Source organism: Scyliorhinus torazame, chromosome 10 (genome assembly GCF_047496885.1).
Source record: "Scyliorhinus torazame isolate Kashiwa2021f chromosome 10, sScyTor2.1, whole genome shotgun sequence".
Classification (NCBI taxonomy): Eukaryota; Metazoa; Chordata; class Chondrichthyes; order Carcharhiniformes; family Scyliorhinidae; genus Scyliorhinus; species Scyliorhinus torazame.
Genome location: NC_092716.1, coordinates 222,773,704 through 222,917,882, shown reverse-complemented (window position 1 = coordinate 222,917,882; position 144,179 = coordinate 222,773,704). Strand labels below are relative to the sequence as shown.

The 144,179-nt window shown below is 45.2% G+C and overlaps 1 protein-coding gene across 8 annotated transcripts; it reads left to right on the top strand.

Moving 5' to 3' along the window:
- The first annotated feature begins 98,107 nt into the window (after window positions 1-98,107).
- lmo1 (LIM domain only 1) lies at window positions 98,108-136,700 on the top strand. Of its 8 annotated transcripts, XM_072466445.1 has the most exons (6): window positions 98,108-98,788; window positions 106,598-106,671; window positions 111,929-112,063; window positions 119,603-119,816; window positions 133,794-133,919; window positions 136,281-136,700. In XM_072466445.1, the coding sequence occupies exons 4-6, from the start codon at window positions 119,611-119,613 to the stop codon at window positions 136,384-136,386; spliced, it is 438 nt and encodes a 145-aa protein (XP_072322546.1). In that variant the 5' UTR covers window positions 98,108-98,788; window positions 106,598-106,671; window positions 111,929-112,063; window positions 119,603-119,610; the 3' UTR covers window positions 136,387-136,700. The 8 variants fall into 8 exon arrangements, with proteins under 8 accessions (XP_072322546.1, XP_072322549.1, XP_072322547.1 ...); XM_072466446.1 differs by lacking the exon at window positions 111,929-112,063 and having other exon boundaries at window positions 98,109-98,559; XM_072466444.1 differs by lacking the exon at window positions 111,929-112,063 and having other exon boundaries at window positions 98,110-98,788.
- The last annotated feature ends 7,479 nt before the right edge of the window (window positions 136,701-144,179 follow it).

Here is a 144,179-nt window from a genome sequence, read left to right as displayed (position 1 = left end):
TGAGCAGATTGCGAAAAGATTTAAGTTCCTCTCAGAATTGGTGAACAATTCTGAAATTGATGAGGACAGTATTAAACTTATAATATCGTATTACAAAGATGATATTGACCACAAATTAGCAAACGAGTGATATCAGTTCAAAGAATATTTGCACCTTAGGAAATCCCAGATTACAGAAGAAAACACACCATCTAAAATGCATGCGCAGAAGTTCTTCAGCTTATTTGTGAGCAACACCTAATTGAAGTGTTCCCCAATATTACTAATGTGCTTAAACTGTACTTGACAATGCCTATCACGAGCTGTGAAGCAGAAAGGAATTTTTCAAAGCTGCCCTTTATAAAGAACATATTTCGGTCTACCATGACTGAAGAGCACTTAAATTCTTTATGCATATTGTCTCTAGAAAATGACATTGCAAGGAAGCTCTCATATGACAAAACTGTACGTGAATATGTTGCTAGAAGAAACAGAAAAAAGAGTATTTTGTAAAATGTGCTTCATGTAATAGGTATTCTCATAGGTGTCTGTGGTCTTTTCTATGTTTTATTTCATCATTCTATGATGCATCATGCATGTATATAACATTTCCCTAATTTTCATCCCCCCATAACTCGAACACTATAAGGCATAGGAAATTATTATTCACACCAGTGACTTTGACATGTGAGATAATCCAGTACAGCAATTTTAATCAAAATCTGAGATGTAGTGGTTACATTTTTTAAACATTTGTGGTGATCTGTCGTGGAACAACCCCATTGAAGAATATAACAGTGGTTACCCAGACCTCGTTGCTGGTTGCGAAGGGCCCCCCATAACAGTTCAAGCCTCAGGGCCCCAGAAATGTAGGTCCGCTACTGTCCCCAACTGAAAACCGAAAGTAAAACTCAAGAGTTACAAACAGCTTCCAGCTCAAAACGAAAGTAAAAAGCAGAGCCAGAGCTCCACCCACACAATGACATCACTGCAGCCACTTGAGAAGACAAACATTTCTTAAAGTTACATTCCCATGACAACGTGATGGAATGCACTTGACAAAACAGGATGAATGGGGCGGCTGCGCCTGCCACAATGAAACTGCAACTGTCCTCACCTTTCCTGGTAGGTTATTAGACTACTGGACACAGGAACGGAGGACAATGTTCCTGCTGACCTCCTCAGCTAACTCCAACCATGTCTTCTTGACAACAGCAGGTTTCTTCTTCTCATTGTTGGGAAAGATTAACTCTTTTCTGTTCTCTATGGAACTGACCTCAGCATTCTTTCACTTAAAACAAACTTTGGCACTGCATATAAAACCATCTACTCTTCTCTTTCTCCAATTTGCCTCTCAATTTGTGGATTACAGGTAAGAGGACACTCACCTACCATTGGCTGACTATCATTAAATTCTGAGCACGTTGTTATTCACTCCCAGAAAGTGGGTGTCACTGGCAAGCCTGGAATTTTGGAGGTTTCCAACTTGAACCATGGCAGTCCATGTGATGTAGGTTCTTCCACAGCAATATTAGGTTGGGAGCTCCAAGACTTTAGCTTGGCAACAATGGAGGAATGGTATACTTTCAAGTTAGGATTGTGTGTGATTTAGAAGGGAATTTTCAAATAGAAATGATGTTCCCATGTATCTGCTGTCTTTGGTGGTAGAGATCACAGGTCTGAGAGGTGCTGCTGAAGAAACCTATGCAGTGCATCTTCAAAATGTTATTCACTGCTGCTGCCACTGTGCACCAGTGGTGGAGGGAGTGAATGTTTAAGGCGGTGGATGGAGTGCTGACCAAGCAGGCAGCTTTGAGATTCTTGAGAGTTTTTAAGAGCTGCTCTCATTCAGGTAAGTGAAGAGTATCTCGTCACGCTCCTTACTTGTCCCTTGCAGACACTCAAAAATCAGGAAGGCAGTCACTCATTGCAGAATACTCAGTCTCTGACCTGCACTGGGAGGCGCAGTATTATTATGGCTGGTCCAGTTAAGATTCTGGGCAATGGTAACCCTCAGAATGTTGATGATGGGAATTCAGTAATAGTAATGCCATTGAATATCAAGAATAAGTCCCACTCTTGCTTGAGAAGCTCATTGCCTGGCAGTTGTGTGACATAAATGTCGCTTGCCACTATTCAGCCCAACCTTAATGTTGTCCACATCTTGCTACCTACGGGCGTGGACTGCTTCTTGGAGGAGTCACAAAAGAACTGCACACTACAATCAGCAGCGAACATCCTCACTTCAGACCTTATGATGGTAAGAAAGCTATCAATGAAGCAGCTAAATGTGGCTGGGCCTAGGACACCATCCTGAAGAAATCTTGGAGCTAACATAATTGGACATCAACAACCTCAACCATCTTCCTTCATGCTAGCTATGACTCCAGCCAGTGGGATTTTCTCCCTATTTCATATCGACTTCAATTTTACTCAGGCTCCTTAATACTACACTCAGTCAAATGCTGCCTTGAAGTAAAGGGCAGTTGCTCTCACCTCATCTCTTGAGTTCAGCTCTTCACTCCATGTTGCCAGCAAGCATGCATTGAGGTCTGAAACAGATTGGTCCTGGTGGAACTTTAACTAAACATCGGTGAGCGTGTCATTGCTGAGTAAGTGTCACTTGGTGGCATTATCAATGGAGCTTCCACCACGTTCCTATGGATTGAGGGTGGACTGATGGTGAGGTGATTGGTCACATTCTAGGACTGCTTGATGCCACACTCTGTCAAGTGCTGTCTTTATATCAGGGACCATCATTTTCAGCTCAACGGTAGTCACACTCAAATCACCTTTGGAATTCACCTCTTGTGTTTATGTTTGGACCATGACTGTAATGAGGTCCTCAACTGTCATTTTGGCAATTAATAAACCAAGCATTGCCCCACTCCAGCCTCCAGAATTCCCGGAACTCAGTGGTAATTTCTGTTGAACTGGTGATAACACTCTCAGCCAAGTCCTACCCAGCATTAATAAATGAACTAACTAAGACATTTTCAACAAGGAAATTGTCAATTGTCTTCCGTAATCACACGCCAGACAATCCTGCTCGGCTGGCGATCAGCAGCACCACCCACATCCGCAGACTGGCTAGCAGACCTGTCAGAATTTCTCCACCTGGAGAAGATCAAGTACACCGTCCAAGGGTCGAACAAGGGCTTCCATGGAGCATGGGGGCTACTCATCAGCCTATTCCAAGATCTGTTTGAAGGCAATAGCGACTAGGAAAAGAGGGGGGAGGGGGGACTGAGAGCAGACAAGAGCACACATAATGGAAAGGAGTAGAGGGGGGAGAGGAAGGAAGGCAAGGAGAGAACCCCAGGGTGTAGCAGGAAGAGACTCGGGGAAAAAGGGAGGCGGGGAGGGGGCAGTGAGCAGCACCCCCCCCCCCCCCCCCCCCCCCGTACTGAACCCACAAAGGCAACAACAGGAACCACAAAGAAAGGAGGGCAGTACCGCAATCCTGTGAAATACCTTGGAACATTTTATGCTGTTAAAGGCACGTCATTGCTGTGGTTAAAATATTTAAATGAAATGAAATGAAAATGAAAATCACTTATTGTCACAAGTAGGCTTCAAATGAAGTTACTGCGATTGGCAAGGCCTTATTCTGTGTTGAGACATTAAACTTTGGAAATCTGACCTGATGCCAATCGGACGGGAAACTTCGGGGGTCAGGATCCCGAGCCCATGCCTGCCTTTGGGCTTGAGCTTGGGAAATTGGTAGTTTAGTGAGCAATTCACACAGAGCAACCTGCAAAATGAATCATTACAAATATTCCTGTTTGTAGCTGGAGAAAGTAGAGAAATGCCCATTTGGACAATCTCCCTATATTCTATAAGTGGGGCAAATACTCCTGTTCTGAGAGCAGTCAGTCAATAAAATAATACTTAAGTTGTCTGATATACAGTTTTTAAAATGACCTTGAATGTGACCAGCAACAGTGTTTTTTTTTAGGAATGCTATGATGAGTAAATATTTTCATATGTTTGATGGTAACAGCTGGAGATTTTTATCCCACAGTGAAGTGGAAATGACTTATAAATCATATTGTTCAAGCAGATCAAAAACAGCCATTTTGAAGTCAGCATGGATATATTAGTATTGTGGGTCCTGCTGTATATCAGAAATTGCCAGATGTGTCAAACCTAGGTGCGTTCAATTTGTGTACGTGTGATCAGCAAGAAAAACGATGATCAAACTGAGGAGGAAATATCTTTGGTCAGATATTGCCTTGGTCGATTGAAATAAAGATTCCCCTAACACAATCTCAAATTTGATCCTGTCTTCATAAGAGACATCCACTTTTCCAAATGATCTATCCTTGTGACTTCTTGAAACAAGACTGTCAATTTAACACTAATTAGGGTCCACTATCTGAACTGGACATCTACAACCATCAATGAGGAAAGTCTATCATCAAATGCTTCTGGGAGCGGCATGTGGCACAGCAGTTAGCACTGGGACTGCAGCGCTGAGGACCCGGGTTCGAATCCCGGCCCTGGATCACTGTCCGTGTGGAGTTTGCACATTCGCCCCATGTCTGTGTGGGTTTCACCCCCACAACCCAAAGATGTGCAGATTAGGTAGATTGGCCACACTAAATTGCCCCTTAATTGGAAAAATAAATAATTGGGTACTCTAAAGTTATAAAACAAAAAATGATTCTGGAATTCACATCTGGGCCCCAAGGTGAAAGAAAAAGCAGGGCATGCAGTTTATGCCTCCCTACACGCCGTTGCAGCCACAGCCCCCACAGTGTATTCGGCAGGGGTGGGGGGTCATAAATTATATGACAGGTGGTTGCCCAATGCCTTCCTGCGCACCCCAGATCCGATCCTCATAATAGGGGAGGTGGACAGGTGCCAAAATTGGTAGCTCACCCACCATTTTTAAACAAATAATTAACAGGCAATTGAGCCAATTAACCTGAACATTGCATTACCCATGTCTTAAAATGGTTGAAATGGGCAGCTGAGAGGGAGTGGTTAGGCCGCTAGTGGTTAGTGGGGAGGAAGGGCCTTAAGTCCCTTGGGAGGTGTCCTGCATACATTGGGTGCACGCATTAGGGCTGTTAAGTGTCAATCACATTCACTGCGGATCTGGAGTCACATGTAGGCCAGACCAGGTAAGGATTACAGATTTCCTTCCCTAAAGAACATGAGTGAATCTGATGGGTTTTTACAACAATCCGTTGATAATTTCATGGTCACCACTTCTGAGACTAGTTTCCTATTCCAGATTTTATTAATTGAGTTAAAATTCCACCATGGTGGGATTTGAACCCATTACCCCAGAACATTGGCCTGGGCCTCTGGAGTACTATTACATTACCACTACACCAACATCTCCCGATTGGTACCCTTGTCATTTTTTTATGCAATATTAATAGTCAAATCTCTACATGTGAATGGAACCAGCATAGGGTACCTTACCAATAAGGATTGTTTTATCCAACAGGTGATTGACCATTATAATGTTGTCCGCTTCAACTTTCTCAAAATTATAATGAGTTCTCCTTTTCTGTTAGCAGGGCTTATATCCTGAACTTACTGTTAGGTTGATTTCTTCACAAGATTAAAAATCACGAATCAATATTTGGTGTTGATGAGACTAATGTATTCACATTCACTTCACCTCAATCAATCAAGTTCAATTGAAGCAAGGTTGCAGCTGATGTGTTAGGCAGGTAGGTTCGATGTGGACTGCACTCGATGCAGGGAAGCTAGAAACAGACGTCTAACGCTGGAGAAGGTCCAACACTGTTTTATTCAACGATAGAACTGCTTTACATATTCAGCTGTGGGTCAACACTATACTGAACTGACTGGAGACCTTGTAGTAGCCTGACCAGACTTACTAGCTACCGCATGGTGTTTGCACTTGCTGGCTAGTGGACTCTGACTGTCTCAGTGGCTGGGTCCCAAGAGAGAGCGGGAAACCTAGTGCCCTCTGGCTTTATAGTGGCAGTGTCCTGTCTGGCGATTGGCTGCACTGTGTTGTGTGCTTACTGGTCATCCTGTGTGTCAATCACTGCCTGTCTGTACTTCATTATATACATGAGTGGATATTATGACATCTCTTTTTTTTTAGATAAATAAATACTAAGGTGTGCGTGCGTATATATATATATATGCCTGACTATATACAAAAGGTGTCTAAATGAACGTATATACATAGGAAGGTGTCGATAGTGCAGATACATGGCAAACCAAACAATATTTACAGAGGGAAGTCACAAAATGTACAAAAGCTCAGTCTACAGATTCAGTCTTTGTGGTGGGCGACGAATTCTTGTCGATCGCCACAGAGGTGGATCAGGAGCCGCCTGCACGTGGATAGGCGGGATCGCTGCCATTGCGGTGGTCACATGGGCCGGCAGGATTGCTGGTAGATCGGTGGCCTCGTGGCAGGGTACGTCCGGAGGAAGCATCGTAGGCGGCGGGGCACTTCGGTCAGGTAGCTGGCGCGGAACTCTTCGCAGTGCCCGTCTGTTGCGCAGTAGCAGGGAGCCATCAGCCATGCTGACAAGGAACGATCTTGGGGCCACTTGTTTGATCACAACAGCTATGGCTGACCAGCCGCCTTCAGGCAACTGGACACGAACATGATCAGTTGGGGCCAGCTCGGGTAGATCCGTGGTATGAGCATTGTATTTGGCCTTCTGTTGGGCCTGTGACTGCTGCATTTTCTGTAAGACGTGAGGTGGTCAAGGTCTAGAACATGGATGGCTGGAACTGTGGTCCTCAGAGTGCGATTCATGAGCATCTGCCCTGGAGACAACCCAGTGGACAGTCTGCAACCTTGCACAGCAACCGCTTTACAATTTGGACCCCTTTCTCGGCCTTCCCGTTTGACTGCGGGTAGTGGGGACTGGAGGTTACCTGACGGAAGTTGTAGGACTGTGCAAAATCAGACCATTCCTGGCTGTAAAAGCAAGGACCGTTGTCGTTCATTACCGTGAGCGGAACCCCATGCCTGGCGGACGTTTCTTTGCAGGCTTTGATTACCGCCTTCATCGTGAGGTCGGACAGTTTCACCACTTCTGGGTAACTGGAGACGTAGTCGACCAGGAGTATGTAGTCACGCCCCTTGGCGTGGAAAAGGTCTACACCTACTTTGGACCACGGAGAGGTCACGATCTCGTGCTGTTGCAGCGTTTCCTTGGGTTGAGCTGGTTGAAACCTCTGACAGGTAGGGCAGTTGAGGACTGTGTCGGCAATGTCCTGGCTGATGCCCGTCCAATAGACTCCTCCCGAGCTCTGCGTCGGCATTTCTCGACCCCAAGGTGACCCTCATGGAGTTGGCCCAGCACCATAGCCCGCATCCTCTGAGGAATTACGATCCTGTCGAGTTTCAGAAGGATTCCCTCCACCACCGTCAGGTCATCTTTTACGTTATAGAACTGGGGACATTGTCCCTTCTGCCAGCCATTGGTAAGGTGCTGCATCACACGCTGCAGCAGAGGATCCTTGGCCGTCTCCTCACGAATTTGGACCACCCGTTCGTCAGAGGCCGGAAGGTTGGTGGCACACAACTGCACTTGCGCTTCTATGTGGCAGATGAAGTCACTTTGTTCACACGGTGTGGTAATAGACCTGGATAGGGCATCTGCAACGGCCAGCTCTTTGCCTGGCGTGTAGACAAGTTCGAAGTTGTAGCGGCGTAGCTTAAGAAGAATTCGCTGTAATCGAGGTGTCATGTCATTTAAATCCTTCTGGATTATATGGACTAGAGGCCTGTGGTCCGTTTCTACCGTGAATTTTGGCAGGCCGTAAACGTAGTCGTGAAACTTGACTATCCCTGTCAGGAGGCCCAGACACTCCTTCTCAATCTGAGCGTACCATTGCTCAGTGGGCGTCATGGCCCTGGAGGCATACGCCACTGGAGCCCAGGATGAGGAGTCATCTCGCTGTAGGAGCACCGCCCCAATGCCGTCCTGGGTTGCATCAGTCGATATCTTGGTTTCCTTGGTTGGGTTGAAGAACCGGGGCTGTGGTGAGCTTTGCTTTCAGTTCACACCATTCCTCTTCATGCGTGGGCAGCCACTAGAATTCCGTTGACTTCTTGACGAGATGGTGGAGGGCCGTGGTGTGGGATGGCATATTGGGAATGAATGTCCCGAGGAAGTTGACCATCCCGAGGAAGCGGCGGAGCGCCTTCCTGTCCTCCGGGGTCTTCATGGCATTGATCGCCGAGGCCTTGTCGGCATCTGGCTGCACGCCCTGTTGTGAGATGTGGTCACCCAGGAACTTAATATCCGATTGACCAAATGAGCACTTGGCCCTGTTGAGCTGGAGACCATGTTCATGAATTCTCTGGAATACCTTCTTGAGGTGAGCGATGTGTTCCTGGGGCGTTGTGGAACATATAATTACGTCGTCAACGTATACTCGCACCCCCTCGATGCCCTCCATCATCTGCTCCATGATGCGGTAAAATACTTCGGAGGCAGATATGATTCCAAAGGGCATCCGGTTGTAGCAGTAGCGATCGAACGGGGTGTTGAACGTGCACAGCTTGCGACTGGACGCATCCGGCTGTATTTGCCAAAAACCCTTGGAGGCGTCCAGCTTAGTAAAAAATTTGGCATGAGCTATCTCACTGGTCAACTCTTCACGTTTTGGTATCGGGTAATGCTCCCGCATGATGTTGTGGTTCAGATCCTTAGGGTCAATGCAAATGCGAAGCTCCCCTGTCGGCATCTTTACGCAGACCATGGAGCTGACCCAGTCTGTTGGCTCTGTGACCTTCGATATGATGCCCTGTCTTGGAGGTCCTGTAATTGCTTCTTCACACAATCCTGGAGGGGTGCCGGCACCCGGTGTGGTGCATAAATTACAGGGGTGGTGTTCGGCTTGAGCAGCATTTTATATCGGTATGGGAGCGTGCCCATTCCATCGAATACGCTGTGGTACTGCGTGATAATCTCATCTATGTCGGCTTGCAAGTTTTCATCAGGCGAGGCCATTGCCGCTGATGATGACATGGTGTGGACTCGCTGAACCAGGTTCAGGAGCTTGCAGGCTCGAGCACCGAGCAGGGACGCCCTGTCAGGCCCGACGATTTCAAACCGCAGTGTTGCCTTGATCGCCTTGTTGGATTCCCCTAGTTGACAGGAGCCACTGGCAGCTATGGCATTGCCTTTGTAGTCAAGGAGCTGGCAGGCCAGTGGAAGAATGCTTGGTCTGGCGCGGATGGTGTGGAGGTCGGAGTTTGAGATGAGGTTCACTGATGCGCCGGTGTCCAGTTTAAATCGGATGCGAGCTTTGTTAACTGTGAGGACAGCACACCACTCATCGTCGGGATCCACACTGAGGATCGAGAGGCATTTCGCCGCTCTGGTAGAAGGCAGCGCATGTGTAGTTATGATGCCCACCCGGTATGGGGACTTGAGGCACTCAGCATCAGGGTCAGTTGGGCTGTCGGGATCGGAATATGGCATGCCTTGTTGTATTGAGCGGACACTTCTGTGTCGCAGCTGGGATCGCTGGCTGCTGAGCGGTGGAGCAGATCTGCAAAGGGCTGCTTTAGACACCGGCGTCTTTTTGCCTGACATTGCCGCTTTAAATGGGCAGAGCCACAATTCGAACCCGTCATGACGCCGATGTCAGCGCGTTCTGTGCGCCATCACGCATGCACAGTGGGGTCGGTCGACGTACGCACCTGTGCAGTCGGGTTGTCAGGCTCGTCGTCCACTCGGTCGTGGCACGCATGTGCAGGGACCCGGGAAAAGGGCGCAAAACGGCCACTCTCCTCGATGCTCAGGCCCTGCATTTGTGCAATGGCCTGCACCCGTTCCGCCTCGTGGGAGGCCAGCTTCGCAGTTTCTGTCGCTCTGATGTGGGAGCAACGATTCTTAGCATGCTCATGGACAATGCACGTCTTGATAGCGACACAGAGGGTCAACTGTTTGACTTTCAGGAGCTGCTGCCGCAGGGAGTCGGAGTGGACCCCGACAACGATCTGATCCCAGATCATGGAATCAGCCGTCGAGTCATAGTTACATGACTGCGCTAGGATGCGGAGATGGGTCATGAAGGACTGAAAAGGTTCATCCTTACCCTGAAGCCTTTGCTGGAAAACAGACCGTTCAAAGCTCTCATTCACCTCAATGTTGCAGTGGCTGTCAAACTTCAGCAGGACTGTTTTGAATTTTGTTTTGTCTTCGCCGTCAGCGAACGTAAAGGAGTTGTAGATGTGGATGGCGTGGTCCCCCACGGTGGAGAGAAATAGCGCGATCTTCCTGGCATCCTGCTTCGAGGTCGGAGGCCTCGATGTACAAGAGGAGCTTTTGCTTGAAGATTTTCCAATTGGCACCGAGGTTGCCGGAGACGCGGAGCTGCGGAGGAGGCTGGATGTTTTCCATTTCACCGGATAGCTGCTTGCTGGTCAATGCTGATTCACTCGAGGTAGGTCCGTCAAGATCAGTATCACTCTGGTACCATGATGTGTTAGGCAGGTAGGTTCGATGTGGACTGCACTCGAAGCAGGGAAGCTAGAAACAGGGGCGAGGTTCTCCGACCCCCCGCCGGGTCGGAGAATCGCCGGGGGCTGGCGTGAATCCCGCCCCCGCCGGTTGTCGAATTCTCCAGCACCGGAGATTCGGCGGGGGTGGGAATCGCGCTGCGCCGGTTGGCGGGACCCCCCCGGCGATTCTCCGGCCCGGAAGGGCCGAAGTCCCGCTGCTAGAATGCCTGTCCCGCCGGCGTGGATTAAACCACCTCTCTTACCGGCGGGACAAAGTGGCGCGGGCGGGCTCCGGGGCCCAGGGGGGGGGCGCCGGGTGATCTGGCCCCGGGGGGGGGGGGGGTGCCCCCACGGTGGCCTGGCCCGCGACCGGCCTCACCAATCCGCGGGCGGGCCTGTGCCGTGGGGGCACTCTTTTCCTTCCGCCTTCACCATGGTGTCCACCATGGCGGAGGTGGAAGAGACCCCCTCCACTGTGCATGCACGGGGATGCCGTGAGCGGCCGCTAATGCTCCCGTGCATGCGCCACCCGGCAATGTCATTTCCGCGCCAGCTGTCGGGGCACCAAAGGCCTTTCCCGCCAGCTGGCGGGGCGGAAATCAATCCGGCGCGGGCCTAGCCCCTCAAGGTTAGAGCTCGGCCACTCAAGATGCGGAGGATTCCGCACCTTTGGGGCAGCGCGATGCCGGACTGATTTGCGGACATCGCGCCGATTACAGAGAATTTCGCCCCAGAAGTCTAACACTGGAGAATATCCAACACTGTTTTATTCAACAATAGAACTGATATACATATTCAGCTGTGGGTCGACACTATACTGAACTGACTGGAGACCTTGTAGTAGCCTGACCAGACTTACTAGCTACCGCATGGTGTTTCCATTGCTGGCTCGTGGACCCTGACTGTCTCAGTGGCTGGGTCCCGAGAGAGCGGGAAACCTAGTGCCCTCTGGCTTTATAGTGGTAGTGTCCTGTCTGGTGATTGGCTGCACTGTGTTGTGTGCTTACTGGTCATCCTGTGTGCCAATCACTGCCTGTCTGCTTTTCATTATATACATGAGTGGATATTATGACAGCGCCCTTCCCTACACAGCAACAGACTGTGCACAAACCCTTATTTGAGAAGATAAATAATATTTTCTTCCTTCACCATCCCACACTGCAAAATCAAATATAGGGCAATTGCAGTTGACAAATATGTAACCAACAGCAAGCAATTTTCTTAAAACCAAGTATTTATTGTTCGTTAAAGAGTCTCACTCGAAGTTGTTTTCTCCACCAGGTCTAATCTCTCAGTTTGATTTTTTTGCTGGACAAAAGTCATTTAAGTATCTCTTTTTTACTTGAACACAGACTCACTAAGTGATTTATGAACAAGAACTCAGGTGATTGCGAACCAGTGAGTTTTACCAACCAATTTTGATGGGATCGAAGTTATGTTTCTGTTGAAAATTGAAGAGGGCCATAGGACACCATTTTGAAAAATCCAAACCAGGGGCAGAATTCTTCTAATTTAAGACTATGTGCCGTGGCTGGGTGGGATGTGGAGTGCTGCCCGCTGCGCCAGTCGGTTGGACAATATGCCAAATCTTTAGACCCCCAACCTCATTAATTATGCACCCGTGTGCTTCCCGCCATATTCAGTGGCGGGCAGGCCTGGATAGCATGTAGTCCACCATCACGTCTAGGTGCCATTTTGAAAAGGCACCAAACATCATCACCCCACCATTGAAGAAAAAAGATGGATCTCCTGAAATGGAGGTGAATCTCTAGGAACATTCTAAGGTCAGAAGGTGGATCTCCTGAGAATGAAGATGGATCTCCTGGAACATTCTGAGGCTGGAAGATGGAGCCCCTCCAGGACACCTGATGTGGAAGGCCCATCTGCAGATATCAACCCCCTCCCCCCACTTCCAAAGTTGCAGGCAGCCTCCATCCTGAACTTGCAGCACCAGGCAGTGTTCAGATCAGTTCTGACATATCCAGTCAAGTTGCCGGCATGTTTTCCCGCTGACATCGCAGAGAATCTGGCATGGTTGGGAGGGGGGGGGGGGTGTTCAGGCTTTCATCTGCATCCCACTAATGAGATGCAAATTAGGTTTGCATCGTCCTCCAGTGGATTTTCCGATCCGCAGTGGCAGGGAACCTGCGGAAGATCCCACTGTAAATCGACACAGGCATGAAACCAAAACTGGCCCTCCCACCATGTTCTCCCACTGTACATGCCGTTGAACATGCTGGCGGGGGTTGGTAGAATTCCGCCCTGGGTTGGAATAAGCTGGATTTCGCTCGTTTTATACAAATTGCGAGAACTTCCGACAGCCCATGTTTCAAAAGTACATAAAGAATAATTCCAGAATTAAATTCTCTATTGAATATTATGTTACAGAACTTTGAAATAATTTTTTTTCAATATTTCCCTTCGAACTTATATGACTGAGGTCCGTTGCAATACAACTGCCTATATAAGATAATTGTTTAGATATCATGCCTAAATTTAAGATCTGACTTGTGTGATCATGCTTTTCACACTATTATGTAACACGGTGTTAAACTTTGTAGGATTAAACTTTAGCATTTTAATTAGTATTTTGCCGCATTGATGGCGTTCTCATTGAGATACATCAGGGCTTCCATCTTTGCAGTTTCTATATTTAGTCTATAAAAATTAATTCAATATCATTTAATTGGAACAATCTTCAAGCAATCATGCTTATAACAATATGTTTCTACACCCACAGTATGTCAATAGGATTTGATAGCTTTCTCCCTAATAAAGATTCTATTAATGAAGCAAAAACAAATTAATTCATTCCAGTGGACATTATACACTAAACCTCAAGAGAACATTTATTGTGAGTTCATTACTGCAATTATATTACACAATTACTGATACCTAGACTAACAAAAAGGCAGAAATACATACTTCACAACATCATTGTACTGTAGAAATTTAGATCCACTGGAGGTTCCGTAGTTTAAAATCGGATATTCCAAGGGTGGCACGGTAGCACAGTGGTTAGCACTGTTGCTTCACAGCTCCAGGGTCCCAGGTTCGATTCTCGGCTTGGGTCACTGTCTGTGCGGAGTCTGCACGTTCTCCCCGTGTCTGTGTGGGTTTCCTCCGGGTGCTCCGGTTTCCTCCCACAAGTCCCAAAGGACGTGCTTGTTAAGTGAATTGGAAATTCTGAATTCTCCCTCAGTGTACCCGAACAAGCGCTGGAGTGTGGCGACTAGGGGATTTTGACAGTAACTTCATCGCAGTGTTAATGTAAGCCTACTTGTGAAACTAATAAAGATTATATGATATCTTTGGCAACATGTCGTCAATTTATTCATTCGTGAGGAAGGCTTGTAAGAAGGTTTATTGTTGATGGAATGACGCAGGTGAGCGTAGATTATGGTCATCGGGAACGAACATTTAACATTGTTAGTATTCACTATTCATGGAGCTGAGGTATGACCCCAATCAATGTTCATTGTCACGGATTAATCCCGATCTGTGCATACACTGTGCCTTCTCCAGTCCAGAATGCTTGGGAGCAAATCATTTCTGGATTTTGGAATTTTCTAGATTATTGAACAATGTTTTAATGCCCAACCACACATGTGTGAATTGGAAAACACAATGGATGCAAATATTTACCAGAACAAGAATCAGTGATAAAACGTTACCAAGCAGTAGTAAAAAGTATTTTAATCAGCCAAATACTGTATCTTCCATATTTCCACATCCCAAAATAATGTATTAAAATAATGATGTCAAGGGATTGCTCGGGTCTGCTCAAACAATCTCCGGGCAATTGGTATTGCTGAGCAATAGATTTCCAGCCTGTGGAGTTAATGGCATACATTATTTGGAAGGAAACTGTCACGGATGTCTTAGTCAGAATTTAATCTGAATCAGACATATTGATATTTGGTTTCTTGTATTGCGCATGTCATCTGCCTCCAATTGAATTAAAGATCTTCCTGAAATAATGGCATCTGAATTCAAAATCCAGCAAACACATACTTCAGCTGGAATGGTATATTATGTAAACAGCTGTGGGAAATGAAGTTTTTCGTATGCACCACTTGACACTCAGAGCAGCATATTGCTTCCAAGTTGTAGCGTTGAGAGAAAACCTGGCCTGCATTGGATTTCTGTGGATAGGCAGGAATGTTTTTTTTGCCAGTGTTGCTAACTTTTGGTTGGTTCAATTGGCTGTTTTATAACCTTTGCTCTCGAGTCACCAGGTATCTTTATGATACCGCCACGAGGTTCAAGTTCAAGTAATGATCAATAACTCAATACACCGATTAGTAAGATTCAAATCAAAGCACATTTATTATACACGGTCATCGCTACTCATGCACAAATTCTACTTCTAAGCTACTTCTACAACTAACAGGCCCATACTTAGCTTCGGACTGGCCCACCAGGTCAGGGGAACAAATGGCCTTTCGTTCGGGTTCTGAGTCTGCGGGATTCGAGGTTGGTACGGATTGGTAGCTAGGAGCACCTATCTCGTAGCGAGCATTGACTTAAGACTTACTGGATATCGGCGGCAGCTGCACCGGTCACTGTCAAGGGTTGGTTCACGTTGCTGAGTGACCCGGGCAAGAAGAACGATTTGAACTTGGGGGCTTAACTTTATAGTCCCCAGGGGCTTTCCGCCTTTCGGGGCGGACCCTGTACCTGGTTCCAAGTGATTGGACTTTGTTCCAATCGCTTGGTTCAATTTCTCCAATATTGGAGCTGGTCTTGAGGTGTCCGTTAACCTCTTTTGTGTTGGCTCCTGCTGGCGCCGGGGAGTCTGCTTAGCTTTGTTTATCCCAAATGTTTCGATTGTTCCCGGGGATCGCTCATTAGTATGTAGATGGCTGCTACATTATTATGCAGGTGGCTGCTTGTATCAATGCTGTCTGGGCTTTTGCAGAGTTGAATACACAGTAACTTGCACCTGCTAGTTTCTGCCTGTGTTGGCTGAATTTCCCTTCAGCCTTTGCTGTTCTCCATTTTAAATCGGGACTTGGCCAACCCAGGTGGCTACACCAGATAACCTGACAAAGCAAAGCTACATTTTGATATCCACCAACATATATCCGCAATTTGTCAAGATTGAGGTGGGTTGTGCAAGTCTTGCTGAAAGATATGTGGAAGTGCAACCTTCTTAATATTAGAGGAAGCCAGTGCAATGTTTGGATCCACTATTCTGACCTTGCTTGTTATTACTGCAGTATTATGGTTTTCCAACCAATTTATTTCACTGTTGTTTGCCTGTAACCAGATCATCACTTTTGTGCTCATACCTGGTCAGTGACAATGACAACAGGAAATAGATTACTACAATTACATTTCATAAAAGTTTCAAAACAAGATTGGACAGTTAAACCAAATGGGCACAGCATTTTATTTTGCTTTACAGCTTACTAACTATTTCCAGTACCCCTTCTAATTCTGTGAACTTTCATTCAGTTGGATGACTTCAGACTGAGCTCTTAAACATAACCTAGAATCATAGAATCACCACAGTGCAGAAGGAGGCAATTTGGCTCATCGAGTCTGCACTGACCCTCTGAAAGAGCACCCTGCCTAGGCCCTGTAATGTTCCCTGTATGCACGGATGGCGAGGTCTTTGTAGTTGAAGTGAACAGAGAACATACGAGTTAGTAAATGAACACAACTGTTTCATATGATGTCTACTAAGATTACAGGTGGATATGATGGCTAAATACAAACAACTATGATTAACTACAATTAATGGGGGCAGCATGGTGGCACAGTGGTTAGCATTGCTGCCTCACGGCGCCGAGGTCCCAGTTTCAATCCCGGCTCTGGGTCACTGTCCGTGTGGAGCTGGCACATTCTCCCCGTGCTTGCATAGGTTTTGCCCCCACAACCCAAAAGATGTGCAGGTTAGGTGGATTGGCAACACTAAATTGCCCCTTAATTGGAAAAAATGAATTGGGTACTCTAAATGTTTTTTTAAAACTATTATGAATTACTGTTGACTCAGGAGCTGTTACTGCAGTCTGTGCCTGCTGTCCAGGTTGTGCCTCTCTGTACTGTCCAGGAGAATACATCTCCCACATGTGGGTGTCTTCCAGTGACCTTCTCCCGTAGTCACGCCACTTGTGGTCGGATGCTAAAGTGCATCCTGTCTCACCATGTGGCCATCTTCCAGTAACCTTCTCCTGTCATCACGACATCGGTGGTCGGATGCTAGAATACTAATCTATACATCCAGGCACTGATGTTTACATACGGTTTGGTTATTATATTATATACATTGATGATAATTCACATACCATCAGAGGCCCACGCTTCCACCCTATCCCCGTAACCCCACCTAACCTTCTGGACACTAAGGGGCAATTAAGCATGGCCAATCCACTTAAGCTGCAGGCCTTTTGACCAATAGGACTTATTTATGCTCCTTTAGTCAGAGGATATGGCCTCATCCTCACCAATCTGCCTGCTGCAGATGCATCTGTCTATGACAGTATCGGTAGAAGTGACTACCACATAGTCCTGTGGAGACAAAGTCCCATCTTCACATTGAGGATACCCTCCATCGTGTTGTGTGGCACAACCACTGTGCTAAATGGGATAGACTTCGAATAGATCTAGCAACTCAAGACTGGGCATCCATGAGGCGCTGTGGGCCATCAGTAGCAGCAGAATTGTATTCAACCACAATCTGTAACCTCATGGCCCGGCAGACCCCCCACTCTACCATTACCACCAAGCCAGGGGATCAACCCTGGTTCAATGAAGAGTGCAGGAGTGCATGTCAGGAGCACCATCAGGCATACCGAAAAATGGGGTGTCGACCTGGTGAAGCTACAACACAGGACCACTTGTGTGCCAAACAGTATAAGCAGCAAGTAATAGACAGAGCTAAGTGATTCCACAAAGAATGCATCAGACCTAAGCTCTGTAGGCCTGCCACATCCAGCCGTGAATAGTGGTGGACAATTTAACAACTCGGTGGAGGAGGAGGTTCCACAAATATCCTTGTCCTCAATGATGGAGGAGCTCAGCACATATGTGCAAAAGACAAGGCTGAGTCATTCGCAACAATCTTCAGCCAGAGGTGCCGAGTGGATGATCCTTCTCGGTCTCCTCCTGAGGACCCCAGCATCACAGATGTCAGTCTTCAGCCAATACGATTCACTCCACGTGATATCAAGAAATGGCTGAAGGCACTGGATACTGAAAAGCCTCTGGGCCCTGATAATATCCCGACAACAGTACTGGAGACTTGTGCTCCAGAACAGGCCGCACTCCTAGCCAAGCTGTTCCAGTACAGCTACAACACTGGCATCTATCTGGCAATGTGGAAAATTGCCCAGGTGAGTCCTGTACACAAGAAACAGGACAAATCCAACCCAGCCAATTACCGTCCTATCAGCCTACTCTCCATCATTAGCAAAGTGATGGAAGGAGGCATCAACAATGCTATCAAGCGGCACTGACTCAGCAATAACCTACTCACGGACGCTTAGTTTGGGTTCCGCCAGGGTCACTCAGCTCTTGACCTCATTACAGCCTTGGTTCAAACATGGACAAAAGAACCGAATGCCAGAGGTGAGGTGAGAGTGACTGCCCTTGATATCAAGGCAGCATTTGACCGAGTGTGGCATCAAGGAACCCTAGCTAAACTGGAGTCAATGGGAATCAGGGGGAAAACTCTCTGCTGGTTGCAGTCATACCTGACACAAAGGAAGATGGTTGTGGGGTTGGAGGTCAATCATCTCAGCACCAGGGCCTCACTGCAGGAGTTCCTCAGGGTCGTGTCCTAGGCCCAACCATTTTCAGCTGCTTCATCAATGACCTCCCTTCAATCATAAGGACGGAAGTGGGGATGTTTGCAGATGTTCAGCACCATTTGCAACTCCTCAGATAATGAAGCAGTCCATGTCCAAATGCAGCCAGGCCGGGACACTATCCACGCTTGGGCTGACAATTGGCAAGTGACATTCGCACCACACAAGTGCCAGGCAATAACCATATCCTACAAAAGAGGATCTAACCATCGTCCTTTACATTCAGTGGCATTACCATCGCTGAATCCCCCACAATCAACATCCTGGGGGTTACCAGTGATCAGAAACTGAACTGGACTAGCCATGTTAATACTGTGGCTACGAGGGCAGGTCAAAGGCTAGGAATCCTAAGGTGAGTAACTCACCTCCTGACTCGCCAAAGCCTGTCCACCATCTACAAGGCGCAAGTCAGGAGTGTAATGGAATACTCTTCACTCGCCTGCATGAGTGCAGCTCCAACAACACTCAAGATGCTCAACATCATCCAGGACAAAGCAGCCCACTTGATTGCTCCTCCTTCCACAAACATTCAAAACCTTCAGTGCTGACGAACTGTGGCAGCCGTGTGTACCATCTACAAGATGCACTGCAGTAACTCACTAATGTTCCTTAGACAGCACCTTCCAAACCCACAACCACTACCATCTAGAAGGGTAAGAGCAACAGATACCTGGGAACCCCCCCGACCTGGCAATTCCCCTCCAAGTCACTCACCTCCCTGGCTTGGAAATATATCACCCTTCCTTCGCTGTCACTGGAACTTCCTCCCTAATAGCACAGTGGGTGTACCGACACCTCAAGGACTGCACCGGTTCAAGAAGGCAACATTGGTATTCCACATGTAGATCATGCTCCAATTTGCCATTACCATATCTGTAACATCACTGTTTCTTCCAGCAAAATCACAATTTAACTTTAATTTATAGTGACCCAAAATCATATTGAGACTCATCCATATGGGTGAGATATTGGGCTGAATTTTTAATCAGGGGTTAAGAATCGACATGGAGGCCAGTTCGAGATCCTGGACCTCCACAGTGTGTTATAGCAACACCCACCACTGTTTTGAAGCAGGGAGCCAACTGCAAGCCAGGGAGCAGCAGGCTTGCCATCCATTCAAGGGTGGTGGTCAGGCTCCTAATGCTGGAGGGACAATGGGAGGCCCACCAGCACTCACTGATCGGCAGTCCCACCAACCGAGGTCGAAGCTGTTGATCTGAAGATGAGTCAGCGAAGGAGAAGGCAAGTCAAGGTTTATTATGACTTTTTGAAATGGTCCTGGCTGTCTGTGTGTGGTCCTGGAGGAGCAATGTCTCCAGGAGATGGCAACTGTTACTTCTGCGGCACAGGGCCATTTCAGATGCAGGAGGGAATGAACCATCATGAGATGTTGTTCCTCCAGTTTGTGTTGAGCTTCACTGGAACATTTCAGCAGGCCAAGGACAGACATGTGAGCATGGGAGCAGGGTCTTGTGTTAAAATGGCAAGCAATGGGAAGGTCAGGGTCCTGAATGTGCACAGACCAATGGTTCTCAGCAAAGTGATCGCCCAGTCTACGTTTGGTCTCTCCGATATAGAGGAGACCACATTGGGAGCAGTGAATGCAATAGACCAAGTTGAAAGAGGTGCAAGTAAAACGCTGCCTAACCTGGAATGAGTGTTTTGGGCCTGGGATGTTAAGCATGGAAGAGGTAAAGGGGCAGGTGTCACACCTTCTGCAGTTGCATGGGAAGGTGCCATGGGTGATGGGAGAGGTGTTGGGTATGATGGAGGAGTGGACTAGATTATCCCGGAGGGAACAGTCTCTGCGGAATGCTGACAGAGGGAGTGAAGGGAAGATGTGTTTGGTGGGGGCATCCCTCTGTCCTTGGCCTGCTGCAATGTTCCAGTGAAGCTGAACGCAAACTGGAGGAACCGCAGTTAGGCAGACTACAGCCTTCCGGTCTCAACATCGAATTCAGCAACTTCAGATGATTAGCTCTATCACACCTCGACCCCTTTGTTTTAATTCCATTTCATTTTAACTGTCTTTTACCTTTTATTTATTTCTTGTATTTCTTTATATATATCCCCCCCAGTCTGTCCCCCTATCTTATCCCCCCTTTCCTTACCTTTTCTCCCCTTTGTTTCACCTTTCCCCCCGTTTTCCCATTTTACCTTTCTCCCACCCATGTCCCCCCTCCTCCTATATCTACATCTATCACAGCTTACCCTCTGATTTTAGTGTCTCTGCTGTTTGGCCTTTTATTCGCTCTGGGGACTGCCAATAGCACTCTTTTCCCTTGCTTTCTGTGGTTAGGATTCATCTTTTATTCTCTCCCTCCACAGTATAAATATCTCCCACTTTCTATGCTTTTTAGCTTTGACAAAGGATCATCTGGACTCAAAATGTTTGCTCTTTTCTCTCCTTACAGATGCTGCCAGACCTGCTGAGACTTTCCAGCATTTTCTCATTTGGTTTCAGATTCCAGCATCCGCAGTAATTTGATTTTATCCTTAGGTGTGACGTGGATGGGAACCTGCAGGTAATGGTGTTCCCATGCATTTGCTGCCCTTGACCTTCCAGATGGTAGAGGTTATAGGTTTAGATTGAGCTGCCGAAGGAGGTTTGGTGAGTTGCTGCATTACATCTTGTGTCGGTACACACTGCTGCAAGTCTGCGTCGGTGATGGAGAGCATGAATGTTGAAGGTGGTGTGCAAATCAAATGGGCTGCTTTGTCCTGGATGGTACTGAACTTCTGAAGTGTCGTTGGAGCTGCACTCATCCAGACAACTGGAGAGTATTCCATCACCCTCCTGACTTGTGCCTTGTAGATAATAGACAGACTGTGGGGAGGCAGGAGGTGAGTTACTTTCCACAGAATCTCCTGCTCTTGTAGCTAGAGTATTTATATTTTAATTTAATTCAATTTTCTTTATTGTCACAAGTAGGCTTACATTAATGCAATGAAGTTACTGTGAAAAAAACCCTAGTCGCCACACTCCGGCGCCTGTTCGGGTACACAGAGGGAGAATTCAGAATGTCCAAATTACCTGATAGCATGTCTTTCGGGACTTGTGGGAGGAAACCAGAGCACCAGGAGTAAACCCACGCAGACACGGGGAGAACGTGCAGACTCTGCACAGACAGTGACCCAAGCCGGGAATCGAACTTGGAACTCTGCCGCTGTGAAGCCATAGTGCTAACCACTGTGCTACCGGGCTGGTCCAGTTCAGTTTCTGGACAATAGTAAACCCCAGGATGTTGATAGTGGGGGATTAACTGACGTCAAGGGTAATAGTTAGATTCTCTTGTTGTAGATGGCCATTGACTGACACATTTGTGGTGTGAATGTTATTTACCATTTATCAGCCCAAGCTTGAATATTATTCAGATCTTGCTAAATAATGCACAGACTGCTTCAGTATCTGAGGAGTTGCGAATGGTGCTGAACATTGTCCAATCATCAGCGAACATTCTCATTTCTGAACTTACGATGGAGGGCTGGCCATTGATGAAGCAGCTGAAAATGATTATGCCTAGACTATTAGCCTGAACAACTCCAACAATGATATCCCTCAACTGAGATATTTGACCTCTAACAACCACAATCATCTTCCTTTGTGATAGGTATGACTCCAATCTGTGGAAAGCTTTCCCCCTGCTTCCCATTGACTCCAGTTTTGCTCAGGCTCCTTGATGTCATACTCAATCAAATGCTGCCTTGATGTCAAGAGCAGTCACTCTCACTTCTGTAGTTCAGCTCTTTTGTCCATGTTTGAACCAAGGCAGGAATGAAGTCAGGAACTGGGGACACTTGTGTCGCCCAAACTGAGCATTAGTGGCCAGGTTATTTCTGAATAAGTGCCGCTTGTTAGCCCTGTTGATGGCCCCTTCTATCACTTTACTGATGATTGAGAATAGACTGATAGGGCAGTAATTGCCCCAGTTGAATTTGTCCTGCTTTTTGCAGACAGGACATACCTGAGCAGTTTTCCACATTGCCAGGGAGATGCCAGTATTGTAGCTCTACTAGAACAGCTTGGCTAAGGCGTGCAGCTAGTACCGAAGCACAAGTCTTCAGTGCAATTACCGGAATGTTGTCAGGGCCCATAGCCTATGCAGCATCCAGTGCCTTCAGCCATTTCTTGATATCATATGGAGTGAATCCAATTGGCTGAATAATAATAATCTTTATTGTCACAAGTAGGCTTACATTAGCACTGCAATGAAGTTACTGTAAAAAGCCCCTTGCCGCCAAATTCCGCTTCCTGTTCAGGTGCACAGAGGGAAAATTCAGAATGTCCAAATTAACTAACAGCATGTCTTTCGGGACTTGTGGGAGGAAACCGGAACGCCCGAAGGAAACCCACGCAGACACGGGGAGAACGTGCACACTCCATACAGACAGTGACCCAAGCCGAGAATCGAACTTAAGACACTGGCGCTGTGAAGCCATAGTGCTAACCACTATGCTACCTTGCTGCTCATGGTATACTGACATCTGTAATGCTGGGAACCTCTGGAGGAGGCTGAGATGAACCACCCACTTGGCACTTCCGGCTGAAGTTGGGTGCAAATACTTCAGCCTTGTCTTATGCATGATGTGCTTGGCTTCCCCATAATTAAGGATGCGGATATTTATGGTGCATACTCCTCCTGTTATTTGTTTAATTGTCCATCACCATTCATCGTTGGATGTAGCAGGATCCATTGGTTGTGGGAGCACTTAGAGCTTGACTATTGCAAGCTGCTTCTAAATGGGACCATGAAAATCCAGCCCAAGGTATCTGCCATGGAACAAAAAATTCCCAAAAGCTTTAAAAATTGGTTTGAGTACAATTTCCCACAGTTCCTTATAGTGTAGTTTAAATCACTTCTGGTCTAATATAGTTAAAACCTTTGCTTAAAATTGACAGGTTTCCTAATATTTTAGACTTTCAGTCAGATTGGCCGTTATTTGGACGAAAGGGTGAAAATAGGCACTAAATGGCTACTAGGACATGTCGGCTGGAAGTCTAGATTCACCACATCATTTTGATTCTAATTGCTGATTACCATTATTTGAACTTGCCTGGAAGCTGAACCAGGAACCTGCAGGCCCTTAAATGCTGATTGATGCACTATCAATTACGACGAGACGAGAGTAGAGAGTAATTGAGGCTTTATTAAGCAGAGATGTGTAGCCTCCTGCAGCTGCTGCCGAAATGGCTGCATATCGGTGAGCACACACATTTATACTCCGCCTACTGGGCGGAGCCAGCAGGCAGGGATCTACCCCCGTACCTGTAGTACAGGAGCCTTACCGTATTACCTCTCGAATGTGATTTTTACAACAGTGGTGGCTACCACATTCACCCCCTGTTAAAAAAGAGTCCAGCGGGGGTGATGGAAAACTATTTACATGCATTTTAAGGTAAGCATTTTGGGGAAAGTTCACAAATTCAGCAAATCGGGTGCCTTGATCCTCCGTTGTGAGCGCCGCAGTCCCAGTGGCGATGCAGGCGTCGGCTCGGTCGCCGGTGACTCTGGGAGCGTGTAGACCTCATCTTCATCCCCGGGTGGGACCAAGGGGAGGACGGATCGTCCTGGATCGGGGGCTATGGTGTGGTGCGCTGGGGGGAGGAAGGGTGGAGCCGGGGCAGAGGGGACGTGGGTGGGGGCCCAGCTGGTGCCAGGTCCCTGAGGGAGACTGTGTCTTGGCGGCCGTTGGGGTATGCCACGTAGGCGTACTGCGGGTTTGCATGGAGTAGCTGTACCTTCTCGACCAACGGGTCCGCCTTGTGGAGACGCACGTGCTTTCGGAGGAGAACGGGCCCTAGAACTGCCAGCCACGTTGGGAGTGAAACCCCAGAGGTGGACTTCCTGGGGAAGGCAAGGGACGTTCATGGGGGGTTGCATTAGTCGCAGTGCAAAGTAGCGATTGGATGGAGTGAAGGGAGTCGGGGAGGACCTCTTGCCAGTGGGAGATCAGGAGATGTTTGGACCGTAGGGCCAGCTGAACAGCCTTCCAGACCGTCCCATTCTCCCGCCCTTCCTGCCCGTTTCCCCAGGTGTTGTAGCTGGTTGTCCTACTCGAGGCGATGCCCTTGCTGAGCAGGTACCGACGCAGCTCATCGCTCATAAATGAGGATCCCCGGTCGTTGTAGATACAGGCAGGGAAACCGAACAGGGCGAAGATGGTGTTGAGTGCTTTGATGACGGTGGCAGACGTCATATCGGGCCATGGAATGGCGAAGGGGAATCTGGAGTATTCGTCCAGCACGTTAAGGAAGTATGTGTTTCGGTCAGTGGAGGGGAGGGGCCCTTTGAAATCCACGCTGAGGCGTTCAAAGGGGCGGGAGGCCTTCACTAGATGCGCGCGGTCTGGCCGGTAGAAGTGCGGTTTTCACTCCGCGCAGACCTGGCAGTCTCTGGTGTTAGCCCTGACCTCCTCAATGGAGTAGGACAGATTGCGGGCCTCTATGAAGTGAAAGAACCAGGTGACCCCTGGGTGACAGAGAGCGTCATGTAGGACCCGGAGTCGGTCCACTTGTGCGCTGGCACATGTACCTCGGGATAGGGCATCGGGGGGCTCGTTGAGCTTACCGGGGTGATACAAAATCTTGTCATTGTAGGTGGAGAGCTTGATCCTTCACCTAAAGATTTTATCATTTTTGATCTTGTCCCTCTGTGTGTTATTGAACATGAAGGCAACCGACCATTGGTCAGTGAGGAGAGTGAATCTCCTGCTGGCCAGGTAATGCCTCCAATGCCGCACAGCTTCTACGATGGCTTGGGCCTCCTTCACGACGGAGGTGTGACAAATGTCGGAGGCATGGAGGGTGCGGGAAAAGAATGCCACGGGCCTGCCTGCCTGGTTGAGAGTGGCGGCCAGAGCGACGTCTGAGGCATCGCTCTCGACTTGGAAGGGGAGCATCTCGTCGACCACGTGCATCGCGACCTTGGCGATGTCTGCCTTGATACGGTTGAAGGCCTGGTGAGTCTCGGCCGTCGGAGGGAAAACGTTAGAGTGAATGAGTGGGCGGGCTTTGTCCGCATAGTTAGGGACCCACTGGGCGCAGTATGAGAAGAACCCCAGGTATCGTTTCAGGGCCTTGGCGCAGTGGGGGAGGGGGCGCATGCGATTGGGGTCGTGCCCTAGAACTCCATTTTGTACCACATAGCCGAGGATGGGTAAGCGGTTAGTGCTGAACACGCACTTCTCCTTGTACGGTCGGTTGAGGAGTTTGACAGTGTGGAGGAATTTGGAAAGATTAGCGTCGTGGTTCTGCTGGTTGTGGCCGCAGATGGTGACGTTATCTAGGGACGGGAAGGTGGCCTGCAGTCCGTACCGGTCAACCGTTCGGTCCATCTCCTGTTGGAAGATCGAGACTCCATTAGTGACACCGAAGGGAACCCTAAGAAAGTGGTAAAGGCGGCCGTCCGCTTCAAACGCAGTGTATTGGCGGTCCGCCTTGCGGATGGGGAGCTGGTGGTAGGCAGATTTCAGGTCCACTGTGGAGAAGACCCGGTACTGTGCAATCTGATTGACCATATCGGATATGCGTGGGAGGGGGTACGCGTCGAGCTGCGTGTACCAATTGATGGTCTGACTGTAGTCAACGACCGTCCTGTTTTTCTCCCCAGTTTTCACAACTACCACTTGGGCTCTCCAAGGGCTGTTGCTGGCCTCGATGATGCCTTCCCGCAGCAGCCGCTGGACCTCAGACCTGATGAAGGTCCTGTCCTGCACACTGTACCGTCTGCTCCTGGTGGCGACGGCTTTGCAATCCGGGGTGAGGTTTGCAAACAGAGAAGGCGGGTCGACCTCTGAAAGAACATCCTACCTCGGCCCACTCCCTCGCCCTGTCCCCTCTATCCCACCAAACCTGCACATCTCGGGACACTACGAGGCAATTTTGGCATGGCCAATACACCTAACCAGCACATCTTTGGAATGTTGAAGAAGTCTTGACAAAGTGTTTTAGATAGTCTCCCAATGTGTTTTAAAGGTCCTCTTCACAACTTCAGCAGCAATAAAAATTAAATCATGATATCCCTTTGCATGGCACTTGAAATCAACATCGGTTTACTCCCAAAAACAGATGGTCGCTGTTGGCAGAGGAAGTTAGTTGAAGCACTAGCCACCAAAATGCTGTGCAACATCATTAATGAGCACTGGCAGGCATGTAAAGGCAACCAGCTGTTTATAGTGTCTCGGTGGCTCTTCTGGTGCAGGCTTAAACTCCTTTACCAAGATGAAACCTTGCACTAAGCACAGGCTAAACTTACATCTCAGCTCAGGACCTCAGGGTGATTTTCAGCAGTGCGTGTAGATGCTCACAATCTTCTAAGATGGTCAAGAGTTTGTCTTTGGGTTTTGAGCTGAAACATGAAAAGTTAGCAATGTTTAGTAGCCAGGTCATACTGCTATTAAGTAGGATTGGAAATGAAAGTGCCTGCTGTAACTTTGATGTACATGTGGACAGCACATTGGCTGATTCTGCATTCATCATTATGTTTACCTGGAAGAAGATGGAGGCAATGAACTTGAGCGGAAATGTGGCGAGCCTTACTTCACAGCTTTGGAATCACAGAATTGATATGGCACAGAAGGAGGCCATTTGTCTGCATCGGCCCTCTGAATGAGCAACTCACCTAGTACCATTCTCCTAACCTCGACCCATAACCATGTGCAATCTTCCTTTTCAGATAACAGTCTAACTCCCTTTTGAATTCTTCAGTTGAACTTACCTCCACCGCACTCAGGCAGAGCGTTCCAGACCCTAACCACTCACTGCATAAATACGTTTCCACTCAACACTTTTGCTTTGTTTACTAATTACTTTAAATCTGTGCCCTGTCATTCTCGATTCATGAATTGGGACAATTTCTCTCCATCTGCTCTGTCCAGATCCATCATGATTTTGAACACCTCTATCAAATCTCTTCTCAACCTTCTTTCCTCTAAGGAAAGCAGCCCTAACTTCTCCAATCTATCTTCATAACTGAAGATCCCTTGAATCATTCTTGTGTACCTCCTCTGCACCCTCTCTCATGCCTTCGCATCCTTTCTAAAGTGTGGCGCCAAGAACTGGATGCAGTAACCCAGCTGAGGCTGAACTAGTGACTTTTCCAAATTCAACACAACTTAATAAAAGTAATCGCTTATTGTCACAAATAGGCTTCAATGAAGTTACTGTGAAAAGCCCCTAGTCGCCACATTCCGGCGCCTGTTCGGCGAGGCCGGTACGGGAATTGAACCCGCACTGCTGGCCTTGTTCTGCATTACAAGCCAGCTGTTTAGCCCACTGTGCTAAACCAGCCCCTATCTTCCCCGCTCTTGTACTCTATACCCCTATTAATAAAGCCCAGGGCATTGTATTTTTTATTAATTGCGCTCTGAACCTCTGCTGCCACCTTGAATGATTTATGCACATATACACCCAGATCCCTCGATCCCTCATTTAGAGTTGTACGCTGCAGTTTATGCGTTCTCTCCATGTTCTTCCCACCAAAATGAATCACTTCACACTTCTCCGCCTTGAACTTCATCTGCCATTCCGTCAACTTGTCTATGTCCCTTTGAAGTTCCACACTATCCTCCAAATTTTGTATCGTCCTCAAACTTGAAATTGTGCCCAGTATATCATGGTCTAGATCACTTAATATATATCAGGAAAAGTAATGGTCCCAACACTGACCCCATGGGGAACTCCATTTCTAACCTTTATTTCAAACCCAGACCAGACCCCAACAGTGGCTAGGATACTGAATACTGGACTGAAATCCCAATATTTTAGTTGATTTGAAAGACTGTGCGTAAAGAATGATTCACTCCAGGAGTGATTGCATGAAGAAATAGGTGTGGTCATTTTTAAAACATGGTGTAACTACAATATTAAACTTTTTAATTTCACACCCTACAAAAAGCTTACAATTAACACCTTAAACTCTAAGCACGGTAGCATGGTAGCACAAGTGGCTAGCACTGTGGCTTCCCAGGTTCGATTCCCCGCTGGGTCACTGTGCGGAGTCTGCACATTCTCCCAGTGTTTCTGTGGGTTTCCTCCGGGTTCTCCGGTTTCCTCCCACAGTCCAAAGATGTGCAGGTTAGGTGGATTGGCCATGCTAAATTGCCCTTAGTGTCCAAAAAAGGTTAGATGGGGTTATTGGTTTACGGGGATAGGGTGGAAGTGGGGGCTTAAGTGGGTCGGTGCAGACAAGATGGGCCAAATGGCCTCCTTCTGCACTGTACGTTATATGTTCTACTCAATTTCCCATTAAGCAAGAAGAAAGGGGAGAAGGCAGGAGAATGGGGATGAGAAAATATCAGCCATGATTGAATGGCGGAGCAGACTCGATAGGCTAAGTGGCCTAATTCTGCTCCTATGTCTCATGGTCTAAAATAATCATACAGATCTCAATCTATCTTACTGTGAGAGAATTGTGTACACAGCATCAGGCAGATCAGAATTCAACTCCTCTCTCCAAAATGTCTCCACCTAATCCACCTCTAGTGCTTTCAAAATGTCTCTCTGCCTTCCTTGGCTCCACCCAGCAATGACCTTATCTCTCCAAGCTGAAAAACAAATTATCTCTGCAGGCTGCAAAACACTTTAATTCCCCAGGGACTTAACCTGTCAAACCACAGTCTATTAGCCTAGACTGAAAAACACATTCTTTGTCAATTTCATCTTCTGGCTGCTAAAAACACCTAGGCCCTGTAAAACAGAATTCTTAAAAACATACACACACACACACACACACACACACTCTAACCGCAGGTTTTTAACCTTTAAATTGCCAATACTTAGACCCCAATTTTCTTAAAATCTTCCAGTCATCACACCTTCCTTCCAGGAAACATGTCCCTTAATCATTACCCCCAGTCTCCTGTCACTCATCCATGCTGTCACTGTCCCTTTTACTCTTGCCCACAAGTCTGTTGTGCGGCATTGTTTAACATAAACAAGTCCACATAAACAAGTTCAACAGCATTACCCTCATCAACCATCTCCGTTACCTCCTCAAAAAACTCCAGCAATTTAGTCAAACATGGGGCGCGATTCTCCAAAATCAAGACAGAGTGTTCGCGCCGTCATGAACGCCGTCACGTTTCATGACGGCAGGAAACGGGCGCGGGGACTACCGATTCTGGCCCCCACAAGGGGCCAGCATGGCACTGGAGTGGTTCACGCCGCTCCAGCATGGGCGCCGTGCCAACCCGCGCATGTGCAGTTGGGCCACGCCAACCCGCGCATGCGCGGGGGACATCTTCAGCGTGCCGGTCCCGACGCAACATGGCGTGGGGGTTCAGGGGCCGACCGCGCAACAAAGTAGGCCCGGGGGGGAAGAGGCCGGCCCGCCGATCGGTGGGCCCTGATCATGGGCCAGACCCCATCGGAGGCCCCCCATGGGGACGGCGCACCCCCCCCCACCCTACAGGTCACCCCACGGCCCTTCGCGCAGAATTCTCGCCGGCAGCGACCAGGTGTGGACGGCGGCGGTGGGACACTGCTTCTTCCGCGCGGCCGCGTGGCCCATCCTGGCCGGAGAATCGGCGGCCCCACCGCGTAAAGTGGCCCGCGCCGGCGCAAATGCCGTCGATTCTCCGCACCTCGGAGAATCGCGCGCCGGCGTCGGGGCGACATGGCGCGGTTGTGCCGATTCGACGGCCCGGCGCGGGGCTCGGATAATCGCGCCCATGATTTTTCCTTATGAAATCCATGCTGGCTTTCCTCAATTAACTCCAATTGTCCATGTGACTAATGATTTTATCCCAAATTATTGCTTCGTAACATAAGAACATAAGAACTAGGAACAGGAGTAGGCCATCTGGCCCCTCGAGCCTGCTCTGCCATTTAATGAGATCATGGCTGATTTTTGTGGACTCAGCTCCACTCTCTGGCCCGTACACCATATCCCCGAATCCCTTTATTCTTTAGAAAGGCATCTATCTTTTTCTTAAAAACGTTTAAAGAAGGAGCCTCAACTGCTTCACTGGGCAAGGAATTCCAGAGATTCACAACCCTTTGGGTGAAGAAGTTCCTCCTACACTCCGTCCTAAATCTACTTCCCCTTATTTTGAGGCTATGCCCCCTAGTTCTGCTTTCCCTGACCAGTGGAAACAACCTGCACGCATCTATCCTATCTATTCCCTTCATAATTTTATATGTTTCAATAAGATCTCCCTGCATCCTTCTAAACTCCAATGAGTACAGTCCCAGTCTACTCAACCTCTCATCATAATTTAATCCCCTCAACTCTGGGATCAACCTAGTGAATCTCCTCTGCACTCCCTCCAGTGCCAATATGTCCTTTCTCACGTAAGGAGACCAAAACTGAACACAATACTCCAGATGCGGCCTCACCAACACCCTATACAATTGCAGCATAACCTCACTAGTCTTGAACTCCATCCCTCTAGCAACAAAAGACAAAACTCGATTAGCCTTCTTAATCACCTGTTGCACCTGCACACCAACTTTTTGCGACTCGTGCACCAGCACACCCAGGTCCCTCTGCACAGCAGCATGTTTTAACATCTTACCGTTTAAATAATAATCCATTCTGCTGTTATTCCTCCCAAAATGGATAGCCTCACACTTGGCAACATTGAATTCCATCTGCCAGACCCTAGCCCATTCACCTAACCTATCCAAATCCTTCTGCAGACTTCCAGTATCCTCTGCCCTTTTTGCTTTACCACTCATCTTAGTGTCGTCTGCAAACTTGGACACATTGCACTTGGTCCCCAACTCCAAATCGTCTATGTAAATTGTGAACAACTGCGGGCCCAACACTGATCCTTGAGGGACCCCACTAGTTACAGGTTGCCAACCAGAGAAACACCCATTTATCCCCACTCTCTGCTTTCTGTTAGTTAACCAATCCTCTACCCATGCTACCACTTTACCCTCAATGCCATGCATCTTTAGTTTATGCAGCAACGTTTTGTGTGGCACCTTGTCAAAAGCTTTCTGGAAATCCAGATATACCACATCCATTGGCTCCCTGTTATCTACTGCACTGGTAACGTCCTCAAAGAATTCTACCAAATTAGTCAGACACGACCTACCCTTTGTGAACCATGCTGCGTCTGCCCAATGGGACAATTTCCCTCCAAGTGCCCCGCTATTTCCTCCTTGATGATAGATTCCAGCATTTTCCCTACAAACGAAGTTAAGCTTACCGGCCTATAATTACCCGGTTTCTGCCGACCTCCTTTTTTAAACAGTGGTGTCACGTTTGCTACTTTCCAATCCTCTGGGAGCACCCCAGAGTCTAGTGAATTTTGATAAATTATCACTAGTGCGTTTACAATTTCCCTAGCCATCTCTTTTAACACTCTGGGATGCATCCCATCAGGGCCAAAAAGACCTTGGATAAAAATAATAGAATAGAATAGAATAGAATAGAATAGAATTTACAGTGCAGAAGGAGGCCATTCGGCCCATCGAGTCTGCACCGGCTCCTGGAAAGAGCACTTGTCTACCTTTAGCCCCATTAGCTTGCCCAATACTGCCTCCTTAGTGATTACAATCATCTCAAGGTCCTCACCTATCATATCTTTATGTCCACAGTTTCCATCCACTGAAGGTTGTTGTCGGTATGCTTGTAGCTGATTACACAACTCTTTAACTGGCTACAGGCTGACTAGAAGCTGCAGAAACCATTCCCTGTGTTGTTTTCGCAAGGTTGGTTTCTACAGATATCTTTGATGGCACCATGTGAGGGAGGTGGGGGAGCACAGTCTGGTTCTGACACCTATTGCTATCTTTCTGGGAATGCATTCTTTCATTTTGGATCCTTTCAACCGTGAACCTCAACCACTATCATTATTTTTGATCGGACTTGCCAACCGCAATGGATTTCTTCACATATTTTGCAACATTGCCTCCGAACGCGATGGAAATTTGCATTTTAACAGCTCCTTTTCCATATTCCCATTTTTTTCAGTTCCTTCTGTTTGTGAGGGCTTCAATTAGAATTTGAATTGACAGAATATTCAGCCATTTTAGCTGTCAGGTAAATGGCATGTGCTGCAAGGTTTAAAAAGACCTTGGATAAAAATAATAGAATAGAATAGAATAGAATAGAATAGAATTTACAGTGCAGAAGGAGGCCATTCGGCCCATCGAGTCTGCACCGGCTCCTGGAAAGAGCACCCTACCCAAGGACAACACCTCCACCCTACCCCCATAACCCAGTAACCCCACCCAACACTAAGGGCAATTTTGGACACTAAGGGCAATTTATCATGGCCAATCCACCTAACCTGCACATCTTTGGACTGTGGGAGGAAACCGGAGCACCCGGAGGAAACCCACGCACACACGGGGAGGACGTGCAGACTCCGCACAGACAGTGACCCAAGCCGGAATCAAACCTGGGACCCTGGAGCTGTGAAGCAATTGTGCTATCCACAAGGCTACCGTGCTGCCCCCAAGAGAATAAAACAAAAAAGGCGGGAATTGTTAAAATGCTTAAAAGCCTCAGACCCTTTCAGGGTTCCATGGGGCTTCCTTTAGGCTTACTCCAGATGTGAAAACCACTCAAAATTAGATGAAAAAAACATGCTTTAATTGTATTTTGATATTTAAATGAAGCTGCAACTCATTTTGGTAACACCATTTTAGATTGATCTGAAAAGTTCACTGGTAAGATTGCGCTCAATGTTAGAGTGACATTGAGAGACCATGTAGGTCTCAGCCAACATTTCCTGCACATGATGTCTGTTCCACTCCTGCAACATTGGCCACAGGGACAAGAAAATATGATTCAACATTCAAACATTTTTGCAGAAGAGGAAGGAATATTAATGTATATAAATAAAGCACCAAGGCTCAGTTTTCAGGAGAAAGGCAAAAGGTATATTTTCTGGTGGTACTCCCTCTTAACAATACTTTAACAAGCATTTGGCATATCATTCATTATGCTGCAGCTTACTGCAATTCTGTCTTTCAACGCAAAAATAACTTTCCCGGAAAAGCTCCCAGATATTTGAAATGTGAAAATAGAAGTAGTTACAGGGATTTCAGCACACATGTATATAGTTCAGTTCTTTTCATTAGTTATCAAACTTATGATACATCATGGTGCCTGTTTCTTGACTAGCACCAAGTTTCATTCGCCCATCATGCTTGTGTTTGCTGACCTGCATTGACCCCTGGTTCAGCAACGCCTCAATTTTTGAATTCTCATCCGTGTTTGCAAATCCTCCATCGCCCCATCCCTCCCCATCTCTGTAACCTTCTGTGGCCTTACAGCCCCTACGGGACTCCTCTATTTCTGGTCTCCTGAGCATTTCTGTTCTTAAATCACTCCACCACTGATGGCTGTGCCTTCAGCTGCCCAGACCCTAGGCTCTGGAATTCCCTCCCGACATTTCTCTGCCGCTCCATCTGCCTTTTCCTTTCAGATGCTCATTGAACCCCTGCCTCTTTGTCAAAGAATGTTTTCTTTGCCCCTAATATCTCCTCATGTGGCTCTGTTTGGTAACACTCCTTGGGATGTTTAATTATGTTAAAGGTGCTATATAAATATAAATCATTGCTGTAGTCATTAATTTGCAACTTGACAACTTTACAAGTTGCATCTACAATGACCCAAACCAGCAGTATACTCTACATTCACAAGACAAATAGCTTACCATCACAAGACCCTGCTCCCATGCCCACATTCCTGCTCTTGGCCTGCTATAATGTTCCAGTGAAGCTCAACACAAACTGGAGGAACAACATCTCATCTTCGGTTAGAGACGCTACAGCCTTCCGGTCTCAACATCGAATTCAACAACTTCAGATGATTAGCGCTACCCCACCTCGACCCATTTGTTTCCACCCCGTTTCATTTTAACTGTTTTTTACCATTTCTTTCTCTCTTGTCTTTCTTTATATATATTCACCCCTTCCCCCCCATTTTATCCACCTTTTGTTACCCTTTCTCCCCTTTGCTTCCCCCTTCCCCTACCCCCACATCTACATCTATCGCAGTTTACTCTCTGATGTTAGTTTCTCTGCAGTTTGGCCTTTCCCACCTTTTGTTCTCTCTGGGGACTGCCATTAGCACTCTTTCCCCTTGCTTTCTGTGGCTAATAGCACCCAGTTTCCCTGGGTTTCTGTGGCTATGACTCATCTTTCATCCTCACTCCACAGTATAAATATTTCCCACTCTCTCTGTCTTTAGCTTTCACAAAGGGTCATCTGGACTCGAAACGTTAGCTCTTTTCTCTCCCTACAGATGGTGCCAGGCCTATTGAGATTTTCCAGCATTTTCTTTTTGGTCACCATCACAAGTATGCTGCTATCATGCAGCCCAAACGTAGGCAGAGTATTATCTTTGTTGGAGATTATTGAACTATTTTTTATGTAGCTTCAGCAGAGGTAAGAATCAGTAGCTCCAAAATAGAACCTTGGCTGGTCTCAACCAGTTTGGTTTCGAAGATCGCATCGCCACCCCTGATCAGAATGTTGTGAGTTCAAGTTCCACTCCAGAACCTGGACACATCTAACCTGACATTCCAATGCAGTGCTGAGGGAATGCTGCATGACTGCGCATCAGTTGTGTTATATTATTTTGCTGCCACAAGGCAATCCATACTCTGGATTCTTATGAAACACAATGAGGGGTTTATTAAGGGTGTTACTCATGCAGTCAAGGTGGTGATCTTCCCAAAGACCATGCAAACACTCTGCTGACATCACTACACATCATATGATGCCTAACCAGCAGGAATATATTCTCTGATTCCCTTTACTTCATTAATGTAATGACAATTATTAACATTTATAACCACAGGTCCACTCTGCATTATTTTTTACACATGTACAATTCAATATGACAGTCTCTGCTGTGGACATGTATGTCACTTGGTAGAATTTGGCATTCTTGAACTTGGCTACATGAGACCTGAAAAGTGTTCTCATTCCTTTCAGTTGTTGGTACTTCTTGATTAGTTATTTCAGTTTCTGTCACTATATGGGCGGCACGGTGGTTAGCATTGTTGCTTCACAGCGCTAACGACCTGGGTTCGATTCCCGCCTCGCGTCACTGTCTGTGCGGAGTCTGCATGTTCTCCTCGTGTCTACATGGGTTTCCTCCGGGTGCTCCACATGTCCCGAAAGATGGGCTTGTTAGGGAATTTGGACACTCTGAGTTCTCCCTCTGAGTACCCGAACAGGCGCCGGAATGTGGCGACCAGGGACTTTTCACAGTAACGTCATTGTAGTGTTAATGTAAGCCTACTTGTGACAGTAAAGATTATTATTATCTAAATAACATTGTACTCCATTCTACCCACTTAGAATTTGATCCACGGACCTTTGAAAAAGAGCAGGTCCAGATGTTATTCCAATAAGAAGTCTTCTGTAACGAAACAGACCTTTCTGCGTTACGATGGTGAGTAGTGGCTGTGATCGGCAGCCGTATTGATCTGCTGGTATGCCTGTGACAGATCAATTTTACTGAATTTATGTCCTCCAGACAGTCCAGCAAACAAGTCTTTAATAAGCAGCAATGGATAATGATCTGTGTTCAATACTGGGTTCATATTAGCTTTTAAATTTCCACAAATTCTCACTGAGCCATCCTGTTTTAATACAGGAGCAATTGACATTGCCCAATCACTTGCAGCAACAGTTTCAATGACTCCTGTTCATACTAATCTTTCTAATTCTTCTTTAACTTTAAGCCTGATCGCATATGGTATGGTTCTAACTGTGAGACATTTGAGTGTGCTGTTTGTCTTGATCTTTAGGTGTACCTCAACTCCAGTAATAGAGCCCACTGAATCTTTGAAAAACCTTCTCATACTTCTTCAGACGTTCTTGCAATTTGCTCTTTGAATCCACTAAGTGACTGACTGTTTTCCAGTTAAGCTTAATCTTAGCCAACCATGCTCTGCCAAATAGAGCAGGAACGTTTCCACGGACAACGTGAATAGGCAACCTTGTCATCTGTCCATTTAGAACACAGAACATAGAAAAATACAGCACAGAACAGGCCCTTCGGCCCACGATGTTGTGCCGAACCTTTGTGCTAGATTAATCATAGATTATCATTGAATTTACAGTGCAGAAGGAGGCCATTCGGCCCATTGAGTCTGCACCGGCTCTTGGATAGAGCACCCTACCCAAAGTCAGCACCTCCACCCAACACTAAGGGCAATTTTGGACACTAAGGGCAATTTATCATGGCCAATCCACCTAACCTGCACATCTTTGGACTGTGGGAGGAAACCGGAGCACCCGGAGGAAACCCACACAGACACGGGGAGGATGTGTGGACTCCGCACAGACAGTGACCCAAACCGGAATCGAACCTGGGACCCTGGAGCTGTGAAACAATTGTGCTATCCACAATGCTACCGTGCTGCCCTTAAGAACAAATAAATCTACACTATATCATTTTACCGTAATCCATGTACCTATCCAATAGCTGCTTGAAGGTCCCTAATGTTTACGACTCAACTACTTCCACAGGCAGTGCATTCCATGCCCCCACTGTTCTCTGGGTAAAGAACCTACCTCTGACATCCCCCGATATCTTCCACCATTCACCTTAAATTCATGTCCCCTTGTAATGGTTTGTTCCACCTGGGGAAAAAGTCTCTGACTGTCTACTCTATCTATTCTCCTGATCATCTTATAAACCTCTATCAAGTCGCCCCTCATCCTTCTCCGTTCTAACGAGAAAAGGCCTAGCACCCTCAACCTTTCCTCGTAAGACCTACTCTCCATTCCAGGCAACATCCTGGTAAATCTCCTTTGCACCTTTTCCAAAGCTTCCACATCCTTCCTAAAATGAGGCGACCAGAACTGTACACAGTATTCCAAATGTGGCCTTACCAAAGTTTTGTACAGCTGCATCATCACCTCACGGCTCTTAAATTCAATCCCTCTGTTAATGAACGCGAGCACACCATAGGCCTTCTTCACAGCTCTATCCACTTGAGTGGCAACTTTCAACGATGTATGAACATCAACCCCAAGATCTCTCTGCTCCTCCACATTGCCAAGAACTCTACCGTTAACCCTGTATTCCGCATTCATATTTGTCCTTCCAAAATGGACAACCTCACACTTTTCAGGGTTAAACTCCATCTGCCACTTCTCAGCCCAGCTCTCTATCCTATCTATGTCTCTTTGCAGCCAACAACAGCCCTCCTCACTATCCACAACTCCACCAATCTTCGTATCGTCTGCAAATTTACTGACCCACCCTTCAACTCCCTCATCCAAGTCATTAATGAAAATCACAAACAGTAGAGGACCCAGAACTGATCCCTGCGGTACGGCACTGGTAACTGGGATCCAGGCTGAATATTTGCCATCCACCAGCACTGTCTGACTTCTATCGGTTAGCCAGTTTGTTATCCAACTGGCCAAATTTCCCACTATCCCATGCCTCCTTACTTTCTGCAGAAGCCTACCATGGGGAACCTTATCAAATGCCTTACTAAAATCCATGTACACTACATCCACTGCTTTACCTTCATCCACATGCTTGGTCACCTCCTCAAAGAATTCAATAAGACTTGTAAGGCAAGACCTACCCCTCACAAATCCGTGCTGACTATCCCTAATCAAGCAGTGTCTTTCCAGATGCTGAGAAATCCTATCCTTCAGTACCCTTTCCATGACTTTGCCTACCACCGAAGTAAGACTAACTGGCCTGTAATTCCCAGGGTTATCCCTAGTCCCTTTTTTGAACAGGGGCACGACATTCGCCACTCTCCAATCCCCTGGTACCACCCCTGTTGACAGTGAGGACGAAAAGATCATTGCCAACGGCTCTGCAATTTCATCTCTTGCTTCCCATAGAATCCTTGGATATATCCCGTCAGGCCCGGGGGACTTGTCTATCCTCAAGTTTTTCAAAATGCCCAACACATCTTCCTTCCTAACAAGTATTTCCTCAAGCTTACCAGTCTGTTTCACACTGTCCTCTCCAACAATATGGCCCCTCTCATTTGTAAATACAGAAGAAAAGTACTCGTTCAAGACCTCTCCTATCTCTTCAGACTCCATACACAATCTCCCGCTACTGTCCTTGATCGGACCTACCCTCGCTCTAGTCATTTTCATATTTCTCACATATGTGTAAAAGGCCTTGGGGTTTTCCTTGATCCTACCCGCCAAAGATTGTTCATGCCCTCTCTTAGCTCTCCTAATCCCTTTCTTCAGTTCCCTCCTGGCTATCTTGTATCTCTCCAACGCCCTGTCTTCTACTTCCACCATGGTGCATCGTTTTAATGGTACAGCATCTTCAGTATACGTCCTTAGGATCACAATTAATGGTTCTAAGGCAGATTCTTCTGCTTTTAATGATGAATTGTCACAGGTATTAACTGTACTGTTGCATCAGTATCCACTTCCATATTAATTTCAGGATATTTAAGTTTTCAATATGCTCAAAAATGTTGATTGCCCTGCATTGACAAAAGACTTAGCTTTATCTGTTGCTGTCTTTTGAGTGACCTTGAGCTTCATCCACTAATTGGTAGACATGATTAGATTGCTTCACTGTGTATTTTTTGCATCTTCTTGGTGTAGACGTTTTCTGAGCTCAGCATTCCTTGACAATGTGGCCCTTTTTGCCACAGTTCGTGCATGTATTCTTCTTACTCCGCCATTCCCCCACTGAGAGTTGTAGCCATCTGGGATGGCCACATCCCGATTACAAAATGGACACCCGCAAAGGATGCAGGGAATATTGGACAATGCTAAGAAACAAGCAGGTGCAAGCTCTGTCTGGTGATTAGAACCTTCAACTCGCAGACAGGACAGAAACGACCAAACAATCTACATACTAATGAGCCATGTCCGGAGACAAAAGGGAAACATTAAATACACAACTTTAAGGCAGACTCCCTGGCGCCAGAAGAAGCTAAGACAAAGCAGATAGACAGTCACCAGGAATGAAATGAAATGAAATGAAAATCGCTTATTGTCACAAGTAGGCTTCAAATGAAGTTACTGTGAAAAGCCCCTAGTCGCCACATTCCGGCGCCTGTTCGGGGAGGCTGTTACGGGAATCGAACCATGCTGCTGGCCTGCCTTGGTCTGCTTTCAAAGCCAGTGATTTAGCCCTGTGCTAAATACGCCCAGCGATCAGGGAACCACCCCTCTATTGGAGAAAAATCGATACAGATGATTGGGAAAGACCCAATTAGTTGAGGCCAAGTTCAAGGCCCGCCCAAAAGCGCACAAAACCCTTTTCCATATAAAAGGTATCCCCCAAGGGAGAAACGCCCTCCTTTGGCTTTGGCTCTCACCGAAGAGATAATGAATGAACAAATGAAAATCGCTTATTGTCACAAGTAGGCTTCAAATGAAGTTACAGTGAAAAGCCCCTAGTCGCCACATTCCAGCGCCTGTTCGGAGAGGCTGGTACGGGAAAGAGACCTGCCTAGCAGCTGCATCAGACCAAGTAAGTCCCAAGTCAACGCACACTACGAGATAGACGCTCCTAGTTGCTACCCTGTAAACAGCTCAACCCAGCAGCCTCAGAGCTGAGCAACGGCCATTGGTCCTCTGACTGAGTGGGCGCCCGAGGCTTTAGTAATAGTGGTAGTTTAGTTTGTTGAGTTTATGCATGAGTAGATTTGACTGTGTGTAAATAAATGAGCATTGCTTTTGAACTTACTAACTGGTGTATCGAGTCATTGATCAGTATTCGGTTCTGAACCTTGTGGCGGTGTCGAAAGATACCTGCCGACTCTTGAGCAAACGTGACTAAACAGAACCAAATTAAGAGGCAACCAAAAGTTAGCAACAGAGTCCAACCTGTGTACAACAGTAACATGGTTGCACCTTTGCACCATTTTCCTTGTGGCATCCATTTTGTGGATCTCCACTCCAGCCCCTGGTGCAAATAGTCCCTTTTCCAAGCAACTAGGAATTATTTTCCATTTTGCCTGACTGTAGTTCGACTTATCCTCCCTGAGTAGAGGCCCTTGCAGAGTCGGCAGACTTCATAATCCCTATTTCCCGCAGCCTATTAAACTTCGCCGTGTGCACAACCCCTGCAGCCCAACCCCACTCACTTCAATGCAAGCAAGTCTTTCCCGACGGTCTGTCTTCTTACTCACAGTGCTGTCACATTTTTTTTTTTATCCTTCCACATCGACGGCAGTGCTTCCCCCAATGCCCGTGTGCGCACAGGTCTGGTCCTGTGAATCTCCTGATGCCATCCCCATTGTTCATCAACAAGTTCTTACAGTGATTTTTCCTGCCTCCGTCCTCATCGCCAGTTTTCTCTTCTGCTCCACGTCTTTGTTGCTGCAAAAAAGAAAAAGTCTGGAGGTGCCAACACTCTGGGCACGGTGAACAGCTTATTAAGAGGCATTGCTCATACAAACAAAGATAGTGATCTGCCCAAATCCCATGCAAGCACTCTGCTGACGCCACGTGACACTAAACCAGCAGGAATGTATTCTCTAATACATAACAGATGACAAGTTAACCAGAGACAAATCATAGAATCATAGAATCATAGAAGTTTACAGCATGGAAACAGGCCCTTTGGCCCAACCAGTCCATGCCGCCCAGTTTTTACCATTAAGCTAGTCCCAGTTGCCCGCACTTGGCCCATAACCCTCTATACCCATCTTACCCATGTAACTATCTAAATGCTTTTTAAAAGACACAATTGTACCCGCCTCTACTACTACCTCTGGCAGCACATTCCAGACACTCACTACCCTCTGAGTGAAGAAATTGCCCCTCTGGGCCCTTCTGAATCTCTCCCCTCTCACCTTAAACCTATGCCCTCTAGTTTTAGACTCCCCTACCTTTGGGAAAAGATGTTGACTATCTACCTTATCTATGCCCCTCATTATTTTATAGACCTCTATAAGATCACCCCTAAGCCTCCTACACTCCAGGGAAAAAAGTCCCAGTCTATCCAGCCTCTCCTTATAACTCAAACCATCAAGTCCCGGTAACATCCTAGTAAATCTTTTCTGCACTCTTTCTAGTTTAATAATATCCTTTCTATAATAGGGTGACCAGAACTGCACACAGTATTCCAAGTGTGGCCGTACCAATGTCTTGTACAACTTCAACAAGACGTCCCAACTCCTGTATTCAATGTTCTGACCAATGAAACCAAGCATGCCGAATGCCTTCTTCACCACCCTGTCCACCTGCGACTCTACCTTCAAGGAGCTATGAACCTGTACTTCTAGATCTCTTTGTTCTATAACTCTCCCCAACGCCATACCATTAACTGAGTAGGTCCTGGCCTGATTTGATCTGCCAAAATGCATCACCTCACATTTATCTAAATTAAACTCCATCTGCCATTCGTCGGCCCACTGGCCTAATTGATCAAGATCCAGTTGCAATCCTAGATAACCTTCTTCACTATCCACTGTGCCACCAATCTTGGTGTCATCTGCAAACTTACTAACCATGCCTCCTAAATTCTCATCCAAATCATTAATATAAATCACAAATAACAGTGGACCCAGCACCGATCCCTGAGGCACACCACTGGTCACAGGCCTCCAGTTTGAAAAACAACCCTCTACAACCACCCTCTGTCTTCTGTCGTCCAGAGTATCTTCCTGTTTGATTGATTAAAGTAAAAATGTTATTTTGAAACTACTGTGGTGGGATTTGTCAACCGCATAATTTTCCAAGTGACCCATAGAACTTTTCAGGTTAATGCAGGATGCTGTGGGGGGGGGGGGGGGGGGGGGGGGGGCATTGAAGTGTAGAATTGTGATGACTGTCCCTTTAAGGGCAAAACACCAGAGTAAGGGTCGCCTGGCTTGGGTGACCAATCGGGATTCAGAGTGGGGAATAATCCCAGGTGGAGAAGTTCCCCTAGGGCAGAGATATTTTAGAGCTAGTTGCAAACATGCTGCTCTTGAAGGTCAATAAGAAATCCCCTTTTTGTTCATGAATGAAGTCTCCGAAAGTGCCTCATTATAATAACGCATCCTGCCAGACTTGCTTGCAGCCTTATACTTCAAACAAAAGAAAATGTCCATGAACTCATAGGGAAAGGAGCTGCAGGTTTGTTTTGCCTTTCTTGAGAAACTCTTCCAATTCATTCTATGGGACTATACATCATTTGAGTTTTATAGTCATGACTAAACTTCAGTTACTTTTTTTAATGCAGTTCTTAAGAGGTCATGGCTCCTTCATCTCCCATTCTGATCACTTGGTCACCTCTCCTCTGAACATAATTGATCAAAAAAAAGACAAAAACAAAAAGACAAAAATATAATCCATATGGATAGAGATAAAAGATGATTAAGGATCAACCACACTAACCTCCACCTCTTTGGGCTCTAAGGGACAATCTAGCATGATCAATTCATCCTAACCTGCACATTTTTGGACTGTGGGAGGAAACTAGAGCACCCGGTGGAAACCCACGCAGACACGAGGAGAAAGTGCAAACTCCATTCAGTCACCAGAGGCCGGAATTGAACCCAGTCCCTGGTACTGTGAGGCAGCAGTGCTAACCACTGTGTCACCGTGCCGCCCCTGACAAGCTGACAAATTAGGGAATTGAGTAAAAAAACAGAGTAATAATCGTTATGGATTTCTAATCCAATGCAGGAAGATGCAGTGTTAATATAAGCCTACTTGTGACAATAAAGATTATTATTATTATATGTAGCTTTTGAAGGACACTTTGCACGAGGCCCTGGTAACCAGCATCACATATGTCATCATTCACTCTTTCCCTGCCACTCATGAAAGCAATCCACTGGCCTGCCCCTTTCAGATAATAATAATCTTTATTGTCACAAGTAGGCTTACATTAACACTGCAATGAAGTTACTGTGAAAATCCCCAGTCGCCACACTCCGGCGCCTGTTCGGGTACACAGAGGGAGAAGTCAGAATGTCCAAATTACCTAACGGGACTTGTGGGAGGAAACCGGAGAACCCGGGGGAAACCCACGCAGACACGGGGAGGACGTGCATATTCCGCACAGACAATGGCCCAAGCCGGGAATCGAACCTGGGACCCTGGCTCTGTGAAGCAACAGTGCTAACCACTGTGCTATCGTGCTGCCACTGTGCTACCGTGCCACCATGCCTACGCATATGACAGAGCGAAGGCAGCTCCAGATTACCTAGCCTTTATTATTAGTGATACAGACAGAAGGTGGTCCCAGGACACAGAAACATAACATAGCAAATAGAAGTGGTAGGAGGCCATTCAGCCATTCATTCTGATGATGGCTATCATCAAGTTCAATACCCTGATCCAGCCATCCCCCCACATCCCTTGAACCCTGTAGCCCCAAGAGCTACTACTCATTCCTTCATGAAATCACATAACGTTTTGGCTTCAACTACCTTCTGTGTAATGAATTCCACAGACTCACCACGCTCTGGGTAAAGAAATTTCTCCTCACCTCAGTCCTAAAAGGTTTAACCCTTACCCTCAAACTATGGCCCCTAGTTCTGGACTCCCCCACCATCGGGGAACATTCTTTCTGAATCCACCCTGTCTAATCCTGTTAGAATTTTATAAGTTTCTGTGAGATCCCTCTCACACTTCTAAACTCCAATGAACTGACTTAGTCTCTCCTCACGTACAGTCCCGCCATCCCAGGAATCAGCCTGGAAAACATTGCTAATATGAGACAATGTACACCAGCACAAAGAGAAATGATTGTGGAAAAAAACACTAAGCCTGTTCAGGGTTGAACACTAATGTTGGACTTGGTTTACGTGGTTGGCAACAATGGTTTTGATAATATTTGCCATTGGCAGTGATAGGTTAGCTTGGAAGGGAGCTGTATGTTTTGTTGTGGACACAAAATATTCTGTGCAGGTTGGAAACGTTGCCATTGGAAGGGGCAAATGTTGATGGGGCTGTTGATTCAGTGCGCTGGTTATGGCAATCCAAGGACGATGGCTGAACATTTGGTTCTACTTGTCTCAACGAGCTGGCAACTGGTTGTCCTCGGCTGCTCATTGACTTGTTTCTGATGCTGCTGACTGACTTCATCCTTCCTTGTTTCAAACCAAATGTGTACAGCATGCAATGTACAACATTTCCAGAGACTCAAAGCCGGACACATTCCAGAGCTCCTCTGTCCAGACTGGTCCGGGAGCCCGGACTTAAGTTTCCAGCTGAGGGCGGCACGATGGCGCAGTGGTTAGCACTACTGCCTACGGAGCTGAGGACCTGGGTTCAATCCCGGCCCCAGGTCACTGTCCATGTGGCATTTGCACATCCTCCCGTGTCTGCGTTGGTCTCATCCCCACAACTTAAAGATGTGCAGGTAGGTGGATTGGCCATACTAAATTGCCCCTTAATTGGAAAAAATAATTGGGCACTCTAAATTCTTTTTTTTTAAGTTTCCAGTTGAATGCTGAATGATAACCCCACTGGAAAATGCAGTTTGGTGACTTGGGAAATTGAGTGTCTCATCGGCATTGAATATAGAAAGTAGCCTTGAGCTCCTAGGATTCAAACTTTCTTGATGAAAGAGCGATGGAAGAGTGGATTGCCTTAATGTAACGCCATCGCGGTAACTGCCAGGAAAGTGAGCATCGATTTGCATGATGTGGTGTTGTTGGTCACAGATGAGCTGGGCATTGAGAGATTGAAATCGTATCTTGTTGATGTAAATGTCAGAATGATGAAGAGTCATCCAGCTGTCATCTACATCTCACATTTTGGGGAATCCTGTCACTCAGTAAAATTATACAATCACTTCACATTGCTGCCACTTATGTATGAGAAATTGTGACAAAGTGTCTTGTTTGAGCAAAACAATGAATTTGCACATGCCTGATTGCCAGATATTACTGATAGCCCCCAATTTAAACCGTGATATCAACATTGAGGGCAATGATAAGCTCAGTGGCCCCTGGCGTGTTGTGCCAATGGTGGAGCTGGCTTGCAGAACCCATTGAAGCAAGCAGCACCACTCATTAATGGCTTCCCCTTTTGAAGCACGGCCTCTTCGGGCATTGCTGCAGGGATTGTAAATCTTGTTGGCTGGATATGTAGGTGACTGCCACGTGCCTGCTGTGCAGCCTGACCAGCCTGTTTTCCTTCTAACACTCCTCCTCAGCTTCTGCTGCTGTGAAACGACAGGGTTATTCTCACAGGAAATGCCCAAGGTGCAGTTGTCAATAGCCAAAATGTTATTAAAAATGAAGTGAGATGTTTGCCAGGGATTTCAATTTTATTTTGTTCCTGCGTCCCTTAATAATCACTTCTGCTTCCGCTTTGCGCGTAGCAACTTAAATTTTTTAACTGACATCTGCTGCAATAAAGATAAATAACATTGTAATGATGGAGAATACAATGTGTAATGTCACAACATCCACTTCCGTGCAATACATCCACTCAAAATTCAGTGAGCACTTCCAGTACCCACCTTCACATATGGTGGAAAATCTGGCAGGCAGATAAATAGGCAAGAACCTGCTTTAACTCATTATTCTCTCCACCACACCCTGAGTAATGGCTCAAGGCAGTGCAAAACAGGCTTGTCTACTGGGGAAAACCAACTTCACCCCCAAGGTGAGAGAACTCTGAAGGTTTAACCATCACCTTTAACTGGCCATTGCGTGAGTTGAGTAACAACAATAATGAATCCCAATTCTTCGGCCTCTTTCATCTCTCCCCCGAGTTATGCTTGATAACAGAGCGACTGTCATCATGAGCACTTCAACCAACTGGAAACGGCTTTCAAAGTTACAGACTATAACCAAACACAGTCTGCATCAAACCTCACAATAATGTGTTGCTGTAGAATTAAAAACGTAGGAATCACAATGTAAGTGCAGGAATTGAAGTGTATTTTTTTAAATATTAAAGTAAAACCTATTGAGGGTAAAATTGGTTGACACCTGTAATGGAAATGGAGCCCATAGCTATCCACTTTAATGGAAAATTGAATCAAGCATGGTGTAAAACGGACTGCAAATTTGCAATCAGCCTTGCTTATGCTTCTAGCATAGGCTAATTTCATCACTGCAATCTCACTCATTATTTAAGATCCCCAAACCTGATAGTTCTGAAAGTGCAGAGGCACATATGCTCAAATAAAGCCAGCTAATACATTCACATTAGGGAAGACCCTGCTTTTCTCAAGAAAGAGGCTCCAATCTTGTCCTCCAACCAACCTGATTGATTGATACCAACAATGTTGGGCACTGTTGGAAAAAGTTTATTTTCCATATGAAATATCAAGGAATTGGCATAAGTCTTGGAACACTTTGGCTTAAAATCCCTCTCGCTTTCCTCTAAGTCACAGAAATAATCACAAAACTGACAGAGACAGCATTAAGAACAGAAAATGCAAGTGGCAGAGTTTATTGAAGTCTTAAACAATTTGCCTGAAGGAAGAGTGGGTTATGGTGGTATTGTTGGTAAGAAGAGGGAAAATTAAGATTAAAAAAAGAAAAAGAAAGTAATACAGAGGCAATATCTGGAGGAATGATGAGATGCAAATTCACCTATTAATGGAAATTAAGTATTTTACATATGTGATTAGAGAAAACAATGGGGCTATAGAGGTGGTAACTTGAAACTGGAGCGATAAGGAAATGGATACCTACCTGCCAAAAGCCAAATCGTCAGGGTGAATAACATCAAAGCGAAAGAAATAGTATAGCTGTAAAACCCCAACTAAGGAACGAGAGAGAGACAGCTAGGGTCAGGAACTCGGGTTCAATTCCCACCTTGGGTGACTGTGTGGAGTTTGTACATTCGACCTGTGTCTACGTAGGTTTCCTTTGGGTGCTTCATTTTTCTCCCATAGTCCAAAGATGTGTAGGTTAGGTGAATTGGCCATGCTAAATTGCCTCTTGGGGCCTAAAGGTTAGGTGGATTATGGGGATAGGGCGGTGGAGTTGGCCTAGATAAGGTGCTCTTTTCAAAGGATTGGTGTAGACTCGATGGACCAAATGGCCTCCTTCTGCACTGTAGGGATTCTATGATTCTATGATCAGAACGGCATCAAGTTGCAAATATAGGGCTGGATTTTCCGGTTCCCCAGCCGCATGTTTTTCAGTAGCGTGACGTCTGCTGGCAGTGGGATTCTATCCTCCCACCACTTGCCAATGGGATTTCCAATTAAAACCATCGCAGGCTACCAGGAAACCTGAGGATGGGAATGTGCTGCTGGCAGGAAAAGTGAATCGGAACAGCCAGAAAATTACTGCTATCGTCTCCTGAAGAAAACAACCATTTTTCTCCCATAGCTGAAGCGGAAAACTATTTCCCCGATGTGGCCACCTTAACCTGGTTGTGGTAATTATTTGGTGGATTTAGCTCATAAAGTTACTTGAAATTGGGTGTTGTTTCGGAAAAGGTGTTTCTCAAAGCTCACATGAACGTAAGTAGTTGGGGACCAAGGGATAGTTTCATGTAAAATTATGTGTGTATGGTCATCAGTATATTTAAGTGCCATAGAGTATTATAGTCTTTCCTGTCATGTTTGTCTTTATTTAATATTCTTTATTAATTGTTCACACAAAGACAGGACTGTTCCTCACTGGGTTGTGCACCATTCCTCACATTATACCGTAAAAACAAATTCACCACTACAAACCAGTGTTCCTTCTGGGCTTTGGGATGCCCTCGTGTTGAACAGCAATGTGGTACAGCAGTATTCACCAGTTTATTTTCTCTGTACAGCATGGGCTTGTATGCCTTCCTTTGTTAGTGGGGCTTTTAGCTGTTCTTAAAATAAATTTGGAAATGTTTTCTTCTGCGATTAAACACTTTTTAAGATGTGACTTACCATTGTGTAACCTGAGAACAGAACCTTACCACACATAAGGATTTCCAGGCGTTGGGACTAAAGCAAATCCCAACTCTGCTTGTGGTACCTCTCTCTTCATCTGTGCAATCTTAACAGAGATGGCCAATTAAGAGGTCACCTTGGGAAGCACCATCCAATTAGAGACATCAGGCAGGACATGCACTCAGCCCAGCCAAAGGTAGGGTCATACCGGTGGCCCCATCAGGAAAGGTGGGTGCAGCTGTGCCAAGCAAGAGAATGCAAGAATGCCTCACGATGGCAGCATCCTTTAGAGATGGGGTAAACTGTAAAATTATTTCAGACCAACATTGTAGAGGGAAGCCCCTCCACAGGATGGCCTGTGGCCGCACCTGTGCCTGTAATGAATAGGTGCCAGTTCAATGCGTTCTGAATGGTGTAGAACCACCAATGTTATCTTCAAATAACAGAAACAGCAACTTGATCTTAACGTCAGGATCTGGTTCCACTTTTCTTCAGCTTACCTGTGCTGTACCACTGGACTCATCAACTGCTGCTGCTCAGTGGGGCTGGTTTAGCACACAGGGCTAAATCACTGGCTTTTAAAGCAGACCAAGGCAGGCCAGCAGCATGGTTCAATTCCCGTACCAGCTTCCCCGAACAGGCGCCGGAATGTGGAGACTAGAGGCTTTTCACAGTAACTTCATTGAAGCCTACTTGTGACAATAAGCGATTTTCATTTCAGTGGGGATTTGAAACAAGGCTGAAAGATTCATCGAGTGTGCACGAGAGGGAAAATCCCCAAGAACAAAATTCACTGTGAAAGACAGTTCCGGTGTTAAAGGTTGCCAGGTTCGTAAAGGAAAAGTAAAGGAAAACCTCGGGAGCAAAAATCACATTGGACTCGATCCAGAAAAATCAAATAACTACTTAAGAGTCAGTGCAAATTATACCTGTGATTTTGTGGTTTGGGTTTTTTCACTTCTTCAAAGAAAAAGGGGAAAATTCTGTTCTGCAGTGTAAAGTATAAGTTGCCTAAAAGAATAAATACTGGGGTTCCCGCTTCCATTCCTATTGAGTGAGTTCGGCTACAGGAGCGGAAATTGTGGTGAGAAGGCCAAAGATGTAAATGCGTGATGCAATTGTGTCCCCTCCCCTCCCCCATCAGTGAACATTGTTGAACATTGGAAACATCATTTCAATATATTAACAATTAATTATCAGGCTCTCATGTCAGGACCATTACAGCCCCCCCCCCCCCCCCCTTCCCATCTGAAAATCCATCCATGTCGGCGTGACAGCAGAACGGTGTGAAACCCGACTAGTCTCCCAGGCGAGTGGACCTCTTGGGGAGCTGGGGTGAGTGCAGCATCAGGGGGGATGGTTGTGACCAGGCACTACCCCTGATACTACCCGCACGGCATTGCTTGGGCAGTGTCAGGGGCCATCCTGCGGGTTCTGGGTTCCTTTGCGCTGGGGCGGGTTTTAGAAATGGCAGCTCAATCTGCAAGTATCTACATTGCTAGCGGGGCAGGTGAATCAGAGGCCATCCCGCCAGAGATATTTTGTGGGATCCACCCCTTTAAGATTTTTCTTCAAAGTCCAGGGCTATACTGCGGAGAAAGCTGGCAATGCTTTTGGCAGTTTCAGCTCTGCTTTTCCGGCGTTCAGTCATTGGTGTTTTTAGTCTGGTTTTACAGTCAAAGTCTTAAATGGTGACAGCTTGCCATACCATCCTTTCAGCTATCAACTGGAAGTTCGAATTTCTTTTTTTAATTATTGGTCTCTGCAGGGATTGTAACAGAGGAAAACTCAGGACTATTGGTTACTGTTGTAAATTCAGTGTTCTATAAAACCTACATCCTACTGGTAATGAATCACTGCGGCTCTGCTCGGCTGGCTGGAAAAAAAACATTTCTTGCACTTGAACTCTGCAGTGCAAAGAGGGACCACAACAGCTGCTTGTGTTTACACCATGTTTAAACCAGGGGTAAAAGCTTCCCAAGTGGTAAAGCTTTACAGAACACTTGTATTTGTGAAGCGTACATGCAGACGTTAAAACGTACACCCAGTTTATGTACGCTGAACTAATGTTGGACCACGGTCAGGCTATGGGAAATTTGTAACGCACTTTGTTGGGATTTTGGTACAAGTTCTCCCTTTTTTTGCAATCCTACTAACTGCTATGTTCAAATCATTGAGACAGTTGCTTTCAGCATCATTCCATTCTGCCAGCAAATGCCCAAAAATATCCAAAACAGGGCATTTGTGTGACTGAACATGTGTCTACATTAGATTTGGTTTGGATGCTGAACGTTAATGGTTCAGATTCTTTAAACATCCTCAGGATTGACATTATTTTTGCCTGCCTTATATTTTGACTTTCTCAAGAGACATTTCCGTGCTGTTGATTTGTGTGATTATGTTGGTTTGTCCTTCTCCATTTTGTTGCCCATGACTCCTATTTTTTTTTTGAGGTAGAAGTCCCATCCAGTGTGTAGATTTTGTGGTTTGATTGATGGATAAAATAGTGTGTCCTTGTGTTGCTTCTGCGGTGGTTGTTTGTCTCTGTAACTTTTGTATGCTGTAATGGTTTTTCCTCTGGATGAATGTATACTTTATGTTTTTTATATAATGTGTGCCCTCATGGCATTTTGATTTGTTTTTGCCTTGTTAAAGAAATGTAGGAATTGCTGCAAATGAGCAGTGAGTCACTTCGCACATTAATGGAAAGATGAGCTCATTATTTGGACGGGACTCTACCCTTAACACCGCACAGGTGTTCTCCAGGTAAACGCGGTTATGACAGGAATCCAAAGGTAAAAACAGTGTTTGGCATTCCATGGAGTATTTGCTCCATTCCTACCTTGGCTTGTTCTCTGATCTCTTTCTCTGCCACGTTGATGACTTGCTGCTACTTTCTGCATGACCTCTAACCTCAATTCTGCGGAAATAAATCCACTGAAACACCAACATGTCTTTCTCTCATAGATGCTGACTGACCTGCTATGAATTTCCAGCATTCTTGCTTCCTTTTTTTTTCTTCGGTTTTTGGCATTTTTTCTCATTTTACCTCATTCTATTTTTCAAGCAATATTCTTCATCCCATGTATTGCTCTTTGTTACAAAATAGAGCACAGCAATGAATCCCCAGAGACATTTGACATATTGCCCATTCTGGTGTGTAGTTGCTTAGTTATTCTTTCTGAAGTAATTGTTCACTTATGTCACTTGTGATTTCCTCTGAGCTTCATTTTGTTTCTTCTTTTCATTTTTTTTTCTGCTAGACTTTTGTGAATTTTCTGTCTGGCGCTATGACAAATGGTTAGTGATTCTCTTTCAAATATCTGTGCTTCATAGTATTGCTCCTGGTGAGGCAAGGTTCATGGCCTGTGTCCTCTTTCTGCTTTACTGGTGAGATGAATTTTTGTAATGTTTTGTCCATTTGGTCAGGTGGCATTAATACTACTGACCTTTGTTTTCCTGGGAGAAAATTACTCAGTGTTTGCCTGTCACTTTGTTATTGGCTTTCAAGTTTTGAGTTAGTAATAGAATTACTTCCATCCTTTGTCTTGTTTCCAGCTGTATTTCCTGATAAGCCAAGTTACCTCTCTTCATTGATCCTTTGAACTTTGTGTGGTAGTATCTGTTCTACATCCCAAATTTTCTGATCTTTTTTCCTCTTGTATATTTTCACTGTCCTTTTAATGTCGTGTTTGTCTTATGCGGCTGTAAGTACAGTTTGTTCTATTGTGTTTCTAGTCCATGTTTCACTAAGTATTCCTTTGTAAACGTTAAGCCAATACCATTGGAAATTCACCAGAAAAGGATCTTTGTTCATTGTGAGAGTTTGTGATTTGTTTGAAAATGTTGGTCTAATGCATTGTTCCTGCATGGTGCTAGTAATTTTAATTTGTGTAAATGGAGTGTTTATTTACAGTTAATGTTCAGCACCTACGTTCAGCACCTACATAACAAACAGCCTCCTTGTGTATGGGTGAGATTCTAAATAACTGTTGGCCGGACCTAGTTCACGCTATTCAAAGACTTCATCTATTTTCCTACACCCAAGTGAACAAGATGGAAAGAGGCCTGTCCATCGCATGTAGCCAACTGGGTTATGTGGAGACAGATGTTGGACAATTACACAAAGTAGGTGGGTTTTAAGGAGGAAGACAATTCTCATTACCCATACTAAGGATGATTGTGGGTCAAAGCTTGCGTTACACAGGCCCACATGAGTTATGTGGGAAAACGCCTCATACTTTACACAAATTAAAGTATGGATAAGTACTGAGTAGAAAACCTAGGATGGTCCACTATTGATCACTTCTGACCCTTTAGAGAGTGCTAGATTTAACTCAAAGTCAGAACATTTGATTTAGAGGAATCTATGCCTTTAAACTAAAAGAGGTAATCCTGTGGAGAGAGAGGACTAAAAGGCCCTTTTTCAATCTGGAATAATTTTTGGTCTTGCTATGTAAATATAAATGCACAAAAGTCTAAGTTGCTCCTTGCACACGTCGACAATGTTGTGTTTTTATAAATTTGTATTTTTGGTTGATTGGGTACTTATCAATTCCAGTTCCTGAGACTAGGGGCGGGATCCTCCCTTCTGGGGACTAAGCGCCCACGCCGGCGGGAAAACCAGCGGCAACCACTCTGCCGCCAACAGCCCCCGAAAGTGCGGAATGCTCCGCATTTCCGGGGGCTAGGTGGAGGCCGGTGGTGTTGGTGCCGCTCCAGCCGGTGCCGAAGTCAGGCACGAGTTCTCTCATGCACGGAACGGCCGGCCTGATTCAGTGCATGCGCAGACCGGCCGGCGTATTTTTGCGCATGTGCGGGGGGGGGTTCTCTTCTCCGCGTCGGCCCCCGGGCAAAATGGCGGAGCCCTACAGGGGCCCGATGCAGAAGAAAGAAGCCCCCCACGGAACAGATCGGTAGGCCCCAATCGCGGGCCAGGCCACCGCAGGGGCCGCTCCCAGAGTCGGATCCCCCGGTGCCACCCCCCCCAAGGACCGCCCCCGCATACTCACCTGCCAGGTCCTGCCGTGCGTGAGGTGAGTAATACACGCTGGCGGGACTGGTCAAAAATGGACTGGCTGTCAACAGCCCCCGACCAACGTGGCGGGAATCCCGACGCCACCCGAAAAACGGCGCCGGAGAATAGGGCAGCCGGCGTCAGGGTGGCGGGGCAGGATTGGCGCCTCCCCCCAGGGAATCTCCGACCCTCGAAGGGTTGGAGAATCCCGGCCTAGATTCCTGACACATAGCTGATAGCTATTTGATGTGCATTTGGAACAATGAATAGCACACCTTTTAGTTTTCCTGGTTGATATATTTTACCCCAAGGGACAATTTGGGGAAGGGGAGAATAAATATGTATCTTTTATATCATTGATACTTTCATGGTAATCACGAGCGGGATTCTCCTACCCCCCGCTAGGTCGGAGAATCGCCGGGGGCTGGCGTGAATCCCGCCCCCGCCGGTTGCCGAATTCTCCGGCACCGGATATTCGGCGGGGGTGGGAATCGCGCCGTGCCGGTTGGCGAGCCCCCCCCCGGCGATTCTCTGGCCCGCGATGGGCCGAAGTCCAGCTGCTGGAATGCCTGTCCCGCCAGCGAGAATCAAACCATCTCTCTTACCGGCGGGACAAGGCGGCGCGGGCGGGCTCCGGGGTCCTGGGGGGGGGGCGCGGGGCGATCTGGCCCCGGGGGGTGCCCCCATGGTGGCCTGGCCCGCGATCAGGGCCCACCGATCTGCGGTCGGGCCTGTGCCGTGGGGGCACTCTTTTCCTTCCGCCTTCGCCATGGTCTCCACTATGGTGGAGACGGACGCAACCTCCTCCACTGCGCATGCGCGGGGATGCCGTGAGCGGCCGCTGACACTCCCGCGCATGCGCCGCACAGCAAAATCATTTCCGCGCCAGCTGGCGGGGCACCAAAGGCCTTTCCCGCCAGCTGGCGGGGCGGAAATCAGTCCGGCGCGGGCCTAGCCACTCAAGGTGAGGGCTCGGCCCCTCAAGATGCGGAGAATTCCGCACCTTTGGGGCAGCACGATGCCAGACTGATTTGCGCCGTTTTTGGCGCCGGTCGGCGGACATCGCGCCGATTGCGGAGAATCCCGCCCCACGTGTCTGTTCTTCAATCATCAGGGTGTTAAGGAAAGGCATGCAGCAAATTCCCAAGGTTTAATAGGGAACAATTTACATGCCAGCGCATCCTGATTGGAGAATGTGTGTGTTAGCCTCTGAAGCAGTAATTTAAATCTAAAAAGATCCACTACTCACACTAATAGTATTAGTGAACGGAATAGTGGGATGCTGGGTGTGCTTAGTCACAAGTATGTCGTTCAGTGAAATATCTGATTTAACATTAAAACATTACAATAATAAAAATATAAACCAGATTATAAATTGGCACAAATAACTCAATTGCGTTTTAATATTATGTGTTGAAATCTATCAGTAAATAAATCCTTTTGGCAATGAAATGGCCTCTAAGTATCAAATTATCCCATCAATCAATACCCATTTATTCACTGAAACTGATTTGAATACACAGAAAATCAACTGGAAAAGAACATTGTCTCAACAAAATGCTCCCATTAAACATTTCCCAATTACTGCTACCAACTGTACAATGATGTTTCCTTTCGCCTGCATTTTTTTTTTAAACAGTCCTAATTTGTAGTTGAAAAACATATTGACTTCATATGAAGTTAAGCACAACAGAAGTTGGTTAACAATATACTTAAATGTTCGCAATGTCAGAAGGAGGTGCCGTTAGAAATGCACTCCATTTCTGGTGATCTGGCTCCAGACATCAAGGCTTGTTGGAAGAGGAAAGCTCTCATCCGTGAGGCAGCAGCTTGCGTGTTTTTATTTTGAAAGCCACCCAAGAGGAGATTAATCATGAGGGAAAAACGTAACTTCCCCCTTTGGCTGCAGGACGCAATTTTGATTTTTATGGAATTAGCTTTTGGAAACCACAAGGATGCCCGAGGGCACAGACCTGATATGAGAGCAATTTGAGAACAGGAGCAGAGGGGATTGATTAGTCTACTTCATATCCCACACTCCATAAGCACAATCCAACTGTAATATAACACACTGCTGGGCTGAACAGACAAGAGAAATTGGATTCGTTCCTAATATTTAACCTTCAAGTCAGCTCGAACAGCTGTTGATGTGTTGTGATGTTTCCCAGGTAGTTGGTGGTTAGTTTCTGAAATGATTCTTTTGGAACAAAACAGAGTTACAAAGCACATTAAAATTATATCATCATCACTTCTGCCTAAAAATAGCTGAGTAAATTCAACCATCATTAAATGCTTAAGAAATCCTTCGCTGTTCATTTAGAAATCAAGTGCTTCTTTGAAGCAATTTCCCTTCTTTAATTGCAATTTACTGTCTAGTTTGACATTTACAATGTAATCTTGAGGGGAGTATTTCTGATTTATTATTCTTTGTTATGTCAGGATGTCAGTCTGCGTAAATGAGTTTTTTTTTAAATAACAGCACAAATTATTAGGTCTTTGACCATCAATGCTGGCTGATAATTTTTAGGCTTGTGAAGATTAAGATTTTTGACAACCAATCCAATAGAACCATAGGTGGTAGGTGGGGAAAATATTTTGTCCTCGGAATTTATTCAAACCCAAATGAACCTGAATGTTTACACATCCTTCAAATTTGTAATTGATGCATCCACACTGATAATAGGGCAGCACTGTAGCATTGTGGATAGCACAATTGCTTCACAGCTCCAGGGTCCCAGGTTCCATTCCGGCTTGGGTCACTGCCTGTGCGGAGTCTGCACATCCTCCCCGTGTGTGCGTGGGTTTCCTCCGGGTGCTCCGGTTTCCTCCCACAGTCCAAAGAGATGCAGGTTAGGTGGATTGGCCATGATAAATTGCCCTTAGTGTCCAAAATTGCCCTTAGTGTTGGGTGGGGTTGCTGGGTTGTGGGGATAGGGTGGAGGTGTTGACCTTGGGTAGGGTGCTCTTTCCAAGAGCCGGTGCAGACTCGATGGGCCGAATGGCCTCCTTCTGCACTGTAAATTCTATGAATACAGCAGCAATGCTTTATCCTTGGGTAAGGATAAACACAAATGTTAAGAGCAGGAAATGAGGTACAAATTTAATGAAGACTTTCCATTGAAATTGTGAGCCTTGAAAATGAAGTGCATTGTGAACTTTAACACACATTTAAGTTAGTCTCTGTCATTGGGTACATAAGGGGTTCTGTCACAATTAAAATTTCACTCATAGAAGTAAAATGTTATCAAAATTCTATGAGGTGAGTACTGTGAGAGATTATCATTATGGCTTCACTGAATAATGCGCTCACACAATTCACAGGAGAGGGCAAACAAATGTTGTTTGGAATTAGCAAGCAAAGTTACAGGAACAACAAACCCAGGGTTTCATTCCCCATATGAGTTACAAAACTGAACTATCAGTGGACCTAATTATAGTGCAAGATTTCTGATGTTAACTATTTAGAAGCATTTACAGATCTACCTGATACAAACACCACAACGCTTAATATCAATCGATCTTTAAGGTTAAAACTTATTGCACATATTCTGAATAGAATATACAGTGACCAACATTACCGGCCTCGGTATAGTTTTGCTTCAAAGTTATTATCTCATTTCCTGGTTACTCCCTCTTATAAGTCATGTGACAGTATTCTGTACTGATGACATCACATTAACCTCATAGTCTTCAATCAATGTCACTTTCAGGGATGCTTCTAATTGTCACTGGCATTGTTTTCATTATATTCAGACTTCAATATTTATTGTGGAATTTGTAAGGGTGCAATTTAATACCTTGGGTTCAAATGAGATCCATAAACTACTCAAGCTTTCCCCTTGTAGCTTATGTGGTCATCTAAGCATAAATTACAGTTTCATTGTTCAGTCCCAATCATATGTAACCGCACATATTCATTTGTTGCTTGGCCACAGTTTACTTCTAATTGGAAAAATGTGTGACACCTACCTTTAGGGCACCTATTATATTGGCTTGTCTATGATCTACAAGTTAGTTGCACAAATGTTGTACCTAAGAAATAGATAGTCGACATATTTTTCAAAAAGGTAGAGGAGTCTAGAACTAGAGGGCATAGGTTTAAGGTGAGAGGGGAGAGATAGAAAAGAGACCAGAGGGGAAATTTCTTCACACAGAGGGTGGTGAGCATCTGGAACGGGCTGCCAGAGGTAGAGGCGGGTACGATTTTGTCTTTTTTTAAAGTTAGACAGTTACATGGGCAGGGTGGGTATAGAGGGCTTTGAGTCAAATGCGGACAAGTAGGACTAGTTTAGTGATAGAAACTGGGCGGCCTGGACAAGCTGGGCCGAAGGGCCTGTTTTCATGCTGTAAATATCTATGACTCTATGGTTCTAAGAATGGGGTGCCTTTTATTGAGAATCATGTGGAATGCAGTCTTTGTTTTGATGAATAAGTTAAGGTTAAACTCTCAAATGACAGGGAAATTGGGGGCGATTCACCAAAAAGGAGCCCAAGTGTTCGCGCCATCGTGAACGCCGTCTCGTTTCACGACAGCTCGAACCGGGCCCTGGTATGATTGATTCTGGCCCCCACAGGGCTCCAGCACGGCGCTGGAGCAGTTCACGCCACTCCAGCCTCCTTTCGTGGCGCCAAATGGGCGCCGCGCCAACCCGCGCGTGCGCAGTTGGGCCGCATCAACCTGCGCATGCGCGGGGGACTTCTTTAGCGCGCCGGCCCCGACTCAACATGGCGTCGGTGTTCAGGGGCCGGCCGCGCCAGAAAGTAGGCCCGGGGGGGAGAGGCCGGCCCGCCGATTGGTGTGCCCCGATGGCGGGCCAGACCCAATCGGAGGCCCCTCCGGTGAAGGAGCCCCCCCCCCCCCCCCCCCACAGGCCGCCCCCCGACCGTTCGCACAGAGTTCCCGCCGGCAGTGTCCAGGGGTGAACGGTGCCGGCGAGACTCTGTCGTATCGGCGCGGCCACTCGGCCCATCCGGACCGGAGAATCGGCAGCCCCGCCGATTCCAGCAGCCCGCGGCCGGCGCCACACCATATGCGCCGGCGCAAATGGCGCCGATTCTCCGCACCTCGGAGAATCGCGCACCGGCGCGGTTGAGGCGATTCTCTGGCCCGGCGCAGGGCTCGGAGAATCGCCCCCATTGTTTTTCAAACATATGCCTTACATAATCTATGAAGAGTACATGTTCATAGCACAGCTAAAAGAAAACAAGAGTCGAAAGTTGCAAAGTTCCATTCACATTTCCTCCCACCAGGATCATCCGTCAGAACAAGTCACCGGTCGGGGGCTGCTCCAGAGAGAAGGAGGGTGGTTCCTCCAATGAACCAGCCCTCATTTTGGTGAACTGCTAGGATGGCATTGTCAGAGGCTTGGAGGTTTGCCACCATCCTGCCATCTTGGCCAAAGACTGATGTGCGGCACTGCCAATTCCAAAGCAGGGTGAAAAAAGTAATACTAAAATGCAAGTGACATATTTAAGAAAAGATTAGTGGTGGAAAATAAATTTTAGGATGTTTCATCGGTATTGCTCCTGAAACTATTATTGTAATTTCCACAGCAACATACAAATAATTCTGAAGCCGTAGAAATCTCTTCCTTAGTGTCCTTTTGCACAAGTTTCCCATCGAGTTTAATTTGCAAACATGTTTGATTAATTTTATAATATAGTTCCTGAAATGAAGACTGGACCACTGGAGGGAAACCACCAAATTGGACAAGGGAACAAAGAAGTATTTCTTTAGCTGCTAGGCTGGAATACTATGGAATATTATTATAAATTTAATGTTGAAAGATATAACTATCAGGATGAGATAAGCACAGTTTAATCCCTGTGCTTTACAATTATTTGTTTCCAAAGACCTTTCCTCTATTGAGAGATGATTGCAAGGTGATCCAGCTGGAAGGAATGATTACTTCCTCGTATTCTCTCCCTTACAAATTAAAATATTAACATCCCATGACTCTGAGATTAAATGGTTCAAAGGAACCCATCTTGATTAGGTGACTACCAGGTTCGATCGCAAAGTTGTGGTTAGTTATCTGACCTCAGTCATGACAGGAGGCGCACAACAATTAATCTCAATGTCACTGCGCAAAGGAAAGGAATAATCAGCAAGTTTCCTGCATCTAAATACCAATCAGCGATCGTACCTGAAGTGTGGATGTCACTGAATTAGGATCAGGTGAGATCAAAAGGCACTCGGGTCTTGAATTTTATTGAGATGGGATTTCCAAGCCAGTCGATGGGATAGGGATAGGTCAGCCAGCCCAATTTCCAGGCTTGGTTCCCTGTCAGGTGAGGAATGCTCTAGCAGTAGACGACCCAGGATGAGGTAGGCCTCCCACTGCTCCAGACGGTCAAATACTGATTGATGGAGAAAGATTGGGAAAGAGTTGGGGGCTCTGGGAGTGTTGGTGATTGGTGGCATCAATGGTTGTGGTGAGGGGGAGTCTTTTTTTAAATTCATTTACGGGATGTGTGCATCGCTGGTTAGCCCACCATTTTATTGCCCATCCCTAGTTGCCCTTCAGAAAGTGGTGGTGAGTTGCCTTCTTGAACCGCTGCAGTCCTTGAGGTGTAGGTACACCCACTGTGCTTAGGGAGGGGAGTTCCAAGATGTTGCCCCTGCGACAGGGAAGGAACGCCGATATATTTCCAAGTTATGGTGGTGGGGTGGGCAGCACGGTTTCACAGTAGATAGCACTGTTGCTTCACAGCTCCAGGGTCCCAGGTTCGATACCCGGCTTGGGTCACTGGCTGTGTGGAGTCTGCATGTTCCCCCTTTGTCTGTGTGGGTTTCCTCCGGGTGCTCCAGTTTCCACCCACAAGTCCTGTTTGGTGAATTGGACATTCTAAATTCTCCCTCTGAGTACCCAAACAGGCGCCGGAATGTGGCGACGAGGGACTTTTCACAGTAACTTCATTGCAGTGTTAATGTAAGCCTACTTGTGACAATAAAGATTATTATTATAGAGTGACTTGGAGGGGAACCTGCAGGTGGTGGACTTCCCAGGAATCTGCTGCTCTTCTCCTTCTAGATGGTAGTGGCGTGGGTTTGGAAGGTGCCATCTCAGGAACCTTGGTGAGTTACTGCAGTGCATCATGTAGATGGTACACATGGCTGCCACTATTCATCGGTGGTGGAGGGTTTGAATGTTTGTGGAAGGGGGAACAATCAAATGGGCTGCTATGTCTAGGATGGCGTCAAGCTTCTTGAGTGTTGTTGGAGCTGCACTCATCCAGGCAAGTGGAGAGCATTCCATTACACTCCTGATTTGTGTCTTGTAGATGGTGGACAGGCTTTGGGGGGTCAGGAAGTGAGTTACTTGCCTTAGGATTCCTAGTCTTTGACCTGCCCTGATAGCCACAGTATTAATATGGCTAGTGCAGTTCAGTTTCTGATCTGTTGACACAAGAGAGTCCATTCGTTGGGGAGGGGGGAGGGAGGCGCATGATTCATGGGCACGTCGGATCCTTGAGGAAGTAAACAATGTCGGTCAAGGTGCATGGGGAAGTTCTCCTGACCAACATGCTGTGTTGGGAAGGCACTTACCTCTTCTGGGTAGTGCTCGCCGGGTGTCCCAAGGTCCAGGAAACTCATTAAAGCTGGAAGACTCCTATTTATTGACTACAGCTCCGCCTTCAACACCATAATCCCAGCCAAGCTCATATCAAAGCTCCAAAACCTAGGACTTGGCTCCCCACTCTGCAACTGGATCCTCGATTTTCTGACCAACAGACCACAATCAGTGAGAATGAACAACAACACCTCCTCCACAATAGTCCTCAACACCGGCGCCCCGCAAGGCTGCGTACTTAGCCCCCTACTCTACTCCCTGTACTCACATGACTGCATGGCAAAACTTGGTTCCAGCTCCATCTACAAGTTTGCTGACGATACGACCATAGTGGGGCGGATCTCGAATAACGATGAGTCCAAATACAGGAGGGCGATAGAGAACCTAGTGGAGTGGTGTAGCAACAACAATCTCTCCCTCAATGCCAGTAAAACTAAAGAGCTGGTAATTGACTTCAGGAAGCAAAGTACTGTACACACCCCTGTCAGCATCAACGGGGCCGAGGTGGAGATGGTTAGCAGTTTCAAATTCCTAGGGGTGCACATCTCCAAAAATCTGTCCTAGTCCACCCACGTCGACGCTACCACCAAGAAAGCACAACAGCACCTATACTTCCTCAGGAAACTAAGGAAATTTGGCATGTCCACATTAACCCTTACCAACTTTTACAGATGCACCATAGAAAGCATCCTATTGGGCTGCATCACAGCCTGGTATGGCAACTGCTCGGCCCAGGACCGCAAAAAACTTCAGAGAGTCGTGAACACCGCCCAGTCCATCACACGAACCTGCCTCCCATCCATTGACTCCATCTACACCTCCCACTGCCTGGGGAAAGCGGGCAGCATAATCAAAGCTCCCTCCCACCCGGCTTACTCACTCTTCCAACTTCTTCCATCGGGCAGGAGATACAGAAGTTTGAGAACACGCACGAACAGACTCAAAAACAGCTTCTTCCCCACTGTCACCAGACTTCTAAATGACCCTCTTATGGACTGACCTCATTAACACTACACCCTGTATGCTTCATCCGATGCCATTGCTTATATAGTGACATTGTATATGTTGTGTTGCCCTATTATGTATTTTCTTTTATTCCCTTTTCTTCTCATGTACTTAATGATCTGTTGAGCTGCTCGCAGAAAAATACTTTTCACTGTACCTCGGTACACGTGACAATAAACAAATCCAATCCAAGACAAAAATCTGAAGCAAGCAACTTCGCTAAAATATTTAAATGAGCAACCAGTCTCTTGGCAGCAGGCTGGGCCCCAGCTCTCCACCTCCTGTCTTCAATGAAACCTGTGGTGGGCACGTCTAGTTCGTGTCTGAGGTTTCATTTTACATTTTAACATCCCACCCGCCAGTTTTTGGCAGTAGACATTTCCTCTTGTCAGTCCAAATTCATGTGTGAAGAAGAGCTGCCTCAGAGTAAACTATATATCCCAAGGTCAGTACTATCAGGACACGGGGCAGGGAGGCAAATCAACTTACATCAGCTTAAAACTATTCAATCAGTTCAAAGTTAACCTCTGCTAGAAATGAACAAGTGGTGAGAATGAACAAAGTTCAATCTACCATGTAATCTGTATTGGAATGACCTACTGACACACACCATCCAGGTGTGCAGATAAATAATGGTCATGAAGGTCAGATGTTAGACAGTGGCTGACCCCAGTGGAATAATATTCTGCTCATAACCTAAATTTTAACATTTTGTTCCTTTAAAGGAGCTGTCCTGAAATCCTTAAAACGAAATCATTGGATCAATATGGCAATTATAGAATCATAGAATCATAGCATCTACAGTGTAGAAGGAGGCCATTCGGCCTATCGAGTCTGCACCGGCCCTTGTAAAGAGCATCCTACTTAAGCCCACACCTTCACCCTATCCCCGTAACAACCCCAGTGACCCCACCTAACCTTTTTGGACACTTTGGGCAATTTAGCATGGCCAGTCCACCTAACCTGCACATCCTTGGACTGTGGGAGGAAACCGGAGCACCCGGAGGAAACCCACACAGACACGGGGAGAACGTGCAGACCCCGTTCAGAGAGTGACCCAAGACGGGAATCAAACCTGTGACCCAGGAGCTGTGAAGCAACTGTGCTAACCACTGTGCAATCGTGGAACTTCTGGGATAGATTGGACACAGAGGATCACATGATAGTTGTGCCTAAAGAAAATAATGAAGGTGAGTTTCTATTCCTGGTGTGTCCAGTGTGACTTGACTGGGAAGTTTTATTTTTGTGTTGCTTTCAAGTCCCAGTGTTCTTTTAATTTCCATTGTGCACTTTTTAACACTCGAATGCATTGTGAACGTCATATTAATTTGACTGACTACTCATGATAAGAACCTTAGTGTTGGAACTAAGGTTACTGTAATGAAAAGTAAGCACATCTAGTGTATCTGCGTATATGTTTATCCCGGTGTCTTATGTGACATTGCGTGATATACTGCTGTCCAATCAATTCTGTCTACCCTGAATTTTAACAATTGCGATTTTCCACATTTTGGTCAAATGTTTCTTTTTTTTTAACTCTATTGTTTAATGAAAAGTGAAGAAGTCTCCTCGAACATTTAATGTCAGGGTTCCTCCTCAGGTTCACATGCAATCGACCCGCTCGTTCCATATTGAATAATGTAAGAATGGGAGGGTGTAACAAAGCAGTAATTCAATCAAGGTGTTCAAGAATTACCATTAAAACTTCAGTGAAGTTTATGGAGATCACTTGCAGCCTGAGATTTAAATTACTCTCTTCTGTATCATGGAAGTTGCTAAGCTAGACAGCGCTGTTGAGATCTAGTTCCGCCGCATGTTCCTGGTCGTTTTGCAGTCAGTCCGTGCAAGGCTTTTGGTTATTCCACCATAAGGTCTGACATGGGCAGAGACTATCCTGGCTACTCCCTTTGCCTCTGTGAAATACTTTTCTGTTGTTCTGAATCATGCAGTGAGGTGATAGATCAGTGGTAAATCACTGATTAGCCCGCCGGTGTTCCCAAGATCCATGAAGGAGACTGGGACAACTTTACCTCCAAATAGTATTCCCTGAATTGCTCTTGATGAGAGAATGAAAATCATATTGTATTGTTTTATAAATGATGCCTCAGGCAGGCTGAGGGTCTTGGCTAGACAAGCAGCAGGTGTGAATGTGAAGAAAATGATTCACTTATTCACACACTATCTGAACATCCAAGTCATGCGGGTGCCTAGTAATAGTGAGCATTGTTAACTAAAGATATATTTTCAAAGTAGCCTTATTCAATCGGTCATTCCAGCCAAATGTAAGTGAAAGTGAATATTAGCAATCCAATTCAGGTGCAGGAGAAAGCTCTTCAGCCCCTGATCATCCATCAGTGAGATCATGACCGATCCTATGTCCATTTACCGGCTTTGGCTTCAAATTTTTGATCTCTGATCTAAAATTATTAATTGAGATAGCACTGACTGTTTTATGGGAGAGAATTCTACACTTCTCCGCCTGTCGCCTGAAAGTGTTTTCTAACTTCTCTCCTGAACAGATTGGTCCTGATTTTTAAGGATATGCCCCATTGTTCTAGATATCTCCACCAGCAGAAAGGTTTCTCTCCACTATCAATTCCTTTCGAAATCCTAAAACTCCAATCATTAACATCCCTTAGCCGGCTATATTCTAGGGACTACAAGACTAGTCATGTAAGCTTTCATCATAACTTAATCCTTGGAGCCCTGTGGTAACATTTTGGTGAATTTGCACTGCACTCTTTCCAAAGCCAGTATGTTCTCTCTAAGGAGCAGTACTCATACTATTTGGAAGACGTCTCCAGTAATTTGCACTGCACATTTTTCTGTCGGCATTCATATATTTTGTTGTACCAGAGTGAAATGTAATATTGGGTGGATGACACCTTTACTTTCACAGTTCCTTTATATAGCAACTGTGTTACACACTAAGTAGCCTATTCTGCAATATCACACATGAACAAAACCCAAGTTGGCAGAATTACTACAGAACAAGGTTATTTCTTTCCTGTTAGTGAACCAAGAGCAATAACTAGAGTACCCAAGGAACTAAGACCAGGTAGATGAACTGAACAAGGTGATTGAGGATAGGGAGATGAGTTGAAGAATGTATGGATAATTGAGGATGCGCTGATTTGAGCATGTACCTAGTAATATTTAACTGCAGAATGGAGCTAATATTGAGGTTAGACTGATTAATTTAAAATTATATTTCATAATTGAAGGCACACTAATTGGAGAATGTAGCCAGCAATTCAGGGTGGACGGATTGACTGGAGAATGCATCTGGTACCTGAGAATAGGCTAATTAGAGAATGTAGCCGGTAATTGGGTATAAGCTAATTGGAGAATGTAGTGATAATTGAAGATGTGCTAATTGGAGAATTTATTTTCATTCACCTTGGGATGTAGGCATCACTGGCGAAGGCCAGCATTCATTGCCCATCTCCAGATGTTCTTGAGTGGCTTGTAAGGCTATTTCAGTGAATGTTGGGAGTCCACCATAGTAGTGAGGGAATGAAGTTGCATTTAAAGCACGTTTCCTTCCCAAAAGAGCATTCGGGAGCGAGCTGGGATTTACAACATGTTTACTTTTGCTCACATCAGCTGTTTCCATGTCCAGCTTTTTAAAATGTGGAATTAAAATTATTACCCTGCCATGGTGAGACTTAAATTTGCATTCTCTGGATTATTATTTTAGTTACCAGTCGGTAACAGGTAGTGACAATTGAAGATAGGTTAATTGCTGAGTAAACGGTAATTGAGGCTGGGTTAATTAGAGAATATAGCCAGGAATTGTAGATTGGCTGATTAGAGAATATACCCAGTAATGATTGGCCAATAATGGAGCATATTCTAGATAGAGATGGTAGCCATATCCTACCCCCCCCCCCCCCCTCCCTGTATGTTGGTAATGAGGGGAGGGTACCCTGTTTCTCCAACAGAAAATTAGTGTTTGTACCGTTTGGCCTTGTATGTATTCTTTACTGTTTTAATAAAAAGATATGGAGATGGTAGCCAGAAAGCAAGGATAAAACTGAGGAATGCAGTCAGTAATTGTGGTGTAGGCTCATTGACTGGAGACAGTAATTCGGGTTTGGCTGTTCCTGGAGACTAATTCCACTAACTGAGGCTGGTCTGAGAGGAGAATGTAGCTGGTAATTGAGAATTGCCTCATTTGAAACCATACCTGGTAATTGAGATAGACTGATTTGAAAATATAGCTGGTAATTGATACAAGTAAATTGACTGACTGAAGAATGTATTCAGTTATTGATGGACTGACTGGAGGATGCATCCAATAATTTAGGATAGGTTGATTGGAGCACATACATAGTAATTGAAGATGGGTTGATTAGTCATCAGCATAAACTGATTGGCAACAACTTGCATTTATAATGCACTTTTAATGTAGTAAAATGTCCCAAGGTACTTTGCAAGACCAATTTAACAAAATTAGAGACAAAGCACATGAAATATTAGGGCAGATAACCAAAACTTGGTGAAAGAGGTAGCTTTTAAAGCGCTTATTAAAGGAGGTAGAGATGTAGATATAGATAGGGATAAAATTCCAGAGCTTAGTTTCCTGGCAACATAAGGCACAGCCACCAATTGTGGAATGAATTCAGGTATGCTCAAGAGGCCAGAAATCTCGGAGGATTGTAGGGCTGGAGGAAATTACAGAGATGGGCAGGAGTAGGGTCATGGAGGGATTGAAAAACAAGGATAAGAATTTTAAATTGGAGGCATTGGTCAACCTGAAGTCAATGTCAGTCAGCGAGCACAGGAGTATTGGCTGAACAGGACTTGATGTGAATAACCAAATCTGATCACCTTGAAGAATGTATAATACAATTGAGGATGGAGAGTTTTACCCAGAATCTAAGGATAGACTGGCTGGGAAATAGTACAAAGAGTCAAGATTGGTCAATCACCTTGATAATGGATAACTTAAGTGATGAAGAGAATGCACCGAATAATTGGCTAATTCATAAGTGAATGTAATTAAGTATTGGCTGCAACAGAAAATAGTACAGTTGCTAATTAAGAATTGGCTGATTCAATGAAGAATAAAGCAGATAATCAAAGTAGGGGGAAATCAACTGAAAAATTTATAAGGTACCTACCCAGAACAACAAAAGGATGAAGACCACATTATCCTTTAATCAACCTGCCTACCATCAGTTTCCTTGCAGACTTCATGCAGGCATTTGTTATTGCTTCATTCAACCCTCTGAGGATTGTAGGTGCATTGCTGTTTGAATTCCCAATAATAGGTTAGAACTGTCCATTTTTTTAGACTTCACTACAACCAGAGATATGTTTAATATGCCTATTCTTGTCATTGTCTACTGTATTCCGGGTTTTTTTTTGTGTTCGGGGTATTATATTGAGAAACAATATCTGCTGAAAAACAGACTCGCTCCTGGAAATGGAGAAACAATATATGCCAGTTCGTGAATGTCGAATTAAAGGAAACATTTGCTCCATTTCTGGCAGTTACATTAGAATGTATTCTAAGTTGTAATGAAAAATCTGCCAGTTTGTCGGAGCAATTTTGAGCAGATTATTTTCCTTCTTAGGTCTCATTCTTAGGCACAGCTCACACTACTCCATTACTTGTATAGGAATTGATTAGATTGATGCATTGCAGAGTGTTCAGAAAAGAAACAGGAAATCTGCATCTTGATGTCTTAAGATATGACGAGAATCTTGCACACCTGCGCTGTACGTTTTTTTTAACTGGAGAAAAGATTAAAGGAGAATATGTTCCAGGTCTTTAAGGTACCTGAGAGGCATAGTCAGTACAGATATAAGCAGACTATTTAACTTAGTTTGTGACTTCACAAACTCCATCTCGCCTCCAAAAATTAAAATTTGTTTTCTAACCACAGAGAAGTAGATACATGAAACATACTACCAGTAAAAATAGTTGAGGTTAAATCAAGTGTGTTCTTCTAAAAGATGGATAAGCATCTGGATGGGCTAGGCTGGAGGGATCAGTGAAGATTGAGGTACTAAAATAATGCACATGAGACATTAATTCCTGTGTACCTGGGAAAGGACAGGGAGGAAGTGATTGTTGTTTGTGACAGCAAGCCAATGGAGGTTTAGAAATGGATTAATAATTAGAATTTTCCGCATAAATGCATGGGAATCAGGGAGTTTTTAATGCATTTCCGTCTGGAGATTAAATAGGTGGGATAGATGCCATCATCTGGAGTGTATATAATCTGAAGAAGGTTTGCACTTGATGTGCCAGAAACCATTTCCTCATTCAATGTTTTTAACTTGCAAAGATTTATTGAGACGTTCTAGTGATGATATGTAAAATTAGCTTTTTATAAACTGATGAAATATAGCTAAAGTGATCAAAGAGTTTTTATCTGATAATATTGTACTGTAAAATAAAACAAAACTGTTATTAATTGTGATTGATATCCTCTCTCTATTTGTCTTGAAATTAAGTAGAACATACAAACAAAAGAGGAGTAGGTCATTCAGCCACTCGTGCCTGTTCTGCCATTCAATAAGATCATGGCCAATCTGACAGTAACCTCAAATCTGCACTCAGCCTACCCGTGATAATTTATCACTCTCTTGCTTACCTCACACCTATCCACCTCTACCTTAAAAACATTCAATGAATCTGCTTCCCACCCCCATCCATAGTGCACCCCCAGCCCAATTACACACGTGCAAAGAAAATGCCAGCTTGGCAGTGCCAACCTAGCACCCTCAGTGACCATGCCATCTGGCAGTGCCACCTGGGCATCTTGGCAATGCCAGAGTGCCCAGCTGGCACCAGCAGTACCAGAGCACCACCCTTCCCGAAGGGCATGCAGCTGGGGACCTGGAAAACACCCATGGCTGCCTTTCCATCTGGTCCCCATTTTGTGGGGACCAATGCTGAAAGCACTCACCCGAGGTCTCTGAGGCGAAGGGGATGAATCCCAAAGCCTCAGAAACCTTGGGAATCTGCACATTAGAGTGAGACCAACTGTCTTGCTCTAATATGCAGATTTGCCAAAAAGTGATCCTGCCCACAATGGGCGGGATTTACATCACAACGTCTCGCGAGATCGCGTTGGATCTCGCGAGGCATTGCGATCAGGGTAGATCCCGGGAGTGGGGTCTCCCGGTTTTCACCGGCACATTGCACCGCGGCGAGATGCTTTACTGGCACAGCGAGGCCAGAAGATCATGCCTATATGTTGCAATCAAGTCACCTCTTATTCTTCTAAATTCCAGCAGATTCAAGCCTGTATAACCTTTCCTCATAAGACAAACCACCTATTCCAGGTATTAGTCTGGTAAACCTTCTCTGAAGAAGCGCGCGTGTGCCATCTCACTCGTGATTTCGTCCCTCTTCGGGATGCGGTAATGTTGCCGTATAATATATTTGTTTAGATCCTTGGGGTCAATGCAGATGCGTAGGTCCCCAAAGGCTTTTTTACGCACACCATCGAGCTGACCCAGTCGGTTGGTTCAGTGACCTTGGAGATGATGCCTTTTTGTTGTAGACTCGTGAGCTCTGCCTTCAGGCGCTCTCTCAGTGGAGCAGGGACACGTCGTGGTGCGTGGACCACTGGCTTGGCATCAGGCCGCAGTAGAATTAAAATTATGTCATCATTCAAGTTCTGGGTTATTGACTGAATCTCCATTGATTCATTGGGTGGAATTTTCCAAAAAGATAGCGTCAGGGTCTAACTGAAAACCAATGTGTTTCTCTCCCAAACCGAGCCGAGTTTTCAGATCAGATTTTCTGGCACGTGGTACACAGAAAATCTGGGGGCGTAGTTTACGTCGCCTCTCTGGCAGGGCGGAGCCCGAGAGAACAGGCAAGGCAAACTCCACAGAGATCACACACCACAGGCAGGGGGCACGGGGAAGATCTCAAACCGAGATCTCAAAGAACTAAAAAAAAACATATGCACTTATGGAGTCTGTATCCTTCCATTCGCATCATATTCATATATTTGTCTAGATGTCCCTTAAATGCCGCTATCGTACCTGCTCCCACCATCTCCCCAGGAAGCGCGTTCCATATATTTACCACCCTCTGTGTAAAAAAACTTGCCTTGCACACCTGTTCTAAACCTTTCCCCACGCACGTTACACCTATGTCCCCTAGTACTTGACTCTCCTACCCTAAGAAAGAGCATCTGACTATCAACTCTGTCCATGCCGCTCATAATCTTGTAAACCTCTATCAGGTCGCTGGTGCAAATCCTGTTACGGCCACCTTGTGAGATTTAGCAGTCATAACGGGATTTGTGCCTGTGGCAAACGGCACAACAGTGTGTGCCGCAAGAGGCCCTGCCTCAACAAGGAGATGGTGTGGCACCTGTGCCATATCCATGCGGACTCAGCACCACATGGAGGAGGATACTCGCTTCCAGTGACCACCAAGGTCACCGCAGCTCTGAACACTTACGCCTTGGGATCATTCCAGGGCTCGAGCAGGCACCTGTGCGGCATCTCGCAGGCCACGGCCCATAGCTGCATCCGCCAGGTCACGGATGCCATGTTTGCCCGGACGGAAAACTACATCAACTTTGACATGGACCAAGCCCAGCAGGATGCCTGGGCAGCAGGTTTCCCCACCGTCACCGGGATGCCCCATGTCCAGGGGTAATAGATGGCAGGCGTGTGTCCCTGCGCTCACCGGGCCATCTGGGAGTGCCCTACGTTAATAGAAAAGGGTTTATGCAACTTGTCTGCGACAACCAGATGAAGATCGTGCACTTGTCTACACCCTTCCCGGGAAGTGTGCATGACAGCTACATCCTGGGACAGTTGGTCCCGGCCTCTTCGAAGAGCACCCGATAAGGGGTACCCGCTGAGGACCTGGCTAATGTCGCCAGTACGCAGGCCGGAGACCGAGGCGGAGAACCAGTATAATGGGGCCTATGCGGCCACCTAGGGTTTCATTGAGCTGTGCACGGACTGCTCAAAATGCGGTTCTGATGCCTCAAATGCTCCAGTGGTGCACTGCAGTACCCCTCCCCCGAAGGGTCACCCGCTTTGTGGTGGTCTGCTGTGCCATCCACAACCTTGCACAGCAGCAGGGCAATGAGCTGGATGTTGGTGATGAGGGACATGTGGCCACCGAGGAGGAGGAGGACGCGGTTGGTGAGGCTGTGCAAGACTAGCAGGGGCTGGAGGACGAGCCCAGGAAGGAACCAGAGGACCAGCCAGAGGCTGTAGGACAGTCAACAGCGGTGAGGGACAGGCAAGCCCGGAGGGCCAGGGCGGCCCTCATACTCACCCACTTCACATAGGACGTGGCCTGGTTTGTTATCGCTATTTTACCAACTCCCACACCTATTTTCCACCCTCCCAGGGTATGTGTTACATCACTCCAGGGTTCCGGGACTGTCAGTGGGTCAATGTCGAGGGCAGGAGGCTGATGATAATCCGCAGAGAGCAGGGTGCCAGCGCTCCTCAATCTATGGCATACTCTGATCCGTCTCTGCCTGTCTGCAGAGTGCTCGCTCACACACATCACCCGCACGCGCTGTGCCCGGGGAGTAGAGATGCCTGGAGAGACGGGCCAAGGATTCGTAGACTGGCCCGCAATGTGGAAGAAAGTGACAGAGGCATCATACTGATTGTGCACAAAGGTATTTATTAAGTGTAACAATTCCCCACTCTCCCGATGGTGCCGCCCCGCCCCCCCTCCCCCGGTGCTCTCAGTGATGCGCAAATGTACTTTGCCTTTCTAGCTCTACCGCTACGTCTAGGTGTGTCCCCAGGATGCGCATCAGAGGTGGAGGCAGCCAGCTGCTTACCTTGCCCCGTGACCTTCGATGCCCCTGGCGGGCGTCCTCTGGGGCTCTGGGGCTGGAGGGCCCCGGCACACTTGTCTGCGACACATGCACAGCCGTGTTGCCCTGTTCCGGGTGCTGACCCTAAGATGTGGCCTCATCAGAGGGGTGGAACTCGGGAGAGCTGGTGGCCACCCTCGCCACTCCATGCTCGGTGCAAAGAGGGCCCTGGGGTTCACCTTGGGACGGATGGGCAGCTGATCGAGCCCCGGCTGTCCCTGCATCATCTGGCTCTGGCGGCTCCCCATTTTTGCACTATTGTGTTGACGCCCTTGGCGATGCTCCTCAGTGATGGGGACAAGCTCCCCAGTGCCTTGGCCATTTCCACCTGAGACTGCGACATGTCCGGCAGAACCTCATCAAACTCAGCCTGGTCCTAGGTTACATCCCCCAGTGAGTCGGTCATTCTGTCAAAACCCTCAGCCATGGCCGTCGCCCACAGCGTGACACCTTGGATACCTTCACTAATGGTGCCAGCATCATGCATCAGGCTCTCCACTGTGGTTGCCACCCTAGCAGTGTTGGCCTCAGTGCCACCCTATGCCGCCGCCATCTCATGCGCCCATGGCTTCTGGGACTCCTCCAGTTGGCCATGAATCTGCTAAAATGTCGCTGTCATCTCCCTCTGAATGGCCTGACCGCTTCCTATCATTTCCATCAGCTCCAGGATTACCTTTTCCATAGGCTTAGCATCAGGCTGGGACCCAGCTAGATCCGAGCAGACCTCTGACTGCTGTCTCACCTGGGGGTTCCTGCCTCCACCTGATGTGCATCAGCAGCTGTGTAGTGCTCATCAGATTGTGCCCCAAAAGCCTGGCCACTAACATTTCCCACCGAGATGTATGTATCTACGTTGGCAGAGGGTGGGACGACAGCTGCGACGCTTCGATCGTGTCTTCCTCCGAGCTCCCGTCTGAGGTGTTCTGGGAAGCTGGAGAGGGGGTCATCCAGGATGGGCCGGCACCGTCGACTAGAGGTCCTGCGGGAGAATGGACATCTGGTCAGTGGGAGGGATGGATCAGTCAGTAAGGCAATCACTACTCACGTTTGACAGGTCCTCTGTGGTGGCGGAGGGGGAGTGTGAAGGAGGGGTTGGGGGTTGAAGGGAGAGGTGGGTGGGAGGGTTGGGGGTTAATGGGAGGGGGTGGAGGGAAGGTCGGGGGTTGCATGGAGAGTTGGGGAGTGGGTGCTTGTGTAGGAGAGGAAACTTCTCGATGGGAGGGGTGGGGGGAGCAGGATTTTGGGGCCTACTCACTCGTGCTGCCCGGTGTCGGTCGTTGACCTTTTTCCGGCACTGGAGGCCAGTCCTCCTGGTCCCATTCCCGGTGCTCACAGCCGCCGCCAACTCGTCCCAGGCACCACTGGCTGCCCTGTGACTGACCCTCCGGGACCCTCGGGAGAACAGGACATCCCTCCTGGTCTCCACTGCGTCTAGAGGCCTGGCCAGATCTGCATCCCCGAATCTGGGGGCCGGTTTCCTGGGCGCCATTGTTGTGAGCTGGCTGGGGTTTGGTGAGCACGTGCTGCTTATGTGCTGCTTGACCTTGTTAGCGGGGGGGGGGGGGGGCTAGCGAGCGCGATGCCGGCAAATCAGCTGGTGCGCCAGGAAGCTCGCAGCAGTTCCCGCTCGCTACCACACTCAGAAATGTTTCCGGAGAATCGTGCGCGCTGTCTTTTTGAATTTTCTGATGTTTGCATTTCTTCTATTGTTATAATTCTCTTTTAAGTGGTCAAAGTCTATTTACTGAATCCTTTGCTGTGTTATATAACAGCTGGGACTGGATAATAAATGCACAGTTGTGGGTAGCTTCTGCAAGATAATCATCGTAATTGGATAATTAAATTTAATTTTCATAGAAAATTGGATAAAAAATAGTGGAAGACTGCCGTACGTAAAAAACATGCTCTCTTCTGGTACACTTACTTGGTCACCTCGTTAAAATAATTCTTTAAAGATTGAACATTTCTCTCTCTGTGTTTTGTGTTTGCTTTGTCAGGCTCCGTATTGAAAGCTACAACAATTTACAATAAATGACACTCATTTGAACCGACGCCTTTAATTTGGTAAGCTATTTAAACTTTGCTGCAATAATCTGTTAATGTCAGGCACACATAAGGAAGAGATTTCTTTTTAATATGATAGACAAGACTGAGACTGTAAAGTGGAGAGAACACTGGGAAATGGACACAGTTTGTTAATCCAGCTCTAGAATGTGTGTCCATGAGTGGGTTTTTTTTAAGTGATGCCAACTGATTCATTCTTTTAGAATCATGGTACAAATGAGACCATTCAGCCTATGCTAGGTTCGTAATAATACTTAAACATCTTCTTGTGATTATGTCACTGTGTATTTGAAATGCCTTGCTTTGCTTTATAAATCTGCATACAAGGGAGTGTCATATACATTCAATTTTAAATTCATTCAGTAGCTAAACAAAGTATTATGACCACGCTAACATAAATTCAGACTAGCAGGTCTTTCCTGTAATGCAAACCCCATAATACTAAGCTTCTGATGAACTGCATTGTTCATTTTTAAACAGTAAAAGGCATGAATTATTCTTGAATTGCACAGCCTGTACCTTCTGATGTTCTTTTTAAATAATGTTAACTGCACCGATAATGGACTGCCTGTTCACATCAGAAAATCATTTTACCCACATCATTTTGAATCAGAGCAAGAAATGACTCGCCACAATGTTAACAAAAGTCTCTGAGCATATCGACGCCTTTTCTTTAAGTAGAAAGAACAACTTAGATTAGAATTTTGTGCTTCACTGGATATTGAAAGATGAGGCAATAAATTGCTAAACCTGAGTAATCACATGCTCCCGGAGGAGTGTCTAAAATGGGGACAGTCTAAAAACCTTGAAATTCTATCCTTCCACACATGCCTGTGCTTTAACATTTGATGAGATTCATTATTGTAGCGGCTGAATACAAGTGTATTCTGATTACAGACCTTCCATTAGAAGTTCCCACCAGTATGCCTTTCAATTCAGAAACACCAGTGGAATTAAAACCCTCAATTCACCACCCCTGCCCTCCCTCCCTCCAGTCAATTCTCACAACAGAATTTCATCAGACACAGTCAGTAAAGAAATGGCCTGGAAAAGCATAGAGATAACTGTTGCAACAGCTGGTATATAAATTATATAAAGCCCACTTTCTACAACCAAGCACACCTTAAGCTCAGCTGCATTATTAGTAGATGATTTTATGTAATTCGTATTGTCCTTTTGTTCCAGGCAGGTTTGGCTTCACATTTAATGTAAAGACTGTGTAAACCAATTAACATAGTGAAATTAGCAGTCAAATTTCGAATAAAATTTCTCCAGATGACCCATTTTTATGCTGATACCTTGTGTCTGTGTCAAAAGAGGCACCTAGCCATGTGTTCATTGATTGGAATGCTCTGCATGAATCAGATGCTCGCATCAAGTTATTACAGTGCTTATTCAGAATCAGCTTTTAATGTGTATGAGGAACTTGTGAAAGAGTGTGCCCAAGTTCATTTTAATTAGTTGAGCATGCTGTGCTCTAATGTAAGCAATGATATATTTACAACATGTGCACTAATTAACATATCTGAAACAATAAAGCAACACGATTTACTTTCTGCACTTACAATGCTATCCATCTATTATCCTTCATCACCAAAAGGCTGCTTATCTCTACCAATTTACCCTGACATGATCAGGAATTTAATTTGTTTATCTTGATACCCTACCCTTATTTTACTCTTTCTTTACATCTCCTTCCACACCTATTACGTGCCATTCCACAGCCAAGCAAGTAAGTAAATAGCATTGCCCTATGCCTCTTCAAATGCTACTTTTTCAGCTGCTCAGTAGGATATGTATGAGGGCACCCTGGAGTGACTTGATTGCTTGGTAGCCCTCCTACCTGCTGGGGAAGTGCTCTTACGAAGTTCTGGCATGCCATGTAATTAATGTGCTCGTTGTCGAAACATTTCTGTACAGCAGGGTCAAGATGGCACCTGCTCTGGTCAGAGACAATAATTAGTCCCATGGGGAAAAAAAGTAATTTAATATGCACAGCAATACAGATATACACATTTGTATGTCTTTCTTTCATATCAAACTTTTCGTGACCATCAGGTGCCTCAACATTAACAGCAAATTAAGTACTTTTGAAGAGTAATCACTGTTGGGTTGTCGGGAACATGGTGGCCATTTTGCATACAGCAAGCTCCCACATACAGTCATCTGATAACAACCAGATCATCTGTTTTTGGATGTTGTTTGAGGGACAAATATCACAGGGCACCAGGTATGTCTCCCCTGTTCCTCTTTGAAATAGTGCCATGGAATATTTTCCATCGTCCACTTGACAGGACAAATGGTTCAACAACTCGGCTTGAAGACACTGACAGTCCAACACTGCCTCGGTGCTACATTGGAGTATCAACCTGCAATGTGCTCAAGTCTGGAGTGGGCCGTGAACCCAGAATCCTGTGACTCGAAGACCACTAAATGAACCACGGAGAGGTAGAGAGACGGCGAGATTGCATGGCCTCCTACCAATTCAGAAATTATATTGTAATTTTTGTGGGGGGTGGGGGTTTGAGTGCCATTAATTTTTGAATGACTTTAAACTTGCTTCAACTTTAATATCATTAGACCAAAGAAAGATGTGAAACTGGTTCACAAAAAGCTAAGCATGCAAAAATTCAATAACTTTGTAATCTATTCAATAATACATAATGGGCATGTATGCGCAGGAATCAAACAATCCTTGAATGGGTGAAATTAATTCCTCAATTGACAAGCAGCAGCAGAAAGTTTCCATGCACTCCTGCTGCTTAGTATGCACTCATTGGTAGTGGTAGTTACGAGGGCAGACTGAACAAGCAACTGTCTAAACAACCCTGCTTCTGCCCTCTCAATTAAAGTTGCATTGTGATTGACAGCGAGGTCTGTGCATTACAACAAATGAATATAATCTGGTAATCATTCTAGGCTATTCCTTGAACCCTAGAAGTTCCCCATTACATGGGTGGGCTAGTTATTGAACTCTGTCCATCTCAAATTAATTTGCACACTTCAGCTGTAGTGTCATACAATACAAATTCTGCCTTGGTTGACGAGGTTCAGTAATCGCATGACCCTTTCAGAGCTGAGTTTTCAAGACATTTAATATGAAAACTTGTGGACTCAAGTTACTCAACTTAAATAAGTTCCATCTCTATAAATATCTGACGATGGGGTGGTCCACAAACCTGCTGATTGCAGAGAGCTATATAGTGTTTTTTCAGCAACCATCCACATTGGTATGGTTTTATGAAAGGAATAATATAATATAGGCATCCACGTTTAAATTCTCAGCTTCATTGAATTGCATTAAAATGATGAATTGCTAGTAATTTATGAGTTTTTGATATTGATTTTTTTCTTTTTAAATGTACCCTCAAATTTTCACATTTTGTCCTAACAATTTTTAAGGTTAATTAAAAGCTTAATTAAACTAACCTCAAGTGGTTGGAGACAAAAATCATCCATTAAATATATTGGCCAAGGTTTCAAATGTTTCAAATGCATCTTTTCAAAAGAAACTTGTTATTTTCTTCAGACAAAAAAATACCTGCCAAAGGGCTTTTAATGGCTTAGTCACCCTTAGAGGGTCAATGCAACACCTGGTAGGGTACTGAGCTGTTTGGGTCAAAAAGTGGCAAGTTTAAATCACCACTCTTGAGCTGAATTAGCAGATTCGAGTCAGTGGAAGCATTATAAGTGGTCACAGCACGTCTCCACTCTCATCAATATAAAGAGATCCTTGCTGGAAAATGTCCATGTTTGGGAATATTGGTTTAGACGAGATTTAAACTGAGGCACCAGTGATGCTTCCTATGGTTAATACCTTATTGGCACACACTATCTAGGTTTATACCTTTAGAATAACCTCTTGGTTGAGAGAGTGGAGTATTGGCTGGTAGATGTGGAACTGATCCCCTGCATGAGCTGCGTCTTCAAGCAAGGTAATGTTTGTGGGGTGGATGGTGTGGCGGGGGGTATTAAGTTTCCCTCCTAAAATATTTTTAACTGTGAAAAGTACTAGTTAATCCAGCAACATAGCTGTAGGCTTTAGAATCTATTGCTTCAGGTTCAAGTACCAAGACCACTGTCCAGTTCCATTACACTCCTCTACATTGGGAGACTAAATGCAGACTGGGTGACGGTGGAACACCTTAACTCAGTCTGCAAGCATGACCCCGACTTTTCTGTGGCTTAGCCATTTTAATTGCCATTTGCTCTCATGCCTACATTTCCGTCCTTGGCCTGTTGTTGTGAAGCCCAATGCAAACTAAAGGAACAGCACCTCATCTTCCGATGAGCCACTTTACAGATTTTTGCACTTAATATTTGAATTCAACAATTTCAGACCATGGACTCTCTCCTCCATTTTGATTTTTTACCCAGCAACTCCCTCCCCCAGAAAACTAACTCTAACTTGCTTTGCTTTCAGAACCCTTGTTCTGCATTTAACCCATTCTGCTATCTTACCTGAATGCCATTATTCACGCCTTCTTTAGTCTTTAATACTTTCTTTGTCTTAAGTCCATGATATCTTTGTAAATCTCTGCTGAGCTCTCAGCTATCCCTAATGTTCTGTTGTCCGCCACTTTCTCAACCGTCCTCTCCAACGATATAATCCATCACATTTCTACCTCTCCTCAACTCACAGACTCAAAACATTAACTCTGTTTCTCTCTCCACAAATGCTGCCAGACCTGCTGAGTCTTTCCACCATTTTCTGTTTTTATGCCAGTTCCACTATTTGGGAAGCTTAGGGTTAGGATGCATAGTGTAAAGTTTAGAGTCTGACCTTTCAAAAGGTGAAATTAGGAAACACTTCTTCAAGCGAAGGATGATAGATGTTTGCAACTCTCTTCCACAAGCAGCATTTGATGTTAGACCAAATGTTAACATTTATCAATCTCAAATGTAATGTTTGTTAATCAAAGATATGAAGGGAAATGGGCAAAAGTCAGTATATGGCATTAGGGATAAATAACCCATGATTTCATTAAATGGCGGAATAAGCTAAAGGATCTAAATGGCCTACTCCTGTTCTATGTTTCTAATTGAATCCTCGAGGAAAACCTGTGGCAATTTAAATCAAACCTCATTGGGTTACATTTCACAAAACTGTACATTCTATCATGGCAATGGGGGCAAGGTATGGTTACACATTTTTTCCCTCACAAGTGGTCTTTTTATTGATGGAATTCCGAGTGCCATTAGGTATATTCTTGGTTGTCTTGTTTACCCTCGTGAAAGAGCTGCCATGTGGACAAGTCACAGTTAAAGAAATAAAGTGCACGTAAAATTGAGGAAGGGCGAGTCTGTTTAAATTTTGTGACACCAAAGTACATTGACAGCTTTGTATTATGCTGAAATGTTTAAAAAGATTTTACATATTCTTGATTTCAGTAGGGGCACAAAGTGGCGAGACCATTGAACTCAAAGCAAAGGGACCCAAATCTGAAACCCAATTTGAACTAAAATTACATTTGGGAATCCTCAACGGTTGTGATTTCCAATCTCAGTTGAATTTTATTCCTGACTGAGAGAGGGGTCAGAATCTGACCTAGCACATTGATATGCCATCAATGAACGCACGATGAGTGGTGAACGTAACTGAGGCTTTAATGAACTAAACAGAAAGGCTCCTGGCCTCGGATCTCGAACTGAGGCAGCGGCAGAGACTAGCCACCTTTACACCGAGCCGGGGGGAGGCGGAGCCAGCAGGCAGTAGTTTACCTCATTACATATAATACAGTGGCAGATTACCACAATACACAGATTATATATTACAGTGGTTCGGACACAACAGGGACAAGCCCAGGCATGTAACAGTACAACAGTACAATACAATAAAGTGGTTTACCACATTCAACCTCTGTTTAAAAAACAGAGTCCAGCGGGGGTGAAGTGGACTTAAAGATCTAGTCCGTCGGGGGCCTTGACCTTCCGCCGTGATCGCCTCAGTCCCGGCTGTGGTGTAGGCACCGGTGTCGAGACCTGTGCGTCAGGGAGCGTGTCGTCCTCTTCTTCACTCAGTAGTTGAGTCGGTGGAGGGCGGGCCTGCGGGTGCCAGACCTTGAAGTAGCTGGGTAGTGGTGGAGGGAGATGGTGTAGGACCGGGGGTGGTGATGATGGTCGCTGGGGAACCTGCAGGTGCCAAATCCCGGAGGGAGACTGTGTCCTGTCGCCCGTCATGATGTGCCACGTAGGCATATTGTGGGTTGACATGGAGGCGCATGACCTTCTCGACAAGGGGATCTGCTTTATGGCTCCTCGCATGCTTCCGGGGGAGGACGGGCCCTGGGACTGTCAGTCAGGACGGGAGCGAGACCCTGGAGGTGGACTTCCTGGGGAAGGCAAACATATGCTCGTGAGGGGTCTCGTTGGTAGCAGTGCACAGGAGCGACCGGATGGAGTGGAGCGCATCGGAGAAGACCTCCTGCCAGCGGGAGACTGGGAGACTTCAAGACCGTAGGGCCAGGAGGACGGCCTTCCAGACCATTGCGTTTTCCCTCTCCACCTGTCCGTTGCCCCGGGGGTTGTAGCTGGTCGTCCTGCTAGAGGCGAAGCCCTTGCTGAGCAGGAACTGACGCAACTCATCGCTCATGAAGGAGGAACCCCAATCGTTATGGATGTAGGTGGGGAACCCGAACAAGGCGAAAAGACTGTGCAGGGCCTTGATGACGTTGGCAGAGGTCATGTCGGGGCATGGGATGGCAAAGGGGAATCTTGAGTATTCGTCAACAATGTTGAGGAAGTAACAATACGGTCAGTGGAGGGGAGGGGCCCTTTGAAATCAATGCTGAGGCGCTCAAAGTCGAGAGAGGCCTTTACCAGGAGCGCTCTGTCTGGCCAATAAAAGTGCGGTTTGCACTCCGCGCAGACCTGGCAGTCCCAGGTCACGGCCCTGACCTCCTCGATGGAGTAAGGCATGTTGCGAGCCTTGATAAAGTGAAAAAAATGGGTGACCCTCGGGTGACAGAGGTCATTGTGGAGGGCCAGGAGTCGGTCTACTTGTGCGCTGGCACATGTACCGCGGGATAGGGCATCTGGGGGCTCATTGAGCTTCCCAGGTCGATACAAGATATCGTAGTTGTAGGTGGAGAGCTCGATCCTCCACCTCAGAATCTTGTCGTTCTTGATTTTGCCCCGCTGTGTATTGTTAAACATGAAGCCAACCGACCGTTGGTCAGTGAGGAGAGTGAATCGCCTGCCGGCCAGGTAATGCATCCAATGTCGCACAGCTTCTACAATGGCTTGGGCTTCCTTTTCGACGGAGGAGTGTCGAATTTCGGAGGCATGGAGGGTACGGGAGAAGAAAGCCACGGGCCTGCCCGCCTGGTTGAGGGTAGCGGCCAGAGCAAAGTCCGACACATCGCTCTTTACCTGGAACGGAATGGACTCGTCCACAGCATGCATCGTGGCTTTGGCAATATCTGCCTTGATGTGGTTGAAGGCCAGGTGAGCCTCAGCCGTCAGGGGAAAAACGGTGCATTTAATAAGTGGACGGGCCTTGTCTGCATAATTGGGGTCCCACTGGGCATAGTAATAGAAGAACCCCAGGCATCTCTTCAGGGCCTTGGGGCAGTGGGGGAGGGGGAGTTCCAGGAGGGGGCGCATGCGGTCGGGGTCGGGCCCTAGGACTCCGTTTTCCACAACGTAGCCAAGGATGGCTTGGCGGGTTGTGCGGAAAATGCATTTTTCCTTATTATAGGTGAGGTTCAAGAGTTTAGCGGTGTGGAGGGAGTGCCGGTGGTTTTCATCATGGTCCCGCTGGTCATGGCCGCAGATGGTGCATTATCTAAGTACGGGAACATGGCACGCAGCCTGTACTGGTCAACCATTCGGTCCACCTCTCGTTGGAAGACCAAGACCCCATTGGTGACGCCGAAGGGAACCCTGAGGAAGTGGTAGAGGCGGCCATCTGCCTCGAAGGCAGTGTATTGGCGGTCCTCCGGGCGGGTAGGGAGCTGGTGGTACGCGGACTTCAAGTCAACTGTGGAGAAGACTCGATGCTGCGCAATCTGATTGACCATGTAGATATGCGGGGGAGGGGGTACGCATCGAGCTGCATGTACCGGTTGATGGTCTGACTGTAGTCAATGACCATCCGGTGCTTCTCCCCAGTCTTGACGACCACCACTTGAGCTCTCCAGGGGCTGGTACTAGCCTCAATGATCCCCTCTCGTAGGAGTTTCTGGACCTCCGACCTGATAAAGGCCCTGTCCCGGGCACTGTATCGTCTGCTCCTTGTAGCGACGGGCCTACAGTCCGGGGTGAGGTTAGCGAAGAGCGAGGGTGGGACGACCATAAGGGTCGCAAGGCTACATACGGTGAGGGGGGGCAGGGGTCCACCGAACATTAAAGTAAGGCTTTGGAGGTGGCACTGGAAGTCGAGCCCCAGTAATAGGGCAGCGCAGAGATGGGGAAGGATGTAGAGTTTAAAGTTAGTGTACTCTACGCCTTGTACAGTAAGGGTCGCGACACAGTACCCCCGGATTGCTACTGAATGTGATCCGGAAGCCAGGGAGATTTTCTGGGTCGCGAGTAAAATTGGAAGGGAGCAGCGCCTTACCGTATCTGGGTGGATAAAGCTGTCTGTGCTCCCGGAGTCGAAAAGGCAGGCTGTCTCATGCCTTAAGTAAGTAAGGAGGCATGGGATAGTGGGAAATTTGGCCAGTTGGATAACGAACTGGCTAACCGATAGAAGTCAGAGAGTGGTGGTGGATGGCAAATATTCAGCCTGGATCCCAGTTACCAGTGGTGTACCGCAGGGATCAGTTCTGGGTCCTCTGCTGTTTGTGATTTTCATTAATGACTTGGATGAGGGAGTTGAAGGGTGGGTCAGTAAATTTGCAGACGATACGAAGATTGGTGGAGTTGTGGATAGTAAGGAGGGCTGTTGTCGGCTGCAAAGAGACATAGATAGGATGCAGAGCTGGGCTGAGAAGTGGCAGATGGAGTTTAACCCTGAAAAGTGTGAGGTTGTCCATTTTGGAAGGACAAATATGAATGCGGAATACAGTGTTAACGGTAGCGTTCTTGGCATTGTGGAGGAGCAGAGAGACCTTGGGGTCTATGTTCATACATCTTTGAAAGTTGCCACTCAAGTGGATAGAGCTGTGAAGAAGGCCTATGGTGTGCTCGCGTTCATTAACAGAGGGATTGAATTTAAGAGCAGTGAGGTGATGATGCAGCTGTACAAAACTTTGGTAAGGCCACATTTGGAGTACTGTGTACAGTTCTGGTCGCCTCATTTTAGGAAGGATGTGGAAGCTCTGGAAAAGGTGCAAAGAAGATTTACCAGGATGTTGCCTGGAATGGAGAGTAGGTCTTACGAGGAAAGGTTGAGGGTGCTAGGCCTTTTCTCATTAGAGCGGAGAAGGATGAGGGGCGACTTGATAGAGGTTTATAAGATGATCAGGGGAATAGATAGAGTAGACAGTCAGAGACTTTTTCCCCAGGTGGAACACACCATTACAAGGGGACATAAATTTAAGGTGAAAGGTGGAAGATATAGGAGGGATATCAGAGGTAGGTTCTTTACCCAGAGAGTAGTGGGGGCATGGAATGCACTGCCTGTGGAAGTAGTTGAGTCGGAAACATTAGTGACCTTCAAGCAGCTGTTGGATAGGTACATGGATTACGGGAAAATTATATAGTGTAGATTTATTTGTTCTTAAGGGCAGCACGGTAGCATTGTGGATAGCACAATTGCTTCACAGATCCATGGTCCCAGGTTCGATTTCGGCTTGGGTCATTGTCTGTGCGGAGTCTGCACGTCCTCCCCGTGTCTGCGTGGGTTTCCTCCGGGTGCTCCGGTTTCCTCCCACAGTCCAAAGATGTGCGGGTTAGGTGAATTGGCCAATGATAAATTGCCCTTAATGTCCAAATTGCCCTTGGTGTTGGGTGGAGGTGTTGAGTTTGGGTAGGGTGCTCTTTCCAAGAGCTGGTGCAGACTCAGGGGGCCGAATGGCCTCCTTCTGCACTGTAGATTCAATGATAATCTATGATTAATCTAGGACAAAGGTTCGGCACAACATCGTGGGCCGAAGGGCCTGTTCTGTGCTGTATTTTCTATGTTCTATGTTCTATGCCTCGTGCCCATTGATCCGGACGGTCATCGTAGATTTTGTGAGGTGATGAGGTCGAGACTGGTCAAGCGTGATGGAGACGAGCTTTGGAAAGTGATGGGTAGGCCAGTCGGAGGTAGCGGCGGCCAGCGTACGACCAGGTGAGCAAGGCTCCCGGGAGGCTGCGGCGTGGTCCCAAGATGGCGGCCCCCATGGGTCGCGCGTGGCTGGTGGCACCGGAGATGGCGTCAAAGATGGCAGCCCCCATGGGTCGCGCATGGCAGGTGGCGTGCAAGATGGTGTCAAAGATGGCGGCACACATGGGTCGCACGTGGCAGGCGAAATCGGAGATGGCGGCGAAGATGGCAGCGCCCATGGCGGGTGGCGCGGCAGCTGGGGGCGGCCCCAACAAGCAGGCAGTGCTGCTGGGCCTAGGATTTTTCGGACGAGATCGGGCCTGGCAAGCTTTCGCAAAGTGGCCCTTCCTCCCACACCCGTTGCAAGTCGCGTTCCGTGCAGGGCAGCGTTGTCTGGGATGCTTACCCTGGCTGCAAAACTAGCACTTTGGTCTTCCGGCATTGGCGGGCTGGTGCGCGGCACAGGCTTGCGCCGCACTCGAGTCGGGTGATGGCAGCGACCACGAGGTCCGCAAGGGTGCCGCACGGTCGGAGGTGTTGGCCTCCATGTTCTGGAAGGCCACCTCCAGTGAGTTTGAGAGCTGCACTGTCTCTGGGAGGCCGCGTGTACCCCCTTCTAGCAATCGCTGGTGGATGTAGTTTGATTTCATGCCTGCAACATACGCGTCCCTGACCAACAGCTCCACGTGTTGGGTAGCCAATACCACCTGGCAGTCACAGTTCCGGCAGAGTACCCGCAAAGCACGCAGGAATTCTGCTAGTGATTCCCCAGGGCGCTGTCATCTCGTGGCGAGAAGGTGCCTAGCATACACTTCATTTACCGACTTTACATAGTGTCCCTTCAGCAGGATTATCGCCTCCGTATACGAGGGGACATCCCTGATGAGAAGAAAGACTTGCTGGCTCACCCGTGCATGGAGGATCTGCTTCTTTTGGAGGTCGGTGAAGTCTTCGGTGAAGGATCCGAGGTACGCTTCGAAGCAGCTTAGCCAGTGCTCGAATGTTGCAGTGGCTTCGGCTGCCTGTGGGTCCAGCTCCAGGCGATGAGTCTTGAGTGATGAATTCATCTTAGATGTTTAGTTTATTAAATTGATATGCCATCAATGAACACACGATGAGTGGTGAACGTAACTGAGGCTTTAATAAACTAAACAGAAAGCCTCCTGGCCTCGGATCCCGAACTGAGGCAGCAGCGGAGACTAGTCACCTTTATACCGAACCCGGGGGGGGAGGCGGAGCCAGCAGGCAGTAGTTTACCACATTACATATAATACAGTGGCAGTTTACCACAATACACAGATTGTATACTACAGTGGTTCGGACCCAGCAGGGACTAGCCCAGGCATGTAACAGTACAACAGTACAATACAATACAGTGGGTTACCACACACATGGAATAGTTGAGATAAATAACGTAGATTCCTTTAAGGGGAAGCTGAGCACATGAGGGAGAAAGAAATGGAAGGGTATGCCGATGCGGTTGTATGGGAGGAGATATGAGTATAATAAACACTGCCACAGGCTAGTGGGTTGAATGGCCTCATTCTGTACTGTAAATTCTACATATCTGTGCCAGAGACAGGAAAGATTGCAAGGGTGAATTTTAACTCTCAAACATGTCTCAAGAGGGGTAGACCAAATTGCATTTATGACCTGGACATCCTATCCTCCAGGATGAGGGCCAAAATAAAATGCAAAACATTGCATTAGCAAAACTACAAATATCTGTAAGAATGTTATCTATACTGTAATGGGCCTTTCAATAAGAAGCTTCAGGTGTAGAACATTCCACCAATAAATCACTTTTTTTTTGCCAGTCAAACCAGTTCTGATTTCATTCCTCAAGAAGGCTTAAACTAACACATGACGTAATAAGAAAACACTTCAAAATGAAAATCCAACAGCAAAGTGGCGTTTGTGTTGGTGTACCGAGAGAAGGATGCCTTTATTGAAGTTCCATAAACTAATGTCTTTAAATTGATGATGCAATGGGGCAGTTGAAATATCATTTTTTGTCGTTACTGAAGCAACAAACCAGTTGAAATGTAATTTTCTATAAATGTGTTCCTCGTGTTTTTTCATCTTTTACATTTACAGGGGTAGAAATTGATATACAAAGTGCCTATTTTTCAAGCACAAAATTGATGCAAGGCATGCCCATTAGCAGTAAGACAGTGTGTGCATTAATTTGTGCAGGTTTAATCCTATTGCTAAATTTGTGAGGGTCTTTTTTTTTTAGGTGTCCCAGGCAGTCATCAAAAAATAGATGTTAGACCACCTTTATATATGTAAATAGGGTGCCTGATGCCTGTCGAATGTCCCCCATCTAGAAGTTAGTTGGCAATAAGCAGGGTAGAAAATCTTCAATGGCACCATCTAGTGCCAGCCAAGGGTAGGTAGTGTTTTTTTTAAACAAAGAAACTTGTCTGTGAAGCCGGAAGAACAGTGTCAAACCTGGGCCAAAATCTACCCCCACTAATATTATCTTCAGGAAAGCTGGTTAACACAGCTGGTCAGAACGTGTCCATTCCTCTCTGTGATCTGGGTTCAAATCTAACCCAGGTGGATATAATAGAGATGTTCTTTCATTTATAACCAAGTATTTGGAGTGAAATGATTTGGGCCAGTTTCAATCCAGCTGCCCACAGACACATAACTACTTAAACATTGGCCAAATCATCTTTAATTCCATAATACAATGATGGTAGATTAATGTAAATGGAAAGGCTGTTCTAAAACTGGATTTTTATCAATCAAAAACATTTTTTTTTAATCCACTCATGAAATGTGGGTGTTGCTGGCTGGCTTGTTCGGCCACTTCAGAGGGTATTTAAGAGACTACAATGTGGATCTGGAGTCACATGTAGGCCAAACCAGGTAAGACTGGCAGATTTCCTTCCCTAAAGGATATTAGTGAACCAGATAGGTTTTTATGGCAATCGACAATGGATTCATGGTCATCATTAGACTCAGATCTTTAGTGAATTCAAATTTCACCATCTGCCTTGGTGGGATTCAAACCCAGGTCCCCAGAGCATTACCCTGGGTCTCGAGATTACAAGTCCAATAAAAATACCACCACCTCCCACAATTGCTCTGAAGAAGATGAAATAGTACCAATTGTACTGTTTAATCCCTACTTCATTTTCCCTATGTTTTACATGTTCCTCCAAACTGTCTAAATCTTCCTATATTCCACTACAGGAAGATTCCAAATTAGCTGAAGTTTTTCGTATGCAAAAATGAGACCAAACCTTTAAATGTATGATGTCGATACTTGAGTTTTTATTTTCCTAAATTCACAGAGAATTTAAGGATAAAACGTTCACAACCAACTGTTACAGACAGGATCCTAATGCTGTCAAATGATTTTTTTAAAATCTGAATTTCATTATATTTGCCTGATTACAATACAGTCACTTTGTTGGCCAGTTCCAGATAAGCACTTAGCCAACCCTAAAATAGTTCTGATTCAACTGTAGAATTTAATTTTACAAAATAATTTTCTCTTCATTCCCTTTATGTAAAGTTCTGACCCCTGTGTAATTATTGAGTTCTATTGTATTCTGATGCAATTTTTCTGATAATCATTTACTTGACTGCCATGAGTTCAAAGTTAATTATTAGATATGTTTCATAATGAATCCAGTAGTAATCCATATTTCTCGGGAAATAGCTTCACTCAGGTGATATACCAATAGTAGATGACATTCTACTGCTGGCTATAGGTTTTATTTCAGTTAGTACGATGTTATAGTAATATCTTCACCCGATGCCTGTATCTATGTATTTACATTGTGTATTTATGTATGTCCTTTTTTTTCATGTATGGAACGATCTGTCTGGACTGCACGCAGAACAATACTTTTCATTGTACCTCTGTAATCGAGACAATAAATCAAATCCAAAATCTTTCATTGAGACTCGAGGACAATAGCTTTCTTCTCTTCCACGTGATTTCAAACCTCACAAGAAGCCAGTGTAGGTGGTCTCATTGCATCAGATTCCTGAAGAAAATCTGCAAGCCTGTGAGAAGATACATAACATTTTCACTGCATTAAAACTGTAAATAACATTTAATGTATTAATCATAGCCTTTGGATTTGGGTTTGTGTACCGAGGTACAGTGAAAAGTATTGTTCTGCGTACAGTCCAGACAGATAGCTCTATACATGAAAAGCATAGGACATACAATACATACACAATGTAAATACATACATACAGACATCGGTTGAAGCATACAGAGTTTAGTGCTACAACTGTAGAGACGATGTTTGAAAAGATCAGTTCAGTCCATGCGAGGGTCACTCAGGAGTCTGGTTAAATCTGTCAGTGCCTGTTCTCAGACTTTTTGTATCTCCTGCCTAATGGAAGACGCTGGAAAAGAGAATAAACCGGGTGGGAGGGGTCTTTGATTATGCTGCCCACGTTCCCAAGGAAAGGTGTAGACAGAGTCAATGGATGGGAGGCGGGTTCACGCAATGGACTGGGCTATGTTCACGACTCTCTGTAGTTCCTTTTTTTTAGAAAAAATTTTATTGAGGCACTTATAGGGCGGGATTCTCCGACCACGCTCCAGGTCGGAAAATTGCCGGGGGGTGGGTGGGAGGGGGAAATCACGCGACACGGCTCCAATGCCGGTCCAACGATTCTCCGGCGACTGGAGAATCGGCGGCTGGAGAATCGGCGCCAGCGCGGTCGGCACGGCGCCGGTCAGGGGCCGCGCCGGTAATTCTCTGCGCTCAACGGGCCGAATGCCCATCGAGTTACGCTGGCGCCGTTCACGGGTGATCCTACCCGGGGGGGACCTCGGCGTTCATGCTACGGGGGCCATCCTGGTGTGGGGAAGTGGGATCCGACTCCGGCGGGGGCGGGGGGGGGGAGGGGGCTCCACGTTGACCGGCCCGCGATCGAGGCCTACCGATCCGCGGGCGGGCTTATCCGGGGGGATAAGCCCCTGTAGGGCTCCGCCATGTTCCTGGGGGCCGGCGCGGAGAAGGCAAACGCGCATGCGCAAACTCGCGCCGGGCATGGCGCACCTGTATCGGCAGCTAGAGCTGCATGAGGCGCTCCAGTGCCGTGCTGGCCCCCTGTGCGGTGCAGGGTCGCTGATCCTAGGGGACAGATGACGTTGTGGTAAAACACTCTGCCGTTTACAACGGCGCCAACACTTAGACCCAGGATCGGAGGATCCTGCCCACAATTGTAACGGTTTTACACATCAAATTTTCACCAAAAAGAAAAACACAACAATATAACCAACAAACCCCCCAAGCACAAAACCCCAGCCAACTTGGCTTATACAAACAGTGCCACCAGACTCTCTGAAGTTTCTTACGGTCTCGGGCCGAGCAGTTGCCATACCAGATTGTGATGCAGGCAGATAGGATGCTTTCTATGGTATGTAAAACTTGGAAGAGTCAATGTGGACATGCCGAATTTCCTTAGTTTCCTGAAGAATTATAGGCGCTGTTGTGCTTTCTTGGTCACAGTGATAAAATAAAGGATGTCTAATGTCAAATATGCAGATTATTCCACATATACAAAAGTAGAAATTATTAATCGGTGAATGTGTTGTGAATGTCTTTGTAATATGGGGAATAAGCCAGGGAATGTTCATATATATATAATTAATTGAGATTTTACTAATTTAATTCTAATATGAATTATAAACATAGAACTGATTGTCATCTGTACTGCCTCTGACCTTGTTTTGATATGGCTGGTCACCATATTGAAATCTAAATAGTTGCATTATTTTTGTTATAGTTGAATCATGAAACTCTTGACTTCATACTGGAACTGAAAATTTTAGAAATTCACTGTTGAAAATTATGTAAAAATTAAATAAATAACCAACTATTATTGAAGTCAATTTCAGTCAGACAATTATAAAGATTACAGCCTGGAATTTACATAGTATCTGATTAGATATTTCAGTGTTTCGCATGTAGTCAATTATTTGGATGTTTAGCACACTGGGCTAAATCGCTGGCTTTTAAAGCAGACCAAGGCAGGCCAGCAGTACGATTCAATTCCCGTACCAGCCTCCCTGAACAGGCGCCGGAATGTGGCGACTAGGGGCTTTTCACAGTAACTTCATTGAAGCCTACTTGTGACAATAAGCAATTTTTTCTTTTTCTTTTCTGAAGTGTTGGGTACTCTGATACACAGACGAACCAACAACGGTTGCGAATGGTACAACGCAGTTTTATTTCAATCAACTATTAACATAGTAAACTCTGGTACTCAGCACATGGTGAATGTCTGAGTGGCTGGCAATGAGGTCTGTGCCCTGAGCCGTCTCCTGCTCAAGTGCCCAGGAAGTGTTGTGTTCCCTGTTTTGTACTGTGTATGCTCTTGTCTGTGATTGGCTGTTGTGTTGTGCATGTTTATTGGTCCGTTGATCTGTCCACCATTATGTATGTATGTATGTGCTATGATGTTCACCTGAATATCATGACATCCCCCTTTTTTACAAGATTATGTGCCTCCGTGGTTATAAATAAAGATGTGTATTGAGTGTAGCTAAATGTGTGTGTGTGTAATATTTACAGCATGTACATGGGGCTTAACTATATACAAGGGGAGATGTTGGGTGTGACATAATAACGAGGTTGTACCATAAACAAAGAACGGGGAAATGTTGAACGATAAAACGAATTCCTGTAACGATAAGAACATAGACATGTTAAAACAGTGGTTGCATGAGTTCAATGTATAAACAGTCTCATAAGTCCAGTCTAGTAGGTGGGCGATGAATTCAGGTTGACCGCCTTAAGGGTAGGTCTGGAACCACCGGCTGAGGAACGGGCCTGGCCACGGGCAACGACGGGTGACGACAGAAGGGGCATGGTAGCAGGCAGCTCCACGAAGTCGATATCAGGAACAACAGGAGGGCACTGTGTCAGTGTAAGGTCTCGTAGCGAGCATGAAAGCAGGCGAAGAGCCCGGCGATTGCGCCTACGAACGGATCCATCAGGCATGCGAACCAGGAACGAGCGGGGAGCCACGCGTCGGAGAACTTCGGCAGGTGCTGACCAGCCACCTTCTGGTAAGTGGATGCGGACTTCGTCTCCAGGGGCCAGGGCGGTAAGATCAGTTGCCCGTGTGTCATATGACCTCTTCTGGCGACCGCGCTGCAGTTGCATCCTGTGCAGTACCGGAGCATGGTCGATTGTGGGTGCCAGAATGGAAGGCACAGTGGTCCTGAGGGCGCGACCCAGCAACAGATGGGCTGGTGAGAGACCAGTGGCTAGTGGGGCCGAGCGATAGGCCAGCAGTGCGAGGCAGAAATCCGATCCGGCAGCAGCAGCCTTGCAGAGGAGCCGCTTGACAATGTGAACGCCCTTCTCCGCCTTTCCATTGGACTGGGGGTGCAGAGGGCTAGACGTCACGTGTGTGAAGCCATACGAGGCAGCAAACGATGACCATGCCCGGCTGGCGAAACAGGGCCCATTGTCCGACATGACAGTCATCGGAATGCCGTGGCGAGCGAAGGTGTCTTTGCAGGCCCTTATGACAGCGGACGATGTCAAATCGTGCAGGCGTATGACCTCTGGGTAGTTAGAGAAGTAGTCAACGACGATGACATCGTCCCTGACGAGCGCGTGAAAGAGGTCCACACCCACCTTCGCCCAGGGGGACATCACCCGCTCATGGGGCAGAAGCGTTTCAGGAGGTTGCGCCGGCTGAAACCTTTGGCAGGTGGGGCAGTTGAGCACCATATTGGCAATATCATCACTGATGCCCGGCCAGTATACCACCTCTCGGCCCTCCGCCTGCACTTCTCGACCCCCAGGTGGCCTTCGTATAGTTGGTCGAGAACCAACTTGTGCATGCTGTGCGGAATCACAATCCGGTCCAGCTTCAGAAGGACACCATCAATGACGGCCAGGTCGTCTCGGACATTGTAAAACTGCAGGCACTGCCCTTTGAGCCACCCTCCCATCATGTGGTGCATCACACGTTGTAGAAGGGGGTCGGCCGCAGTCTCTTGGCGAATACGGGCCAGACTGGAGTCGTCAGCTGGCAGATTTGCCGATGTGAAGGCCACCTACGCCTCGACCTGACATACGAACCCCTCCGAATCTGGCGGCGTGCTCACTGCTCTGGATAGGGCATCCGCAACGATGAGTTCCTTCCCTGGGGTGAAGACCAGTTGAAAGTCGTACCTCCTGAGTTTAAGTAGGATGCGCTGGAGGCGAGGGGTCATCTCGTTCAGGTCCTTGTTTATTATGCTGACCAGGGGGTGGTGGTCAGTTTCAACAGTGACCCAGGGAAGACCATACACATAATCATGGAACTTGTCTAAACCGGTTAGTAAGCCCAGGCACTCCTTTTCGATCTGCGCGTAGCGCTGCTCTGTGGGGGTCATGGCCCGCGATGCATAGGCGACCAGGGCCCTTGACGCAGTGTCATCCCGCTGCAGGAGCACTGCCCCAATGCCGGACTGGCTGGCATCAGTCGGGATTTTAGTGGCACGAGACGTGTCGAAAAACGCCAATACCGGTGCTGTGGTGAGCTTGAGTTTGAGCTCCTCCCATTCCTGCTGGTGTGTGTGCTGCCACTGGAACTCCGTGGACGTTTTGACGAGGTGGCGCAGAGCTGTCGTGTGGGAGGCAAAGTTGGGAATGAACTTCCCCAGGAAGTTGACCATGCCTAGGAAGCGTAGCACTGCTTTCTTGTCTGCTGGCTGCGGCATGGCTGTGATGGCGCTCACCTTGTTTGCATCCGGACGGACCCCTGACCGGGAAATGTGGTCCCCCAGGAACTTCAGCTCGGTTTGGCCGAAAGAACACTTGGCTCGGTTGAGGCGCAGGCCGTTTTCACGTATGCGTGCAAAGACGCGTTGGCGACGATAGATGTGCTCCTGCAGTGTGGTGGACCAGATGATGACATCGTCCATGTATACGCGCACCCCTTCGATGCCTTCCATCATCTGCTCCCCTTCGATGCCTTCCATCATCTGCTCCATGATCCTATAAAAGACCGCGGATGCCGAGATATTGCCAAATGGCATTCGGTTGTAGCAGAACCTGCCGAAAGGGGTGTTGAAGGTGCACAGCTTTCGGCTGGAGGGATCGAGTTGGATCTGCCAAAAACCCTTCGAGGCATCCAGTTTCGTAAATATTTTCGTCTGGGCCATTTCGCTCGTGATCTCTTCCCGTTTGGGTATGGGGTAATGTTCCCTCATAATATTGTTATTGAGGTCTTTTGGGTCAATACAGATCCGGAGCTCGCCGGAGGGCTTCTTGACACACACCATGGAGCTGACCCACGGCGTGGGCTCCGTGACCCTGGATAGGACCCCTTGGTCCTGGAGATCCTGCAGCTGCTGCTTGAGGCGGTCTTTGAGTGGCGCAGGGACTCTGCAAGGTGCGTGAATGACCGGGGTGGCGTCTGGTTTGAGCCAAATTCTGTAGGTGTAGGGCAGTGTTCCCATGTCCTTGAATGCCTCCTGGTTGTGGGCGAGGGGCGATTGGAGCTGTGCGTTGAACTCTGCATCCGGAAAGTCAGACGTGCCGTCTGGAGAGAGAGAGTGGACTCATTGCACGAGGTGGAGAGCCTTGCATGCCTGTGCGCCTAGCAGGGAGTCCTTCGATGAGCCGACTATCTCGAATGAGAGTGTGGCCGTGTGTGTGTTGTGTGTCACCTGGAGCTGGCAGGATCCAATAGGCGGGATAACGTTCCCGTTGTAGTCGACCATTCTGCACCGGGACGGCCGAATTGGTGGTCTGACCTTCATGGCGTAGAAGGCTGACCATGCTATGAGGTTGGCGGAGGCGCCAGTGTCCAGGCGGAAAGATATCGGCGATCGGTTGACCGTCAGGGTGGCACACCATTCATCACCCGGATTGATCGTGTTAACTCGGCTCCTATCAATGACCGCAACATGGAAGGCGTCTCGGTCATCTGTGTCACCGGTCTGGATGTCATCTGGGCACGATTCGTAATGGAGAGGCTGAATGGTCCGCACGTCCCTGCGAGGTTGTCGGAGTTGTGGAAGATTGACAATCGCCAATCCGGCCGGGTAGGACCCCCGCCGCGCCGATTCGGTCGCCTGAAACTGGGCATAGCGGCTAGTCGCGTTTTCGTGCAGGACACAGGCTTCGATTGCGGAGGCTAAGGTGAGGCCTTTTATTTTTAAAAGCTGCTGCCGTAGGGTGCCCGAGGCGACCCCAAAAACGATCTGGTCCCGAATCATGGAATCTGAGGTGGTGTCGTAACCGCAGGACTGCGCGAGGATGCGGAGATGGGTAAGGAATGACTGAAAGAGCTCATCCTTACCTTGCAGGCGCTGCTGGAAGACATACCTCTCGAAGCCCTCGTTGACCTCGACGTTGAAGTGTTGGTCGAGCTTGAGAAGGATCGTATTGTATTTGGATTTGTCCTCGCCTTCCGCGAACACCAGGGAGTTTAGACATGGATGGCGTGCTGACCTGCGGTGGAGAGGACGGTGATCGTTCTGGTGTCCGAGGCGCTCTCTTTGTCGTTGGCTTCCAGAAAGAGCTGGAAGCGCTGTTTGAACAGCTTCCAATTGACACCGAGGTTCCCAACGACTTGCAATGGCTGCGGTGTGTTGACGGTGTCCATGGCGCAGGATGGCAGATTTTTGGGTAGGTATCAAATCACTCCTGGTATCATGAAGTGTTGGGTACTCTGATACACAGACGAACCAACACGGTTGCGAATGGTACAACGCAGTTTTATTTCAATCAACTATTAACGTAGTAAACTCTGGTACTCAGCACATGGTGAATGTCTGAGTGGCTGGCAATGAGGTCTGTGCCCTGAGCCGTCTCCTGCTCGAGTGCCCAGGAAGTGTTGTGTTCCCCGTTTTGTGCTGTGTATGCTCTTGTCTGTGATTGGCTGTCGTGTTGTGTGTGTTGATTGGTCCGCTGATTTGTCCATCATTATGTATGTATGTATGTGCTATGATGTTCACCTGAATATCATGACATTTTCTTTGCTATTGTTATGTCACTCAGAACAGCCAGATAAATCCAAAATGGTCTTTTGCAGCAATGTAACACATAACAAAATCTCAAACAACTTTGATGAATGGCTTTGTGATGTTGATTGAGGGAGGAATGTTGATCAAGGCAAGCAGAGAATTCTAAAATCAAAGATGGCTTCAAATAGTGTCATTAATCTTTAGCAGCCATTAGAACTACTAGAACATGCAGAAACAGTCTCAGTTTAGTATCTTGCCCAAAGAACAGTACCTCTGCCAGTGCAGCAATCCCTCAGTGCTGCAGCTGAAATCCTGAATTTGGACAGGCTGATACACCTAGGGCTGGATTCTCCGTTATTAGGACTATGTCCTCATGCCGGCGTCAAAACTGTGGACTTTCACACCAGAAAAACTGGCGTGAAAGGGCCATATATTCAAAATCCTGCAGAGGGCTAACTTCCGGGTCGGAGGCTGCGCATGCGCACGGTGGCGGCCTCCAGCGGCCACGTCGTGATCCATGACGGACTCAGACCGCGGAGCTGGATCCTGAAAATCGACCCCCCCTCCCCCCGATCGGCCGTGCGCCCGACCTTGTCCACCTGCAAAAATGTTTCCAGGCTGCGTATAAGGCAGCCCCCGATTGGCCCGCCCCCAACCAGGGCAGCCATGGACTCCACGCTAGTTTCCCAACCGGCAGGACCACATTAGATCCACGCCGTCGGGATTTCGGCCGGTTGAGGGCGGAGAATGGCAGAGCGGGCCTCCAGCAATGCCCCCAGGTAGGTCCTAGGTGGCGCAGAATCGAGGAACCGGCGCCGGTCCCAATTCCGTGCCGGGAAATGGATTCTCCGCCCCCGGGCCGGCCGTGATTTCAGCACTGGGGTGCGGAGAATCTAGCCCATAATCTTTTGACTTGACGTGAGGCTATTGACTTGTGTATAAGTCATGAATAGGTCAGCAAGAGGGAAGATATCTAGTTGGGATGTTATCACATACATCTTAGAAAGTTTTAGAAACATAAATTTAAAATTTTAACCAAAAAGCCATTTTAATTGAAGATGATGTAATGGGGTTCAGGGTATACTAAATTGTGGTGTCATAAATTTGAGGATAAACAATAGGAATCAGAGAGTACAAAATTCATAAGTGATTTCTTGAAAAATGGAACAAACTGGTTACAGATATCTCCTCAATGTTTATACCACAGATGGGAAGATAGTTTTGCTTCCAGTGTTTTTATTTACTTAACATTAAAATACTTAATGTCACCCTCAGTTAGTTGCATTTCTTCTCTCTTGCTAGATGTGAATCATCACCATTCTGAAAAGCCTGTCATCATGGCATGCAGTTGAAACTTGCAGCATTATTTCAAGCCTGCACGATTACCAAAGTCATGTTTATTCGCTCCATGATGAAACATGAAATAAAATGGTGATTCTTTGCAGAATCTCCTTGATATGCATCGTAGGATGAGTTTTAAAAGCAAATTACTGCGGATGCTGGAATTGGAAACAAAAAACAAAAATACTGGACAATCTCAGCAGGTCTGACAGCATCTGTGGAGAAAGAATGGAGCGAACGTTTGGAGTCTGGATGACTCTGCCAAAGCTAGAGAGAACTGGAAATATGGTCAGATTTATACTGGGGGGGGGGGAGGGGGCAGTAGGTGGAGCGGTGGGGCTGGATAGAGGGCCAGCAGATAGTTGGAGATTGATAAAGATATCGAGGACAGAAGACAAAAGGAATATAAATGGGATGATAGTTTTACTACTGCAATCCCATACAGCCATTGGGTGGCATTAGTAAGAGTATTTGAAATGGGAGGTTAACATTTCTAAGTAGAGAGGGATATTGATCATTTCTCCTACTAGTTATTAATGTTAGATAAGAATCTAATAGAACATCTGTTGTGCAAGGAAGAAAATACTACCAACAAAATGTCAATCAATGCCAGTTGATTATTAGCATCTTAGAAGACCACTAAATCCCAATGATCTAATTGGCAAACTAGTTAGATATTTTTGGCGGGAACTAACGTGAATAAAAGGAGTGTTGTCATGAGGAATATCTGACTTGGAGGCAGATTGCTTTGCACGTGCAAATTCATGTGACCACCGTCAAAGGACATCTTGAAAACTCGTGTTCACGCACAGCACTGCAAGATGAGGATCTGGGGCTAATTACACAATGAAAATGTACTAATTTGGTCACTGTGGACCATCGCTTTCTCATCATCAAAGAGGGAGGGAGGGAATCATCATTCAACACAGTTTTCATATCTTGAATATTGGTAACAGTTAAAACTTGCCATGAATAGTATTGTCCTCATTTTAAGCGCTACGGGGGGGGGGGGGGGGGTCTACTTCAGAAGAGCCTGGTAACGTTTTTTTTTTTGGGGGGGGGGGTGTTAGCTTTGCTCTACGACAAGTAAATTTACTTCAGATTATAAAAGAAGCCGCCGTATCACTTGGGACAATTTATGGCTACTCCCTCCCTTGGGTAATGAGGACAGGAGCCTGTTAATTAAACGTGCCTTCTCCCCCCCCCCCCCCAACTTTCCTTATAAAAGTCAGAACGAACATAGCGGTACCGTTGAAAGAGAATGTAATGACGATCAGATTTCTTGCAGCTATTAAAAGTAAGGTACAAAGAGGGCCCTGTGTCTTTAACTGGGAACTGTCACATTAGGCAGTGAATTGTTAGGTCCTCCCCACCTCCCAGAGCTTTTATTTCCCGTGTAAATTGTTGGCGGGGTGGCTGGGCTCATAAAAATCAGAATGCTTAGGGAACGCAGAGGGGAGCACAGTTAGAGCAAAAGAGTTTGGGAATTAAGGTCATTAATTTCCCAGTTTCAAGGCTGCCACACAGACCGAGATAAAGTCAGCATAAATATTCAACCAGAGTTTCTGTTTTCCTTCTCTTTTTTTTCATCGGCTGCCCATTTATCTCCATCCTGTCAATTAGAGGAAAAAGCAAAGAACTAATTAGGAACTGTGCAATTTTAATTAGCTGTTTTGATAATTAAACTAATTGGTTCCCTTGTGTTTCCGCAATGTGCACAGAGCACTTTTTTGATATCTGGGCTGCAGATTTCCCATCCGTTGGTTAATTAGTCACTTTTGCATTAAAAAAAGGCTTTCTTAATAGCCTTAATTTGCAGTTGAAAAGAGAATCTGCCGTCAATAATTTGTGTAATTGGTAACCATTTGATTGTAATTTAGAACTGTGCCTGGACAGCTCTGCATGCCTAATTCCTAATAGTTAGGATTAAAGTTGCATTGAATGTTAGAAGGGGAGGGGGGCGTTCAATCTTGGATCAAACCGCTGTTCTGTCATTTTATTAAAAGATCGGTATGAATCCACAATTTAATGACCCCCCCCCCCCCCCCGGTGGGGTGGGGAGGTGGAGAGAAGAGAATCACTTCAAGGTTTAATAAAAGATTCGAGGGTGATTCGGCGTCATTGTACTTTTTGGAAGAAATAAGGTTACCATTTATAAATTAGCAAAACCCTTTCCCTCTCGCTCGATCTCCATTGCTAAATGCACGTGTGTTACAGAATGTTGCCTTTGTGAGTGAGCCACGCACGCTCCTTAAATGGGCTTTTGTATTTGTCAGAATTAATGAGAAAAGTTCCCTTGCCCTAGGGGTAATTAGTGTCCTTGGAGTTAAATAAGCTAAAACTTAGACACCTCTGGCACAGGCAATTATGTTTGTGTATTGAATAATTGATTCGGGAGCTGCTAATCAGATATGAGCATAATGAATTGATTTAATTAACCAGGGAACCTGAGGAATACTGGGAAATGTGTGCATTTATTCGCCAGGCAGGGACCCTAAAGGGTACAGAACCACATAAATTGGAGGAAAAAAACACGCTCCTCGCTGTTTGCCGGCTTTTGAGATCGGTTTAGCGCGATTTTTGGGTTACAAACCCTTGAAGGTGTGTGAATGTGTCTGTGGCTGTTGTCATTTTTCATTTAATCGGGCGGGGGAGAGCGGGGCGGGGGGGAAACAAGGTTGGTTGTCGCGGCTTGTGTCTAATCTTCAAAAGGCGAGATAGTCAGCAGTTCAGCCACAGCGACTCTCGTTGAGTGGGGAAGCCGAGCAGGGAGCGCCGTGCCCCGGACTCCGCTGTATCCAGAGGACGATGGTGCTTGACAAGGAGGAAGGTGAGACGCTGCTTCTCTCTGTTTCCCCCCCCCCCCCAAAAAAAAACCCTTTCCCTCCTCTCGACTTACCTACCGGTTTCTGTCTCCCTTCTGATACGCGAACTGCCAAAATAACACTGAAAATAAAGACACGAGCTGTTTTGTGCGGTCACTTTCCGGGTCTGTTTACACCATGCTCCGTATTCGACAATTGCTTCTTTTACATATTCCTGCCGTATTTATGTCGGCCGTGTAGGAACACTGCGTCTTGTCTGTTCCCATTTCTGTCTGTGTGTGTCTCTTTCACCCTTGCCGGACTCGCGAACTCTAATCGCCTCTCGAGCTTATTTGTAAAAAAAATACCCTGTCCAACATAAATTCATTTTTACGTGTTCGTTTTTTCTCTCTCCCTCCGGCTCTGTTCCTTTTTTTAAAGAAATCACTTTCTGCTGGTCTTGATTTCCCCCCCCCCCCCCCCCCAAAATCAGTTATTTCGCCCCATTTTATTTTTGGAAAGTGGGTTTAAAATGTAATTGCTTTCATTCGGCCAGCCGAAGTTAAAAATCCCGGGCTGTTGGCAATGGGATTAGTGAATATCGAGAGGCTTGGGGTTTTTTAATTTCCTACATTGAGTGAAGCCAGTTCTGTCCCCTGTCCCTGTCTTGTATCATTCACTCACTCACCCACCCCCCCATTGGCTGCTGGCGCTTGTCCCGTTGCTACGGCGATGAAATTGATACAATTAACACAATTACTTTCCAATCCGCTCCTATTTGTTTCTTTTTGTCTATTTAATACTTTTTTTGCTCCTTTTTTCCCCCTCCGCACGCTTCCTTTTACATTCACCTAAATACTGAAACACGTGCATTTTTTTTTCATTTTAAAGACTTCAATGAATTATCGGGAGCTTCTTGGGTTTAAATGTGGGACTTTATTCTTTTCTGAAACGTCGTTCCCCCCCCCCCCCCCCATGCTGCTGGTAACGAGCGCAGTAAGGCGGCTCTTTATATGTAAAATAAAGACTTGGAAGAACTTTAAAGTGTGTGAATTATTACACCCCTCGTGTGTGGGTGGGTTGGGTTTGGGGGGGGGGGGGGGGAAATGCCTCCGATTCCAGTTTACGTGAGCTTCAAGGAAAGCGGAGGATATAAGAGCTCACGGCGAACGCATTGGTCGTTCATTCATTACACACCGGAGGCTAGAGCTATCACATCCAGTGGTGTTGGCAGGGTTAAACCGGTGAAAAATGATGGACTAGCTGCTTTGTGTTTTGATAAGTCCGCAGTTCTTGATGAAAACCATAGTACCCAAAAAAATTAAGTCAGTCCTATTTTTTTTAAAAACTGCTCTTAAGTGGACTGTGTACCAAGTCAACTGTAAATTTCCTGTTTTGGATGTCTGTCTCGCTTAAAAAGTTTTTTTTTCTGTATGATTCATGATTTGGATTGCTTTTAACAGATATTGGCTAAGCAATATGGTAAATGTACAAAGGCGATACAAATGGCATTAGTAAAAGGGGATACACAGGGCCATATAATGCAGTCAATACTACATTAACTACTGAAGCCCAATTACAGTACACTGAGAGTGGCTTTTAGTAGCATTAGGACTTTGCAGAAGAGCAAGATCACCTGCTGTTTATTGCCTAAAAGCTTCACCCTTTGCTTGCTGGGTTCAACCACTCAATGTGAGTAATAGCTGAAAATTTCTTTCTGCCTGTTTTCTGCTTGTTGAACTTAGTTGTGACAGCTTGGTGGGTTTATTTTTTCTGAAAACTAATAGGTTGAAGAGGTTTTGCACTGATTTATAGCTGCAAGTCTTAACTGCAAATTTTGAGGGGGGGGGGGGGGGCAAGAATCTGCCCCCACCATTCCTCAATTTAGCAATGATAGTTTGAAGCTGCTCATGTCTTCTGCCTTTGACCTGGGAATAGGCAGGTACATTCATGTTAGATGATCTTAACTAACCAACCAGAGAGCCATAAAAGTGAAACTGGCTGTGTGAATTACAACCATGAACGTGTAACTTTCTACCTGCAGAAATTTTGAAATTACCATTTTATTCTCCCTTGTCTTTTTATTCCTCCCTCCCCACAAATTTTCCCCAAATATACCCCTGAAAGGGGTTATTTTGGTGAATCAAATTATTACTGGTTACAATGATCACCTCCGTGTAGGAAATGTAATGTAGCACTTGACTAGCTTTTTTTTAAAATTGCATTATCTTGATATGCATGTTTAAAAGTAGTCAGTCCAAACTATTAATAGCAATTTTAAATGAGTTTGAGCCAGTTGGACTTGCTTCATTAAAGACGTGCGGGCAGAGATCTTGAATTGTTGTATTTCTCCAGATGAGAATATGTCAACTTCTGCTGGGGAGGAATAATTTGGATCTTAAATAAGCTGCCATTACATAGTTGTGTAATAAAATGCATTAAGATTGTTTATAAATTCACTTCCATGGTGTACACTGCATCTGGTCATGGAGTCCTGTTTTAAATCTTGCTGTACAGAATGCTTACAATGCAGTGACTTGAATTAATGCTTCGTAGTTTTATGGCTTTTTTGTTCGAAAAAGGCATGCTTGTAGTGTAATTAATTACAAGGTGCAGGGTAGCTCGAAAGTGATCCTTTTCATATTATTGGTTAAGTATCAGTGCTGCTGCGTGCACCTTTTTTAAGCTGATGGTGAAGAAGGAGTTGTGGACCCTTTAAAATGGAGAGTGCTTGATATGCAAGATGGTTTGCTGATGGATATGAATTGGTTCAGAAATTGATGGCAGCATTTCATTGTACAGCACATGCACCTATAGCTTAAGTGTTATCCAAATTCCTAATCTACAACTAATGCAGATTCCTGTTAATGGAAAGGGCTGTAAGTAAACTGTTTCTGAGCTATACCCAAATATGTTATTGACACTTCATTAACCCTTTTAGGGCTGTATTGACTGCACCCCAAAGCCCAACTTTGATTCGAAAAGCAGCTTGCTCAGCTTTGTAGTCCTCTCCACAGATTTAGAATTTAAGCTGTTTTAAATCTAATACAGATGTTCACAAGAATCTTGAAGTTGTAAAAAGGCCCTACACTTTGGCTTTAAAGGTGGATATTTTAGCGTAAAACTTAATTTCTTCAGCTGGTTATGACGTCTAAAGGGAGAGAGGTGCAGGAATTGTATATCAACACTTTGTGCTTAGGCAGCAACTATTTGGTATCCACCAGAAAGTTTAATTGATTACAGGCCTTAATTTCAATTCCGTACTGAAGGGTTAACCTGTAGTCAATCTCTTCATTATCTCGACACAAAAATGGTGCCACCCTCTGCCATAAAGTTTACATTTTTAGAGATTAGTGCAACCCAACTAAATCAAGCCTTTCAGGCACGTTGAAGACAAATTGAGCCCATCTTACTCTGAGCTAGCTTTGATCAGCAGACAGTTTGGTAATGTGTGTTCGTAAAGTGCATGGTTGAAACCTTTGCAAATGCTAATATCCTTTGAATTTGCTGGCAGTCATTGCAATAAAATCTAGGCTTCAGGGTGTTTTCTTGTATTTAGAAATGTAGGAATTGCTGTTTTGAGTTGCCATGGTGATTTGCTCAAGAGTATATATCAATAAAAGTGGACAGTAATGTTCCTGTCATGTATATGGAGTTCCTACGGCTTGATTTAGGATTAGTCTGAAATTGGGTGAATATCAGTACCTGTTTTAGCTTGACTCATTTCCCTAAGCCAAATTTCCATTTTTCTTCCTTTGGTATTTGGTTTCCAAATTGCTTTCACCCAGCCACCACCCTGCAATAGCTTAAATTATCCTTGCTGTATTGAATAGCATTTCTAAGTTACATTATGTGCCAATCCAATATCTATTTCATGATTTGGCTGATTTATTGGCCTTTTTGCTGGATTTCAAAACTAATGTCTCAATTGAATTTTTGGGATAATGTCTTCTGGGTGTATGTTGCTTTTTTTGGCTTCAGAGCTAAAACCAAGATTTGCCATGAAGAGAGTTAAGGGATCATTTTCTAAAATTACTCTAATTGGATTTTCAAAGTTTGTTGAACATGGAAGTCTTTTGTGAAATCAGGTAAATTTGCTGAAGTAGATGGGCCTGTTATAAGTAGAATGATTTGTGAATGCTTACTGGGTTGGCTTGTTGTAATCTGCGTACATTTCATGTGTAAATTTCAGTTTTGTTTGCAAGGGCCAAGTTTGTTTTTTACCTAGTACAATTTGGACTATCTCAACAACAGAACCTAGACTCTGGAGAGTGTCCAGGAATTGAAGGCACTTGATGATTAGGTGAGGCCGAAAAGTATGCATCACTTAATGGTTGCACTGCCTCTCAGCACCAGGGACCCAGGTTTGATTCCTCCCTTGCTGAGTGGAGTTCCACGTTCTGTGTGTCCACGTGTGTGTGTGTGTGTGTGTGTGTGTTTCTTCCCACAGTCCAAAGATGTGCAGGTTGGGTGGAGTGGCCATTCCCTTAGCATCCAAAGATATGAAGGAGAGGGCCTAGCCAAGGTGCTCCTTTTGGAGGGATGGTGCATATTTGATGGGCCAGACGGCCTCCTTCTCCACAAAGCATCTACACAAAGCAATCAGATGAGGGGGGAGGGAGTAATAAGGTAGTCTGTTGCAGAGTAGGTTTTGTGCAGTTCTGTATAATGTCAAAGGATGTTCATTTAAATCTTCAAGGGATTTCAGAAGCATTTTAAGAGGGCCTATTTTTAAAAAATTAAATTGAATTGAATTTGAAAAACTGAAATTTAAAAAAAAAATTGAAAATAAAGGCAGATGGTGACCAAGGTTGATTTTTGAACAATGTTGCCTATACCTGCTCTTCAGAAGTGCTCTCTAGCCACCAACTCTATCCCTTTCCTTGGGTATTGCCCAAATTGAACCAGACTGTTCACAACCTTGGTGTTGTATTTGACCATGAGATGAGCTTCCAAATAAATCTGCACTGGGACTCTCCCTTTTCACCTCGAACGTTAGCTCCAAGGAAGTTGCGATAAACTTGTATAAAACGCCTCAACTGAGTGTTGCATCCAGTTTTGAATACTGCACTTTAGGAAAGATGGGAAGACAATAGGGAGGGCAGTTCTAAAGATGATTTGAGAAGTGGAACTGTTTTCCTTCGAGAAAGGGTGAGGGAGACTAATTCAAAATCATGAAGGGTCTGGACAAGAGTACATGGAGAACAAGAGTACATGGAGAGAGAAACTGTTCCAAATGAGGGCACAGATTTGAGGTCATTGGCAATAGAAGCAATAGAGACACAAGTGTTTCGCATGCAGCAACAGGAAGTGATGTTAGTATGTGGTGGAGGCAGGTTGTATTGAGGCAGTGGAGTGAATTTTGTCTAAGAATGTGCAGGGTTATGGGGGAAGGCAGTGGAACGGCACTAGGTGAATTGCACATTCGGACAGCTGGTGCAGATAAAAGGGCCTACTGTGTAACAATTCTGAACATGGGCAGTTAAAATTTCCTGGGTGCACGCAGATACAGAATAAACAACCTATAATGGAATCCTAGAATGCTTGCAGCACGGCCATTCAATTCTGGAAGAACAGCTCGGCTAGTCTCTGCCCTATAAATTTTTCCCCTTCGGATAATCATCCAATTATCCTGAAAGGGGTAATTGCCTCCCAGACTCTCTCTGCAGTGTATTTCAGAACCTAAACATTTATTTCATAATGACACAGGAGGCCATTTGTGGCGAGGTGGTGGACTTGTGGTATTGGCACTGGACTAGTAAACCAGAAACCCAGAGTAATGACATGGGGACACAGGTTCAAATCCCGATGGTGACATTTGAATTCAATAAAAATCTGGAACTAAAAGTCCAATGATAACCCATGAAACCACTATCAATTATCCTGAAAACCCATCTGATTCACAGATTCCTTGCCTGGCCTACATGTGACTCCAGACCCACAACAATGTGGTTGACTCTTGACGGTCCCTTCAAGGGCAATTAGGTATGGGTAATTAATGCTGGCACAGCCTGCGACGCCCATGTCCCATGAACAAAAAAATAAATTCAGCCCACTGTTATCCATGACGGTTCTCTATAACAATCTTGTCCATCCCTTAAACTCTGACTCTGTTGCCTTGGTCATTTTGCCAATCTCCTTAAGTTGGTCCTGGACTCCTTGCCAATCAGAACAGTGCTTCCCTATTTACTTGTCTCCTTATAAACTCTATTTCCTTATTTTCTTCACTTCTCTACATTCTACCTGACTCTCGTGTGCATTTATCAATCTAATATCCATCATTGTACACCCTTTTTGAAATCACCCAGGAAGCTCATGCTATTGTCCTACCTTTCCCCCATGTGGGAATCTGCTGCAAATTGTGCCCAAACCATCATCTTCTCTCGAAAGGCAGCCCATTGTCTCATTAATTTGCCTGCTAATCTTTGATTCCAATATAAAGTAAAGTACTGTGGATGCTGGAAATGAAAAACAAAATGCTGGATAAACGCAGCAGGTCTGGCAGCATCTGGAGAGAGAAACTGTTGATGTTTGAATCCATATGATGTTTGTACAGTTCTGTTGCTCTCCACAGATGCTGGCAGACCTTATCCAGCATTGTTCTATTATATTTCAGTCCAATTTACCTGAGCAGACCTGTTCTGGTCGTCCTCCAATTGGTTTTTTTTTTTAACCTTCTTTATTTCACAACTAATCGAGCAATCTGAGAGAGGCAATAAGACCAGTTACTGTAGGGAAGTGTCCGTCACTATACAGCAATGCTTTATAGTATTTCAATAAGGGTGCCCTTATCTTATGTCTGTGATGTTCTTGGACTAACCATTCTGGAATTTCAACATTTCATAAAATATAAAATTCCTAGTTGGAGCAAGTGTAGTGACCAGCTTTGCGGGATGGTATTTTAATTGACAGGTTTCATACACAGTATAACATTATTATACCAATTGTGTAATGCAAACCTGAAATGTCTAATTTTGCACCAAGATGTGGTTTGAGCACTTAAGTCACACAAGTTTAGCAATATTAGGCTATTGTTGAATAGGATGTTTCACATGATGGTGAATATTTTGGGATGTGGAACCTCAAAACGTCCAGTTTGACGATCAGCGAGTGATAGTAATGTGATAACCGAGTTTCGCAAACTGCTGCAGGAAATATTCGAGGAGGAGATGGAAGGTTCATGCAAATATAACCGAGAAAGAGAATGCAGGACTCCCAGATTCAGCCACCCACTCCCCCCATAGTGTGCAGGGAAGGATAAAGTGAAAAAGGAAACTTCTGTCTGAGGTTTGAACGTTCAATACAGCAAAACCTGAAGGCGTAGAGGTGCAATTGGGAAGTTTTTTTTTAAATTTAGAGTACCCAATTTTTTTTCCAATTAAGGGGCAATTTAGTGTGGCCAATCCACCTAACCTGCACATCTTTTGGGTTGTGGGGGTGAAACCCACGCAGACATGGGGAGAATGTGCAAACTCCACACGGACAGTGACCCAGGGCCGGGATTTGAACCTGGGCCCTCAGCGCCACAGTCCCAGTGCTATCCACTGCGCCACATGCCCTGCAATTGGAAAGTTGAGACGATATGAAGAACATTGGCAAGTATAATCCAAGAAAATGCGAGGGCTCATAAGTGGATAAGAGGCTCAAGAGGATAACCAAGGAAAGATTTGGCACCAAAGGAGGGATCTCGGATGGTTATAACCGCAGATGTATTAAAGGGTTTAACATCTTTGAAGTAGTTTAATTGCCAGGCCCAAGTGAAATGCAACCCAGGCTGCGAACCAAGGGAGGGAATATCCGACTGATTATCATTTTTCAATCCTCTTTGGCTACAGGTGTGGTGCTGGAGGACTGCTACCATTGTACCGTTGCTTGAAAAGGGAGCAAGCGATAGACTCAATAATTACAGGTTAGTCGGCCTAACCTCAGCGGTGGGGAAATATTTTAAAAAGTTTCAAGGGATGGTATAAATTTTACTTTAGAAAGGTGCAGATCAAGGAGGGTATCATTCAACTGATTTTTTTTTTGTGACTAAAGGCCTGTTTCCAACGGAAGTCTGCAAAGCTCAGTACTACCTCTTAAATGTAGAGAGCCCGATTGAAAAGTCGGATAGCAAAAACATGGGTTGCCAGGAAGGAAAACAAATGTAGATGACCAAGATATAAATTGGAGTGTCAAGTGAAGTGAAAATCGCTTATTGTCACAAGTAGGCTTCAAATGAAGTTACTGTGAAAAGCCCCTAGTCGCCACATTCTAGCACCTGTTCGGGGACGTTGGTACGGGAATTGAACCGTGCTGCTGGCTGACTTGATCTACTTCCAAAGCCAGCGATTTATCCCTGTGCTAAATGGAATCTGATCTGGAGAAGTGAGGTAAAAAGAGGAATGGGGGGGAAGCATTTGTCCATGTCCACAGATCACTGAAGGTAACAGGACAGGTCAATGGTAATTAAGGCACATAGAATCCCTTAGAATTGCAGAAGGAGGCCATTCAGCCCATGAGTCTGCACCACCCTGTAGATCGGGCACTTTACCCATATCCACTCACCCAATCACCCCTCCCTACCCCTGATAACTCCATAACCTAACCTGCACATCCCTGACCGCTTAAGGGGCAGTTCAGTATGGCCAATCCACCTAACCCATGCATCTTTGGACTGTTGGAGGAAACCGGCGCACCCGGAGGAAACCCACGCAGACTGGGGAGACTGTACAAACTCCACACCGTGATCCAACCGGAATTGAACCCAGGTCCCTGGCGCTGCCACCACGATGCATACAGGGATACTTAAAGGCAAGAGGGTAATGCTAGACCTGTGTAGAACAGAGACGCATCCTTCAGGTGGTTCAGAGCTCTTGGTGATTACTAACTATGTTTCTGTACTTGCTTTGATATTTGGATTTGACTCTAATCTTGGGACTTTAATTTGACATTGGATTCTAATTTCTCCTTGTCAATCAAAGCTCCCCAGTCCCTGTGCTGCCCATTGGGCTTAGAAGGCGTCAATTGTGCTGCCGTACACATACTTGGGACACCTGACGGTGAACGTAGTGATGAAAGAGAGGCAGACAGTCAGGACAATGACCTCCTGCTGCCTGGACCTATTAATTGTTGACTTGACCAAGCCCATGAGGAAGTCTTCCTCTCCCCTCTTCCCTGCACCAGGTGCACAAAGGTCGAGAGACTTGTTGGTTGTGTGCGTGTGTACCAAGGCTTGTCTATTGATTTTGCTGCAACTAGAAAATACCCTGTTCAGGGTGGATTGCTTGACTCAACAAATTGCCTTGGGACTCTGCATAAAACACCATGTGCCATGAAAATTGGTACTTGTAACTTGTAGGGAATAAAACTTATAATGGCCCTGAAAGCTAGCCATTATGACAAACTAAATTGTCCCGGAAAATGGTTTAAAATCCTGTGCCCTGATAACCTTAACAGCATTCTTGCGGGTGGAGCTTTCCCAGGGTATTGCTGACTGCTTATTATGCCAAACTGTTGGTATGTAAAGACTGTGCCAAAGTTGTATTTTCAGGCTGAAATATCTCTGACCCATGGGTCCACTCCTGGTCTTTAGGTGCTGTAATTTTAATGAGAAACTTGCACTTGACTGTTGAGTAGGAATCAAATGCACAGAGTTAACTCATCATGTGAGTATGCTACCACCGTCACAGACTTCATCAGCAAATGTGTGGACGACTGCGTGCCAAAGAAAGCAGTACGTGTTCCCCAACCGGAAACCATGGCTCAATCGCGAGATTGACTCCCTACTGAAGGACAGATCTGAGGCGTTCAAGGCAGATGACCCTGACCTATACAAAGAATCCAGGTATGACCTCCGCAAAGCCATCCGAGATGCCAAGAGAGAATATCAAACCAAGCTCGAGTCACAGACAGACTCTCGGCGGTTGTGGCAAGGACTAAACAACATAACGGGCTACAAAGCGAAGCCAAACAGTATCTCTGGCAACAGCGCACCCCTCCCCGATGAACTCAATGCATTCTATGCTCGGTTCGAGCAGGTAAGCAACAATCCGCTGGCGAGTGCCCCAGCAGCCCATAATTCACCCATGCCCACCATCACAGCTTCCGAAGTCGGATTGGCCTTCCTGAAACTGAACCCTCGGAAGGCGATGGGCCCAGAGGGGATCCCTGGTCGTGCACTCAGAGCCTGCACGGACCAGCTGGCAGAGGTATTCACGGACATCTTTAACCTGTTCCTACTCCACTCCGAGGTCCCCACCTGCTTCAAGAAGACCACCATCATACCGGTACCAAAGAAGAACCAGGCAACGTGCCTCAATGACTTCCGACCAGTGGCCCTGACTTCAGTCGTAATAAAGTGCTTCGAGAGGTTGATCATGAAGCACATCACCTCCATACTCCCAGAACGCCTTGATCCACTTCAATTCGCATACCACTGCAACCGGTCCACATCAGACACATTTCCCTGGCCCTACACTCATCCCTAGAGCATCTCGAAAACAAGGACTACTACATTAGACGCCTATTTATTGACTACAGCTCCGCCTTCAACACCATAATCCCAGCCAAGCTCATATCAAAGCTCCAAAACCTCGGACTTGGCTCCCCACTCTGCAACTGGATCCTCGATTTTCTGACCAACAGACCACAATCAGTGAGAATGAACAACAACACCTCCTCCACAATAGTCCTCAACACCGGCGCCCCGCAAGGCTGCATACTTAGCCCCCTACTCTACTCCCTGTACACACACGACTGCGTGGCAAAACTTGGTTCCAACTCCATCTACAAGTTTGCTGACGATACGACCATAGTGGGCCGGATCTCGAATAACGATGAGTCCGAATACAGGAGGGAGCTAGAGAACCTAGTGGAGTGGTGTAGCGACAACAATCTCTCCCTCAATGCCAGCAAAACTAAAGAGCTGGTAATTGGCTTCAGGAAGCAAAGTACTGTACACACCCCTGTCAGCATCAACGGGGCCAAGGTGGAGATGGTTAGCAGTTTCAAATTCCTAGGGGTGCACATCTCCCAAAATCTGTCCTGGTCCACCCACGTCGACGCTACCACCAAGAAAGCACAACAGCGCCTATACTTCCTCAGGAAACTTGAGGAAATTTGGCATGTCCACATTAACCCTTACCAACTTTTACAGATGCACCATAGAAAGCATCCTATCGGGCTGCATCACAGCCTGGTATGGCAACTGCTCGGCCCAGGACCGCAAGAAATCAGAGTCGGGAACACCGCCCAGTACATCACACGAACCTGCCTCCCATCCATTGACTCCTTCTACACCTCCCGCTGCCTGGGGAAAGCGGGCAGCATAATCAAAGATCCCTCCCACCCGGCTTACTCACTCTTCCAACTTCTTCCATCGGGCAGGAGATACAGAAGTCAGAGAACATGCACGAACTGACTCAAAAGCAGCTTCTTCCCCACTGTTACCAGACTCCTAAATGACCCTCTTATGGACTGACCTCATTAGCACTACACCCTGTATGCTTCATCTGATGCCAGTGCTTATGTAGTTACATTGTATATGTTGTGTTCCCCTATTATGTATTTTCTTTTCATGTACTAAATGATCTGTTTGAGCTGCTTGCAGAAAAATACTTTTCACTGTACCTCGGTACACGTGGCAATAAACAATCCAATCCAATCTTAACCAGTGTTGCCAAAGATGTATACCTGGAGGTCTTATCTTGGACTGGTCCCTCCTCATGGCACCCAATGTCCTTATTTGGTTGTATAATTCTAGAACGCCTTTTTTACCCATTGCCAATATTGTTAGAACAGTAAGTAAAACCTTTAGCATTTCCTCGTGGGTTAATTGGCAGCCGTGTCCTGGGTTGTTTATCAAATTCCTGACCCTTTTTTCCCCACAGACTTGGTGCTTTGCAAGGGCCCTTCTATTCCAGGCATGGATATAGTTGACTGGTGCTGTGCAAAGGTAAACAAGTAGGTTTTGCTTTATTGCATTATCAACAAGTGATGATCCATAAGTGGTGTGCTACTTTAAATATTTAAGTTGGTTCATTACATTCCTAAACTGCTGCCCGTTCACTGTCCTTTTATTGAAGATGGATCGTGAAGTCACTAAGGCTGATCTTGGAAGCATATAATCCCCCTCGTACTTAACACCACCTTTCCCATTTACTATATTTGTAAATTCAGTATTAATGAAGTGATTGTAGAACTTGAGGTCAAGCATGCTATAAAACTGAATAGTGAAATGTACTTTGGGGACTGCACAACATAATATTTAAAACTGGATAAGCAGAGCAGGTTTTAGGACTGCAGGTTTTGGAAGCATGCAGAATTGTTGCTAATAGCTAAGCTAGTGAAGAAGGAAAGTTTTGAAATGACACTAGTTTTAAAAGCAGAAACTTGCCATGTGTGAATGGCACATGCATATTGAGTAGATGTCAAATGGAGAACAGCATTTTAGCAAGGTAAAAGTATTCCAGTACAGCAGTCAGTGAATCATTCCGACAATAGTGTATTGTCCCTCAATTTGATATAATTTTAAAGGTCATCTCCAACACTAACCCAAAAGCTGTGGGTTAGATGAGAAGCTTCGTGATCTGCTGTCTTTTAGTTGCATCTCTAATTTTAAAACAAATAGCTCTTCAGTTTATAACTGAGCAGACATAGAAATCCAGATAAAATATGCAATTCCCCCTCTGCTCCAGATTAATTTTATTTATTATCCTAGTTTCTGTTTGCATCAGTTGATATTTGGGTGAGTGGTAATTTGTGCTTTGTCTAGTTCCGTGGCATCCAAGTGCTGCAGTACTAAAATGCCATTTTGAAAGCATATTAAATTAGACCGACTGCCTAATGTTTGCTATATTTTCTGACTGTTCAGATGCAAATAAGTATCTCATAGAAATATCAGGCATATGAGCAGATTTGCTCCTACAATAATGGTTTAAAGGCCACCAATTGTGTGGCTTGAATGGTAGCATTGTGTGTAATTTTACAAGAAACAGGACCTCCCAAGGAAAAGTGATCAAAAGTGTGATTTTTGAAGTCTGAAACTAGAGTCTTGTAGATTTGGGAAACTACACATTCATGATGCTTGAGCAATGGATCAGTTTGCGATGCTTTTAAAAATAAGCTGTTGCAACACTTTAGTTAGATGCATCATTTTTAACATAGTCACTGCTTTTGTGTCTTAGTGCCGCATGTTAACCACACTTACAAGTCCGACCCTGTTACCAAACAAAACAGTAAACCTGAGGTTTGCGAGCTGATCAAGAAATTGGAGCCACACTGGCGTACTGTGCAGTTTTGATCTCCTTGCCTGCCTTGGGGTAAGTGCAATAAAGATTCACTGCACAGCTTCCTGGGATAAGGGTACTGTCCTCTAAGCAAGAGGGGCTAGTTCCCTGGAGTTGAGGTTTAATTGAAATGCACAGGCCTTGAGGGGCTATATGGGGTAGATGTTGAGCATGGAACTCAGGGTCACAGTCTCTGAATAAAGTTTGGAATAGTTTATTGTCACGTGTACTGAGGTACAGTGAAGTTTTTGTGTACAGCTCCAACAGATCATTTAGTACATGAAAAGAAAATACGTAATAGAGCAACACAACACTATGTAAATACGTAGACACTGGCATCGGGTGAAGCATACAGGAGTGTAGTATTAATCCGATCAGTCCATATGAGGGTGGTTTAGGAGTCTGGTAACAGCAGGGAAGAAGCTGATTTTGAATCTGTTCGTGCGTGTTCTCAGACTTTTGTATCTCCTGCCCAATGGAGGAAGTTGGAAGAGTGAGTAAGCCAGTTGGGAGGGGTCTTTGATTATGCTGCCGCTTTCCCAAGGCAGCGGGAGGCCTAGACAGTTAATGGATGGGAAGTGGGTTTGTGTGATGGACTGGGCTGTGTTCACTACTCTCTTGCGGCCTTGGGACGAGCAGTTGCTGCCAGGCTGTGATGCATAGACCATAAGACATGGGAGCAGAATTAGGCCACTTGGCTAATCGAGTCTGCTCCGCCATTCAATCATGGCTGATATTTTCTCATCCCCATAATCCCTGATCCCCTTATTAATCAAGAACCTATCTATCTTTGTCTTAAAGACACTCAGTGATTTGGCTTCCCCAACCTTTTGCAGCAATGAGTTCCACAGATTCGCCACCCTCTGGCTGAAGAAATTCCTCCTCACCTCTGTTTTAAAGGATTGTCCTTTTAATCCGAGATGGTGTCCTCTGGTTCTAGTTTTTCCTACAAGTGGAAACATCCTCTCCATGTCCACTCTGTCCAGGTCTCGCAGTATCTTGTAAGTTTCAATAAGGTCCCCTCATCCTTCTAAACTCCAACGAGTGCAGACCCAGAGTCCTCAAAGGTTCCTCATAAGACAAGTTCTTCATTCCAGGGATCATTCTTGTGAACCTCCTCTGGACCCTTTCCAAGGCCAGCACATCCTTAGATATGGGGCCCAAAACTGCTCACAATGCTCCAAATGGGGTCTGACCAGAGCCTTATACAGCCTCAGGTCATTCCTGGTCTTGTACTCGAGCCCTCTCGACATGAATGCTAATATTGCATTTGCTTTCTTAACTGCCGACTGAACCTGCACATTAACCTTAAGAGAATTGTCAACAAGGCCTCCCAAGTCCCTTTGTGCTTCTGCTTTCCGAAGCATTTCCCCATTTAGAAAATAGTCTATGCCTAGATTCCTCAGTGCATAACCTCACACTTTTCCACGTTGTATTTCATTTGCCACTTCATTGCTCCTAGCTTGTCAAGTCCTTCTGCAGCCCCCTTGCTTCCTCAATACTGCCTGTCCCTGATAGGATGCTTTCTATGGTGCACCTGTAAAAGTTGATAGAGTCAGTGTGGACATGTCAAGTTTCCTGAGGAAGTAGAGGCACTGTTGTGCTTTCTTGGTGGTACTGTCAACGCGGGTGGACCAGGATAGATTTCTGGTGGTGTACACCTAGGGATTTGAAGCTGTCCACCATCTCCACCTCGGCCCATTGATGCAGACAGGGGTGTGTACAGTACTTCTTCCTGAAGTCAATGGGTCAGCTATTCCTTTCACTCTCGGGTAGAGATTGAGTTATGGGCACCGAGTTGTGTATTCAAGATGCAGGTCCATTTTCGCTATCGCCCATGAGCCAAATGAGCTATTGTGGTACCAGAGCTTGGAATGAGGCAGAACTAGATTCTAGCTATTTAACCTCTCCAGGGAAAAATGATGTTCCTACGTTTTGACTAAACATGGCCTAAACATTCAAAAGAATTTTAGACTAACTCATGGCCAACTGTTTGCCATTATTGATGGAACATGATAATTCAGCAAGCTGGAAATCAGTGTTTGCTTAAAAGGCAGTTTACCTATTGCTCTCTTTACCTCAAATAGGATGTGCATGCACAACTTGTTCATGAGCAGTTGAATATTTAGTGGAATTTTAACACCTTGATTGCAATGAATTTCTTAACTGAAAACGTGTTTGAAGCAATATTTCAAATTATGCTGATGCATTTTAAAGTTGGCTCACCTGTCAGCAGATCCAATTGCATATGTATTTGAGGTTGTGGAGGAAGCAAGTTAATATGTATGCTGCCTCTTTTGTATAACTTGCTTTCTTGAAGCCAACCATAGAAGAATTTAATGTGGGATTAATCATCTGGGAATGGGTAGATTTTTAAATATCTAACTTGGGCCAGTTCTTCACGTAATTGAGAAGCCGCTCCAATGATGTGGCAATCAGAACATGCTGCTCCTAAATGATGTAGCAATGAATTGTGCTTTCCAAGTGCTTATTTTTGAAGATTAGTAAGGTCTTCTAGTACCGACACATCAATGCCAGGAATTCTGCAGTTTGAGTCAATGGATTGAGGGGTGTTCAGACACACCTTGAAGCATTTAGCGTTGAGTGGTAACAATGAATTTACCCTAGAGTATTCAGTAATTTTGAGTCTCTGCATGTAAATTTACATAGCCGGTAATCGAATTTAGGATCCCACAACTGAGTACTATAGAAGAAATGCGTCCCTCATCCAAGAAAACTCTTCCAAGATGGAGTGCTTTATACCTCAGTCTGAATAAGAACACATTGCGGAGCTTAATCTAATTTTGTTTTAGAATCATCACTGCTTTAGATGGTCAGCTTTGGCTGAATCCAGTTCTTTTCATCTAAAACTGGATTAGTAACTATCCATCGAGTCTGCCAGCTCCTTGAAATGCCATTAACACTCTGGATTGGTGCAAGTTTGAAGGCATCATGAGTAGGTGAGCCTGCTCTGCCAGCCAATAAGATTATGGCTCATCTGATCATGGCCTCAACTCCACCCTCCTTGCTTTTGACTCCCTTTGTAAATCAAAAACCTGTCAGGGCATTGAATATATTCAATGCGATAGAGAATTCCAAAGAATCACTGCCTTCCAAATTATTCCTAAACTTAAATGGAGACCTTTTTCTGAAACCATGAGGTAAATATCCTCTCCATGCCAAAGAGCTGTTGGACGTCATGCAGGCTATGGCATGGAGATGATACTCTGCTCATTTAGGGAAACCCCCCTCCTGGTTTTTTCTTGTTGCCTTTCCATGGGAGAAATGATTTTTAAAAACTTTTTCCCAGGAGGACAGATGAGGAAATGGAAGGGGCGAGTCTCCAAAGTCTCTGGCTGTGCTAAACTGATTAAACTACATTTATGGTGAGCTGGACTGTTCATGTTATCTATTTTACCAAAAACCTCTGGGTAGAAGGTATTCAGAGCATCTGCTCAATACATATGGCTCTCTTAATTGGATTTATTGAAAATTAGGCTCTGAATGTGGATGGAGCAACTTTACACTTGTGAATGAGAATTTAGATAACTAGTTGCGTATCGATATTCAAATATAAATGTGACTCTCATCTGCAATTTTCAGTCCCTTAGTTAAACCTACAACTAATGCTCTCCCTGCTCTTTAAAACTGAATTTAAACCACATGTCTCTAGAAACAAAATTTTAATGTTGATCGTATTATGGAAATAGTCAAAGATTGAAAAATATTACCGTGGCAATACATTTCAAATAATAGGGAAGGTAGACAATTCTCTATGATGAATGGAGATATTTTTTCAATTTCCCCAAAGATGCGGCAAGTAATTCATTAACTTGTCTAGTTAATCAGGCGGAGGGAAAAGCACCTTTTTTATGATGTTGGAAAGCCTTTTTGATCTTGAGGTGGAATGTGAAGAAGCTGCTGAAGCAGAAGGCTCCGGGAATGCCTGGGGGAATACGTCTTGCTGAGAGAATCTTGGGGAGTGCTGGAGAATAGCAAGAAGTCTTTATCAAGCAAGACAACCCATTGATGTGGGGCAGCATGATATGTTTATTTTGTATCTTGATATGAAGATAAATTGCATCAATTGAGCTAAGTGAATCTGAAAGCTTGTTCTGTTCACTAGCTGAGAGTTCAAGCAGCTTAACAATTTGTGAAAGTCTTGCCTCACTGTTTTTCCTCTGTCTACTTGAGTGAAGAAATGTAGATGAAAGACATTAATATCCTGTGCAGGTTTCAAATGGCTATGGTTGCACCCTGGATTTTATCTTTTCAAGAGTCCACGGCACTCTTGATTGCCGCATTCAGTTTATTAAAATTGTTAACACCTGAATTTCTAACCTTGGTGTTTAAAAAGTCAAAGAATTTTGATTACTCGACATCTATAACCAAGTTGTAGATGAGAGCATCAGTAAACATTTCCGCCACTGATCATCTTGAACCACTGCAGATTCCTCTACCTCACGACAACTAACTACGTGATGTCATTGGAAAATATAGTTACTACATATTTGGTCCTTTCATCTAAATTGTAAGTTGTTGTGGCCCAGTTGCAGCCCGCCAACATGAAAAAGACCCATTTGTCCCTACACTCAGCTTCCTGTTAGCTAATGATCCTTTATCCATGCTAAGATGTTGCCCTTGCCCCTGCACTATCTTGCGTAGTAACCGTGTGGCACCTTATCAAATGCAACACATCTAGAGGTTTCCCTTTATCCAACTTTCTTGTTACTTAAACGCCAATTGATTAGTGTTTCCCAATGACACTACCTGATCAAATTGGTTTTTCCAAGCATCTTGCTGTAACCATTATGGATTCTAGCAATTTCCCCCTCCGATGTTAGGTTAACTGGTCAGTCTCCATTTTGTGATGTGTTTTTAAATTGGCTATTTACCAATCCACTGGGCATTTTGGAAGTTCTAACCAAATGTGTCTACAATCTCTACAGCCATTTCTTTTTAAGATCCTAGGATGCAGGCCATCTGATTGCAGGGACTTGTCAGCCTTTGGGTCTAATAGTTTTCCTAGCACCTTTTTCCTACTTTTTAAGTTCGTGGGGAGTTTTTCAAGTCCTCTACAGTGAAGACTAGCTCTAGAGGAGCAACAATAGCTTGAGTCAACTCTTATTTAAATACTTGTGGAAACTATATCGCTTTTACATTCCTTGCTAGCTTCCCCTACTCCTATTCCTCCCTTTTAAATCATTCTTTGGTTTTTAATTTGACCATTCTGACATACCACTAATTTTTGCAGATTTGTACAGTTTCTTTCAATTTGATACTACCCTTAAAGTCGTGGGTGAACCATACTTCTTGGTCTTTCGAACTGGGAAATCGGAGTTATTATTAAATATCACCATTAAAATAGCACCTCTGCATCTCTGTCCTACCTTTTTTAACCTCGTTTCACAGTTCATTTTAGTTAGATCTGCTTTCATACCCTCATACTTCATTCCGGTTTATAACACAAACATTTCTCCCTTGCAAAAGTGTCTAGAGGATGATATCATGTTTCATCACTCATTACCAGGCCCAGAATAACCTGCTCCCTGTCTGGCTTGAGCATGCTGTTCTAAGAAATTGTCCTGAAAACATTCCTCCATTGTTCCAAACTTGGGCTACATTTGCAAAATCTTTGTGTGAAGTTACCTATGATTATTGTGGTAACTTTGCCTCATGAACCCATATTTCCTCTGGTCCATAATATATACCATGATATCTAATGTTAGTGGGCATATTGGCCTCTTAACATTACACTTACACAAACTAACTGTACATCTTGCTCTTTCTTGGCCAAGGCCATCTCACCACTGTTGAATGTAATCCTTGATTAACAGAGCTACCCCACCACCATTTCCTACCTAACTTTTTTCCAAATATTTTATTTAATCATTTATTAATAATACAAAGGTCATCCTCTCGACAAGAGTGAGTAGGCTCTGTCTGTATTCCTTGGAGTTTACAGGAGTGAGGGGAGGATTTAATTGAAACACACATTCCTAAAGGGACTTGACAGGATAGATGCTGGGAAGTTGCTTGCTCTGGTTGATGAGGTTAGAACTAAAGCACAGACTCCGCTGACCATTTGGCACCAAGTTGACCATTATCTTCCCTGGGGACTGTGAACCCTGATTGGTGAGGTTAGAACTAGGGCACAGACTCCGCCGGCCATTTGGCACCAAGGTGCCCTGGGGACTGTGAATCTTGGCATTTTCCCCAGAGGGCTGTGAATACTTGATCATTGACTACATTCAAGACTGAGAGCAACTAGATTTTAATGCCCAAGGGAATCTAGAGGTATTGGATAACGCAGAAGATGGATTGAAGTAGATAGTCATGGTCTTATTAGATGGCCCAGCACGTTCAGAGATTAATGATCTCGTATTTATGTTTTCAATATTGTAGCTGACTAGTTAAGTCTTTTTTTTAATTGAACAGATGCAGCTAACTGCTCGCTATACTATACTCGTGGGGCAGCTGGACCCTAAACTAGCGATTTATTTTTCTTTTTGTGCAACCAGTCTGAGGAATACAAGGTTTTCTGAAGTTAATTTCCAAAAATATGGATGGTTACTTCCAAAAATATGGACTGCTCTCCAAAAGGCAACTTTTTTTGGCCCCTTTATTTAACTTGAATTGAATATTTTCAGTACAAAAGATCAACTTATAACTGCACATTCAATACATGAAAATGGCATATAGATTTTGGCTTTTAGTCCCAATTGTGTGCTTGGGTAGCACATGAGGATCTCTGCAATTGTGCATGAAATCAAGGGTAGGAGCAATTGCCTCTTGCACTTTGTGGAAGCAATGATGTTGACAGAAGGCAGAAGCAGTGCATCTCATCTTCCAGCCCCCTCAAAAGTCAGGTATTTTGCCCAATCTCGCATGCATTACTGCAATTCTGGACTTCTCTGCCCCCCCGGCAGTATTGTCAGCTGGTGTTTAGTGGTGCTTTCTCAGTTGGTCAGTTGTGGGTTCAAGTCCCACAAAGACTTACAGACGCTTCACTGTGGTACTGAGGCAATTCTGTATAAGGATCCACCTTTTGGGTGAGATGTAGAAATGAGGACACCCCCCCCCCCCCCCCCCCCCTCCCCCTGCCTCTGGTAGAGCTCAAATCTGACATTATTATGAAGAGGTGTGGAATGTTTATCTCCCAAACTGTTAATCTGGTCACTTGTCATGTTTGTGGGACCTTGCTGTTTGCAAATTGCTGACCACAATTCCTGCTTTGCTTATAACCAACAAAGCACTTGTTTGTGCCATCCAATGGTCATGAAAGGTTCTATATAAATGCAAATGTTTCTATTTGCATAGGGAATGGTATATTTTAATACGGTGGTGTTGTGAGATGGATGAACAGCTCACGGTTGTGAAAGACTGTTCTTGATAACACTTTTGTGTACGTGGAACTTTATAGGACTATCCTTCGACAAGTTCTAGAATTCATCGCTTCAATCTACATCCACTGAGTAAAACCTCCTTCTGATATTGTCTAATAAAACTTCGAGCGGGGGTAAGAACTAGGAACTGAAATCTTTTTAACTAAAAATTCCTCTTGAATTGTAGGTGTACCAATGCTTTCTGTACAGCCAAAAGGAAAGCAGAAAGGCTGTGCTGGCTGCAACCGCAAAATCAAGGATCGTTACCTGCTCAAGGCGCTGGACAAATATTGGCATGAAGACTGTCTAAAATGTGCCTGTTGTGACTGCCGTCTTGGAGAAGTCGGATCTACACTCTACACAAAAGCAAACCTAATTCTCTGTCGTAGAGACTATTTAAGGTAAATATAATTAGATAAAAATAATAAATGGGATGTTAATGCAGATTTGTAAAGGCCTCTTGAAAGATTCAGTACATGAGATTTCAGTATATGAATAAGGAGCAGCAGAAGACCGTCCTGCTTCCTTGGGCTGCTTCGCCTGTTAGCCAGATCATGGGCTGATCTGATGGTGAACTCAATCTGCACTCTGCATACTCCTGATAACCTTTCACCCCTTTGCATACCAAGAATCTATCCACCCAATATTCAAAGACTCCTGCTCCAACACCTTTTCAGGATGAAAAGACTCTCAACCCTCTGAAAATATTTTGCCTCATCTCTTGTTTTACATGGGCAACCGCTTATTTTTAAACAGCAACCCCTTAAAGGAAACATCCCCTCCACATCTGTCTAGCCCCCCTCCACATCTGTCTAGCCTATCTAACCCTTCCTCTTGGGACAAAACAGCACACTCCAGATGTTTGCCTCCTGAACCTTGCTGCCAATACACTTGCATCCTTAAGGAGACCAATACTGTACACAGTACTGTGGTCTCACTTGTGCCCTGTACAACTGTAGCATAACTTTTACTATTAAATTCCCCTCTCAAATGATAACATTCTAATTATCTTTCCTAATTACTCACTGAATCTGCATACTAGCCTTTTGTGATTCATGCACTCGGGCACGCAGATTCCTCCATCTCCCTGCTCTGCAATCTCTCACCATTTAGATGATCTTTCTGCCCAATATGGACAATTTCATATTTTCCCACAGAGGAATGTATTGAAAATTAAAACCAATGCATCAACACTCTCACCAGACACCTTAGACCCTAGGATTCAGGCCTATCAGGATCCAGACACTGTCAGTCTGTAGCTCCCAACAATTTACTCAGCATCACATCTCGGTGATTGTAATGTGCTGAGTTCATCCTTCCCTTCCATTTCCTGGTTTATAGCCACATCTGAGATGTTTGTATCTTCCTATATACTATCAATTCTCTACTCTCTTTTCTGTAGGACCAAGGCTCACTTTATTTTTTTCCAGAAACTGTTTTTATATTTATAGCTAGCTTTTTCTCTGCACTAATTTTTCCCTCTTAACTTTTGTCATCCTTTGCTGTTCCTTCATATTGTGACATGTCTTTGCACAGCTGTTTGCTTTCTCTTTCCAGTTAACCACTGTTGGTGGGTCTTTTGCTTGGACCTTTCCAAATAATTGATTGCTTCTAAGGTGTTGATTTGACCAAGAAATAACTGCTCTGCAACACTTTAGTCAGCTATTAGGCTCTCCGGACTTGAAGTGGGAAAGGAAAGTGATGCTCGTTGCCTGCCGTTTTGTCCATCTTTCATCCTGGAAAAATCTGGCTTGATCAATCCCAAATCTATAAACTTCAATAAAGCAATTTTTTTAATAGTGCAAATTGAATGAAGCTGATCTTTTTATAATATGAAAGAACTGAAACTATAGAAGCCAGTACTTTGTCATAGGCAGCAGTTCACTCAAATGGCTTTCCAGCAACCTCTGAAAATGAGGCACTTTGCAACAGAAGAAAGATAAACCGGAATGTTTTCTAAACAGTGAGAAACTAAACTCTGGGGGAGCAAAAGCATTTGGTCCAGGTTCATATCACAAAATGAGTGCACAGGTACAAAAAGTAATTAATGGAATGTTAGAATGCCAAGTATTCTTCTTCTAGTCTAAAGCCTTGGTCAGACCACATCTGGAATATTGCATAATTCTGGACACCCCTCGGAAAGGATACATTTGAAGGGCAAATGTATGACACCGGGACTCGAGTTTTAAAAAAGTTGTGGAATGATCCTATTTGAATTTAAAATGATGAGTTTGTAGATGAGCATTTTCAAATACAGGCACAGCAGGCCTGGGTGCAAGCTTACTGCTTTGAAGGGGAGTGGGATAAGTAACTTGAGTTAGAAGGATGGGAAATTGCATTCTTTTCTATTATTTTTGACTCTAATCTGATGCATTAGTATTGTGAACACTTAAAAAGCTACAATTGAATGAGATGTTGGTGTTGAGAAAGTGGAAGCACAAATCATGAAAGTGTCTCTGGACTAAATTGTAGTACTTTAGCCTCCTAAATAGCGAGTAAAATTTATTTGGCGTGGAACAATGGGTGTAATCCACTTGGTCTCGGATTTGTGTCTTTTTGCCGTTTAGCAATTGAATGCATGTTGATGCAAGGATAAATAATTCTGTTTAGTCTTTAATAATTAAAATGCTTCAGTTTCAAGTAATTTTAAGTCTTCCAATATATATCCATATTTCCTTAGACCTTTGCTTCAATGTATTTGGTCCATAAAATAATTGGCTTGGGTGCCATCTTTGGCACATTTGTGTAAGAGTTCATAATTGTACTGCGTACAACATGGGGAGTATTAAAAGGGCCGATCCATAACTGATTTCAAAAGGCAATCGACATTTGGCACAATTGTGGTATGTTAGAATGCCAAGTATGTTTCTTCTATTCTAAAGCCTTGGTCAGACCACATCTGGAATATTGCATAATTCTGGACACCCCTCAGGAAGGATACATTAAAAAATGTGAATTGAAAGTCTATTTTTAAAATTATTGCCCAGACAATAAGCTTTTGACTGTAGATCTCTGCAAACCTGTTGCGTATAACAAAAACTGCAGTAAGGCCGAGAAGCTGGTGCTGACTGGTATCGCTGTCAGCCATGGCCCAGTTGGTAGCATTCACCTCTATTTTGTGGGTTCAAGTCCCAATCCAGAACATAAATCAAGGCTGATTCTGCAGTGCACTACAGAGTGAGTGCCACACTATTGGAGGTGCGTGCTTTCAGAGTTATTAAACTTAGATTCCACTTGCTGTCTTGGGTGGATGTAAAAGATCCCATGGCACTGTTTCGGAAGGGAGAGGGTGGGTGGTTATCCTGGTCAATGTCAATCCTTCTGTAAGCATCACAAAAACAGATTAACTGGTATTTTCCCTACATTACAACTGTGCCTCCAGGTCAAAAAATTAATTCAATGGCTGTGAAGAACTTTGAGATGTCCTGAGATGATGTAAGTCTATATATGATGCAATGGTATGCGGGGGGATGGGGGAGAAAGACTCTTAATGGGATGTCGTTGCTTGCACCATATCAATTTCCTGGACTCTTTCAAATCATTAAACTAGTTATACTCGTTTAACCTAATTTTTAAAAAATCAACAATATGATTGAAATCTCCTCTAGCAGTCCACCAGAATATGGGATCCATAGTTTGCTGCAAGCCTGACAGCCTTATTTTTGTTTATAAATTTAGTGCCCAATTTCATTTTTTCCAATTAAGGGATTATTTAGCGTGGCCACAATTTAGCGTGGCCAATCTACCTACTCTGCACATCTTTGGGTTGTGGGGGTGAAACCCACGCAAACGTGAGAATGTGCAAACTCCCCACAGACAGTGAACCAGGATCGAACCTGGGACCTCGGTGCTGTGAGACAGCAGTGCTAAACACTGTGCTGCCGTGCTGCCCCCGACATCTTTCTTTCTGCAGGTTACCCAATATAACCACATGAAAACGTGGCACATTTGTGCACAAGGCTCCAGGTCATTTTGGAGGGTTTCTGAATGTTGAATACAAAATGTACATAAAATGGTGCATAGAATTTCCTATTGTTCAATAAATTTCGATCAGAAAGCAGCTGCCGTTTTGGCTTGACTGGTCTCCCTTTCCACTTCACTGAACTGTTGCCCTAAATTGGCTGCTCAAATCCCTGCAATAGGGCTTGATGTGTGCTGACCAATACAATGCATGGTCAGTGGCATTCAAACTATTCCCCTTTTTTTGTTGCAGGAGGGTAAAACCTGTGTACAGCTGAGCTGACCGAAGATTGGCTTCTATGTACACTGTTTAGATATTCTTATGTTGACTCATTTGAAAGTGCAGTTAAAATAATTGAACACTAAAATATTTTAGCTGCTGTTCAACACTTGGATCATATGAAGCAGCTGGTTTGAATTGGAAATCTTTCCCCAACCTCTGGAATAATACTGAATACAACTCTTAAGAGGTCTTGAGCACATCCCCCATTGGGCCAGCAGCTTGCTCGGGGTTTGCAGCCTTTTCTGTGGCAGTGTTGGATGTGTTTAAAGGTATGAAGTATAACTTTGCGCATAGTGATTCTTTCCACCCATATTCTACACTGGTCTCATGACCGCTCTCCAAAAACAAACCGCATGATCTTTTTTTCCTGCTACAGCTATGCTCCCCTTTGCTTTAACTATGCCCCTTGTGTTTATTGGAGGAGGATAAATGTTCTGCAATGTCCAACTTGCATGTCACTGCTGCAGTTAAACTGCGTGTTTCTGCATCATCTAGCTGTGGCTTTTATTCATTGGCTAGAGAACATAGTTGACTTGTAGAAATCTTTGGGCACTAATTCTGACTGCTCTTACATCCACTGAGGTGCCATCATCTCCTGTAATGCTAGCTGTCAACTCCTAACTTTTTTCTTGTTTAAATTGGCAACGTCCAATCATCTCCATTTGATCAGTTGGAAGGCATCCAGAAGCCACAATTGGAGATTGTCAAAATCTGTCAGGATCAGCAGGAGGGCAAAGCTGAATGTGATTGTAACTGTTTGTTTATATGCACACACTTGAGGCAGAAAAGTATGACCTGAAACTGCAACTTGTTTAGACTCTTGAGTTTCACTCTAATGACGGTTAGTTGCTGACACTTTAGGGATGTGAGGGCTTCTATTTCCATTAAAATGGCTTGGTGGTGTGTCACCACATTGGGCTTGCCGGAGTTTAGGAGTCTGGCGTTCTACTACAAAGTGAAGTGTTGCTTTTGTGTGCAGTCGAATTTGCTTTACTGTAATGAACACTGTTGTCAGAGTAACTGGCTGAAGCGCGCGCACCACTTAGTAGTGGCCAACAGATGTGTGGAAATATGGGGATGTGGAAATATGGGGCAGCAATGGTTCCAACATTATTGCAAACCTCCAATCAGTCTGCTGGCTGTAACTGAGCACAAATTAGTCCTCGTGCATTTTGTTTAAAGGAAGAAATTGCAGTGTACTGGGATTTTTTTTTTTTGGAGCTTTCAAAAAGCCTTAATGTGTTTCCATGACCTCGGGGGTTTAACAGGTGGATGATGCAATAAGCTCAAGTCTGTACAATTGTCTTGAAATACATCTAACCCTGAAACTATATTTAATTTAAGCTGACTTGCTTTACACCACATTGCACTTCCAATGCCACAACTTGGTGTAAACCCTGCATCCAAAATGATTTCCTGGAGCTGTCCGTTTTTCTGCCTTAGAGGTTGGCATGTCTTCCTTTTTAAAATTCTCGGGTCCAATGGACAAACCTGTTTTATTCCAGGAAGTTTCTGAAAGGGAAATGACTGACTTTGGATAACTTTGTGGAAAAACTGATTCACTGTACGCTGTTTTCTTCGTTGCAGAAAAAATGTAAGCAATTGTGAATTGAATTTGGTCCCAAATTACTGGGTTCATTCAAAATCACAATTGTTTGGGCAGAGGAGGCCATTCAGCCCATTGGCTCAATAATCAGTTCCCCATTTGTGCGTTCCCATCTCACTGCACATTCTCCATTTTCCGATAACTGTGCAGTTCCTTTAAGCTTCAATTGAACCTACCTCCAACCGCACTGTGCCGTGCGTTCCAGACCGTAATCAGTCGTTGCATGAAAGTTTTTTCTCATCACTTATTTTGCTAATAATGCAAAATATTGTTATATTTGTGCCCCCCCACATTGTTTATCCTTTCACCAGTGGGAACCATTTCTATCTATTTATTCTGCCTAAACCCTTCATGATTTTCTCTATCAAATCTCCCCACAGCCACCTAACTTCTCCAATCTATCTTAACCAGAGCTACTCAACCCTGGAACTATTGCACATTCCAATCTTTGCAGCCAAAACTGGAGGCAATACTGAGCTGAAACCGTTTCTTTTACGGAACCTCCTTATTAACTACTCATTCCACCTATTCTGCCACTTTCAATGTCTTGTACATATGTACACCGAGGTCCTTCTGCTCCTGCACCCTTTTTTCCCAAATTGTTCTCATATTTCACATTCCTCCTATAAAAATGAATCTTGTAGCATTTTTCCACATTAAACATCTATCTGTCCATTCTACCAACTTCTTGATATCCTTTTGAAGTTCTACACTATCCTCATCACGCTTCACAATGCTTCCAAGCTTCATATCGTCCACAAACTCATTGTGTGCTGTACACCTGGAGTACTGTGCACAGTTTTTGGTCCCCTTTATTTGAGGAAAGATGTAGTGGCATCGGAGGCGGTTCAGAGGAGGTTCGCTAGATTGATTCCAGAGATGAGTGGTTGTCATATGAGGAGAGATTGCACAATTTAGGCCTACACTCTTTTGAGTTTGGAAGAATGAAGGGAGTTCAAATTGAGGTATACAAGATGCTAAAAGATATGGATAAAGTAGATGGGGAGCAGATCCTTCCTCTTGTGGGGCATTCCAGAGCGGTCATAATCTAGAATAAGTAGAAAATTTAAAACCTATTTGAGGCAAAACTTACCCCCCCCCCCCCCCCCCCCCCCCCTTAAAGGGTTGTGAATCTGGAATTCGCTACCCCAGTGCGGTGGATGCAGGGACAGGGAGTAAATTTAAGGAGGAGTTAGACCGGTTTTTAATAATGGGTTGTGGAGAACGGACAGCACAGTGGAGTTTGAGGCCATGATGGGATCAGCCGTGATCACATTGAAGGTGTTTAGGCTCGGGAGGCTAAATTGCCTACTCCTACTCCTCCTAGGTCATGTGTTCTAGGGAGGAGATGCTCTGGCTAATTTCTTCATCCAGCTCTTGGTCTGTAGCATTGTAGGCAACGGATGAAGAACATTTCAGCCTTGATAGAATGGCGGAGCAGATGGGGCAAATGACCTAATTCTGCTCCTATATCTTACGATTTAGGTCACTAATATACCTCTCGTGATCCCAACACAGACCCCTAGTGAACTCCACCGCAGTCCTTCTTCCAGACCAAAACATCCATTAACCCCTACTGTTCTGCCACTTGGCCAATTCCATATCAAATGTTGCTATTTTCCCTTTTATTCCATGATCTCTAACTTTGCTGACAAGTCTGGCACTATCAAATACCTTTCAGAAGTCCATGTACACCCCATGAACAGCATTGCTCTGATCAATTTCCTCTGTTACCTCTTCAAAAACCCAAGTTAGTTAAATGTTTTGTTTTTCCTTTAGAAGTCCATGCCGGCTTTCTTTAACCAATGTTTGTCCATGTGATTCTTAATTTTGTTCCAAATTGTTTCCTAACCATTTCCTCACATGGAATTAAACTGACTGGCCGATGGTTGTTGAATTTTTCTTTGCATCCATTTTCAAACTGGGTATAATATTTGAATTCTCCAGTCCTCTGGTTACGCTCCTGGGTTAAAGGAAAACTAGAAAATCATTACCAGTGCCACTGCAATTTCCAATCGCTTGTCTGTATCCTTCGATGCATTTCATCTGGTCCTAGTTGCCTGTCTTTGGTCTACAGACAGCCTATCCAATATCTCATCAATTTAAAACCCTTCTAGTGCCTGAAACACTAGCAAGGCCTGGTAAAGATGGAGGCAAAAGCTATGCCCTCTGCCTCCATGTATAAATCCTTTATCCCTAATTGGCCTACTCCCTATTTACAGGCCTATAGAAGATTTTGGCATTCACTTTTATATTGACTGCCAGTTCATCTCCCTCCTTTTCTCTCTGGGTTGATTGGTTTCGACTGCCTGGGGGGGGGGGGGGGGGGGGGGGGACAAAACACCTTTTCAAGTCCATTGTTCAGCAACTGTTTTTTCCAGCCAACGTTTTACTCTTAATTTGTGTTTTTGCCCCATTGGAAGTTGGTTTTCACCCATTATTCTTGATCTGGATTGCTGTCTTTAATCCATCATCAGCCTAAATCTTGTGTCACAGTGATCACCAGTCCCTTACTGGCATTGTGCCACTTGGCACAACTCATTCCCAGATCTACCAGTGCTCTCTTGTTGGGACTGGAAATACCATCTCTGACCTTTGCACTACAATCCCAGTCCATGTTCGGATAATTATCCTGATTACCCTCTCTGACCATTGCATATTCCCAATCCATGTTTGGATAACTAAAGTCCCTCCCTATAGTTTTTGCACCTCTTATAATTTCTGTGCAAATTTGTTCCTCTACAACTTCCTCACTAAAGGTTGGCCTATGGACAAGGGAGAGCAATGTAACCACAATTTTTTATTTTGGTTCCTTAGCTCTTCCGAATAGATTATATCCTTGACCCTTTTTCCCCCTCTTTCTCCACTGCAATTGTCTCTATCAATGCAACCTCTACTTTCCTGTACACCTTGTATCCAGGAATATTTACAGAGCCAGGTCATTCTCTCTCAGCCCCAACATGGATGACACAGTGGTTAGCACTGCTGTCTCTCAGCACCAGGGACCTGGGTTCAATTCAGGCCCTGGGTGACTGTCTTTGTGGAGGTTGTATGTTCTCCCTATATCTGTATGGGTTTCCTCTGTCTTCCAGAGATGTACAGATTAGGTGGGAATACGGGGCTGGGGCAAGGGTAGGGTCTAGGTAGCATGCTCTTTGAGGTTGGTGCAGACGATGGGCTGAATGGCCTCCTTCTGTCCGATATGGATCCTATGGATCACATTTTCATAAGGCAATCTGTACCTGTAACTTGCTAATCTTATTTACCACACTGGTGCACAACAACACCTATTTAGACTTTTATTGCTTTCTCCACTACTCTGATCCCACCTATTAACTTGCCATTCCTTCTAATGCACTCTCCCAGTATGCTGTGCACCTTGGGTAGTCCTCTTTGATGTTCTTGGTTCCCACACACAAACCTTCCCCAATAGTGCTAGCAAAACAGCCTGCAAGAAACTCAGTCCCAGGTCTATTTAGGTGCTGGTCCCAATGTGTGGAACTTGACAACTAGCTGTCTCACCCACTACTCCACCCACACACACACACACACACACACTTGTGCTCTGCAGCCTCTTGGTGACATCCTTGGACCCTGACACTAGGGAGGCAATGCACCACACCAGGAGAGAATTTGTGCACTGCATGCCCGAACCCTCTACTTGTGATCTCTTTCAGCTGTCGAGTGACCATGTCTAAATGTGTTATCTATTAAGTGCTCCACCTCATGGGTGTGCTCCCATGATGTCGGAGGCTGCTCCAGTTTTGGAACCTGGAGTGTTCATTGCCACGCCTCTGCAAATGGTTGCCCAGGATATGGAAGTGCACTCTTGGGTTGGAGCAACCCTGCCTATTTGTTAGTTAGTCTTGCTGCTGCTAATAAATCTCCAATATGTGTGTTGCATATACTGACACATTCTGCTAACACTTGGGAAGCTAATATTGCCAGCTATTTGCATTGCTTTTTACTATAAGAAGCCAGTGACTGACTGACCCTTGAAGCTATCTGCAGACTGACTAGTTTTAGTGGGGGGGGGGGGGGGGGGGGGGGGTGTAGTTACCTATTAGTGAAGAGGTGTCTTGCCCTATTTTGCAGCATTTTAACACCACCTTACCTGTAGGTTTCTTTTTACAGGAATCCGACTAAGAAAAATAAATTATTTCATCTTCACTGTGGTAACATTTTAATTTCTCTTCTAATTTTCCAATTAATTTACGAGCATAGCTACCAATTAAAACATGCCTTTCACTTTCCTCGCTCGTTTCCAGTAATTTGAGAAGTAGTCATTAGTCCCAGATTTACAGATTTTGAAACCAAAGCTATCTAATTTCCTGGGGAAAATAATTAATATAGAAACAGGTACATTAGCAGGCATCTGACTGCTACATTCCCAATTTGCTTTCATAAAATTAAATTTGATTTTGAACTGAAATAACCCACCAAGCTAAATAGCCTGTTTGCAATTTTGTTATGTTTAGTATTGGGATACAAAATGAGCTTTAATAACTGAACTGTGTGACTGATGGCAGCAAAGGTCTGCAATAGCAGCAAGTGTCAAATTAAATCCATTGGGAATACAATTTTCAAACTTTATGTTGAGCATGCTTCCTAAACCTAACCAATTCAATTCAAGACGCAGTCATCCACATTGTTGCAATGCCTTCTATGTTTCTGCGCTGGAACATTCCGACAAAATGCAAGCAGGAAATGGGTCATAGTCCAGAGTTGAAGAAACGTGGAGTTCTCCAGTTGTAGGGCAGGAAAAGGTTAGAGATGGCAAATCCTTTGCATAGATGGTGGCAAAAGTGGTAATGTCACTGGGCTAGTAACTTGAAGCTCTGGAGACCAGCGTTCAAATCCTGCAATGACAGCTGATGGAATTTAATTCAATTATTTTTAGGGGAGAAAACATCTGGTTCACTGTCATTTGGAGAAAATCTCATTGATTTGGTCTGGCCTGTGTGACTCCATACCCACAGACACATGGTTGACACTTGCCCTCAAAATGGCCTAGCAAATCACTCCGTAAAGTGCCAAACAGCTACAGATAACTGGATGGGCTACAGTTCAGATGTCCAAATGAATTGAAAGGTTAGATCAAATGTGGCTAAATGAAGGAAAGGGAATTTGTTCACTTATATGGGTTTGCAAAAATGACATATGAACCTTATAATTGAGGATAGGTTACTGTTACAATCCCTCTGGGGAAACTGAACCAGAATTTAGTGAATAACCCCCCAGATGTAGTAATTCCACTTTTTTTTTTTTGTAACTTTTAGCCTAACCCAAACTAACACAACATGAATTAACAGGGAAATGATACTTGAATATAAAATTACATTTCACCTGCATAGACAAGATGACATGTGCCTTGCAGACCCACAAGCATTTACTTAATTGCATCATTCTCGACATTAAGTGTTACTACATTGCGCAGTTCCACAATTTGCTGTTTTAATCATGCAGGGTAGATCAGAAGTCCTGAAACAGCAATACACATTTCTATGAACCCTCTCTTCCTCAGTCCTGATGATTATTATGTAGATTTCAAAAATTAACCAACCCAGAACACCCTCAAAGTCCAACAGGTTTGTTTCAAATGTTGGACTTTAACCTGGTGTTGTAAGGCTTCTTACTGTGCTCACCCCAGTCCAACGCCGGCATCTCCACATCACCCTCTTTCATGGTTTGGCTGCTTCTGGGAAATCACCTAGCTCTTTAGCATCTGAGAATTCCTGCAACTTTACAGGTGTTATACCTTGTTAAACCAGCTTGCACAGTACATCTAATAGTTTCTGTCTCCATTTCTACCAAACCGAAAAGCTGACTTCCTGGGTGAATTTTGTGCCCCTTTTTTGTCTCCGTCTGCTTTCTTCGTTTGCTGATTGCCTTCACCTTGGCTCCTCTGTTTGTAGGGCGCGTTTGTCTGCAGCTGTGTCTGGCCACACTGCCTGTTGGTACGACTTCCAGGTCAATGTTTGCTAGGCTGCAGGGACCAATATTTTTCTTATTAGTTTTCACTAAATTGCAAGTGTCATACCTTCGTGTAGTATCTTTCAAAAGCAATTAAAGCAAAATTAGAATTGCAAAAGAGCGATAGAACCCCCCCACCACACACAAACGAGCTTCACTACATATTTATATCTGCCTCAGTTGCCTGGTCTGTTGGCCCTAGCATGTATTTCCCCACATATTCATGCTCCCTTGGATTCTCGTACCCCCTTCCAATTGACCGTCTGTTGGCTACAAACGAGTCCTGGAACAAGTTGGTGAATGGCTTCCACATCTTATGGAAGCCCTCTTCCAACCCTCTGGTGAATTTCTTTTTTCTCCTGTTGGAGAAATTCCGACATGTTGGCGAGCCAGTCTGCAGCTTTCGGTGATGCTGTTAATTGCCAGCTGAGCAGGATTCTTCGGCCGATTGGGGAGGCAAGGGTGTTGGCCCACCTTCATCAGTTCTGGCTGGTCTGATACCCCCGAACCAGAAGATTGCCACTTTCTGGCTTGGCTCCACCCTCATCCCCATAACCTTGGACATTGCCTCAAAAGAAGCCTGTGCAGAACCTGACCAGTCTGGGGCATGCCTAGAACATGTGGGTGTGGTTGGCCGGGCCTCCCTGGCACTGATCACATTTGTCCTCCACTTGAAGAACCTGCTCCATTCGGGTTCTGTTTAGGCGCACTGCACCACTTTCAGCTGCGTTAGGCTTAGCCTTGAGCATGTGGAGGTGGAGGTTGCCCTGTTCAGTGCTTCGTTCCGAGTCTCATACCCTACTTCTAATCCTAGTTCTTCCTCCAGCCCGTGTCTCGCCAAGCAGGGAACATGCCTCTGTGGACCTGTATTTCTTATACAAGAGAGATAGTTAGATTCCAGATAGGTTTCATTCCTGCCTCTGGGTTAAAGGTAAATTACATTTAAACTCTAGGAAAGAGGAGCATCGACAGATGTTCAAGAATAGAAGATACCTTCATTTTTGCATTGCATTTTGATGCTAAATTTTGATTTGGCAAACTGAATAATTAGAGAGGATGACTCGTGAGTGGGCAGTTAATAACAATTCATTCACTTTGAAATAGTAAAATTAGAACCGGATATCTGGAAATATTATCTCTGGATCTGTAAACGCATAAATGTGAATACAGGTAGAAAATGCAATATAAATGATTTATAAATAGGACTATTATAATGAAGATATCTTGAATTTTGTAACGTGGTTAGATAATAGTTGGGACGGGGCGGGGGGCGGGGTGGGGAGGAGAAAGAGGGAGATTTGGAAATATGAATATCGGGGTTGTGGCGGGGTGGTGATGGGAAGCGAATCAATGCTTTTTAATTTGGCTCTTCCATCATTCTGTGGAGGGAAAAAAAATGCGCTTCATTTTGAGTTGATGTATAATTTAAAACCTCCAAATAAGTGGTGGCTGCAAATGGATATTCAAGAAGGTGTTTGTGTTGGAGAAAATTTTGATCAGCCAGGCAGAGGTGTACTTTGCGAGAAGATTTCAATTTGGCAAAGGTCGTGTAGGGGAGTCAAAATCTTTGAAAACTGAGTTTCTACAAGGAATCGGCAAAAGACTAAACATGGAATGCAGGACAGGAGAACTACCACATGCTCTTTATCATAAATCAAAACTGAATTCTACAACATGCATTGCAGTGGAATAATGCAGTATGCAAATAGAACCAGACTTTGTCCGCTTCAGAGACTGGCATGCATGTGATTTTAGTATCTGGTCCTAGTTACAAGGTGATGGTAAACACATTATGCAATTGGTTCACTTTGCGTACTTTATAATTTTTACACTTCAAATGGCAAAAGGAAGTGTCTGCCACGGAACCTATTGGCAAACGTGGCTCATACTGCACCTTTTTAATGAAGCAGAAATACAAAATTGTGCAGAAATGTAATTAAATATGAATGTTCGGGTAGTGAAAGCGAATAATCTAAAAATGTAATGTTCCATCAGTATTTCATTTCCCAACCAACCATGCTTGCCATCTTAAGGCAATTGGGGACAGACCCTTCTGCTGTTGAAAAGTCTTTATCTACAATCAGTATTTCCACAATGAGATGAATAATCAGAGGGATGATTTAGTAGCAATCGGGAGACTTTCTTCCAAGTAATGCCATAGGTCTTGTCTGCCTGAACTGATACCTCGGTTCACTCCAGTTAGCATCTTCAAAAGCTGGCATCACTTCTGCACTTTTGTCTATTGCGCTGAATTGTTAGTTCAGGCTGTGACGGTCATCACCTGGGCCTGAACTTGTAACCTCCTTCTGATGGGGTAAGTTATACTAGTTTGAAGTGGCCTAGTTTTTCGTGTTGATAAATGTATAATGCAAGGGTTAGTGAGGATTATCTTCTGCCTTATTGTCTTTTGCGAGCTTTCAAAAAAATCCCAGAATCTGAATGACATTGCGAATGGAATCTTTATAAGCTTTTACCAGATTAATTTGCCTTTGTGCTGTTTTGTTCAAATGGCTTGTATTGAGTTCATCAGAAATCATTTCTTTTTCCATTGGCCAGGCTCTTCGGTACCACAGGGAATTGTGCAGCGTGCAGTAAACTGATCCCTGCCTTTGAAATGGTGATGAGAGCCCGTGAAAATGTCTACCACTTGGACTGCTTTGCCTGTCAGCTGTGTAATCAGAGGTAAGGCAGGGAAAACCGCTGTATCCAGCCCAGCAAAAGCCATCACTATTTAAAAGTACAGTTGACATTTTGAGCTTTAAACTTAAACCCTGAGAAATGTGTAACACTCCTGAATTTGTCTTCCATATTAAATGCACCCGATTGGCACGGTCTTTAATTTGTAGTTCCAATTTAACATGGCAGTAAAAGATATCTTTTCAACTTGCCTTTTTTTTCCAAGCTTTGATAAATGTGGGTACCATTTATTTTCATTCTGAAATGTGGGATCATCTGACTCTTTTGCATTACAGCAGCACCTTGGAGGGTGAATGTTCTTTTTTAAGGAAGGGAAGGGAATTCTATTTTGCAGGATTACAAGATTATCATTTATCCCTGGTGGTCAGTCCAATGCTTTTCCTAACCATTCTCGATGCAGGAAGGAAGTTCGTCTTGTAGACTATTGCACAAAAAGCAAATTACTGCAGATGCTAGAAGCTGAAACAAAAACACAAAATAATGGGGCAATCTCAGCAGGCCTGACCGCATCTGTGGAGAGAGAAGGGAGCTAATGTTTTGAGTCATCCATGTTAGCCCCCCTTCTCTCTCCACCAATTAAGACTTGACCGCTTCCCCCTGGGAACTGACTTGTTAGGTTGTCAATTAACTGGCTGGTCACTGAGCTGACATTGAGTGAAGCAATTCTTGTGAATGTTTGCTGTGACCAGAAGGAACCACCTGCCTTCAGCTGATCTATGATGGGTAAGCTTGACAACATCCAGGACAAAGCAGCCTGCTTGATCTACTTAACAATTCACTCCTTCAACTGATGTACAGTGTGCACCATCTACAAGATGTCCTGTTGGGACTCACCAAGGCTCCTTCCAACAGCATGTTCCATGGAAAAGGCTAGCAGATGCATCGGAACACTACCTACAAGTTCCCCTCCAAAGCTGTGCACATCTTGACTTGGAACTGTAGTGCAGTTCCTTCAGTGTTGCTGGGTCAATATCCTGGAATTCCCTCCTTAGCACACAAGTGTTGGTGTTCTACACCACATGGACGGCAGCAGTTCATGAAGGCAGCTCATCACTTCCCAAGGGCAATTAAAAATGGGTAACAAACCGTGAATAAGTAAAGTACCATTCCAGATGCATGCTTTCTGAATCTACCCCAGCATTCCTGGAAGTTGATCTTAATTCCTAGACAGTGGTCAAATACATGTTCGTTACAGATTGTAATCTTGTTTACAGCACAAAATTCAAATCAACAGTATGCAGTGGTGGAGAAATCAAACTTTGATTCGCAGGATATGAGTGGTAAAGCCTGCATTTGTCTATCTGCCCTTGAGGTGATTGTTGGGTGGTGAGCTGCTGCCTTGAATCAATGGGAATTCGTTTTTTTTGTCGTTGTGGTTTGTGATTTGATATACCAAAGCAGTGCTCGCTGGTCTCATTTTAGCAAGGGCAGTTACGGGTGAGCCATGTTGGTGTGGGATTGGAATTGACCAGGGCAGGTTAAGCTCAATTTCCTCCCAAGATATTTGTGAACAGAAGTCATTGTTCTGCGCTTTTCCAGCACTGTTTTATTCATGAACCAGTTATATTCTTGTGGCTATTACTCGGCGTGGCATGGTAGCACAGTGGTCAGCACTGTTGCTTCACAGCGCCAGGGACCCGAGTTCGATTCCTGACTTGGATCACTGTGGGGAGTCTGCACATTCTCCGTGTCTGCGTGGGTTTCCTCTGGGTGCTTCGGTTTCCTCCCACGAGACCCGAAAGACGTGCTTGTTCGGTGAATTGGACATTCTGAATTCTCCCTCGAGTTGTATCCGAACCGGTGCCGGGGTGTGGCAACTAGGGGATTATCACAGTTTCATTGCAGTGTTAATGTAAGCCTACTTTGTGACACTAATGATTATCATTGCCATGCTAGCCTTTAAAACAAATCTGGAATAAACTAATTTTAAATTCAAACTGCCAAAATGAGATTTGAACTTTTTTTTTGGGGGGGGATTTGTCAATCTTTGGATTACTAGCCCAGTAACATAACCGCTACTGCTCTTTCCTTGTAGAATGCTTTAACATTCCCATCAGTATGTATTAAAGCTGTTCACGAATTAGTTTTGATCTGCAGTCACCTTGTAGACAAATGTAGCAGCAAATTTGCACACAGCAAGATCTCCATCCATAAATGAATGGATAATCCTGTTAGTGTTTTTGGCTGAGGGAGGAATGTTGGACAGAACATCCTGCGATTGAAGAGAATCTCCATGCCAGCTGCAAGCTTGGGTCGGCAGGATTTCTGAAATGGCATGAGGCCATTCACTGGGGGAAATCCTGCAAATCTCCCTTGTATATCTAACTTTCTCATTTTCTGTCTTAGGTTTTGTGTGGGAGACAAATTTTTTCTGAAGAATAACATGATCCTCTGCCAAATGGACTATGAGGAAGGGGCAATGAATGGAAGTTTCCCATCACAGGTTCAGTGACTTGCCCATTGCCTTCTAAAGCATTGTGGGATGTTCAACACTTAAACGAAAATGGAGAGCATCTGTCGGCTTGCTTGCAACACTTCAATTAGTCCAGGATGGATTAAAGTAACTTTCTCCAACACTGAGCAATTAAGATTTTAGGTGCACAGCTGTGCCTGTTTAGCTGGGCAGTGCTTTGCCTGTACGTTTTGTGATGTTGGGTCTGGGAGGGTATGTACAGTGTTTCTGTATATATAAACTGGAACATTTATTTTACATAAATGTAATGCAATTTTATTATTACTGGTGTGCATTAAAGAAAATTAAATGTTCCTACTTGTGAACATTGACTTTTTTTTAAACTTAAGCAAATGAACAGCTACTTCAGAAAGATGTAAAATTGATCAGTGGTGAAAACATGCACCTCAGATACTTGCTGTGGAAGTAATAAGATTTTTCTTTTTACAGATCTTGATATAATGCCTTTAATTTGGTGCATAACTAGACCAGATTGGTGCATAACTAGACCAGACTATAGTCCCCTATTGAAGTGTACAGATGGGTGAAATAGTACAATGTTCTTGTACTATTATGTTCAAACAGTGCAATTGTTTTTGTTACATCAAATTTTTTTTCTCTTTCCTCCAGTTTGTAACAAATTTGAGTCTGTAGGCAGCAGAGTTTTCTGTTGAACAGTTGCCCATCTAAGTAGCAAGTGTCCCTCGCAGGAGTTGAATTGCTGTATCTATTTACAGGTTGTCCTAACTTGGAAGTGAAACTGGAAATGCCCGGCAGCATCCGAGAAGATATTGAGGGTGACCTACCTTTTTTTAAAATCCGAACTGAAGAACTAACAAAATGGAAGTTTTTAAGACTGGGCAGGAAGAACAAAAGGAGAGGTCTGTCTGTGGAGGTGGAAAGCAGGGGAGATTATAATGCAACAACCAAAGAGTGGTAAAAGTATAGTTAAGAAACCAGCGTTGTCCAAGGGTTTGAATGGAGATGTAACAACCATCTGAATGCAACATAGAAGATGAGACCTGAGCTATCAACTACAAGCCCACAGGCTCCATTTCCTCATGCCCTGCTTCCTGTAAGGACTCCATTCCATTTTTCCAGTGTCTCTGTTGTATGAGGGTGTAATCTTCTACATCACTTCTGATGGATCTTCCCTTTTCCCTCAAATGTGGATTCCTGTGTGTCGGGCCTTCCAGTGTTCAATCTCTTTTGTGCACATGTTCCTCTTACCTTTCTCCCCTCCCAGGAACAATGATAAGAGTTTCCCTGGTCCTCTCCTTCCACCCCTTGTATTCAATGGGCCATTTTCTGCCAACTCCAGCTTGATGCCACCACTAATAGCCCCTGTCCTTCACCTTCAGCATTCCAAAGGGCATTCCTTCTACAACTCTAGTCCACTCCTCTGTCACCATTTAACACTCCTCTGTTGAACCAGGCACAGGAGATGCAATGTCACCACATCTACCCCCCCTCAACCTCCAAAGACATTTATGCAAAAGCGATTTACTTATGTACTCAATTTTTATACTATATTCACTGTTCACAATGTGATCTCTTTGATATTGAGAAGACAACTCCGACTTGAGTGAGCACCGTGCGAAACACCTACATTCCACTTTAATTCTCCACCTTGCCCTTATGCTGACCTTTTTCTGTCCATGGCCTGAACAATTTTCCAGTCAAGATTTGTCCGACTAGGCAGAGTTCAACTTCAGACTAAAACTCTGTCTTATCGGTTTGTTTCCCCTTTGTTGTTTGGTGTCTTTGTTCTTTACCCCTTCATGTTGCATTCGGGTGATTCCTATGTAGCTATTCACATGTCTCCTTTAGACACTTTTTTTGGTTTTTTTTTTTTTTTTTGTTGCTACTTTATCCCCCTTACCATTCTTTGGCTGTGGCATGTTTTATTTAGCCTCCTCTGCTCTCCATCCCATCAGAGATCTTCTCTGTTCTTCCTGTCCACCTTCACTCTGGCTTAAACTCTCTCTTCAGTTCTGATGAAAGGTCATTGACCTACTGTTCTCCACCGATGCTGCCTGAACTGAGCATTTTCTGTTGCTGATCTCCAAGACTTGTTCAGATATACCCTTGAGCTGCTTTGATCCACAAGATGAACATGCAAAAAAAAAAGTCATCTTATGATCACCAATCTGTGTAACCTTTGTGAAATGCATAAGAGAATATGTCCACCCACAAGATGGCTTCTAACAATCCCCAACAAATGCACATGCAACTTTTCCACAGGACAAACCTGACTACCATTCCCATTTTAAAGACATTGCCTCTTGTGTACTGTTTTCTCTTATTACATCAGATCTTTTCAACCTAATAGTATGAATGAAGAATCAAGAATGCAAGTTCTCATGAGTCAAAGGATAGACAAAAATACTAAATGCACCATTTTCCTAATTAAATCCTTCATACAGAATGTAGACAATCCAAAGTAGCCGTGGAACCACTGAATCTGATCTCTCGAAATTCTCGATATTTGGATGTCGTAATAGCTGGGAGAAAGCATCTCAGTATGTTTTTGGTAGGAATTTGGCAATTCCATTACAGAAATCTGCATCTTTAACAGGGGAAGGGGAAAATTAAAGATGCAACTCCATAGAATTAATCAATACCTCTTAGGTTATAAATCCCCTTTGAACTGTTTTTCATTGCGAAGGGGGGGGGGGGGCGGTGTTGCTTTAGTGTTGTATCTAAGCTTCTGTTTGTTTTAGGGCATGTACTGAAACATACAATGGGAATGGGTTTTAGATTATTAAAAGAAGTGCCCATTTTTTTTCCAATTTGAGGGGCAATTTCGCATAGTCTGTCCACCTACCCTGCACATCTTTGGGTTTCGGAAGCGAGACCCACATGGGAAGAATGTGCAAACGCTACACTGACCCGAGGCCAGAATGTGTGGGAGTTTGCACATTCTCCTCGTGCCTGTGTGGGTCTCATCCCCACAACCCAAAAAGATGTGCGGGGTAGGTGGATTGGCCATGCTAAATACCCTTTAATTGGGATTTTAAAAATTGGGTACTTTGATTCTAGCTGTTTTTAAATGAGCAGCTCGCAACTTTATTCCGCTACATGGCTAATGTCCCGCTCACTCTATAACCCATTACAATGAGAGTCGTGCATTTAACATGGCATATTTGGGAATGTATTTAAACATCAGACATTTTGCTTTTGGCTTGTGACTATTTCTACAAGTAGCAATAATTTCACTGCCTTATCTAGCTCTATTTAAGGAATGTAGCAACCTGAACTTTAATGTCTAGTGTAGCTGAAAACTTGCACCGAGACAACCCAGATGACCAGTGTGCATGCATCAGGTTCTTTGGCTTAAATAACCTTTCTCATTTAATACACAGTTTCTGTAACTAAATCTGTTTTCAAATATTCAATGATTTGGGATTTCCTAATCAAACCCTTTAAAGTTGGTCTGTATCATGTGTTCATTGCAGATGTTGCCTGATTTATTTTGACTTGATGCCCATTTTTGTCTTTGGGTTTAAGTCGTTTCTAAAAGGTTTAAAAGCTGTGTGTGAAATATAATGCTGCAGATTTTGAAGTTCGTTTGTATTTTTTTGGGGACATCAGGTGCAGTTCAGCTGGTCCAAAGATGACTTGTGTGGTGGGAATGGAAAATAAGTGATATTTAAAGGCATAGGGTTGAAGGTTGTCTCCTAGTGAAGACACATCCAGCAATGAATAACAAAGTGAAGTGAACCCGAAGTGCTGAAGCGACCCACACCAAACACGCTGGTTGCTGCAGGAGGTGTTGAAGGGGAAGGACAGCCCAGTGCTGTCTTGTAGCAGCAGTCAAGGAAGTGGGTATCTTGCTTAACACAATCAACACTGTCCCCTTCCATTAACATCCTGGAGATTGTCATTGGGCAGAAACTGAACTGTACTAGCCATATAAACAGTGGCTACCGATCAGATGTCAAAAGAGGTTAGGAATTGTGGGGAGTAGCTCACCTGACTGCCACCAACAAGGCACAAGTCAGCAGTGTGATGGAATACTCTCCACTTGCCTGAATGAGTCCAGCTCCAACAGTACTTGATCAATTCCCGTACCGGCCTCCCTGTACCGGCCTCCCCAAACAGGCGCTGGAATGTGTCGACTGAGGGCTTTGCACTGCAACTTCATTGAAGCCTATTTGTGACAAGCTATTATTAGTTTGCCATCATCCAGGACAAAGCCTGCTTCATTGGCCACACATTTGCTCCACCACTGATGACCAGTTGGGGCAGTGTGTACCATCTGCAAGATGCACTGCTGGAACTCACCAAGGTTCCTTGGGTGACATGTTTCAAATGCATGGCTGCTACCTTCCAAGATGAGGGCAGCAGATGCATAGGAACAACACCACTTGGAAACCACTCCCCAGGTTACTCACCATCCAGACCTAGGAATATATCACCATTCCTTCACTTCCAGTCAGTCAAAATCCTAGATCTTTCTGACAGTGCTGTGGAACTACCTACCGCACATGGGACTACAGTGATTCAATAAGGCAGGTCACTGCCACCTTCTCAATGGCAATTGGTGATGTAATTGCTTACCCATCTAATGCCACCCAAATCCTGTAAATAAGAAATTCCCAGCCCTCTTGCTCCGTAGTAACTGCATGTGTCCCCGTAGCATATTCCTCCAAACCTGCAGTCAATGGATTGTTTAGGGGAAGGTCAGTGTGTTGAAGTGTTGCAGAGATGATTGCTGCTACATGTTCACTGTAGCAAATCCGATGCGGATTCCTGAGGGGCCAGAGGATAGCTGAGTCTGAAGAGCAAGATCCTGTCTTCCTGAGCATAATCTCCACAGTTCAATCCTGATCTCCTGATCAACCAGCATCACCTTTTTGGGGGGAAAAAACAATAACCTGGTCATTATTACATTGCTATTTGTGGAACCATGCTTTGTACAAATTGACAACTCTCTGCATTTCCTACATGATGACCAAGTACGTTGCTTTCAAGCTCTTCTCTTCAATGGAGAGCGTCTCATACTTTTGCCTGCCTTGATCATTCCTGGATCATTCCTCAATACCTTTTTTAAAGCTGTGATGCATAATGTGCCATGATTTGTTCTTGTTGATAAAACAGTGTAGGTAGTCAAGCACTCGAGTATTTTGAACCATTGAGAATCTTTAGGCAAAGCTTCTTTTGGGAAGAACAGCTGTCGTCAGCACACCATCTGCCAAAACACGGAGGTGGAATGTGTGGTTTGATGGGAGAGCACAGTAGCTGGCTCTGCCTGCTTCCCCTCTTGGGTCCTCCGTTTTCCACACCGGTTGGCCGAGAGGACGTTTGTTAGCATCCCCATTAATTACAACAGCAGTGTTTGAGTCTCATCAAGAAATAAAGGTGAACTTGGAAGGAGGACAGGGCCAAGTTCCACTCCAAGCCAGATACCATCCTGACTTGGAACTATCTCATTATTCCTTCACTGTGACTGGATCAATAATCCTGGAACTCTCCTGATGGATTGCTGCAGTTCAAGAAAGTGGCTCGCCACCATCTCCTTGAGCAATTCCGGATGGGCACCGCAGTTGGCCTTGCCAGTGATGATCACATTCTGTGAATGAACATTTAAGAAAAGAAAATCTTGAACACATGAGCTGGTATGAGCCTTTTAAAAGCATACCACCTCCCATTTAAGGATCCCTTCTGACCTTTGTTGTAGCAATGCTGGGTACTTTACACTATAAAATGAAATGAAAAAAATCGCTTATTGTCACAAGTAGGTTTCAAATGAAGTTACTGTGAAAAGCCCCGAGTCGCCACATTCCGGCGCCTGTTCGGGGCGGCTGGTACTGGAATTGAACTGTGCTGCTGGCCTGCCTTGGTCTGCTTTAAAAGCCAGCAATTTAGCCCAGTGTGCTAAACCAGCCCCTCGCTGGCTTTTAAGGCAGGCCAGCAGCACGGTTCAATTCCCGTACCAGCCTCCCCGAACAGGCGCCGGAATGTGGCGACTAGGGGCTTTTCACAGTAACTTCATTTGAAACCTACTTGTGACAATAAGCGACTTTCATTTCATTTTATAGTGTAAAGTACCCAGCACTGCTACAAAACCAGGTCAGAAGGGATCCTTAAATGGGAGGTGCACCAAAACCAGGGCAGAAGGGATCCTTAAATGGGAGATGCACATCCCAAGCCCGCCGTGCAATTTTCCATCGAATGAGGTAGCAATCTGGCAAAACTGATAACCACTTGGTTTTGCCGGCTAGTAGGTCAGTGTTTGTCCGAACATTATATATAGATGGCATATGGAGTACTGCACAGGCCCCTTTTAAATAACATTCAGCTTAAATAACATTCAGCGCTCATTGGCTAACTAGTGGTTAGAAATGCTTTTTCCACATGTTAATCAGAAATCAACATGTGCTGCCCCTTGCATGACTTGAAATGATATTGCACTGATTCAGTATTCACCAAAGAGAAGGACTTGGTGGATGAGGAGTATAGGGTAGCGTGTGGAGATATTCTGAGTCATGTTGATATTAATAAAGAGAAGGTGCTGGGCATCTTAAAAAGCATTAAAGTAGATAAGTCCCCAGGGCCTGATGGGATCTACCCCAGGTTACTGAGGGAGACCAGGGAGGAAATTGCTGGGGCCTTGACAGTAATCTTTGTATCCTCATTGGTTACAGATGAAGTTCCATAGGACTGCCTCATTGGCTACAGGTGAAGTTCCAGAGGACTGGAGAGTAGCCACATTGTTTTAAGAAGAGCAGCAGGGATAATCCAGGACGTTATAGGTCGGTGAGCCTTATTCAGTGGTAGGGAAATAATTGGAAAAGATTCTTAGAGATAGGATTTACTCACATTTGGAAACAAATGGACCTATTAGTGATGGACAGCATGGTTTGTGAAGAGGAGATGGTGCCTCACTAATTTGATTGAGTTTTTTGTGGAAGTGACAAAGATGATAGATGAGGGAAAGGCAGTAGATATTGTATACATGGACTTCAGTAAAGCCTTTGACAAGGTACCTCATGGTAGACTGGTGCAAAGTCACATGGGATCAAAGGAGAGCTGGCAAATTGGATTCAGAACTGACTTGGGCACAGGGTAGCAGTAGAAGGGTGCTTTTCTGAATGGGAGGCTGTGACTAGCGGCGTTCCACAGGGGTCAGTTCTGGGACCTTTGTTGTTCATTGTTTATCAATGATTTGGTAGAAAATTTAGCTGGTCTGATTAGTAAGTTCGCTGACGACACAAAAATTGGTGGAGTTGCAGATAGTGAAGAAGATTGTCAGAGGATACAGCGGGATATAAACTGGAGTCTTGGGCGGAGAAATGGCAGATGGAGTTTAATCCGGACAAGTGTGAGGTAATGCACATTGGAAGGTCCAATGCATGTAGGAATTACACAATAAATGGAAGAACTGTTGCGAGTACTGTCAGGCAGAGCGATCTGGGCGTGCATGTCCACCGATCACAAAGTGGCAACGCACGTGGATAAGGTGGTCAAGAAGGCATACGACATGCTGGCCTTCATCGGTTGGGGCATTGAATATAAAAATTGGCAAATCATGTTACAGCTATACAGGTTAGTTAGGCCTCATTTGGAATATTGTGTACAATTCTGGTCGCCACACTACCATCAGACTCTGGATGCTTTGGAGAGGGTACAGAGGCGGTTTGCGAGGATGTTGCCTGGTATGAAGGGCATTAGCTATGAGGAGAGGTTAGATAAACTCATTCTGTTCTCACTGGAACGACAGTTGAGAGGTGACCTGATAAGAGGTCCACAAGATTGAGTGGCATGGACAGTGGATAGTCAGATGCTCT

Excerpts from the sequence above, each read along its gene's own strand:
- lmo1 (XM_072466442.1), top strand. Across the intron at positions 119,817-133,793 it reads TGTCGTAGAGACTATTTAAG|GCTCTTCGGTACCACAGGGA; the intron begins GTAAATATAATT and ends TCCATTGGCCAG. Across the intron at positions 133,920-136,280 it reads TGTCAGCTGTGTAATCAGAG|GTTTTGTGTGGGAGACAAAT; the intron begins GTAAGGCAGGGA and ends TTTCTGTCTTAG.